This window comes from Heptranchias perlo, chromosome 2, assembly GCF_035084215.1.
Source record: "Heptranchias perlo isolate sHepPer1 chromosome 2, sHepPer1.hap1, whole genome shotgun sequence".
NCBI classification, from domain to species: domain Eukaryota; kingdom Metazoa; phylum Chordata; class Chondrichthyes; order Hexanchiformes; family Hexanchidae; genus Heptranchias; species Heptranchias perlo.
The window spans coordinates 133,465,243-133,592,037 of record NC_090326.1 but is presented as its reverse complement, the minus strand read 5'-3'; the positions used below and the strand labels follow the sequence as shown (position 1 = coordinate 133,592,037).

Here is a 126,795-nt window from a genome sequence, read left to right as displayed (position 1 = left end):
GGGCCAAATGGCCTCCTTCTGTGTCGTAAATTTTTATGGTTCTATGATTCAATGATTCTATAATGTGTGTCATGGCTGCAGTTTCTGTGTAGCTCTATATCGGTATGGATGATCAAATGTACCCTTCCAATTCAAAAATACTTAATTCTAAGAAGGTTGTATTCCATAGAACCATAGAACCATAGAAAAGATACAGCACAGAAGGGGGCCATTCGGCCCATCGTGTCCGCGCCGGCTCGAAGAACATCCACGAAACCTAAAAATGGGCACCTTGACCAATGTAATGGCTCTGTTAAAACAGCAGAGGATGGAATTTTATATGAATGTGTTAAGCGTTCGAATGGTATTAAGGGCCTTAAACACTTAGGGCTCAATTTTAAAACAGAGCCGGGAAAGGGGCAGGGGAGTCAAATTGAGGCTGGGAAAGCCATTAGTACGGGTTTCCCGGATGTTGTTACGATTTTGACTTTTTTTTTGTTGGTTTCCCATCCGACTGACCGGCCTGATTATCTTTGTTTGTATGGATGCGGGGGGGGGGGGGGCATGGAGGGGGCTTGGGTGGGCATGGGGCATGGGTGGGCATAGGTTGGCATGGGTGGGCATAGGTTGGCATGGGTGGTCATAGGTTGGCATCGGGGTCGCGAGTCGTGGGGGATGGGATCGGGGTTCAGTCACGGGGGGATGTCAGGACCGGGGTTTGTAACGGGGGTCCACAATTGTTGAGGGGGAGGGTCGGGGATCAGAGGATTGGAGTCAGGGGGGAGGATCGGGGTCATGGGATCAGAGTCAGGGGATGGAGGGGAAGGACCGGAGCCGTGGGCCGGGGGATCGGGGTTGTGGGGGAGGATCGGGGTCAGGGGTCGAGGTCAGGGGGTCCGCGATCGGGGATCAGGGATCATTGAGGGTCGGTGCAGGTAGGCTTGTTGGGCCTGGGGAAAGCACTCCTGCTCCTCTGGCCAACAGGCTGTGCCTTTCTAGGCACCTACCTGTCTCGGGCCTTCTCGCCTCCTTTCATGAGGTGTAAAACAGAAGACCCAGGAATCCCGGCCCCCCGGGGTTGAAATCGGGAATTGGAGAAAAATGGAGGCCTGATGTCTCCTTGAAAGGTTTTAAGGCCCGACCCGCCTCCTGGGAGCGGGTTGGTCGCCCGCCCCTCTTCCCACTCCGGTGAAAACCGGAAATGGATGGGCTGGAGGCGGGTTGGGGGCAGGACTAAAATGTTGGCAATTTTCAATGCTCCCCCGCCACCAAACTACCTGTTTTTTGCTTTGAAAATTGAGCCTTTAATGCGTGTTACAACAAATAAATTGCTTGGATTGATTCTGTTTGCTTTCTGCACTAATGCACTCCAGGATCCCCCACCTGCAAACTCTTTTGCTTAAACATACTTAGTTCTTGTCAGTATGGTCAACCCTCTCTAGGAACAAAGGGTGGAAGGACTAGTATAACCCACAGCAGCAGTAAATACAATGGCATAACCAACAAAGTTGCACCACTTGAAGCCTTATACTGATCATGATGGTACCACAGTAAACTGCCCACATTAATCAGAGAAATATAACCTGTACTTGAACTTGGCTGCACTGCCACTAATGCAATTAACATGGAAACTTTGGTGGTGATTTTAAACCCCAAAAACGGGTAGGTTGGTGGTGGGTGGGAGTTGAAAATAATTGTTTTTTGGGACGCGACCGCAACCCGGCTTTATTTCTGGGTTTAACTTGGGAGCGTAAAAGTACAGGCTTCCCACTGGGAATGCCAAGTCCAAAAATGTTGCGGTTGCGACCCAAAAAAACAACTATTTTCAACTCCCACCCGCCCCCAACCCACCCGTTCTTGGGGTTTAAAATCACCCCCTTTGAGATACAAGAATAAATGGCAAATTTCTAGCAATAAACTGGTGATTTATTTGTTTGTATTGATACTTTACAGTGCCCTTCTATGGCTCATATTTATTTATGCACTATCCCAAATCTATTTAATATATTTTTAAAAGAAATGATCATATTTAAGCAGTGAAAGTTGTACTCACTGGTATGAAACTGAAGAAAAGACGTTTTTATACTTAGTATGCAGCAATTGTCAATCAACATTTTTAATGGATCCAATTACATTGTATATTCTTCCATACAAAACCCTATTATAATAATTTTCAGACTGGAGGGAAGTATACAGTCGTGTTCCCCAGAGGTCAGTATTAGGGCCACTGCTCTTCTTGATATATATTAATAACCTGGATGATGGGCCGAATGGCCTCCTCCTGTGCTGTACCTACTAGGATACTATGAATAATCTAACTAAATTTGTACTCGAAGAGCAGTTCTCTTAATTTGCCAAACCCAGGAGGGTGAATGAGGTATAAAAATGAGGATGAAGTCTTAAAGACCACCCCTATATATACACATAGTCTGACATAAACCAGATCACCCCATTCGATCACATATTTCAAATAACAAAATTGGGTCCCCTTCAATAAAACTCTACTCAAATTAGAGCTACTATTTTCTTACTAACTATTATAGGTATTGAAAAGCTGTCAGACACCATACCGAAGTAATTACTAAATCACATCCTAAATTTAATTTTAACTACAAAATTTAAAATAAAGAAAAAAATTACTTGGACACACACATACAATCACGCACACGCCTAGCACATGAACGCCTCTTAATTACATCTGGTATTGTAAGAATCTTGCAGTAAAGTTATGAAAATTACTTTTCCACAGGATGAATGCATTTCACTGTTTAACCATTGCAACATGTGTAGTCACTTTCCATTATTGTGTTCATCCTAAAGGGACTGATTCTAAGTGGGAGCTCACATTAGGGGACCTTTCGCTGACTTGATATTGTCCATGAAAGGTTAATTGAACAGTTAAAATTTGACTATTTAGAAGTGCGGTGAAAGATGATAAAGGCTTCCTCCCACTGGTGGCTGTTATTAGCATATCAATATTGACCACAATTGAGAACAATTATGGTTAATCATTGTCCTGAGAGTTACAATACTCTGAGGGCATAATTATATGAGGCCACATCTCTAACCCTTGGGGTAAAGTTTACCAATTATATCCAGAAATCTCCAGCCAATATTGTTTCATTATACTCTTAACCTTGGTTTTATAAGTTAACATTTTTCATGTTTCACACTTAACATTCTTCACTCCAAGGCTATAAGAATTACAATTAGAATGGGGTCTGGTAATCTCATCTGTGCCCATGGTGGATATAAATTCACAGCACAATATTGCCTTGAGACTAGTATCTTGTCTAGTTAGAGTCCCAATTCGACAGAACTTCGGAGGTTGGAATTGATCCAGAATTGTGTTAAAAATTTAGGGAGAAAACACTATTTAGTTAAACTGTTTTATCAATATAACTAATTGAGAGGTGCCATCTTGTTTGCAACAAATCAGTACCACTGGATATAAAGAGAAACACTCAGTTTTCATCATTGTCTAGCTTTCCTCAAAAAGTACCACAAAAATATGTGCCCAGTCTAACATAAACTATTAGTACTTGAGAATTATAAGCTGGGTAGTATAAAAAACACACTTAACATTAGTGGTCAAAACCATACTGATGAGTTCCTCTCATGCTCAGGTGGGAACCTTTTCATACATGATTCCTTTCTACATGGAAAATATGCTGTTTCTTACACCTAGCATAGCTAGCATGCCAAGGAAATTTGTTTTTTTAGTACTAAGAATAATACATGTGTTCCACGTTATGTTACACCCATAAATTTACTAATCACAGTGAAAGCAGACACCATTGTGCTAGGGTGTGCTGGGTCAAACCTAACCCCCCAGTGTGTACCACTGCAATCCAGTACTGAGTAATGAAATGTGCTTCTCTATTATGATGACATGTCCAGTGATTACTGAAAATTTATTACATTCATAAAACGTATCACTTGCCTACCTCTTTCTAATCCTCAGTTTGCTGAACATATAAGACTCAACTGGAGTCCTCCAACCCAAGGAACTAATTCAACAGCTGAGCAGTGCTCTGAGGTCAATAGGATCTATAGCCTTGCTGAAACCAAACATTTTAAAAGTATTCAAAAGAGGAGGGTTTGATAGTGGATATTTTTCTTTGAAATCATTTATTTATTAAACAAATAATTATCACGAGCATAGATATTGAACAAAGGCATAGAGTTTATCATTGTGCTGGGAACTGATAACTGATCATTTTGCTTTTCGTGCTATAGGAGAATTGTGCTTTCTCCTAGCTATTTTCATTCATTTTGTTCAGATTATATTGTAGACCTGGAAAGTCTGCAGAAAGTCTCGCAGAAACTTAAAGATCTCTTTGGCACTAACAGGACGGTCTGAACAGAAGAACAGACTGAACAATTTAGGTAGAAGTACACGGCTTCTTTGTCATTGATGGTGGAAAGTTCCACGTGAAAAGGATGTTGGTGTATCCCATTGGTTGATGCTGCAAAGTTATGATTTTCTTATTTTAGATATATCCTTTGTTTATAGTGCTCGTAATTATGGACCTGAAATTATGGAGTGGGAGACTGGGTATGATTGTTTAATTCGCTCATCTCAAATTCCTCTGCTATCGGTTTCAAATAAACGAGATAATGCTTCCACTAAAATGGAGAGAAATTTCAGACGGATTTGTTAAGCGTTTTACTAATAGTATCCCACAACATAATTTCAAGGCCTACATTCAGGTCAGGGTCAAGGAAATAGAATACACCCTATAGACATTGTTAATAACATAAAATTGAGCTGCCACTTTGCAACAATTTAGCAATTTGCTATGAAAGGCAGACTAAATGCAGGTTGCTTTAGGAAAGTAAGCCCCAGTCCTCCTAAGTGCCCTGTTTTCATTTGGCTTCTCGCCTTTCCCAATTGCTTAGATGAAAGATTGGACGGGGGAGGCTGTTAACTTGAGAGTTGGGGTGAGATTGCGAATGAAGACACTTCATCTCCATAACCTGGGCTAAAATTTCAACTCATGCAATGAAATTCTCTTTCTGGTGATTATAAGGGTTCCATGTGAAATGGAAAGGGGTAACAAAAAATGCCCATACTGTGCCACTACATTTTCAATCTGAATTAAAGAGATATTAGGATTGCTGGCATTCAAACCATTCACCTGAACCTACAGTTGTCGCTACAGCTGGTAGAAACTACTTGTAACAAAGATTGTTATGGATTCAGGTTTGCTGCTGATATCTACTTGGGTTCAGTGGTGGCAGCCATTCCCTTAAGTGGTCTAATCACTTGCTTCATACAGAAGGTGACTCCCACTGCCCTATATCTACTAGCACTGAAGAGAAACCCAGGAGTATAACAATGAAACTCTTTTCTGATCTGGGTGACTCTCCGTGCCTCATGCAAGTGTACTCTTTTGATCTCTCTGCAGGTGGACATTAGGTAAGACAATGTTCGGTTGTATTTGTCAGTTGCTTTATCCCACAGCAGGCAGACATACAGAACACCAAGTATGATAATTGGTTGGTATAATCAGTATAGCTTGTATTCATGTACTACTACAAAAATAAAGAACATATGTACATTAGCCCGCTTCAGTAGATTATCTAATTCAACAACATAATCTCACTGTGCACTAAAAGGGTGATAAGTTTGTGGAACAGATTACTGGCATGGATGGTGGAACAAGAAACTTTAATGGGTTTCAAGAAGGAACTAGAAAGGTTCTTGTCAACAAACAGAATTCAGTTATTACAAATGCACTTCGGTCCACTGAGGATAGGTGCGCTAGATGGACCGAAGGTCTTCTCCTCTCTGAAACTGTTACTGTGAGGTATCTTGTGTACAATAATTTCTGCAAATGGGGAATTCCCTGCCTTTGTCCGTGTGACTGTCACAATTTTCCCCAAAACTGCTCAACGGTTGCCCACATTTTTTTCCTGTGACTAAACACCAATTGGTACTGGTATGCTTTTAAACCATTGAGTATTGGCTAAGGTTTATAATCGTATGTGGCAGATAACAGCTTAAAGAAAGAAAACCCTTGCTAATGGATATCTGCATTTCATCCTAAGTCGCCATCTCCAGACCAAAATGTCCCACTACAACTTTCATGTTTCTGTTAGAACTTTACATTGCTAGCCTCCATCACCAGCGGTCTGCCGTTCTTGATGATTTAATAGCAAATTTTTCTTTGGTGGTTTGTGGTGGTTATACATTGTGGAACATTTCCTCACTTCCTTCCAGGTTCTTTAAGGGGTGGAGGAAGCTCTCGCTTGACCTGTTATTTTTTCCTATGCATGCTTGGCGGCATGTGGATTGGGAACATACGCCCATGTTGAAGATCAACATCTTCCTTAGCGGTGTCACCTAACTGATGGTATCCATGAGATGCAGCTTTCTTCTTTTCACAACAAATCATGGCTCACATGTTTGTGATCAGGATGTCTGGATCACCTAATGAATTGTGTACGATAGGGGCTAAATGGCTCATTGGTGGCTTAAATTTCACAGAAGTCAGATTTCACGTTGCTGCTTGCTAGAAAATGCTGAATTGCTGATACCTCAGAATGTTGGACGACTTGTACAGATGGTCCAATGGAGAGCAACCAACATTCACCACCGTTACTGGTTTAGAGGAGAAGTGACCTTATGCTGCATTTGTCCTTACGGTACTTGACCTGGGTATATTTGACGCAAAAAGACAAAATAATTTTTTTTTAAATGTTAATGTTTGAACTAGCTCCTGGCCAATATTTATCTTCCAACCAACATCACTAAAACAGATTATCTGGTCATTTATCTCATTGCTGTTTGAGGGGCCTTGTTGTGCACAAATTGGCTGCCACATTTCCCTACATTAAAATAGTGACTACACTTCAAAAGCACTTCATTGGTCGTAAAGTGATTTGGGACACCCTGAGGTCCCAAATCACTTTATAAGTACAAGTCTTTCTTTTTTACTTTTCCTTTGGGCTTGCCTTGACCAAATTGAACAAAAAAATTGGACCCAAAAGGTCAGACCTGAGAATATGTTGCAATTTCTGAAACAAAAATGAAACAAAAAGCAATTTACTTATGGCAAACTAGATATTCATTTAAAAATCTTCCTGTTATGTGTTGAGAGAATTAAAACCTCTTTATTCATGGTCACATAATGGCCACTTGGATGCGGGTGACCACTGCCTGTAAAACCCTAACCCTAGCAAGGCAACCACCAGCTGAGTGGAGAAAACTAGAGAGAAAAAAAATGAGCACGAGACTTTTAGTTACACTCCAGCAAGAAATCTGATGTTAAAAATCTTGCTGAAAGCAAGGTATTTATTTTGCAATAAAGAGTACCATTTACAATTTTTTATAATTGTAAAGATCGACTGTTTTTACCAAACAGTTTTCTAAATCAACCTTTTCATTCCCACTTTTCCACGGGTGTATTAGAATTTTGCTCCTTGCTAGATTTGCTGCAGCCAAAGGGGAATTATAAATGTATTAAGTTGGAAATCATCTTGGTAAAACCGTTGGTGTTATTGGCAGGGGGGAAGTGGGTGGTGCAGTTAGTTACAAAACTGCCCTTTCACATTGCACATTGACAGAAGGGTCAAAGTAAGGGGCTGACATTAAAGGAGACTACAGTCCTAATTAGGGAGCAGGAATGACTGGCAGACATGACAGGATTTTACTTCACTTTTGATTTGAAAAGACAGGCTAGATGATCTCACTTTGAGTGACATGACAACCGCTGCTGTATGTTTACAGGGCACATGGGATCCAGGACAACTTTGTGTGGTGATGGCCATTTTAAAAGTGAGAGCTGTGTTTAAATACAGCATTGAATTACTATGCCTGATGATAACTTTTCCTTCAGCTTAAAGCTTGAAACTAGCTTTGCAAACAACAAAAATAATCCACCAAAATAGAGAAATACACAATTGTCCCTGATTATCAGTAAAGTCAGTATAATGGAACTGTGACAAAGGAACGAGTCAAGAAACATTTTCCTCCTCCCTCCCCAAGCAGGACCAGGAGTTAGAGATTAGGTGCAGACTACTTGGAATGGGGGTTCATTCCTCATATTTGGATTTAGCAGAACAAATTATGGGAGCTAAATTGGGCCATGTAGCATCTGTTGTTTTGGCGCTACGTGGCCTCTCGAGGTGCCAAGATGGCATCTTGGCTGCGCACGCGCATTTCCAGCGTGACGTGTGCCGGACGCCATCTTGATATAGGAGTTAGCGCATGCGCAAACACCGAACACCGGCTACATATAAAGTAAGAAGAAAATGGATTCAATCAGTGTGCAACACTGATTTAAAGTGATAGACACCATTTTGGGACTTAACGCTCAACTCAATGCACAATCTTAATCTCGTCCATCTGAACATGCCTTAGAATGCCTGGAGTACCCACCAGACCTATTTAAAGGGACCATGCAGGGTTGACAGGTTAGTGGCTGGATTATTGCTTCTGGCAGCCGAAGAATTTGTAACTGTTTTTGGAGGTCTCCTATACTTGAATACTAGGACATGGGGACATAGCCTAACATTTAGAGCCAGGACGTGCAGAAGTGAATTTGGGAAACGCTTCTACACGCAAAAGGTGGGAGAAGTTTGGAACACTCTTCTGCAAACTGCAGTTGATGCTAGCTCAATTGTGAATTCTAAATCTGAAATTGATAGATTTCTGTGAACCAAGGGTATTATGGGACATGGGGCTAAGGCGGGTATATGGAGTTAGGTCACGGGTTCGCCATGATCTCATTGAATGGCGGAACAGGCTCGAAGGGCTAAATGCCACTGTCACTTGCTGCCTCCTGATATGCGCCACCTTCTCCTGCAAGAAAGCGGGACGTGTGTCTGGGTGATGTGCCTGTCATGGTTGATTAGCTGCCAGTGTGTGTGGCCTGTGAGTTGTGGGTGGGCGGTAACAGTGGTAATGTGTAAGGGTGAGAGGAAGCATCTGATTGGAAGAGTTGAGTACTGATGGAAAGAGTTTGTTGGTAGATGGGTGATGGGGGGTGTAGTGCATGGAGCAGTGGATGTGGTCAGTGGTGTAGTTGGTAGGAAATGCCACTTGACAGTTGACCTCACTCACCTTGACCACTTGTGTCAAAGCATTGAACTTCTTTCTGCACTGCATCCATGTTCGTGGCGCTATGCGCCTGGCATTGACTTTGTCCTCTACTGCCTCCCACTGCCTTTTGGGCATACGTCTGGAAGGCCTATTGCCCTTCCCCCCTCCGCGGATATAGGATGTCCCTCCTTCTGTCCATCTCTTGCATCATCAGAGAACCTAGGTGCACATACTCTCGCAGGCCTGGTACAAACTCAGATCGGCAGATTGGTGAGGTCTGGCATGCAGGTTGGAGGATGTGGGATTTAGTAGTGCGCAACCTTTATTCAATGTTTGAACAGAACTCATCAGTGTGTAAACATAGTGACGGGACCTGCATCTGTGTTTTACGTGTGAGATGTCTGATCGCCGTTCAGACTCTGTGCAGACAGCAAACTGTTATTTTTACCTTTAAGAGATTTTAAGAGACATCGTCCTTTTAAGAGATTGGGGCTCCCCCTGCTGGTGGAAAGTGTGATTTGCATTGAATCGACAAACAAGGTGTGGATTTGAATGCAACTTGGAGGTGAGTACTGAGACAGGACAAAGTTCTCGCAGGGGCCATTGGGCGCGGGTTAACAGCGGATCACGCTACCTACGTCCAATAATAGGTCCTATTGAACTTTATCCCCCATTGTCTTTGATCAAGACATCAAAGACTGACCTGAGATCTAATAAGCCATCTTATTTACTAACAGACATTATAGTCAAGACTTTTAATGAATTCAGACTTGTAATTCCAGCCTTATTGGAATGTGTTCAAGAAAACTGCAGCTCCGCTCGCAATACTAAATATAGTCAAGTCCATTTATATAAAGACTTAATATAAGGAAACCTATACAAGGTCCTAATTGTTGCTTCTTACTTAGTTACTAAAGGTAGCCAATGCAATAATATGAAAGCTTGCTTATAAATAAAGTTTCTTTCCCCATCCAGATTTATTGCATGTAACAAGATTTAGCTACACTGCATAATCTACTGTAGTTTTCTTTTCCACACTGACAATAGTTTAAGTTTAGGCTTTAAGTTCTGGTATATAAACAAACACTAGCTGCAACCTCTGATTTCTACAACTGCAAAATAAATGGGAAAACCCTTTAAAGAAAATATACGCTTGTTTTTTTTAACAGATGGAACAAACGTCTCAGCAAAATCCTGTGAATACCTCATGTCAAGATCAAGATCCTCAAGGATTATAGTTTATTAGACACCGTGCCAAGTTTATAAACTAGGGTAATAAATCTTACTTTATGTTAGAGTAAATGTGTGCTCAGTACCCACAAGCCAGGACACAACATACATAATAGTCAGCCTTGGTCCATTACCATGTGTGAGATTTATGAACAAAATATTTGAGAGAGCTGTTGACCTCATCCAAACATACAGGGCACTTCTGTTAGACAGTACAACTTATTTTTACACATAAACATTGAGAACACAAATGTACAACTCTGACATTCAGTGAAAGTTCAAATAAAAATCGTGGGCACATTCCAATGATTATATTGCATAATTATCTAACATATGTAACACTTCAACTTGTATAAGGACACAGTTATATTTCGAGTACCTGTTTGATAACAGTACCTGCTTAGAATGGTCAAGCAGACCTAAGTTGTACTGCTGGTGCCACACTGTACTATGATTGGGCATGATAATGCACGTGCACGAAGGTCAACTTACCAGCATCTAAATGCTGGTTAACTTTAATGTGAACAAATAGGCAACATGGCAGTCAGATCTACAACATTAAAAGATTTTTAAAATTTTTTAAATGTTTTTAGGTGCAGCTGGTGGGAAGCTCCTGGGTCGAGTTTTATTCCTTCAGGTGTTCTTAGTTAAATTCAGTTTGGATGACTTCACACCAAAATAACACTGGGCAGTTTGCATCAATGTAAAACTAAAACCATTGCGTGTGGATAAAAATTCTTTAGTATAACTAGCCCATAAAGCTAAGAACTTACTGAAGAATCTGATTCTAAGTAATCCTTAGGCGTCTGCTAGTACAGTATTCCATCATTTTCATAATATGTAGCCTTAGGTCTTCAGTGCAATGATAAATATAAACAATTTTAGTCTGTGCATTGCATAGAAAAGCTCGATGGATTAAAAAGCTACTCTGTACAAAGTACAATTATGGGCGAAGAACTGTATTAGCAAGGGTTAAAGAGTTAAGTAGAAAACTAACTACTACGAAGTGAACTTTATGCAGTAAAACAGGACAAAATTGTTCAGGAAGCAGCTTGTTCACGTTTTACTGCACACAGAATATAAGTTAGAGCTTAATCACTCTGTGACAAGAGTAAACAGTCATTTTTCTCTGGATAACATTATGTGATTTTGCCACCAATTTTTCCATACAAAACAGCAGGGTGTGAAACAGATTCCAGTGGAATACTATGCTTATTTTGGCTCATTGCACCACATTTCAATGGTTCTCTAGTGAAGGTTTCTGGTATGCAATCTGGAGCATGTTTTATTTCCATAATTTAAACTAAAGGTTTTAAAAAAATATCATTAATGGTATTTTTCATTCTTAAAATTATTTTGAAAAGTTAAGGATAGTAAAATCTCATTAAAATACAATTTCATATGCTGCAATTCAATATGAATATAAATAATTTAAGATACACTTCAATTATCTCCTGTTCTTAGCATCAGGAGTTTCAATTAAATTGCTATAGTCATTAATCTAACAAGGTTTGTTCTTTCAACCTGGAATTTACTTGAGGAATGACTCAAATGTTCAAGGTGGCTCAACAAACATTAAGCGACTTCTAGCCTGACCAGAAGACCACGATTTGAATCCCAAAGTGATCATTTAAATCCAAATGCATAGATTTGGTGAGTTTTGTTCATTCTCAGCTGGACCACTTGGTAGAGTACTCAAAGCATTCCATCTCACCCCCAAAGGGTGTCGAAAAAATTGCCATTGTCTGGCTCGACCTGACTGAATCAGCTTCATTGATGCTGAAATAGACAGATGGCCATGTAGCTGACACCCATTGTTCAAACGAATGCCCAGGTAACACTAACTACCGTAATAGCTACTAGCAAAACAACATAAAGCCAATTGTTCTTATAAGAATTCTGTTTTAGAATTAAATGTGAAACAAGTAACAACATAGCCACAGCTGAAAATTCAATCAACTACCTTGAAGAAGTACAAGCAGTACTGGCAATGTACTGGAATGGGAATGAGCAGGAAAACAAGTATGGTATTTGAGTTAGAGTTTAAGGTCAGGTGGGAAGTGTCTAATGTGTCTGAAGGTGAATGTATCAAAACTGTATACCATTTATTTTTTATCCATTCAAGCAGATCACTTCTGGTTCAAATAGTGACTCTTATTTTTATTTGACAATTTACTGCTACCTACTGTACATATATACTTACTTCTGCTTTTATCTCCATGCTGTCTTGCCCATAAGTGTCATGATCTACAACCTTGTTTCAACATCAATGGGCAGATTAACAGCACTATTAAAGGGAGACTTGGAGATATTCATGGACCAAACTGATTGCCTTCCTGGCTGAAGGAGATTGTGTAGTGGCCAGCAGCTTGGAAAGGGGGAAATACAATAAATAGTTGAGGAATAGAAAACTATTCTAGATGATGTGCAAAAAAATGTACTGCTACTAGAATTACTGGCTACATGGGAGCTATTTTCTGCTGCTAATTAATGGCATCAGTAGGGGCAACGGACCTTAAAACTGGTGGGAAACCATGAGACAAGCTGAAACTTCCTGCTTTTTCCTTTTGTACCTGACACCATTTTCCATCCAAAAAAGGGAGTGAGATTTGAAATTAAATTGTTTTTGAAAAATCTGCTTCTGCTTCAAGTCTGTTAATGCCTTGTTACTGAGCTTTCAGAAAAAAAGATGTTGGCAGTTTTCTGCTGCAGGAAATTAATCCAGCCAGGTAGGAATTAGATCACCTACTAAGTTGTAGTTATTTCTATGGTGAAGCAGCTAAACTGTTTGGCTGAATATCTGTTCAACTTGGATTTTGCTGCAATTATACTGTTTGCTTGTTGATAGGAGAGGGGTGCTCAGGAGCACAGGCCTCAGGAGAGAATATGAAAAGTTCAATTCCACCAGCATGCATAGCATTCACCGGCACTTCAATCAGCTGACCTGTGTTCTGCCGATGGGCACTTTTCAACAGTTTACTGCTCATCTGTTTAAAGTCCCAGTGCGTTGCTCAGCTGATTATTTCATTCTCCCTCATAAAAAAATAGATTTGCTAATTACTGAAAAATCTGATCCTGAGCAATCTTTAGATGTCTGCTGGCAGTTTTAGTAAATCATTACAAGGACAAAGAAGGCCAGAACTAACCAAGAAATATAATTTGCAATGCAAAGTACACAAATGAATGATACACACAATTTTTAAAACATAAGTTGCAGTTTAATCTTTCTTTCATAATAAAACTTGGAGCTTGATTACACACCGTAGCAAACCCTTTTGTTCTAATACCCTAGCTCTTTAAGTCAGTCTTTCAAAATATGAAAATTGCCACATCAGTGAAATGGACTATAGCAATTTGCTGTTCTGCTTAACTTCCTAGTTTCCTATTCTCCAGAGCTGGATTAACAACCTTGGTCATTACTAATGGCTATTAAGTCACTTGGGGATTATTGCAGGTGAGACCAGATTGGTTTCTGTTCCTAAGGCTAATGAAATTATATTGAACAAATTCACCCTGCTGAAAACTCAAGCAATTAGTATTTCTATTCTTTGACATTAAAATAGAAATAAAAATGGCAAGATTAATACCCTAATTTCTAAAAGCAGAAAACATCCGAATAAAGGTTATTCATATTTCCACTGTATTCAAAAAAGTTATCAGCCACAGCAAATATTGAGTTATATGTGTTACATCGAAACTACAGCACAGAAACAGGCCATTTGGCCGAACTGGTCTTTGCCTACTTACTTCATCTACCCCTATTAGCATACCTTTCTATTCCTTTCTCCCTCGTGTGCTTATCTAGTTTCCCCTTAAATGTATCTATGCTATTTGCCTCAACTACTCCTTGTGGTAGCACGTTCCACATTCTTACCTCTCTTTGGGTAAAGAAGTTTCTCCTGAATTCCCTATTGAATTTATTAGCAAATATTTTATATTTATGACCTCTAGTTTTGGACTCCCCCACAAGTGAAAACATTTTCTCTATGTCCACCCTTTCATTATCTTAAAGATCTCTATCAGGTCACCCCTCAGCCTTCACTTTTCCAGAGAAAAGAGTCCCAGCCTGTTCAGCCTTTCCTGATAAGGATATCCTCTTAGTTTTGGTATCACCCTTGTGAATCTTTTTTGCACCCTCTCCAATGCCTCTACATCTTTTCTATAATATGGAGACTAGAACTGGGCACAGTACTCCAAGTGTGGTCTAATCAAGGTTCTAAACAAGTTTAACATAACTTCTCTGCTTTTCAATTCTATCCCTCTAGAAATTAATGCCGGTGCTGGATTTGCCTTTATTATGGCCTTATTAACCTGTGTCGCTACTTTTAGTGATTCGTGTATTTTTTTTTATTCGTTCACGGGATGTGGGCAGCGCTGGCAAGGCCATCATTTATTGCCCATCCCTAATTGCCCTCGAGAAGGTGGTGGTGAGCTGCCTACTTGAACCGCTGCAGTCCTTGTGACGAAGGTTCTCTCACAGTGCTGTTAGGTAGGGAGTTCCAAGATTTTGACCCAGCGACGATGAAGGAACGGCAATATATTTCCAAGTTGGGATGGTGTGTGACTTGGAAGGGAACGTGCAGGTAGTGTTGTTCCCATGTGCTTGCTGCCCTTGTCCTTCTAGGTGGTAGAGGTCATGGGTTTGGGAGGTGCTGTCGAAGAAGCCTTGGCGAGTTGCTGCAGTGCATCCTGTAGACGGTACACACTGCAGCCACGTTGCTCCGGTGGTGAAGGGAGTGAATGTTTAGGGTAGTGAATGGTTTGCCAATCAAGCTGGCTGCTTTGTCCTGGATGATGTTGAGCTTCTTGAGTGTTGTTGGAGCTGCACTCACCAGGCAAGTGGACAGTATTCCATCACACTCCTGACTTGTGCCTTGTAGATGGTGGAAAGGCTTTGGGGAGTCAGGAGGTGAGTCACTCACCACAGAATACCCAGCCTCTGACTTGCTCTTGTAGCCACAGTATTTATGTGGCTGATGCAGTTAAGTTTCTGGTCCATGGTGATCCCCAGGATGTATCTGTACCCCTAGATCCCCTTGCTCCTCTATCCCATTCAGACTCTTATTATTCAAGCAGTATGTGGCCTCCTTATCCTTCCTACCAAAGTGCGCCACTTCACACTTACCTATATTGAAATTCATTTGCCAATTATACGCCCATTCTGTAAGTTTATTAATGTCCTCTTGCATTTTGACGCATTCTTCCACAATCACACAGTAAATGATTCAGTGTGAGAGCGAGGATAGCTAGACTTTGTTAACTATAAGTTTGTTTCAATCTATACATATCATATGAAAGGGAAAGTTTGGAAAGAATTTCTGATGCCAAATTAAAGAAGATTGAGTAATGAAAGTGGTTATTTTAAAAGTGGTCTTCATTAAAAAGAAAAAAGAGTCCTGAACAATCAAATCCATGTTACTTTAAATCTTTGGCAATTTGCTTTATTCCCAAATCACTTAGGTTCTCTCCAAAGAAGCAATATTGCATCTATTTCTTGCAGACTCTAAAGGATTTTGAGCAGAATTAAATGTGACAGTATGTATGATGGATCTGAACGATTACAGTTTCTAAGACACTTAATTGCTCTATTAGATTATATCGCATTTTAGTCTATAGATCACATATGTATCACATTTGAAACCCTTTCAAACTTTTGAAAATCATCAGTTTGTTTGTTTGCTGTCAGCAACTTATGAAAAATGAAAACTGGTGAAAACATTCACAATAAACCTTTTTCAGTTCAGCTTGTCTAATGATAAGTTGTAAGGCCAGAGAACAAGGGGTGCGGGTCAGGGAGCAGGCGATCTAAAACTGACCATGCTTTATGGGGCTTATCACAATGGGCTGTTTGATAGAAACTGCAGCCCCCATGTAACCATTTTAGCCTGAACACGAAGCAGACAGTTTTCTTTGATTTAGCTAAAACGAATAAATTTCAGCTGAAATTGAAACACATATGATACCTCGCCAGATGCAACATGTAGCAATTTAACAAATAGTTTCTTTGATATTCTTCACTATGCCAACAGTGCCCAGTATTTGGTCTTTTTGAGAATGTTGCTAGGGAATGGGTAACAGTATATTTTTTTTTAAGTGTTCTGGTGAATGGAATACAAAATAAATATAATTACTCAATGCCTGTAATAATAGAATAATCAGCATAATTTCTGTATCGTGACAATCTTTACTATGATGTAAATTGCTAATAATTTTAAAAGGAAAATGAAACTATTTCTTTTTGCTATCCAAACCCTTATTTTAGGGCGGAACTTGAAAAACTGGCAGACAAATCTAGTAAAATGTTACAATATTTCACCACTGCTGATCGGGGAGCCTTTGTTCATTATACTTTTTGGTTATATAAGTTACACATGAAATATTTAATTTAGTTTATACTCACTTCAAGCTCAAGACTAAAATAATTTATGAATTGATGTGTGACATTTCAAGGGAAAGTTTTAAATCCTTTTATTTGCCAGAGGCCTTGAATTTTTACAGGCAAAACTGTTTCCATTGTGTTAGAGCTGGTGTGTAACTTCTTTTCTTCCCTCTTCCTGCCCATTCCATTCCACAGCAGGATGTGGTTACAAAATAGACTTAAATAAGAATACTGTATGCAAAAATATCTGACTTTTTGGAATATTTGTGATTCTTTCCATACAATGCAAAATTCCTGTAAGAGTTTTTCCACTGTGCTAATGTAACGTTTCCCTGGTTGAAATAATACACAGACTAGCCGTAAAAATTCAGTTATGCAAAAAAATTAGTTGCATTTTTTTTCCATTTACACTGTAAAGGTGAAAATGCTTTTATAGAAACTTTCCTACCTGTGGTCACCCCATTGACCTTGCCATCTCACCTGGCCTCTCGATTTCCATCAAAGCCATCTCTGATCACTTCCTTGTACCCCTCACTACTCACATCCCCATTTCCTTCTGCATCCGCCCCTGGAAATAACTCTACCTCCAAGCCACTCACAACAGCATTTTCAAACTCCCAACTGTCTAGCCTTTAGCCCTCTATTCACCACAATACTTCTACACTTATCGATCTGCTCAATCACATCCTCACATCCGCCTTTAATGCACTTGTCCCCAGTAAAACCTTTATTCTCTCCCGCACTGGACCCTCCCCCTGGTACAGCCCCCATCTTAACTCCCTTATATTCAAGGGACACAGATTTGAATATTTATGGTGCACAACTGGTTTAGCCATTTATCACCAGATCTGGCTGGATCACATCAAGCACCATCTCCTCTGCCAAAACTGCTCACTACTCCAGGATCATCCTGGAATGCGAAGATAATCCCAGCATCTTTTCAACACTACCAAACATCTCCTTAAACCCATCTCCCCTGTCCCCTTCCCCCTCACCTTCAACAATAAATGTGAGGAGCTCATGGACTTCTTTGTCACTAAGACTGAGGCCATCTGTTCAGCTGCATCCCTCCCTTCCCCTTGCCCACTAAACCAAGCTTCCCCCAAGGTTCCCCTTTGCCCTAGCTCTGAACTTGCATCTTTCTCTAGTTCCTCTCGTATCTCTACTTATGCCCTCTCCGAGCTCATCTTCTCCATAATGCTCAACTGTCGACCCTATTCTCACTAAATTGATGATCACCCAACTTCCCTTCCTGGCCCCCATGTTAGCTGATATTGTAAATGGTTCCCCCTCCGTTTCATATCTCCCATCATCAACCCGCTCATCAAAAAATCCACTTAACCCTCTGTCTTACCTCCCTTTCCTCTTCAAAGTCTTTGAACGTGTCGGTGCCTCCCAAATACCTAACCATCTTTCCCGCAACTTGCTGTTCGAACCTCTCCAATCAGGTTTCCTCTGTGACTGTGACCACGATGCACTATCCCTCCTCATCCTTCTCGACCTGTCTGTCGCCTTTGACATGTTGACCACATCATCCTCCTCCAAAGCCTCTCCTCTGTTGTCCAGCTGAGTGGGAATGTCCTCGCCTGCTTCCATTCTTACCTATTCAGTCATAGCCAGAGAATCACCTGCAATAGTTTCTCTTCCCGCCCCCGCACCATTACCTTTGGACTCCCTCAAAGATCTATTTTCAGACGCCTCCTATCTCTCATCTACATGCTGCCCCAAAACATGACATCGGGTTCCACATGCATGCTGACGACACTTGGCTCGACCTCACCACTACCTCTCTCGACCTTTGCATTACCTCAGTATTGTCAGACTGCTTGTCCAACATCCAGTTGTGGATGAGCCAAATGTTCCTCCAATTAAACATTGGGAAGACCAAAGCCATTATCTTCAGTCCCTGCCACAAAACCTGTTCCCTCACCACCGATTCTATTCCCCTCCCTGGCCACTCTTTCAGGCTGAACCAAACGGTTTGCAATTTCAGCATCCTATTTGGCCCTGCTCTGAGCTCCTGACCCCATATCCTCTCCCAACACAAAGACACCTACTTCCACCTCTGTAGCATCATCAGTCTCCGCCCCGTCTCAGCGTATCTATTGCTGAAACCCTCATTCCACGTCTTTGTCACCTCCAGACTTGACTATTCTAATGCTCTCCTGGCGGGTCTCCCATCTACCACCCTCCTTAAACTTGAGCTCATCCAAAATTCTGTTGCCTGTATCCTAACTCACACCAAATCCTACTCACCCAACACCTCTGTGCTTGCTGACCTACATTAGGCCCCTGTCCACCAAAGGCTTGATTTTGAAATTCGCATCCTCCTCTACAAATCCCTCCAGGGTTTCATCCCACCAACCCTCCAGGAACTCTGCGTTCCTCCAACTCTGGCTTCTTGTGCGTCCCCCAGTCCCTTCACTCCACCACTGGCAGCTATGCCTCAATGGGCAAATAGGCCATAGGCTCAGGAATTCCCCCTCTATACCGCTCCGCCTCCTTTAAGACCCATCTTAAAATCTACTACCTCTTTAACTAAGCTTTTAATCACCCATCCTAATATCTCCTCCTTTGGTTTGGTGTCAATTTTTGTTTGATTGTGTTTCTATGAAGCGATTTGGGATTTTTCCCACGTTAAAGGAGCTATATAAATGCAAGTTGTTGACAATTTCCAACACTACTTAAAAAAAAATTGTAGTTGGGCAATAAACTTGGAGCACACCATCATACACAACCACGTATGAACTGCATGTATAATCTCAATTGCTGGATAGACTAACTTATTATAAAGGATGCATAGCAGCAACTGTGTTCAACAATTCTTTAAATGATTGCAGACCAAGTTTATGAGCAGTTGCTCTGTGCTTGTATCAAACAATTCACTTCTGCAATTCACTCTCATGGTCCAGCAATCCTAGCATCTTTTTTGAGAATGAAGGAAATTGACCACTTCTGTTGATGGCAGGAACCATTAGGACATCCTCAGTTTCTGGCAGACTGGTCAAAAAAGTAAAAGCCCATGGGATCCAAGGGAAAGTGGCTAGTTGGATCCAAAATTGGCTAAGTGGCAGGAAGCAAAGGGTAATGATTAGTGCTTTTGCAACTGGAAGGCTGTTTCTAGTGGGGTCCCGCAAGGCTCAGTACAAGGTCCCTTGCTTTTTGTGGTACATATTAATGATTTGGACTTGAATGGGGCGGGGGGGGGGGCTTCATCAAGAAATTTGCAGATGATACAAAAATTGGCCATGTGGTTGATAGTGAGGAGGAAAGCTGTAGACTGTAGGAAGATATCAATGGACTGGTCAGGTGGGCAGAAAGGTGGCAAATGGAATTTAATCCAGAGAAGTGTGAGGTAATGCATTTGGGGAGGGCAAACAAAGCAAGGTAATATACAATAAATGGGAGGATACTGAGAGGTGTAGAGGAACAAAGGGACCTTGGAGTGCATGTCCACAGATCCCTGAAGGTAGCAAGACAGGTAGATAAGGTGGTTAAAAAGGCTTACGGGATACTTATATTCTATGCCTCGGCTAATAAATGAAAGAGCAGGGAGGTTATGCTAGAACGGTATAAAACACTAGTTAGGCCACAGCTTGAGTACTGCGTACAGTCCTGGTCACATTACAGGAAACGTGATTGCACTAGAGGGTACAGAAGAGATTTACGAGGATGTTGCCAGGGCTGGAGAATTTTAGCTATGAGAAAAGATGGGATAGGCTGGGGTTGTTTTCTTTGGAACAAAGGAGGCTGAGGGGAGATTTAATTGAGGTATATAAAATTATGTTGGGACTAGATAAGAGTGGATAGGGAGGACTTATTTCCCTTAGCAGAGGCTTATTTCACTGACCAGGGGGCATAGATTTAAAGTAATTGGTAGAAGGATTAGAGGGGAGCAGAGGAGAATTTTTTTCACCCAGAGGGTGGTGTGGGTCTGGAATTTATTGCCTGAAAGGGTGGTAGAGGCAGAAACCCTCAACTCATTTAAAAAGTACTTGGGTGTGCACTTGAAGTGCAGTAATCTACAGGGCTACGGACCAAGTGCTGCAAAGTAGGATTAAGCTGGATAGCTTTTATTCGGCGAGCACGGACAAGATGGGCCGAATGGCCTCCTTCTGTGCCGTAAATTTCTATGATTCTATTTCTATTATTCTATTCTTATTTTGCTTTGGTCATTGAACCTCCTCCAAAATCTGTTCAGATACTTTAATGTCCAGTGCCCACAATAATCAAATCTGACATTTATTGCGAAGCATTAAAATAAACGACGTCACGGTAACCGACTGGGACATCTTTTTCCATCTTGAGCACTGCAGTGAGTCACTCTGGCTCAGTGTTCTTTAAGGCCACTATCCATCATCATTAATTTCAACAGATAATTTTCTATCAAAATGCACCACCTCACACTTGAGTCTAAATGGGGTAGAGGAACAAAGGTATCGAGGGGTGCAGATACACAAATCACAAAGTAGCAAGGCAAGTTAATAAGGCCATTAAAAAGCAAAGCACTGGGATTCATTTCTAGAGGGACAGAATTGAAAAACAGAGAAGTTATGTTAAACTTTGTATAGAACTTTGGTTAGACCACACTTGGAGTACAGTGCACAGTTCTGGTCTTCATACTATGGAAAGGATATGGAGGCATTGGCGAGGGTGCAAAAAAGATTCACAGGGATGATACTAGAACTGAGTGGATATACTTTTCAGAAAAGGCTCAACAGGCTGGGGCTCTTTTCTCTAGAAAAGGAGGCTGAGGGGTGACCTGATAGAGGTCTTTAACATAATGAAAGGGTGTGATAGGGTAGACGTAGAGGAGATGTTTCTACTTGTGCGGGAGGCCAAAACTAGGGGCCATAAATATAAGAGTCGCCAATAAATCCAATAGGGAATTCAGAAGAAACTTCTTTACCTAGACAGCAGTAAGAACGTGGAACGCGCTACCACAAGTTGCGTCAAATAGCTTAGATACATTTAAGGGGAAGCTAGATAACCGCATGAGGGAGAAAGGAATAGGTGGCTATGCTGATAGGGTTAGGTGATGAGGAGTGGGAGGAGGCTCATGTGGAGCATTAACACCGGGATGGACCAGTTGGGCCAAATGGCCTGTTTTTGTGCTATACATTCTATGTAATTTAAGAAATGATATGCCCGGTGAAAAGATTGGGGTTGGAGGAGAAACTGGTGACTGATAAATTAGTTCAAGCAGTGTAACTTCACAGTAACCCCTGAGTTTTAAAATAAATTAACACAATCCATGAAATTTTATTGTGATGCATTGAAACTGTTTCCACTGGCAAGAGTCAGTAACCAGAGAACACAGATTTAAGATAACTGGCAAAAAAAAGCCAGGGAAGAGAGGAAGGGAAATATTTTAACTCAGCAAGTTAACAATCTGGAATTCACTGCCTAAAAGGGTGGTGGAAACATAGGAACAGGAGTAGGCCATTCAGCCCCTCGTGCCTGCTCCGCCATTTGATAAGATCATGGCTGATCTGTGATCTAAGTTCCATATACCTGCCTTTGGCCCATATCCCTTAATACCTTTGGTTGCCAAAAAGCTATCTATCCCAGATTTAAATTTAGCAGATTCAATAGTAACTTTCAACAGGGAATTGGATATATACTTAAAAAGGAAAAAACTGTAGGGCTACGGGGAAACAGCAGGGGATTCGGACTAATTGATATCTCTTTCAGAGAGCCAGCACAGGCACGATGGGACGAATGGCCTGCTACTGTGCTGTATGATTCTACAGTTGGTTTATCAAGTATGTTCAAAGAGAAGCAACATTTAAAAAAATATTAAAAGACGAGTTTCTTGGAGTTGAATCACAGATGGAAATTTTATTCATATATATATGTATGCTAATGCAATACCTTATACTATCATAATTATTGTAAAATAGTAAAGATTTTGCTAAATCCTCAGACTATCTTACTTTCAGCAATACAATACCAAATGGATTTATTTACGGTTAATGATTTCTCATTCTCAAGCCCTAATCTTTACATTATTGTAATCATACCACTAATAAATAATTGCAGTTATAATTAGACAGATAACTATATTTTTACCCTTGACTGAACTGGTAGGCAGTGTCCTACATTATTACAGGACATACATTTTTTTTCCCCTCCTTTTTCAGTAATTTTCTCCTGTCCCCTTCTCCTCTCCTGAAGGTGCAGACTCCTTGCTGAGGACAGTATCATGTTGTTTAGCCCCAGTACATCAATTGGGTGGCCAATGCTCATATGGGAGCCAAGACAGCGAATGTCAGAGTGTTCAAACATGGGAGCATCAGTCGAATCTCACTCTGCATTGACTCAACAAGCACGTGAAAAGCTGGAGCTGCCAGATAGAGATCAAGTGCAAGAACCCTGGCTGATTTTCTTTTCCCCTAACATAGGGGTGCTTGGATAAGTATAGCACCCATACTGCCACCCTGGTCAGTACACAGTTCACAACACTGTCCGATATTGAACCTGGTTTATATAGCTCACCACTTAAAGCTGCCTGAGCTATCCGATGAGCCTGACAATTAAAAAAAAATGGTGTGGTACTTTTCTTTTTAAGTTATGCTACAGACCTCAAAAAAATAAGTAAATGCATACTGGGATAAGAAAACATTAAGTAAACTAAGAAATAAAATTCAACTGCTACAGGATTTTATATATACATTCTATGTTTATGCTGTTGCTAAGAACATAAACTTAACAGGCTACATTACAATCAGAGTAGGTGTTGCAAAGCATTAATTCCAATGCAAAAGCTTTAAAATACAAAACTGTCCATGCTTGAAATCATTTAGCAGTTATTAATAAAAAAATGAAACACAGGGCAAGGTATACAGTGTGACTGTATATACAGCATGCTGTAATAAACAAGGTTACCCCTTACTATGCGTACTGGATATATGGATTTATTAATAGGAATCAAATCTTTTACAAATAGGTCATTATTGATTATATACAAAACTGTCAAGTATTCTCAAGTTGGAGCAATATCAAATTTGTGACTGCTCAGAAAATAGTTATATTAATAAGGCCCAAAAGGCAGCCAATTAAGGAAAAATCTGTTCCGTTCTACTTTTGTAAATTTGTTGTTTTGTCCCTTTGCAACGAATAAAGCCAAGAGACGCTCAGAGATGTACATTTACTACAACATGCCATACGTTTATTCTTTGCAATTACATCAAACCTAAGTTTACTTCATACTTGATTGCATTCTACAAAAGAGACCACAGTAAATATATTCCAAAATGTTTACGCGTATGAATCATGGATAATTTAAAATACCAGAGTTCAAATAAAATACTGAAGCATCTAACATTGTATTTTCTAAATGCAACTTAAAAAGGCACGATTCCAATGTTATCTTCTCTAAAATTGCTTGATGAAAAATGAAAACTGCGATATTCTTTTACAGAAATAAGATCCCAATAGTTGCTTAAAGAACGTTATTGCAAGTGTATGAGGATGGTACGGAGTTAATGAATAATGAACAGTTGTACATAATAACTAACAATCCTAAACCATATTTCTACATATGGTTTTTCAACTTGCTCAATCCAAAGTGTTTAGCCTTTTCTTATCCTTTAGAATGACAAATGTGGTGATTACTGTTGTAAGAATTGTAGCAAAAAGACATCTACAGACAGTTGTACAGTTTATAAGATACAATGATGTAGAGGAACAGAGGGACTTTAGAGTGCATGTCCATAGATCCCTGAAGGTAGCAGGACAGGTAGATAAGGTGTTAAAAAGGCATACGGGATACTTTCATTTATTAGCCGAGGCATAGAATATAAGAGCAGGGAGGTTATGCTGGAACTGTATAAAACATTGGTTAGGCCACAGCTAGAGTACTGTGTACAGTTCTGGTCACCACATTACAGGAAAGATGTGATTGCACCAGAGAGGGTACAGAAGAGATTTGAGAGGATGTTGCCAAGGCTGGAGAATTTTAGTTATGAGAAAAGATTGGATAGGCTGGAGTTGTTTTCTTTGGAACAAAGGAGGCTGAGGGGAGATTTAATTCAGATATATAAAATTATGATGGGACTAGATAGAGTGGATAGGGAGGACCTATTTTCCTTAGCAGAGGGGTCAGTGACCAGGGGGCATAGATTTAAAGTAATTGGTAGAAGGATTAGACAGGAGCTGAGGAGAAAGTTTTTCACCCAGAGGGTGGTAGGGGTCTGGAACGCACTGCCTGAAAGGGTGGAAGAGGCAGAAACCCTCAACTCATTTAAAAAGTACTTGGATCTGCACTTGAAGTGCTGTAACCTACAGGGCAACGGACCAAGTGCTGGAAAGTGGGATTAAGCTGGATAGCTCTTTTTCGGCTGGCCCTGACACGATGGGCCGTATAGCCTCCTTCTGTGCTGACACTTTCTATGATTCTATACAGCAAGATTGAATAGCACAGGAATTATTTACGATATTTATGATAATCCACTTCAAATTCTGTATTTTTCCCCATTCTGGGGAAATGTGAATTAGTACAGTGCAATAAACAAATAATGGAAGTAAGTTGCAATGACAAAGACTTGAATGTACACTTCAGTTTTTTTGATTCAACTTTAACAACTGACAAACATTCTGCAATTACTAACCAATCTTATATCTACATTTCTTAAAAGCATTTAATTATTGATTTCAGAATCACGACGTAAGAAAAAAAATGTAGTTTCTCTCTACAATACTTACAAATAGTATCAATAGTGCAACTGTATAATAATGCAGTCTTAAATGTACAAGACTAAACGAACACATTCACATACAATGAAGTTTACAGTTATAAATGCTAGTAAGTATAGTTCAGTATTTAGTTAATTGAAAAGGTTAGAGTCATAAATGTTTCCAAGAAATCTATCCAATCCATTGGTTATCACAGAAAGGGGCCTTATATTAGTCCTAATCTTCATTGTCTTATGGTGTGTATGCTTTTAAAAATAAAGTATTTAAATCATCAACTTAAGCAGTTACATGTTGTGGGTCTCTATATCAGGGCACATCTGTTTAGTACAACCGGGGAAATGATGGTTTAAAAAAATTCAGCTGCTGTAAAAAAAAACTCAGCAAGATTTTACTAGAATACTGCGAAACACTAGTTTATGAATGAAAGAATGTTATTTTAACATCTGATACAAGTTTACTGTTCTCTTACATTTATAAGATGTTTGTTCAGCTAGACTAACAGCAGTGAAAATTCAGTTATATTGAAGCATTTTACACTCAAGTGTTCCCAACACATACCACATATACTCCAAAATTTGCAAACCATATGAAACCCAGTTAAATTTGTGAGGCTGAGGGTCAGGGAAAGACAGTAATAAGTGGTTCGTCACTGACGTGTGAAAATACATGAATAAAGCAAAGAAAGAAAGCATCTTGAGACTACAATGGGCAGATTGTTTCTAGATGAAACTAGACCATATGAACATGTACACATGAACTCTGACGCTCACCGATGAAAACTGTTGGAGTTTTGATATGTAACTGTTTCAAATTACAAGCAAAATGTTTTATGAACATTGACTCTGGATTGCAAGATTCTGCATGCCCACAACTAAATTGGCCTTAGGTGAGTAGTGGGGATGGTTTTACATGATGTGAACAAAGAGTGTGCAAATTGCAATGTCAACTCTAGAATTTATACAAATAGTTCACCAATTGTTTTAAATTGGCAAGAAATGACTCCATCAAAAGTCTTACAGTTTACAGCATGGAGCAATATCCGCCACAAGAACCTCCACTGTTGGAATCAGGTGAGTCCGATAACCGAAGTCTACTATTCTGACTCTCACTTTCCCATAAGCCAGGTGTCTGAATAATTTTTTCAACGAGTTCTTCAAATGCACACTGCACACCATCACGCGTTTTTGCACTGGACTCTGCAAAAGAAATGTTTTTAAAAGGTTTAGAGCACATATGGTGTACTTTAAACGGAGTACAAACAATGAATAGACTGGAGTGAACCTTAGAATGCTGAATCAATCAAATCCAATCGATTCACCATGCATCACGTTTAATCCAGATTTCTGTTTCAGTAACTAACTTTTTTATGTGAAGAAAACTATAATATTGCATGGATGCACAATAATGTTCTGTAACTGAAGAATTGCAATTGAAAAAAACTAATCACATTCAACAGTTGTTATGGGTCTTAACCAAAGTAAATACTGCATGTACCAAAACAAAAATAGAATATAGGTGGAAATATACAGCAGGTACATCAACCTCCAATAAAAGTTAAGTCAACTCAACCTTCCTCATCAGATGCCAACTGGTCTGCTGCACATTTTTTGGTTTATTTGATTTTCAGCATTTGCCATTTTCTTTTTTATTTCTAGCAGATACACCGCATAGCCGACACAGACACGATGGGCCGAATGGCCTCCTTCTGTGCCTTAAATTTCTATAATTCTATGATTTCTGTAACATATTTATGTAAAAGCAATATAAATAGTGATCTTCCAAGACAAAGTGATAAAAGTTCTACCATGCTCGTCAAATTGCTTCTTTTCATTTTTTATTAAGAAATTCAGTAGTTACTTTTGTCAACCTACCTATAAATAACATGGAATGTTTTCTCGCAAACTTCAAACCTTCATTCCGATCTACTTCACGGTTTTCCTTCAATAAAGTAACTTGATATTAATAATCAAAATCATTAGTTTTATAAATTTCTAAGTAGATGAAATATCAATTTTCCATCAATGGGGGTGGGGGGGGGGGAAGGAGTTTGTAAATTTAAATTTTCCATTACACTGTAATATACCTTCCAAATTCACATCAGAGTGGCAAAGCTAATTGAAAGTTTCTAACAAACAGCAACTTGCATTCAAATAGCACAGAAAAAACAACATTCTAAAAAGGATGCTGAGCCAAAGGAAGAGATATTAGGAGGGGTGACCAGCAACTTAGTGAAAGAAATGGGTTTTAAGGAGGGTCTTAAAGTAGAAGAGGGAGCTGCAATCTAATCTTGCATGTTGTCAGTCTTGCATGTTCTGCCTCAACCACTGGAAGTGCATTGCACAGCCTCACAACTCTATGTAAAGAAGTTTCTCCTGCCCTGTTCTAAATCTCTTACATTTAATCTTGTATCTATGGCTTCTTGTTGTCGACCCCTCAACTACCAGAAACAGACTGCTTCTGTCTACCCTATCCCATCCTTTCAAAATTTCAAACACTTCTATTATATTGCCCCATAATCTGAACTGTTCTATTGAAAAATGTACCAATTTTTCAAGTCTTTCTTGTAACTGAATACTCTTCCTTATTTGTTCGACATCAACATACTACTAGGAGGACACAAGTCCAGTTGCCATGACATATCAAAGTCCAAAGGAACTGTTAAAAACATTCACATATCAAGACTTTGATACTTGGAGAATTTTGCTTAGTGTGGCTCTGCTTTCTAGGTCTTTCCAGCATCTGCCTCCTGCTCTTTTGTTACAGGTAGAGTATTTCTAAATCTGTCCCTGATACCAACGTTGTGTTATCCTCCTGAATCAAGTATCTGGTCAGCTGATTTCTCACTCTTTTCTCTCTCTCTGACTCTGGGTCAATGTGCAAAACAGTGTAAGACTGAGATTTGGAGCAGTCAGCACTACTCCTATTCTGCTGGACATGTCTGTCTGAATTTGACAGCCCAGTGGTCTGTTCTTAGTGGTGTTAGATTTTAAATGAAGTCAGGATACTGCAAGAGGCTAGCACAACATTGATGTCAGGCCAAGTTTAGGGATACAGATGCTATACTGTACCTAGGGCAAACACAAGCATTCGGTGAACATGGGAGCTGGTGGTTGAGTCTAGGAGAGCAAGGCCAAGCCAAAATTACTCAATATATGGAGATAATCTGTACACTGAAGTTCAATATATGAAGACTCAACTGTAGTATAAAAACTGGTGTTTGGACCCAGAGGATTGTCATTTTTAGGCAGGCCTGTACCACAGCTGCACCATTAAAAAGGTTCTTATTCTGAGCAAAACAATGATCACAAATGTTGACTATTTTTCACGCTGAAAGGGATCAGTTATTAATGTTTGCAGGCGAACTAAAAGCATAGCCCAGAGTGAGGCCTTCTGTACATACATTGCAGCAGGAAAGGATCACCTGATTGCAGTGCGTACAAATTTCTTGAGATGTTGTCCTCAGGTGTTCCTCACTACCCCAGAGAGAATGAATACTTTCAGAAAGTGCAATGGGGATACTAGTTTAAAAAGATAGAACCTTGAAATTAGCCTCTTTGAATATTAGCATACAAGCACTTATGTACTCATATGAATAAATGGGTTAACACCTCTTAAGATAATGCAAAGGAATTTCATGCAAACATAAGCTAATATTCAAAGAGCGCAATTTCAAGGCATGTGCTTAATTCAGTATGCGAGCGTCTAGGAGAATCTTGGAAAAAGGCAAAAAAAGTGCTAAATGATCCAGCATGATTTCCAGTGGAAATGTCAAAGATGAAGGCAAGTGGCATTTCTCAAAACCTTCCTGTGGGCATACGTGCGAAAAATAAACACAAGAGCTTGTGTGTGGAAGATCTCTAACGGAAGCATTTATTTTCATAATCCTTTATGGTGTTTATGCTTATCTACAAAGGATTGACATCCCTGCAGTAGCAGTTTCAATATGGTAGCAATAACACTTTTTCTTTGAAAATTTTATCGTAAACATTCCTGAGATCACTGCTGTTTGAATCTGCATTGAAACATTCATAACAACAAACTCAATGGATCAGCCTTTTAGATCTAAAGTAGGGACAATTTAATTCCAAGTACGGTAGTCAGGTGGAAGCCTTTGGGCTGTTAGCATGCAGAAGATACTTTTATAAACCCGTGTGCCTATTGTAGATCTACTGAATTAAATAAAAATGAAATCCAGGAAATCTGAAAGAAGAGCAGAAAACACAGGAAATAAAAGGGTTGCTATTCAAAATGCTAGCCTGCCTTTTCTGTCAGATGCTGCTGTATATTTCCTGTGTTTTAAATTTATTGAGCTGGCTATTCGTGACTAGTTTACTGCAGACGTATGAAGTGGTAATCTCAGGAGTGTTTGGATTTTATTTTAAAATAGGACTACGATTGCAACACCTCTACTAATTAAGCTATTCAAAACAGTATGCATTAATAGTCCCAACGAGGCTGAAGAATTCAATGAGCCAGAATTGAGTGACTTTCAAGGCAAGCTGAAACAGAAGCAAGCAACTCAAACAACAACTACTTGCAACCATGTAACACCTTTAACGTAGCAAAATGTCCCGAGGCGCTTCACAGCAGCTTTATCAAACAAAATTTGACACCGATCCACAAACAACTATAATACTCAATTCCTCCACCTCCAATTCTTCCTTCTCAATGTCTCTGACCCAACCCCCTTCTCTACTGAAGTGTATTTTATTTTTTTTTAAAAAAGGATTCGTTTAATTTTGTTCAAAGTTTATGCTTTTTCATGTGAAAAGATAAACAAGTAAAATCCCCACCAGTCAAGCAGTGAGCAGCTTAAAATTTTCATCACAGAATTCTTTAATAGTTCTGTAAATTTAACATCTCATGCATACATGTGAATATTTGGCTTTGTTAAAATTAGACAATTTTGCTATCACGTTTTCTTGATAACGTGAGTTACATTTGGTACTTCCTTCAAAACTAGAGAAGCATCTTTCAGTACTATTAGGTTTTTCAAATTACAGAGACAACACTAAGAAGCCATCTTGAATTTTATGGGAGCAACACAGTTTATATGAACCAACAGTAGAATACTTAAAAGCATCAATATATATTTAAAACTACAAGGGCAACAATATTTTTTTTTAATTGAGGAAAAGGAGAACTCAAAAGCTAAATACAATAGCAAGGTACTGCCATTGTGGTTTTCACTGATTCATTTACCTCATGACAAACTGACCAGTGGTAAAATAAGCTATTACATAAAGTCTGATACAATTCCATTGGAAGGAGACTTTAAAATGTTATGTACACAAATACAATAAAAAGTCCTCAACTGCAGTGCATCTTCCACCTACCAGGTTATTCTGGGCTATGGATAACCCTTGTGGGCACTGACAGCAAGTTCACAGCTGCAGAGGCAAAATGTCTTACTTTTTCCTTTCTTTTTCTTCCATCAGGAGAGTAAGCTCTACAGTGCTCCATCTACTGGCCTAGCCTCGCAGAGAACTGGTAAAAGCATAATGTAGGTAGGTTTCCTCAAAAAACGGAGAACTAAATTTAAATTCTACTTCTGACCCAATTTAAATACTGTTATAGCTACCAAACTGCCTAAAGATATTGAGGGCTGAGTGGCAAGCAGTAGCAAGGAACAAATCCCAACTCTACCACTGGAAAAAGTATTTAAAAAAACAAGTTATTTATTTATAAGTAATTTTGTTGAGAGGCACAATATAAATAGTATAACAGATTGAAAACAAAAGATAAATACAACAGACATACATCTAAATTGCATCACTTACTTTGTCAATTTTGTTTCCTACTAACATTTTCACAATATCGTTCCTTGTGCAATATGTTTCCAGCTCATTCAGCCAATTTTCTAGTCTTATAAAGGTGTCTCTTCTGGTTACATCATATACTGAAAAAGAAACATTTAGAAACTTATGTAGCTAATTTAACCTTGGAGATAAAGCAGCATTAAAGAAGGTGTGAATAGGATAACACCCTTTTTATTGCCTGGTGGCTAAAGTTGCTTTATGATAGAAAGGAAGTAAAAGCAACATAACCTAAGAAATTGTAAATCAATCAGTACTGCATGCTGTTCATGAAATCAGACTTTAGAAGTTTTTAAATAATTTTACCTAGGATAACACCTTGTGCCCCTCGATAGTAACTGGGAGTCAAGGTCCTAAACCGTTCTTGTCCAGCAGTATCCTGAAATCAAGAATAATGACATTTATTGAGGGCAATTGAGGGGGGGGCGGGGGGGGAAGGGGAGGGGAAGAGAGAGAAAGAGAAATAAGTGAGTGTACTTACTGTCTAGTTTTCTTCTGTCATCTTTCATGGTTAGTTTACTAGAAATATTATATGTATTTGGGTAAAGCTGCATAAAAATTAATGACGTTCACAGCTAGATTTTTGGGAAAGGGTGAACAAAACTGATTTTAGGTGATTAACATTTTTTTTATGCAAAAGGAAAAAAGGATCTAATCTTCACGTTTCACACACTAAACTGAACATGTAGGAAATCACAGCTGCCTCCAGTAAACTAAAAATGAAACCATTTCTACAGTGTAAACATATAAACATTTTATATTTGACATCATATATATTTTTAAAATGGCAGATCCAAATTAAAACCGCTGGCAGATCATGCATTGTTCAAATGAGCATTTCCGGTAGCTAGAAAAATTTACCGGTAGTTAAATTCTAAGACAGAAAATCGCTCTTGCTCACTTCATCGTGTTCATTTATATTTTTGATTTACTGTTCTTATTTAAAATATGCTTTATGATCTCATTATTGTTACTTGAATGCATTATTTATCATGTTTGAACAGCTGCTCCCTAGTAATTACTAGCAAGCCAGTTTCACCCTAGTAAATTTTAAAATTTTCTAGTAGCGAATGCCAATTTTAAATGCTGCCATGCCAAACAGATGCATTTTTTTTGAAGAAACTGCTGATAAGTGCCGAAAAAGGACCAGAATTTTAATACATTAGTCTTGCAAGACTGTTTATAAAAGAAACAGGAGGCAGTTAATTTTGTATAGTGTTGAAATAGGAAATGTTTCTGATTTCAGGAGCATGGTCAAAAGTGGAAAAGAATGACACCAACACACACAATGTGGAAAGTTCTGGCAAGTAGAATTAGATTAAGTACTTAAGTGTGCCTTATACTAAACTAATTGTGTATGCTTCACCAACTGTAAAGACCTTCTCATTTATCATAGTTAAAATCCAGCATCGTCAAGCCCAGTAGATTCCACTTGTCATGCCTATGACAGCATGAAGATTTCAGCTCACCAAGAGCCACAGGAGCAACAAATCCCATAACTTGGCTGTAAGCGCCCCCCTGTGGCTAAAAACAGCAGTAGCCAAAATCATCAGATTATTTGTCTAACAGCCTTTGCAAAAATCAAGAATTCTTAAACCATTCCTGAAGATTAACTTATCCAAGCAGCCAGTAGCATAATTCTAAACATGCCCGATTGGAGTTCCAGAATGATCTTATAAAATGAGCTACATTGGTAAAAAGACAGATTTTTTAAAAAATGATCTCATGGAATGCTAAGGAGATTAATTGCACAGTGAAATGATCCAAAAGTCTATCCAAAATGTCTAGAATGAAATGTGAAGTTGAGCTAATCCAAGAATTTTACTTGAAGGAAACAGAAGCAATTAAACTAAGAGGATGGGTGGGACAGGTATTTCTGGACTCCTACGATTCTGAAAGCAGAAGAGTCCTGATAGCAATCCATATATAACATAACTGGTTCCAGAGCATGAAGGAAGATTTATAAACAATAAGACATTCTTAGTAGCAGGGAAATCATTACAACTAAGCTAATACATATGCCCTTAATGCTAACCAGTCCTCAATCTTCGATTGGAATTCAGCAACTCTATCCAGATTTAGCAATATTCATAGAAGACGTGAATATTTCTGCAAGGGGAGGGGCAAACAAAGCCTAATTTAATTACATTGTAACTGTCTGGGTAGGGCTATCATTTACTTGATATATTTATGGTTTGCTTGATGGCTGAGGCTTTCAAATCTATCCAAATATAAAATATTATTTAACCCACCAATAACACTAAGTTCAAAAGATTTAATAAGGATGGATTTTGACACAAGGTAACCTTTTCAATCATGTCACTGTACTCCAGTATATTGTTTTAGATAATTTTCTTAGCTGAAACAAATCTATCCAGGAGTTTATTTATTTAGAAGATTCAAAAGGAGGGAGCATTTTCAATATATATATAACCCTAATTCCAGGTATTATAAACCTCTTATCTGGCAAGAAATTTTTTGTATTATAATTTGTTTTTCTCATACCTGCAAGACCTTCCATTTTAGGTCTCGCACATAGCTGAAAAACCCGTTGACCTCAGTGAACAACTCCACTGAAAGTTCTGCACATCCGCATCCAGGCCAGTACTGGATCCTAATCAGGAGGCACCCCTGTACTGAAAGTTGAGTATTGGGTTCGCACTAAATTTTCCTGGTCAGACATCTCATTTGGTGCACTGAACTAGCCCAGATGGCAATCAGTAGGTATGTAGAAGAGCTACTAACTAATGTCAGCAGGATTCCTAGCTGGGTACAAGTTTTAAAATCACCAAGGGCAGAGAAAGAATTTAAATGGGAATTACATTCCCACAACCTCCACTTAAGGTGCCTGCAGTGTGGCTAAAGACAAGCCAAAATAAAAATAAATTTACCTGGTAGGTGACATTTATAATATTACCCACAAATGGATAGATATCAAAAGATTACTTTATATTGAAAGAATTTCTCCCACTTCCACACTTATGTGCTTTAACAACCTCGCTTTCACCATAGTATCTTTACAATAAACTAAATTCTGCTTGTATGGAAATGCTTCAAAAAGGTTGCTGCTCATCGCAAAAGTAAAATTAAATTACAGAATTAGAAAAGGGATGTCTGCAGGATACAAAATGTTCCTTTCAGGAGTGAAGTTAGGAAATACTTCTACACGCAAAGGGTGGTAGGAGTTTGGAACTCTCTTCTGCAAGTGGCAGTTGATACCCCCTAAACCTTAATACCTTTGGTTAACAAAAGTCTATCAATCTCAGATTTAAAATTAACTATTGAGCTAACATCAACTGCCGTTTGCAGGAGTTCCAAACTTCTACCATCCTTTGTATATAAAAGCCTTGTTAACCAAAGGTATTAAGGGATATGGGGCTAAGGCAGGTATACGGGGCTCAATTTTAAAAGGGTGGCGGGATGGCAGTGGGGGGGGGGGGGTTAATGGGTGCGCGGCAAACCCGAATAATAAAAAACTTACCTTTCACCACGTGATTGCGACTTAATTGGTGGCCATTAATCTTGTTTCGCCGTCCGAAAGCTGCGCAGTGGGCAGACTGTGCACCTGCACGACAGGCTATCAGCAGGAGTGTCTGTATTTAAAGGGCCATTGCTCTAATGGATTTTGCTGGAGCAAAGAGCCAGAAGACCCAATGGAGCAGCACAGGGGCAAGGCTGCTCCAAGATTCAGCGATGCCTCACTTCAGATGCTGCTGGCCGGGGCGAGGAGGAGGAGGGAACTATTTTACCAGGCTGACAGGAGGAAGTGCCCTGCCTCTGCCACCAAGAAGGCCTGGCTCGAAGTAGGAGAGGAGGTCACCAGCAGCAACATATCCCACATTTGGGTCCAGTGCAGGAAGTGTTTCAATGACCCAACTAGGTCAGCAAAAGTGAGCACATTTACCAATTCTCCTGCATTCCGTGGTGCACATCATCCACCCACCCCTTTCAATTCATTCTGCACTGCCAAGATCATTCCTCACACCCACTTAAGGCTCAGCCTCAACTTACCTGCACTTCCTCGCCTCCCCATTTGTGATCCCTCCACTACCACGCACCCCAGTCCTGATCCAATGTGATGTCTCTGTCTGATACTCATCCTCTAATGCACCTCTTTCACGGTCAGCCTCACTCAAAGCTATGGGGAGCGGGCAGGAAATTGGACATGAAGCTGAGTTCGGATCGGTCAATGCCCTGTGGGTGGCGGAGAGGGCCCAGGGGCTATGTGGCCGGGTCCTGCTCCGACTTCTTGTGTTCTTTAGATTTGTGGTTGGGATCAGATCAGCCATGATCTTATTGAATGGCGGAGCAGGCTCGAGGGGCCGATTGGCCTACTCCTGCTCCAATTTCTTATGTTCTTATGTTCTTATTCCTCGGGTGGTCACTTCGCCACTCACTCACACGTCTGTACTTTCTCCCCTTATGAGCGCGCAAAATGCACGAGAGGGAGAGGACTGGAGGGGGGCCACAAAAAACAGTGGTCCTCACGTGGAGGCGGCGGCGGCGGCGGCCCTGGAGATCAGCTGCACGTTCGGGGACGCTGAGACTGGTACCCCACAAACATCTGTTAACACAACTTTAACATTCATAACATCAATTCATGTTGTGTGTGAACAACGATTGGCATGTTGAACACCTCAGTATGCTCATTGCAACATGACACATCTGTGACCATGCTTAATATTGCCTTCTCTTCAACGACTGCAGCGACGGCAGAGGGCGATTCATCAGAGGACCTGCCGGCCTCTGAGGGTGCACAGTCACGTCTTAGCAAGCTATCCACCAGCGCAGATACTCACACCTCGTTGGGTCCTAGTAGGCAGTTAGTTGGATTGGCACCTGGTGAGTCAGCACGCACAAATGAGCACGAGCAGACACTGGCGGCAGGGGCAGCTGTGGAGAGTCCCCATCGGTGGGCGCACTCCTCTCCAGGCTCTGCTCAACTGGAAGCAGATGCTGAACCCTGGGGGCCATTCTTTAAAAGGAGATTGATCGAGGTCCAACAGCACATTTGAGAGCTACTGGAACAGGTGCCATGTACACTCTCCATAACAGCCCAGAGAATGGGAGTCCAACTCCTGCACTAGTGGAATGGCGGCACAGGTACGGGAGGGAATCTCAGATAGTGTCACTGGTAACTGCGGAAATGTCTGCAATGGAGAGAAGGCTAGCCTCTGTTGAGCTACAAGCACGGCTCACAAAAGGAGTCCATTCGGGCCCTGACAATGGCCATGCAAACTCGGTGCACAACATTCTTCTGCCTTAAACAGACTGATAGATACTTTAGAAGTGGCCTTACAAGGCATCACACATGTCCTCCAAACTGTTGTCCAGCAGGGTGGTAGGAGTGGGACTGGCCCAGGAGAAGGATGATGGCGAAAGGGGACACGGAAGTGGGGATGCCACTCAAAGCGCTCCCACGTCTCACCCATTGCCCCCCTCTCAACCAGTATCCACAATGCTGCCTCCTCTCCAGGAGGCCGAGTCAGCCCCTGTGGAGGTGGAGCAATCCTTGGAGGGGCCCTCGCAGGCTCCAAAACCCAGAGGGCATAGGCCAAAAGCATCTAAGCAGTCTGGCCATGGACATGAGCAACCTTCTATAACCTCTGCTGCAGCCACAGGGGATGCACCAAGTAGAAGTAGTAGGAAGAGAAAGGCTAAGGATTTGCGATCACGAAAGGTATGCACAAGGGTGCCTGACAGACTGTCATGTTTTTCATTTATATTTGGTTTATGTTAAAGTCACATTAAATGTTATCATTCTCACCACCACTGCCATGTCTTGCCCATTCTTGACTGGCTTTTGCAATAGCACCCTTTCATTTGCTTCACCATGAACGGTGACACTTGATACCACCCATTGGGGCACTTTACAGTGGGTGTATGTGTAGTTGCAGGACTGTTTTGTGTGGGGGGGGTGGGAAACCGGTGTTGGCACTGATTTTTTTAGGTGGAGAGAGGACTGGACTCTTCTCACTTTCTGATCTTACGAGAGCCGTTCATATATGAGTGACTCCCTGGCCTCACGAGCAGCCAGGTGAGCTGCTGCTCTGCCCATGGGTTCGTCCTCCTCCTCCATGTGGATGGCAGATGAGTGGATGGGGCCTCCTCAATCGGTACCCCTCTCTGTTGTGCCACATGTGCAGGACATAACACTACTATAATGCGACCCCCTCTCGCTGGTGCATATTGTTGCGCTCCCCAGAACGATCGAGGCACCGAAATCGCATCTTCAGTGACCCTATCGCATGTTCACATATAGACCTGGTGGCGATGTGCTGTCTTTGTATCGATGCTGTTGCTCGCTGATGGGGTTCTTCAGAGGTGTCATGAGCCACATGTGCAGGGGGTATCCCTTGTCCCCGAGGAGCCAGCCCTTAAGGGTGTTCGGTGCGCGGAAGAGGCCCAGGATGTTGGATTCCCTCAGAATGAACGAATCGTGGCAGCTGCCAAGGAATCTGGCGGACACGTGAAGAAATCTTTTGCAGTGGTCACAAGCGAGCTGAGCGTTGGAGTGATGGAGTTGATGAACAGTCCTGGCTCGTGTGGAGCTGCTCAGATTGCTATATGCGTGCAATTGATTGCACCCTGGACACGCGAGAAGCCAGCCAGAGTGGAATCCCACTGCCCTCTCCGTCTGGCTGAGGTCGTCCATGGGGAAGTTGACATATTGCGAGGCTCTGCGAAACAAGCAGTCGGTGACCTGCCTTATGAATTTGTGTGCAGATGACTGAGACCCCGGCGATGTCACCGGTGGCATCCTGGAATGGTCTGGAGGTGAAGAAATTGAGGGCAGCAGTGACTTTGACTGTGATGTGTAATGAAATGCCGCCAGACCCAGCCAGAAGCAGCTCGGCATGAAGGAGGCGGCAGATATCTGCAATCTGTACCACCAAAACATTCAAATATATGAAAAAGGGCAGGAAAAGACCAACTAGTCCATCAAGAATGGAGTCAAACAGAATACAGAACATAGGAACAGGAGTAGACCATTTAGCCCCTCAAGCCTGTTCTGCCATTCATTAAGATCATGGCTGATCTGTGATCTAACTCCATGGGCTCAATTTTAAAATGAAAGTCCGGGGGCGGGCAAAGAAAAGTGTGTTTTTTTTGGAGCAATTAAAGTCAGCAGGACAATATTTAAACTAACAATTCAAGTACTTAAAGTAATCGAAATGTGCATGAATGTAACTAATTATGCTGGCAAGTGATTTCAACGCTGCCTCAGCGTGTTTCCCGTGCTCTGTGAAACACGCCATGGTGAAGGAGTTGTGTTTCAGCCGGCAGCCATTTGGACATTTAAATCCGTGTTTGACAGATGGGGATAAAAGGTGAGTTATTGCAGCAGGGCACTCAGTTCTCTCAGACAAACTTTTGGCTGGGAGATCTTTGTATTTAGACTGAAAATTCTTGGTTTCCACTCAGAATTGTTCTGTTTACACATATTTACCAACTTTTTGGACCCCATCAAACTGATAACTTTCATTCTTATAAACTTCAGAGAGAATAGCCCCTTTCTACTCAACTACTTCTCATAAGACAACCCTCTCATCCCAGGAATTAATTTAGTGAACCTTCATTGTGCTGCCTTCAAGGCAAGTATATTCCTCCTTAGATAAAGAGACCAAAACTGCACACAGTACTCCAGGTGAGGTCTCACTAAAGTCCTGTACAACTGTAGTAAGACTTCCCCCTTGTACTCCAACCCCCTTGCAATAAAGGCCAACATTCCATTTGCTTTCCTAATTGCCTGCTGTACCTGCATACTAACTTTTTGTTTTTCTTGTACGAGGTCACCCAAGTCTCTCTGAACACCAACATTTAATAGTTTCTCACCATTTAAAAAAAATTCTGTTTTTCTATTCTCCCTACAAAGTGCATAACCTCACATTTCCCCACATTATATTCCATCTACCACCTTTTTGCCCACCCACTTAATCTTTCAATATCCCTTTGCATACTCTGTCCTCCTTACAGCTTACTTTCCCATCTAGCTTTGTATTGTCAGCAAACTTGGATAAATTACACTTGGTCCCTTCATCTAAATCATTAATATAGATTGTAAATAGCTGAGGCCCAAGCACTGATCCTTGCGGCACCCCACTAGTTACAGCCTGCCAACCTGAGAATGACCCACATATCCCCACTCTCTGTTTTCTGTCCTTTAAACAATCCTCTATCCATCCTAATATATTACCCCCAACTCCATGAGCCCTTACCTTATATAACAACCTTTTATGTGGCACCTTATCGAATGCCTTTTGAAAATCCAAATATACTACATCCACTGGTTTCCCTTTATCGACCCAGCTAGTTACATCCTCAAAAAACTAATAAGTTTGTCAAACATTATTTCCCTTTCATAAAACCATGTTGACACTGTCTAATCATATTATGATTTTCTAAGTGCCATTACCACTTCCTTAATAATGGATTCTAGCATTTTCCCAACGACCGATGTTAAGCTAACTGGCCTGTAGTTTCCCCTCTCCCTCCCTTCTTGAATAGCGGGGTAACATTTGCAACCTTCCAGTCCACTGGGATCGTTCCAGAATCTAGAGAATTTTGGAAGATCAAAACCAATGCATCATCCGCTATCTCTGCAGCCACCTCTTTTAGAACCCGAGGATATAGGCCAACGTGTTGTGTGGCACTACCACCATGCTAAATGGGATAGATTCAGAACAGATCTAGCAGCTCAAAACTGGGCATCCATGAGGTGTTGTGGGCCATCAGCAGCAGCAGAATTGTATTCCAGCACAATCTGTAACTTCATGGCCCAGCATATTCCTCAGTCTACCATTACCAACAAGCCAGGGGATCAACCCTGGTTCAATGAGGAGTGCAGAACAGCATGCTAGGAGCAGCACCAGGCGTACCTAAAAATGAGGTGCCAACCTGGTGAAGCTACAACTCAGGACTACATGCATGCTAAACAGCGGAAGCAACATGCTATAGACAGAGCTAAGCAATTCCACAACCAACGGATCAGAATTGTCCACCACCATTCACGACTGGATGTGGTGGACAATTAAACAACTAACGGGAGGAGGAGGCTCTGTAAACATCCCCATCCTCAATGAGGCGGAGTCCAGCACGAGTGGAAAAGACAAGGTTGAAGTGTTTGCAACCATCTTCAGCCAGAAATGCCAAGTGGATGATCCATCTCGGTCGCCTCCCGATATCCCCACCACCACAGAAGCCAGTCTTCAGCCAATTCAATTCACTCCACGTGATATCAAGAAATGGCTGAATGCACTGGATACAGCAAAGGCTATGGGCCCTGACAACATCCCGGCTGTAGTGCTGTAGACTTGTGCTCCAGAACTAGCTGCGCCTCTAGCCAAGCTGTTCCAGTACAGCTACAACACTGGCATCTACCCGACAATGTGGAAAATCCTGTCCACAAAATGCAGGACAAATCCAATCCGGCCAATTACCGCCCCATCAGTCTACTCTCAATCATCAGCAAAGTGATGGAAGGTGTCGTCGATAGTGCCATCAAGCGGCACTTACTCACCAATAACCTGCTCACCGATGCTCAGTTTGGGTTCCACCAGGACCACTCGGCTCCTGACCTCATTACAACCTTGGTCCAAACATGGACAAAAGAGCTGAATTCCAGAGGTGAGGTGAGAGTGACTGCCCTTGACATCAAGGCAGCATTTGACAGAGTGTGGCACCAAGGAGCCCGAGTAAAATTGAAGTCAATGGGAATCAGGGGGATAACTCTCCAGTGGCTGGAGTCATACCTAGCACAAAGGAAGATGGTAGTAGTTGTTGGAGGCCAATCATCTCAGCCCCAGGGCATTGCTGCAGGAGTTCCTCAAGGCAGTGTCCTAGGCCTAACCATCTTCAGCTGCTTCATCAATGACCTTCCCTCCATCATAAGATCAGAAATGGGGATGTTCGCTGATGATTGCACAGTGTTCAGTTCCATTCGCAACCCCTCAGATAATGAAGCAGTCCGAGCCCACATGCAAGACCTGGACAACATCCAGGCTTGGGGTCATAAGTGGCGAGTAAAATTCGCGCCAGACAAGTGCCAGGCAATGACCATCTCCAACAAGAGAGTGTCTAACCACCTCCCCATAACATTCAACGGCATTACCATCACCGAATCCCCCACCATCAACATCCTGGGGGTCACCATTGACCAAAAACTTAACTGGACCAGCCATATAAATACTGTGGCTACAAGAGCAGGTCAGAGGCTGGGTATTCTGCGGCGAGTGACTCACCTCCTGACTCCCCAAAGCCTGTCCACCATCTACAAGGCACAAGTCAGGAGTGTGATAGAATACTCTCCACTTGCTTGGATGGGTGCAGCTCCAACAACACTCAAGAAGCTCGACACCATCCAGGACAAAGCAGCCCGCTTGATTGGCACTCCATCCACCACTGGCGCACAGTGGCTGCAATGTGTACCATCCACAGGATGCAATGCAGCAACTCGCCAAGGCTTCTTCGACAGCACCTCCCAAACCTGCAACCTCTACCACCTAGAAGGACAAGAGCAGCAAATACATGGGAACAACACCACCTGCACGTTCCCCTCCAAGTCACACACCATCCCGACTTGGAAATATATCACCGTTCCTTCATCGTCGCTGGGTCAAAATCCTGGAACTCCCTTCCTAACAGCACTGTGGGAGAACCTTCACCACACGGACTGCAGCGGTTCAAGAAGGCGGCTCACCACCACCTTCTCAAGGGCAATTAGGGATGGGCAATAAATGCTGGCCTCACCAGCAACGCCCACATCCCATGATCGAAGGAAAAAAAAGGTCCAGGGGATTTGCCGGCTTTTAGTCCCATTGGTTTGTCCATTACTTTTTCTCTAGTGATATTAATTGATTTAAGTTCCTCACTCTCATTTACCCCTTAGTTCCCCGCTATTTTTGGTATGCTTTTGCGTCTTCTACTTGTGTCGACTTCTTGATGCACTGCAGTCAGTGTGGTCAAGATACTCCCACAGCTGAGAGGAGCCGAGCCGAGCGGAGGGAGAGTCCGATAAAAGGCGGGATTTCAGAGCGCTGAGAACAGCTGAGAGGAGCCGAGCGGAGCGGAGCTGCGACCGATAAAAGGCGGGATTTCAGAGCGCTGAGAACAGCTGAGAGGAGCCGAGCCGAGCGGAGGGAGCGTCCGATAAAAGGCGGGATTTCAGAGCGCTGAGAACAGCTGAGAGGAGCCGAGCCGAGCGGAGGGAGCGTCCGATAAAAGGCGGGATTTCAGAGCGCTGAGAACAGCTGAGAGGAGCCGAGCCGAGCGGAGGGAGCATCCGATAAAAGGCGGGATTTCAGGGCGCTGAGAACAGCTGAGAGGAGCCGAGCCGAGCGGAGGGAGCGTCCGATAAAAGGCGGGATTTCAGAGCGCTGAGAACGGCTGAGAGGAGCCGAGCCGAGCGGAGGGAGCGTCCGATAAAAGGCGGGATTTCAGAGCGCTGAGAACAGCTGAGAGGAGCCGAGCCGAGCCGAGCGGAGCGGAGCTGCGACCGAGTTCGAAGTGACGTCAGGAATCAGATCGGGACGCGACACAGGGGAGGCACCTGATTGGTGAGTAGGTTCAGGTGAGTATTTCTACTTATCGACAGTAACTAAAGTAAAAAGAAAGGGAAGGTCTGCAGGTCTTATAGGAAGTAGCGTTTATTTTTTAGTGAATCAAGGTCCCTAGTGTAGTTAACATTCTCTAAATTGAGAACAATTTAAAGGAGTAAACTCCTTAAAGGGAGTGGTAAGTAGTTTTTCTTTCCTTTTTTTTCCTCTTGACATTGTAGTTGTTCTTAAGCTAATTTAAGGGTTAAGTCATGGCAGGAGATCCCAGGGCCGTGTCATGTTCCTCTTGTGGGATGTGGGAATTCAGGGCTCCTTCCTGTATCCCTGATTCCTTCACCTGCGGGAAGTGTGTCCAGCTGCAGCTATTGTTTGACCGCTTGACGGCTCTGGAGCTGCGGATGGATTCACTTTGGAGCATCCGCGATGCTGAGAAAGTCGTGGATAGCACGTTCAGTGAGTTGGTCACACCGCAGATAAAAATTACTGAGGGAGATAGTGAATGGGTGACCAACAGACAGAGGAAGAGTAGGAAGGCAGTGCAGGGGTCCCCTGCGGTCATCTCCCTCCAAAACAGGTATACCGTTTTGGATACTGTTGGGGGAGATGGCTCACCAGGGGAAGGTGGCAGTGGCCAGGTTCATGGCACCGTGGCTGGCTCTGCTGCACAGGAGGGCAGGAAAAAGAGTGGCAGAGCTATAGTGATAGGGGACTCGATTGTAAGGGGAATAGACAGGCGTTTCTGCGGACGCAACCGAGACTCCAGGATGGTATGTTGCCTCCCTGGTGCAAGGGTCAAGGATGTCTCGGAGCGGCTGCAGGACATTCTGGAGGGGGAGGGTGAACAGCCAGTTGTCGTGGTGCATATAGGCACCAACGATATAGGTAAAAAACAGGATGAGGTCCTACAAGCTGAATTTAGGGAGTTAGGAGTTAAACTAAAGAGTAGGACCTCAAAGGTAGTAATCTCAGGATTGCTACCAGTGCCACGGGTTAGTCAGAGTAGGAATGACAGGATAGCTAAGATGAATACGTGGCTTGAGAGATGGTGCAAGAGGGAGGGATTCAAATTCCTGGGCCATTGGAACCGGTTCTGGGGGAGGTGGGACCAGTACAAATTGGACGGTCTGCATCTGGGCAGGACTGGAACCAATGTCCTAGGGGGAGTGTTTGCCAGTGCTGTTGGGGAGGGTTTAAACTAATGTGGCAGGGGGATGGGAAACGATGCAGGAAGTCAGTGGGAAATAAAGTGGTGACAGAAACAAAAGGCAGTAAGGGAGAGTGTACAGAACATGACCGGACAGATGGTCTGAGAAAGCAGGGCAAAGACCAAGGGAAGTCTAGATTAAACTGCATTTATTTCAATGCAAGAAGTCTGATGGGCAAGGCAGATGAACTCAGGGCATGGATGGGTACATGGGACTGGGATGTTATAGCTATTACTGAAACATGGCTAAGGGAGGGGCAGGACTGGCAGCTCAATGTTCCAGGGTACAGATGCTATAGGAAAGATAGAGCAGGAGGTAAGAGAGGAGGGGGAGTTGCGTTCTTGATTAGGGAGAACATCACAGCAGTAGTGAGAGGGGATATATCCGAGGGTTCGCCCACTGAGTCTATATGGGTAGAACTGAAAAATAAGAAGGGAGAGATCACTTTGATAGGATTGTACTACAGACCCCCAAATAGTCAACGGGAAATTGAGGAGCAAATATGTAAGGAGATTACAGACAGCTGCAAGAAAAATAGGGTGGTAATAGTAGGGGACTTTAACTTTCCCAACATTGACTGGGACAGCCATAGCATCAGGGGCTTGGATGGAGAGAAATTTGTTGAGTGTATTCAGGAGGAATTTCTCATTCAGTATGCGGATGGCCCGACTAGAGAGGGGGCAAAACTTGACCTCCTCTTGGGAAATAAGGAAGGGCAGGTGACAGAAGTGTTAGTGAGGGATCACTTTGGGACCAGTGATCATAATTCCATTAGTTTTAAGATAGCTATGGAGAAGGATAGGTCTGGCCCAAAAGTTAAAATTCTAAATTGGGGAAAGGCCAATTTTGATGGTATTAGACAGGAACTTTCAGAAGTTGATTGGGAGAGTCTGTTGGCAGGCAAAGGGACGTCTGGTAAGTGGGAGGCTTTCAAAAGTGTGTTAACCAGGGTTCAGGGTAAGCACATTCCTTATAAAGTGAAGGGCAAGGCTGGTAGAAGTAGGGAACCTTGGATGACTCGGGAGATTGTGGCCCTAGTCAAAAAGAAGAAGGAGGCATATGACATGCATAGGCAGCTGGGATCAAGTGGATCCCTTGAAGAGTATAGAGATTGCCGGAGTAGAGTTAAGAGAGAAATCAGGAGGGCAAAAAGGGGACATGAGATTGCTTTGGCAGATCAGGCAAAGGTGAATCCAAAGAGCTTCTACAAATACATAAAGGGCAAAAGGGTAACTAGGGAGAGAGTAGGGCCTCTTAAGGATCAACAAGGTCATCTATGTGCGGAACCACAAGAGATGGGTGAGATCCTGAATGAATATTTCACATCGGTATTTACGGTTGAGAAAGGCATGGATGTTGGGGAACTTGGGGAAATAAATAGTGATGTCTTGAGGAGTGTACATATTACAGAGAGGGAGGTGCAGGAAGTCTTAACGCGCATCAAGGTAGATAAATCTTCGGGACCTGATGAAATGTATCCCAGGACGTTATGGGAGGTTAGGGAGGAAATTGCGGGTCCCCTAGCAGAGATATTTGAATCATCCACCGCTACAGGTGAGGTGCCTGAAGATTGGAGGGTAGCAAATGTTGTGCCTTTGTTTAAGAAGGGCGGCAGGGAAAAGCCTGGGAACTACAGACCAGTGAGCCTGACATCTGTAGTGGGTAAGTTGTTAGAGGGTATTCTGAGGGACAGGATCTACAGGCATTTGGAGAGGCAGGGACTAATTAGGAACAGTCAGCATGGTTTTGTGAGAGGAAAATCATGTCTCACGAATTTGATTGAGTTTTTTGAAGGGGTAACCAAGAAGATAGATGAGGGCTGTGCAGTAGACGTGGTCTACATGGACTTCAGCAAAGCATTTGACAAGGTACCGCATGGTAGGTTGTTACATAAGGTTAAATCTCATGGGATCCAAGGTGAGGTAGCCAATTGGATACAAAATTGGCTTGACGACAGAAGACAGAGGGTGGTTGTAGAGGGTTGTTTTTCAAACTGGAGGCCTGTGTCCAGCGGTGTGCCTCAGGGATCGGTGCTGGGTCCGCTGTTATTTGTTATTTATATTAATGATTTGGATGAGAATTTAGGAGGCATGGTTAGTAAGTTTGCAGATGACACCAAGATTGGTGGCATTGTGGACAGTGAAGAAGGTTATCTAGGATTGCAACGGGATCTTGATAAATTGGGCCAGTGGGCCGATGAATGGCAGATGGAGTTTAATTTAGATAAATGTGAGGTGATGCATTTTGGTAGATCGAATCGGGCCAGGACCTACTCCGTTAATGGTAGGGCATTGAGGAGAGTTATAGAACAAAGAGATCTAGGAATACAGGTTCATAGCTCCTTGAAAGTGGAGTCACAGGTGGATAGGGTGGTGAAGAAGGCATTCAGCATGCTTGGTTTCATTGGTCAGAACATTGAATGCAGGAGTTGGGATGTCTTGTTGAAGTTGTACAGGGCATTGGTGAGGCCACACTTGGAGTACTGTGTACAGTTCTGGTCACCCTATTATAGAAAGGATATTATTAAACTAGAAAGAGTGCAGAAAAGATTTACTAGGATGCTACCGGGACTTGATGGTTTGACTTACAGGGAGAGGTTAGACAGACTTGGACTTTTTTCCCTGGAGAGTAGGAGGTTAAGGGGTGATCTTATAGAAGTCTATAAAATAATGAGGGGCATAGATAAGGTCGATAGTCAAAATCTTTTCCCAAAGGTAGGGGAGTCTATAACGAGGGGGCACAGATTTAAGGTGAGAGGGGAGAGATACAAAAGGGTCCAGAGGGGCAATTTTTTCACTCAAAGGGTGGTGAGTGTCTGGAACGAGCTGCCAGAGGCAGTAGTGGAGGCGGGTACAATTTTGTCTTTTAAAAAGCATTTGGACAGTTACATGGGTAAGATGGGTATCGAGGGATATGGGCCAAGTGCAGGCAATTGGGACTAGCTTAGTGGTATAAACTGGGCGACATGGACATGTTGGGCCGAAGGGCCTGTTTCCATGTTGTAACTTCTATGATTCTATGATTCTATGAATGCTGCTAGGTCGGGATTTCCAGGATTTTGATCCAGTGACAACAGATGACAATATATGCCCAAGACAGGATGGTGTGTGACTTGGAGGTGATGGTGTTCCCATGCACCTGCTGCCCTTGTCCTTCTAGATGGTGGAGGTCATGGGTTTGGGAGGTGCTGCTGAAGAAGCCTCGACGACTCGCTGCAGTGCATCCTGTAGATATGCACATTGCAGCCATGGTACGCCAGAGGTGGAGGGTGTAAATATTTAAGCTAATGGTCAGGGTGCCGATGAAACAAACTGCTTTGCCATGGACGGTGAGCTTTGAGTGTTGTTGCAGCTGTACCCATCCAGGCAAGTGGGGAATATATGATCGTACTTCTGATTTGTGCCTTGTTGGCAATGGAGAAGCTTTGGGGGATGGGGGTCAGGTGAGCCACTTGCAGAATACCCAGCCTCTGACCTGCTCTAATAGACTTAGCATTTACGTGGCTGGTCCAGTCGAGTTTCTGGTCAATGGTGACCCCCAGGATGCTGAAGGTGGGGGAATCAGTAATGGTAATGCCCTTGCACATCATGGGAGGTGGTTAAGATCCCTCTGGTTGGAGACTGATCATTGTCTGCCACTTGTGTGGCGTAAATGTTACTTTTCACTTATGAGCCCAAGTCTGGATGTTGTCCAGGTCTTGCTGCATCTGGGCATGGACTGCTTCATTATCTGAGGAATTGTGAATGGAGCTAACAATGTACAGTCAGCAGCAAACAGCCCCACTTCTGACCTTATGATGGAGGGAAGGTCACCAATGAAGCAGCTGAAGATAGTTGTGCCTAGGATGCTGCCCGGAGGAACTCCTGCAGTGATATCCTGGAGCTGAAATGATTGGCCTCCAACAACCACAACCATCTTCCTTTGTGCCAGGTATGACTCCAGGTACTGGAGAGTTTTCCCCCGATCCCCATTGACTTCAGTTTTACTCAGGCTCCTTGGTGCCACACTCAGACAAACTGAGTGCGCTGCAATATTGGAGGTGGCATCTTTCGGATGAGATGTTAAACCGAAGCCCCGTCTGCCCTCTTAGATAAGACATAAAAGATTGCATTGCACTATTCGAAGAACAGGGGAGCTCGCCCAGTCTCTTGGCGAACATTTATCCCTCAATTAACATCACATTATCTGGTCATTTATCACATTGCTGTTTGTAGGACCTTGTGTGCAAATTGGCTACTGCATTTCCCTACATTGCAATAGTGAATCGCTTCAAAAAAAATATTTAATTGGCTGCACATTTCTTCCAAAGTATTATTTTCAGAGCAAGAGAAGGACCAGAAATTATTGCAGAGATCCTCAGTTCCTTAACAAATAGCCATATCCAAGTAATGTTTTGTAAAAAGATATTTTGTATATTCTGTTCTGCATTACTACCTTGCATATGGCTGATTTTGCCAACTGCTTTTCATCTCACTAATAGATACTGTTAGTAGGATCAGATTTATACAATCTATCAGACACTTGATAAACCAATCATCATGTACATTTAATCCAAAGTGCTGTCACTATACCTAACCTTTCATAAATAAAAGCAGAGTAGAGATGGAAGAAATTAATTAGTTTTCAGTACTGAGGAAATTCCAGTACCACCTGATGGCCTGTAAGCTCTTGGTACCACTCTTCTCTGTGGCAAAGAAGCTTGCATTTACCACCAGGCATATATGTCAAAGATCTTCACAGAAAGATACCAGTGCCAACAAGGTACCAGTACTGGAAGCTCAAATAGAGAATAAAAGAAATTATGAATAACAATGTTAATCTTCCATGTGTGCTCAATTAACTTGAGGAGAACTACTCTTCTTCAATTGGGAAAGATGGGAGTGGTATCCCCAAGCGAGAGGCATGTGAAAGACAGAGAACAGATAAAGCAGTTACCAGAGGTGCTTCAATATCTACCAAGATCCAATACCAAAATGTAGCACAAGATCAATAAAACACTCTCACTCAATAAACAGACTTGTTAGTTGCTCTGAGCAACCGGTATCATCATCTTTGTAATGGTCAAAAAGGCATACAAGGATCGCACCAGGCCTTAGAACACTAAGTTTAGATTTTGTATGGAATCCATACAGGACAGGAACATGATCCAAGTTTTAAAGTCATGAATGAAAACAATAAGCTGGATGAGGAAAACTTTAAGAATCAGAAGATATAAGCAACAGCACTCAAGAACAAAGTTGAAACTTAACTTGGAGTAACTTCTCTACACAAAGATTAATTTACGATTGTCACCTAATAAAATAAATGCAAATTCTAAATCAAGCAGTCAAACACAAACAAACAAACAAACAATCTCAATTCAGTGAATGAGTTTTCTTCTTGTTCATGTGAAGTTTCAATATCATGCCAGATATTGAGCTTGTTCAATATTGTTATATATTACATATATGTATGTTATACCTGTAATCTTTATAACTGTAGTTATAATTTATCTCAACCAGGATACATTAATTTCTACCTTAAACTACCAAAAATACTTTAATTTAAAAAAAACCCTGCAAATTAATGGCTTTATCAGATAGACAACATGGTATCCACAATAACAATTTAGTACCAGGACTATTTTTTTTTTAAAAGTGTATTTCAGATGCTGCATGGTGAAGCCACAGAAATAATTCACAAATAAAATTGCAAAGCACTGGAATGGCTAGTTTTTGGGGTCATTGGTTACTACTATAACTGATGAAGCTCTTTAGATGCTATTAAAGATTCCAAATATAAAATCATGCATGACAAGTTGAGAAGTTTTTAATTTCAATTCTCAGATGAGCAGTTGTGGAGAGGATAGCGTGAATAGCAATATTTTATATCTATAAACACTGAACCTGAACTGTAATGGTATAATTTAAAAGATTTCCACTTATTGCTGTTCCAAAAATTCATTTTGCAGCAGATGGATCAACAGCCACCTTTTTTTTTTAACGTTTATGGCGCACATTCAGTGTTTACAGATGTGAATTATTATTGCTGATTGTGACCTCTCAGCAACTGCTCTTCGGAATTACACAAATGATTTTGTATGGACCTGTCAAATTCAATTAAAGACATCAGCGAAAGCTCAAGATACAAGAAAAAGTTACATCTCTTGCCAAAAAGTCTAAAACAGCATGAATTATAGAAAATTGTTGTTTCAGTAGATTAAGCTTAGAATTCCATGTTTACATACAGAAGTGATTTCAGCCTTCACAACAGACCACATTGAGCATTAAAATTCTTTACAGTTTAGCATGTAAAATGCACGCCTGAAATGAGTTGATCCTGACTTAAAGGTGAGGTATTAGCATCTGTGGAACCATATCTTAAACAGCTTCAGAGAATACAAGGGAAGGGGAAAATTGGCAGAAACAGAGGAAAGGCAAACATGCATTCTGCTACACATTTAGCCATAGTTAAACCCAACAAAATAAAAGAAAGAACGATGATTTTTCTGTGGTCTACGTACAAACAAAATATTTAGTCAGAGAGGAAAAATGAATGCAGTGTCAGGTAAAACCTTGGCACCTTAACCACTGCAAATCAATGAAACCGGAAAACCTCTTTTTAGTTAACATTTCAGAATAGCTTTAGGTGTGTCTATTAAAAACAAGGGCCCGGAATTCTGCAACGGCGATATTGGCAATGAGTGCCGTAAGTTAGACCATTGTGCTCCCTGATCCTCCAGTGGCAAATTTATGCCACAATATGCTGGAGAACCGATAAGAACATGCCACAGTGAGCAAATCAGAAGCGGCCTGGCTAATGTCCGATATAGATCCACGATGCCAGGGATTGTGTCCGCTTTTGTAAATAGTCATTTAGCGAAACTGGCATTGTCTGTGGAATGGGGCTAGTTGCTTGTGGTTGTTGACATTCTTACTAATGATAAAAGCTCATTTTCAATTCTCTATATATTGTCGACGTTTAATCACAATTCCGAAAACACCAAAAACATTCCAAATTGGATAAACCTATGAAGTGAATTCAGCTAACTTCAGTTTCTAATTGCATCTGATGTATTATTTTAACTCTTGGCGATGTTGTTACTTATCGATTTTAAGTGCATGAGGGGTTATCGATTATAAAATTTATAACTACAAAGTCTTGCAGTTATTTAGCACCTTATGGATTCTCTCAAACATCTTAGTGCTTTGAATTTGATTTATGAGAATGGGTCTGAGGATTCTCTTTGGATTTGATCTCGTGTGCACTAAATGTGAATAATGAAGCATCAGAAGCAACCATTATGTTTGCAGATTAAGTTTGCAGATGACACCAAGATTGGTGGCATTGTGGACAGTGAAGAAGGTTATCTAGGATTGCAACGGGATCTTGATAAATTGGGCCAGTGGGCCGATGAATGGCAGATGGAGTTTAATTTAGATAAATGTGAGGTGATGCATTTTGGTAGATCGAATCGGGCCAGGACCTACTCCGTTAATGGTACGGCGTTGGGGAGAGTTATAGAACAAAGAGATCTCGGAGTACAGGTTCATAGCTCCTTGAAAGTGGAGTCACAGGTGGATAGGGTGGTGAAGAAGGCATTCAGCATGCTTGGTTTCATTGGTCAGAACATTGAATACAGGAGTTGGGATGTCTTGTTGAAGTTGTACAAGACATTAGTTAGGCCACACTTGGAATACTGTGTACAGTTCTGGTCACCCTATTATAGAAAGGATATTATTAAACTAGAAAGAGTGCAGAAAAGATTTACTAGGATGCTACCGGGACTTGATGGTTTGACTTACAGGGAGAGGTTGGATAGACTGAGACTTTTTTCCCTGGAGAGTAGGAGTGATCTTATAGAAGTCTATAAAATAATGAGGGGCATAGAAAAGGTAGATAGTCAAAATCTTTTCCCAAAGATAGGGGAGTCTATAACGAGGGGGCATAGATTTAAGGTGAGAGGGGAGAGATACAAAAAGGTCCAGAGGGGCAATTTTTTCACTCAAAGGGTGGTGAGTGTCTGGAACGAGCTGTCAGAGGCAGTAGTAGAGGCGGGTACAATTTTGTCTTTTAAAAAGCATTTGGACAGTTACATGGGTAAGATGGGTATAGAGGGATATGGGCCAAGTGCAGGCAATTGGGACTAGCTTAGTGGTATAAACTGGGCGACATGGACATGTTGGGCCGAAGGGCCTGTCTCCATGTTGTAAACTTCTATGATTCTATTATCTTGAATAAACATAAATCACACAGCATCCAGGTCATCAGCGCATTTTTTTTTTAAAAGAACAAGTGGCAACGGCATGAATTCTAGCTTAAATGCAGCAAATTCGCAATTGGCATTGATTTTAATGGGGGCGGAGCTATGATAATTAGCTGTTCAATTTTTCGGTGAGGGTCTCTGTGGAGCAGTGCAAAAGTCCAGCAAATTATACCATGGTGTAAGTAATGGCATAAGTCACTCATGTCATATTTTCCTGGAATTTCTGAACCATAACAATGCCATACACTGTAGATGCGCAATTATGAGGCATGTTTTCAGCAAACTCAGGTCCAAGGCATCTACCTACAGAGAACCAAGTTTTCCCCAGCTAGTGAGGAGGCATCAAGATTACTGTTATCTCTGCTGATTGTCTTTGGGGCATGGGGAGGGGTGATATAGAAATATTCCTTGCCAGAAGATTTAAGGATTAATAAGTGTACTCACTCACAAACAAAGATGGGGTAAAGAGACTTTGCCCAAAGATGTTTCAAATTGAACACCTATGAAGGATAAAAACTGTTGAGCTTTCCCAGGGCACTTGTTAGAATACACCTTTGCAAAGTTTTGAAGAGATGAATGAACCAATCTAAATGAGAATCGATGTGTAGGTGCTACAGTGAAAGAAAGGTTGCTCTTACAGTAGATATAACTGTGGGTACTAAAGTCAAATTGAATGAGAATATGCAGTATTGGTACGGTAGCATAGTGGTTACGTTACTGAACTAGTAATCCAGAGGCCTGGACTAATAATCCGGAGTCATGAGTACAAATCCCACCACGGCAGCTGGAGAATTTAAATTCAGTTAATTAAATAAAATCTGGAATAAAAAGCTAGTAATGGTGACCATGAAACTACTGGATTGTTGTAAAAACCCATCTGGTTCAATAATGTCCTTTAGGAAAGGAAACCTGCCGTCCTTACCCCGTCTGGCCTATATGTGACTCCAGACCTACAGCAATATGGTTGATTCTTAACTGCCCTCTGGCTTGCCAGGCCATTTCACTCAGTTGTACAATCCCGCTACAGGAAGTCATAATAAGAATAAAACTGGACGACAAAGGCAAACCAAGTCCAGTCAACCCTACAAAGGTGGCAGCACAGTGGTATACAGTCAGGAGGGAGTGGCCCTGGGAGTCCTCAACATCGACTCTGGACCCCATGAAATCTCATGGCATCAGGTCAAACATCGGCAAGGAAACCTCCTGCTGATTACCACCTACCGCCCTCCCTCAGCTGATGAATCAGTACTCCTCCATGTTGAGCACCACTCGGAGGAAGCACTGAGGGTAGCAAAGATACAGAACATACTCTGGGTGGGGGACTTCAATGTTCATCACCAAGCGTGGCACAGTAGCACCACTGCTGGCCGAGTCCTGAAGGGCCTGCGGCAGGTGGTGAGAACAGCAACAAGGGAAAAACCTACTTGACCTCGTCCTCACCAATCTGTGGGAGCTCTGTGGGAGAACCTTCACCACACGGACTGCAGCGGTTCAAGGCGGCTCACCACCACCTTCTCAAGGGCAATTAGGGATGGGCAATAAATGCTGGCCTTGCCAGCGACGCCCATATCCCATGAACAAATAATTTTTAAAAATCTACCCGTCACCGATGACTATGTCCACGACAATATTGGTAGGAGTGACCACCGCATAGTCCTTGTGGAGATGACTGGCATGGACTGAGAATTGGTTGACAGACAGGAAACAGAGAGTAGGAATAAACGGGTCTATTTCTGGGTGGCAGGCAGTGACTAGTGGGGTACCACAGGGATCAGTGCTTAGGCCCCAGCTATTCACAATATATATCAATGATTTGGATGAGGGAACCAAATGTAACATTTGCAGACAACACAAAGCTGGGGTGGAATGTGAGCTGTGAGGAGGATGCAAAGAGACTCCAATGTGATTTAGACAAGTTGGGTGAGTGGGCAAGAACATGGCAGATGCAGTATAACATGGATAAATGTGAGGTTATCCACTTTGGTTGTAAAAACAGAAAGGCAGATTATCATCTGAATGGTGATAGATTGGGAAAAGGGGAGGTGCAACGAGACCTGGGTGTCCTTGTACACCAGTCGCTGAAAGCGAGCATTCAGGTGCAGCAAGCAGTTAGGAAGGCGAATGGTATGTTGGCCTTCATTGCAAGAGGATGTGAGTACAGGAGCAGGGATGTCTTATTGCTGTTATATAGGGCCTTGGTGAGACCACAACTGGAGTATTGTGTGCAGTTTTGGTCTCCTTATCTGAGGAAGGATGTCCTTGCCATGGAGGGAGTGCAACATAGGTTTACCAGACTGATTCCTGGGATGGCAGGACTGACATATGAGGAGAGATTGGGTCGACTAGGCTTATATTCTCTAGAGTTTAGAAGAATGAGAGGTGATCTCATCGAAACATAAAATTCTAACAGGACTAGACAGACTAGATGCAGGGAGGATGTTCCCGATGGCTGGGGCGTCCAGAACCAGGGGTCACAGTCTCAAGATACGGGGTATGCCATTTAGAACAGAGATGGAGCAATTTCTTCACTCAGAGGGTGGTGAACCTGTGGAATTCTCTACCACAGAAGGCTGTGGAGGCCAAGTCATTAGATGTATTCAAGAAGGAGACAGATATATTTCTGAATGCTAAAGGGATCAAGGGATATGGGGAAAAAGCAGGAACAGGGTACTGAGTTAGACGATCAGCCATGATCATTTTGAATGGCGGAGCAGACTCGAAGGGCCGAACGGCCTACTCTTGCTCCTATTTTCTATGTTTCTATGTCTTTACACTGAGGACACCATCCAATGTGTTATGTGGCACTACCACAATGCTAAATGAGATAGATTCGGACAGATCTAGTAGCTCAAAACCGGGCATCCATGAGGTGCTGTGGGCCATCATCAGCAGCAGAAATGTATTCCACCACAATCTGTAACCTCATGGCCTGGCATATCCCTCATTCTACCATTACCAACAACCCGGGAATCAACCCTGGTTCAATGAGGAGTGTAGAAGAGCATGCCAGGAGCAGCACCAGGTATACCTAAAAATGAGGTGCCAACCTGGTGAAGCTACAACACAGGACTACATGCATGCTGAACAGCAGAAGCAGCATGCTATAGACAGAGCTAAGCGTTCTCACAACCAATGGATCAGATCAAAGCTCTGCAGTCCTGCTACATCCAGTGTGAATGGTGGTGGGCAATTAAACTAACGGGAGGAGGAGGCTCTGTGAACATACCCATTCTCAACGATGGCAGAGCCCAGCACGAGTGCAAAAGACAAGGCTGAAGAGTTTGCAACCATCTTCAGCCAGAAATGCCGAGTGCATGATCCATCTCTGTCTCCTCCCGAAATCCCCACCATCGCAGAAGCCAGTCTTCAGCCAATACAGCAAAGGCCATGGGCCCCGACAACATCCCAGCTGTATTGCTGAAGACTTGTGCTCCAGAACTAGCCATGCCTCCAGCCAAGCTGTTCCATTACAGCTACAACGTTGGCATCTACCTGACAAAATGGAAAATTGTCCACAAACAGCAGGACAAATCCAATCCGACCAATTACCGCCCCATCATTCTACTCTCAATCATCAGCAAAGTGATGGAAGGTGTCCTCGACAGTGCTACCAAGCGGCACTTACCCACCAATGCTCAGTTTGGGTTCCGCCAGGACCACGCGGCTCCAGACCTCATTACAGCCTTGGCCCAAACATGGACAAAAGAGCTGAATTCCAGAGGTGAGGTGAGAGTGACTGCCCTTGACATCAAGGCAGCGTTTGACCTAGTGTGGCATCAAGGAGCCTAGTAAAATTGAAATCAATGGGAATCAGGGGGAAAACTCTCCAGTGGCTGGAGTCATACCTAGAACAAAAGAAGATGGTAATGGTTGTTGGAGGCCGATCATCTCAGCCCCAGGACATTGCTGCAGGAGTTCCTCAGGGCAGTGTCCTTGGCCCAACCATCTTCAGCTGCTTCATCAATGACCTTCCCTCCACCATAAGGTCAGAAGTGGGGTTGTTCGCTGATGATTGCACAGCATCCAGTTCCATTTGCAACCCCTCAGATAACGAAGCAGTCCGTGCCCTCTTGCAGTAAGGCCTGGACAACATCCAGGCTTGGGCTGATAAGTGGCAAGTAACATTTGCGCCAGACAGGGACCATCTCCAACAAGAGTGAGTCTAACCACCTCCCCTTAACATTCAACCACATTACCATCGCTGAACCCCCACCATCAACATCTTGGGGGTCACCACTGATCAGAAACTAAACTGGACCAGTCACACAAATACTGTGGCTACAAGAGCATTTACCTGAGGAAGGAGGAAGCCTCCGAAAGCTTGTAGATTTCAAATGAAATTGTTGGACTATAACTTGGTGTTGTAAAATTGTTTACAATTGTCAACCCCAGTCCATCACCGGCATCTCCACATACAAGAGCAGGTCAGAGGCTGGGTATTGTGAGGTGAGTGACTCACCTACTGACTCCCCAAAGCCTTTCCACCATCTCCAAGGCACAAATCAGGAGTGTGATGTAATACTCTCCATTGCCTGGATGAATGCAGCTCCAACAACACTAGAAGCTCGACACCATCCCAGGGGAAAGCTGCCCGCTTAATTGGCACCCCATCCACCACCAGCGCACCGAGGCTGCAGTGTGTACCATCTACAAGCACTGGAATAACTCGCCATGGCTTCTTTGACAGCACCACCCAAACCTGCGACCTCTACCACCCCTAGAAGGACAAGAGCAGCAGGCGCATGGGAACACCACCACCTGCACGTTCCCCTCTAAGTCACACACCATCCTGACTTGGAAATATATCGCCATTCCTTCATCGTCGCTGGGTCAAAATCCTGGAACTCCCTACCTAACAGCACTGTGGGAGAACCTTCACCACACGGACTGCAGCAGTTCAGGAAGGTGGCTCACCACCACCACCTTCTTAAGGGCAATTAGGGATGAGCAATAAATACTGGCCTTGCCCAGCAATGCCCACATCCCATGAATAAATAAAAAAAAAATATTCCTTCTAGATTAAACCTCCAGTAGATGAAAAAATAATGGTTTTAACCAGAATCAAATATATTGCTACCTCCTTCTCCCTTGATGCTCTCCCCAGCCAAATCCTGACTACTCATCCACAACTCTTGGCACCCATACTAGCTGATGTTAATGGCTTCCTTTCTTCATATATCAACCGTCTCCTTTTCAAAATCACTGTCATCACCCCCTTAAAAAAAAACCCTCAATCCATCTTTCCTCTTCAAATACTGTCCCATCTATAACCTCCCTTCCTTCAAATGTGATTTTGCTCTCCATCTCACTGTTCAAATCTCCCTCAGTCTGACTTTCATCCTTCTCCAAGCACTAGAACTACCCTGCAAGATACAAAATTGGCTAGGGGACAGAGCAGAGAGTAGTGGTGAACAGTTGTTTTTCAGACTGAAGGGAAGTACACAGTGGTGTTTCCCAGGGGCCAGTATTAGGACCAATGTTTTTTTGATATATACTAATGACCTGGACTAGGGTATAATTTCAAAGTTTGCAGGTGACATGAAGCTCGGAAAGGTAGTAAACAATGTGGAAGATAGTAACAGACTTCAGGAGGACAGGGACAGACAGGTGAAAAGGGCAGACACATGGCAGATGAAATTTAACGCAGAGAAGTGTGAAGTGATGCATTTTAGTAGGAAGAATGAGGAGCGGCATTATAAACTAAATGGCACAATTTTAAAGGGGGGTACAGGAACAGAGACACCTGGGGGGTGCACACACACAAATCTTTGAAGGTGGCAGGACAAATTGAGAAGGCTATTAAAAAAGCATATCGACTCCTGGGCTTTATTAAACATCAGAAATAGGCAGGAGTAGGCTATTCGGTCCCTCGAGCCTGCTCCACCATTCAACACAATCATGGCTGATCTTCTACCTCAACGCCATTTTCCTGCACTATCCCCATTTCCCTTGATGCCTTTAATATCTAGAAATCTATCGATCTCTGTTTTGAATGTACTCAATGACTGAGCCTCCACAGCCCTCTGCGGTAGAGAATTCTAAAGATTCACCAGCCCAAGTGAAGAAATTTCTCCTCATCTCAGTCCTAAAGTGCCTACCCCTTATTCTGAGACTGTGGCCCCTAGTTCTAGATTCTCCAACCAGGGGAAACATGCTCCTTGCATCCACCCTATCGAGCCCTGTAAGAATTTTGTATGTTTCGATGAGATCACCTCTCATTTTTCTAAATGCTAGAGAATACAGGCCTAGTCGACTCAATCTCTCCTCATACGACAATCCTGCCATCCCAGGAACCAGTCTGGTGAGCCTTCGTTGCACTCCCTCTACGGTAAGTATATCCTTTCTTAGGTACGGAGACCAAAATTGTACACAATACACCAGGTGCGGTCTCACCAAGGCCCTATATAATTGCAGTAAGACATCTTTACCCCTGTACTCAAATCCTCTTGTAATAAAGGCCAACATACCAATTGCCTTCCTAATTGCTTGCTGCACCTGCATGTTAGATTTCAGTGACTCATGTACAAGGGCATCCAGGTCCCTTTGAACATCAACATTTCCCAATCTCTCACCATTTAAAAAATACTCCGCATTTCTGTTTTTCCTACCAAAGTGGATAACTTCACATTTTTCCACATTATATTCCATCTGCCATGTTCTTGCCCACTCACTTAGCCTATCTATTTCCCCTTGAAGCCTCTTTGCATCCTCCTCACAACTCACATTCCCACCTAATTTTGTGTCATGAGCAAATTTGCAAATATTACATTTGGTCCCCTCATCCAAATCATTGATACAGATTGTGAATAGCTGGCCCAAGCACCGATTCCTGCAGTGCCCCACTAGTCACAGTCTACCAACCTTAAAAAGACCCGTTTATTCCTACTCTGTTTTCTGTCTGTCAACCAATTCTCAATCCATGCCAGTATATTACCCCAATTCCACGTGCTCTAACTTTGTTCACCAACCTCCTGTGTGGGACCTTATCGAAAGCCTTCTGAAAATCCAAATACACCACATCCACTGTTTCCCCCTTATCTATTCTACTAGTTACATCCTCAAAGAACTCCAATAGGTTTGTCAAACACGATTTCCCTTTCATAAATCCATGTTGACTCTGCCAAATCCTATTATTATTTTCTAAGCGTCCTGTTATCACATCCTTTATAATAGATTCTAGCAATTTCCCCGACTACTGATATCAGGCTAACAGGTCTGTAGTTCTCTGTTTTCTCTCTCCCTCCTTTCTTAAAATAGTGGGGTTACATTTGCTACCCTCCAATCTGCAGCAACCATTCCAGAATCTATAGAATTTTGGAAGATGACAACCAATGCATCCACTATCTCTATAGCCACCTCTTTCGTAACCCTGAGATGTAGATCATCAGGTCCTTGGGATGTATCGACTTTCAGTCCCATTAATGTCTCTAGTACTATTTTTTTTTATTAATACTAATTCATTTCAGTTCCTCATTCTCGCCAGACCCTTGGTTCTCTAGTATTTCTGGGAGGTTTTTTGTGTCTTTTTCCGTGAAGACAGACACAAAGTATTTGTTTAATTTCTCTGCCATTTCCTTATTCCCCATTATAAATTCTCCCATCTCTGTCTGTAAGGAAGCCACATTTGCCTTTGCCAGTCTTTTCCTTTTTACATACCTATAGAAGCTTTTACAGTCCATTTTTATGTTTCTCGCTAGTTTACTCTCATTCTATTTTCCCTTTCTTTATCAATTTTTTGGACCTGCTTTGTTGAATTCTAAAATACTCCCAATCCTCAGGCTTACTGCTTTTTCTGGCAACTTTATATGTCTCTTTCTTTGATTTAATACTATCTTTAATTTCTCATTAGCCACGGTTGGACCACTTTTCCTGTTGGGTTTTTAGGCCTTAAAGGAATATATTTGTTGCAAATTATGTATTAATTCTTTAAATACTAACCATTGCCTGTCTACAGTCATGCCTTTTAATGTAGTTCCTCGGTCAACCATAGCCAACTGGCACCTCATACCTTCGTAGTTTCCTTTGTTTAGATTTAAGACCCTAGTTTCAGATTGAACTACATCACTTTCAAATTTAATGAAGAATTCTATCATATTATGGTCACTCTTCCCTAACGGCATAAAGTACAAAAGGAACTAAGTTATGCTAAACCTTTCTAAAGCACTAGTTAGGCCTCAGCTGGAGTATTGTGTTCAATTCTGGGCACCACACTTTAGGAAGGATGGCAAGGCCTTAGAGAGGGTGCAGAAGAGGGTACTAGAATGGTACCAGGGATGAGGGACTTCAGTTATGTGGAGAGATTGGAGAAGCTGGGGTTGTTCTTAGAACAGAGATGGTTAAGGGGAGATTTAATAGAGGTGTTCAAAGCGATGAACAGTTTTGACAAGAGTAAATAAGGAGAAACTGTTTTCAGTGGCAGGAGGGTCAATAACCAGAGGACTCAGATTTAAGGTGATCAGCAAAAGAGCCAGAGGCGACATGAGGAAACATTTTTTTACGCAGCGAGTTGCAAAGATCTGGAATGCACTGCCTGAACGGGCGGTGGAAGCAGATTCAATAGAAACTTTCAAAAGGGAATTGCATAAATACTTGAAGGGAAAAAGTTTACAGAACTATGGGGAAAGAGCAGGGGAATGGGACTAATTGGATAGCTCTTTCAAAGAGCCAGCATAGGCACAATAGGCCAAATAGCCGCCTCTTGTGCTGTACCTACTACGATACTGAAAGAGTCACGAATAACATCCTTGGTGACTGACTGCCGTACGCATCCCTCCTCCTCGATCTCTTATTTGATGCAGTTGGCCACACATTCTACTCCGTTGCCTCTCATCCATTGTCCAGCTCCATGGGGCTGCCCTTGCATGTTCCCACTTCTACCGGTCTGAATGCAGCCAGTGCATCTCCAATAATCACAGAATCATAAAATTTACGCAACAGGAGGCGGCCATTTGGCCCATCGTGTCCGCGCCGGATGAGAAACAAGCCACCCAGCCTAATCCCACTTTCCCGCATTTGGTCCATAGCCCTGCAGGTCACGGCTTTTCGGGTGCACATCCAGGTATTTTTTTTTTTAAATGAGTTGAGGGTCTCTGCCACTACCACCCTCTCAGGCAGTGAGTTCCAGATCCCCACCACCCTCTGGGTGAAAAATATTTTCCTAATTTCCGTTCTAATCCTTCTACCAATCACTTTAAATCTATGCTCCCTGGTTATTGATCTCTCCACTAAGGGAAATAGGTCCTTCCTATCCACTCCATCTAGGCCCCTCATAATTTTGTACACCTCAATCAAATCACCTCTGTTCCAAGGAAAACAACTCCAGTCTATCCAATCTGTCGTCATAGCTAAAATTCTCCTGTCCTGGCAACATCCTCGTCAATCTCCTCTGTACCCTCTCTAGTGTAATGTGACGACCAAAACTGGGCGCAGTATTCAAGCTGTGGCCTAACTAGTCTTTTATACAGTTCCAGTATAACATCCCTGCTTTTATATTCTATGTCTCAGCTAATAAAGGAAAGCATTCCATATGCCTTCTTAACCACCTTATCTACCTGTCCTGCCACCTTCAGGGATCTGTGGACATGCACTCCAAGGTCCCTCACTGCCTCTACACCTTTCAGTATCCTCCCATTTATTGTGCATTCCCTTGCCTTGTTTGCTCTCCCCAAATGCATTACCTCACACTTCTACGGATTGATCGCCATTTGCCATTTTTCTGCCCATCTGACCAGTCCATTGATATCTTCCTGCAGTCTACAGTTTTCCTCATCACTATGAACCACACGGCCTATCTTTGTGTCATCTGCAAATTTCTTAATCATACCTCCTATGTTTAAGTCCAAATCGTTAATGTACACCACAAAAAGCAAAAGATCTAGTACCGAGCCCTGCGGCACCCCACTGGAAACAGCCTTCAAGTCACAAAAACACCAGTCGACCATTACTCTTTGCTTCCTGCCACTGAGCCAATTTTGGATCCAATTTGCCACATTCCCTTGGATCTCATAAGCCTATACTTTTTTGACCAATCTGCCACGTGGGACCTTGTCAAAAGCCTTGCTAAAATCCATGTAGACTACATCAATTGCGCTACCCTCATCGATCCTCTTTGTCACCTCCTCGAAAAATTCAATCACGTTAGTCAGATTAATGGCTTCTTCTCCTTCCTCATCACCTCCAGAGTCCCCCAAGGATCTACCTGTGGCTCCCTCATTTATATTCTGCCCTCCGTGATATCACTTCCAGCCAGAGGGCAGCTTCCATATGTAAACTGACAACACCCCAGCTCTACCTCTCCACCACGTCTCCCCACCCCATGACTGCGCTTTCAGACTGCCTGCCCAACATCTAAGTCATAGATAAGTCACAACTTCATCTAACTGAACACTGGGAAGATCAAAGCTATAATTTTTGGACTCTGCCATAAATTGCACTCTCTTGTCACTGACTCCCCAACCACTGGCTCAGATTAGGAGGACAGGTTGCATAAACTTGGCTTGTATCCCCTGGAGTTTAGAAGGTTGAGGGGATGATTTTAAAATGATGAAGGGGTTTGATAGGGCACTTACTGAGAAACTAATTCCTCTGGTGGGGGAAGCCGGAACAAATGGCATAACCTTAAAATTAGAGCTAGACCAATTCGGAGTGAAATCAGAAAGCATTTTTTTTAAAACTCAGTGGAAATCTGGAACTCTCTCCCCCAAAAGATGCTGGGCCAATTGAAATTTTCAAGACTGACAGCAATAGATTTTTGCTGGGTAGGGGAATTAAGGGATATGGAGCAAAGGCGGGTGAATGGAGTTGAGGTACAGATCAGTCATAATCTAATTGAATGGCGGGACAGGCTCGAGGGGCTGAATGGCCTACTCCTGTTCCTATGTTTTATTATTGCAATTCTGACTCATGCCAAGATGCTGGAAGAGATAATGCCTTCCAGCCCACAGCTTTGGTTCAAGGAATGGAGGGCATGGTCTCTGGTACAACTGGATGTCATTATGAAAATAATGACATCCGTTATATTACTGTTGATTCGTGAGTTAGTCCCTAAAGAAACAGCTTTATGACCTACGAATGATGCTTAGCTATGGCAGTGTGCTTGACTTATGTTTCTAGATCAGTCAAAGCAACAAATCAAACACCTTTCCCTAATATAAAGAGAATTTACTTCCCCATGTGCAAAAACAAGACATGTTCCTTTAGAAAGTGGCAGACATAGCCTTCTCACAAGAGACCCATCTCGGTAGTGTAGATCAGAGAATCTGAAGAGTGGATAACCATTCTTTCCTCTGGGAAAGGTATGGGCTGATAAAAGCTTATGATTCTGACCACAAAACTAAACAATCAATCGAGATGCTAGTACTTATGCTCAAACATTGAACTTTTAGGAAAGATTTTTTTTCTGGCATCGGCCGCTGTACCCGTAAGAGATTTTAATTGCATTCTTAATCGTCCAGTAGATAATTTAACAAATATAATGCACCCCTTGCAAAAGGATCAAGACCCTTAATGACGTCAGCTGTGCAGATACAAGCTTCGTGCATATACATTAGAAGTGCAATCAGACATTCTTGATTTTTACGCCAGTTCTTAAATCATGCTTCTGAATCAATTATTCACCACTCCCAGCCCGCCCACTTTCCCCAGTTTGTTGCAATCCAACATGTGAAATTGGGTCAACTGTATGACCAGATCACATTGCAGAACCCTGTACCCTTTCCATGGGTGTTCTGCCAGGGAGCTTAAGTCATACTTCAACAGCTCCTTCTTGGGTGACCAGATTTTTGTTTCACATTACAAATCAAATTGCCATGTTCTTGGAGAATAACCTCAAGATGGGAATTTTGCCAATTCTCCCATGGGAAGTGGCCAACGCAGTTATTAGAGGCAATATTACATCTCCAGAAAGAAATTGAAAGCCTTGGCCTCCCAAAAAATTCTGGAGGAAAGGACTAAAACAGCTGGAGTCATCAAGAGTTCATATTGCTCTATTACAGGCTCAGATAGAGATGGCTGTTCTCCTGACCATACAGGATATGCCATTCAGTTCAAAAATATTAATTATTACAAGCACATAGGCAAGGCAAGATACTTTTTGGCACACGTACTATGCAAAAAAAATCTAATTGGGCTACTTCACCGACGTACTATTAGGATGATCAAGCTACTACTGAGTCCAAGGCAATCTCTCTGGAATTTTAATAATCCAATTTTAATCTAGGCTAATCTGTATCATGTGCTACAATGGTCATAAATGATTATTTTAAATTAAATTGGAGGATGCCGATTGATACTTGTTGAATACTCCCCTCTCACTGGACAAAGTCCAATAGACTTAATGCAGGCAGGGAAAGCCCCAAATCCAGAAATATTCCCCATAGTTTATGATATTTCCATAGAATCATAGAAAGGTTACAGCATGGAACGAGGTCATTCGGCCCATCGAGTCCGCGCTGGCTTTATGCAAGAGCAATCTAGTTAGTCCCACTCCGCCGCCCTATCCCAGTAGCCCTGCAATTTTTTTCCTTTCAAGTTCCCTTTTGAAGGCCATGATCAAATCTGCCTCCACCACCCCCTCAGTCAGTGCATTCCAGATCCTAACCACTCGCCGTGTAAAAAAGTTTTTCCTCATGTCACCTTTGGTTCTTTTGCCAGTCACCTTAAATCTATGTCCTCTGGTTCTTGACCCTTCCAACAACGGGAACAGTTTTTCTCTATCTACTCTGTCTAGATCCTTCGTGATTTTGAATACCTCTATCAAATCTCCACGCAACCATCTCTGTTCCAAGGAGAACCACCCCAGCTTCTCCAGTCTATCCACGTAACTAAAGCCCCTCATCCCTGGAATCATTCTACTAAATCTCTTCTGCACCCTCTCTAAGGCCTTCACATCATTCCTAAAGTGCGGTGCCCAGAACTGGGCACAATACTCCAGTTGAGGCCGAACCAGTGTTCTCTAAAGGTTCATTGTGACTTCCATACTTTTGTACTCTATGCCTCTATTTATAAAGCCCAGGGTCCTGTATGCTTTCTCAGCCTGCCCTGCCACCTTCAACGATTTGTGCACATATACCCCCAGATCTCTCTGTTCCTGTACCCCTTTTAAGAGTTGTGCGCTCTAGTTTATATTGCCTCGCCTTGTTCTTCCTACCGAAATGCATCACTTCGCATTTTTCTGGATTAAATTTCATCTGCCATGTGTCCGCCCATGCCACCGGCCTGTCTATATCCTCTTGAAATCTATCACTATCCTCCTCACTGTTTACGACCCTTCCAAGCTTTGTGTCATCTGCAAATTTTGAAATTGTTCCCTGTACACCCAAGTCCAAGTCATTAATATATATCAAGAAAAGCAGTGGTCTCAGCACTGACCCCTGGGGAACACAGTATACCTCCCTCCAGTCCGAAAAACAACCGTTCACCACCACGCTCCGAATCCTGTCCCTTAGCAAATTCTGTATCCATATTGCTACTGCCCCCTTTATTCCATGGGCCGCAATCTTGATAAGCCTACCGTGTGGCACTTTGAAAGTCCATATACATATCAACTGCATTGCCCTCATCTACCCTCTCTGTTACCTCACTAAAACACTATCAGGTTAGTTAAACACGATTTGCCTTTAACAAATCCGTACTGGCTTTCCCGATCAATCCATCCTTGTCCAAGTGACTGTTAATTCTGTCCCCGATTATTGTTTCCAGAAGTTTCCCCACCACTGAGGTTAAACTGACTGGCCTATAGTTGCTGTGTTTATTCTTACACCCTTTTTTGAACAAGGGTGTAACATTTGCAATTCTTCGGGCACCACCCCCACATCTATGGACGTTTGGAAGATTATGGCCAGTACCTCAGCAATTTCCACCCTTACTTCCCTCAGCAACCTGGGATGCATCCCATCCGGACCGGGTGACTTATCTACTTTAAGTACAGCTAGCCTTTCAAGTACTTCATCATTTTTTAGCCCATCCAGTATCTCAACTATATCTTCCACAGGGATCTGTCTTGGGGCCTCAATTATTCATTATTAACGACTTAGATGAAGGCATAGAAAGGCTCATATCTAAGTTTGCCGATGACACAAAGATTGATGGCATTGTAAGCAGTGTAGATGAAAACATAAAATTACAAAGCGATATTGATAGATTAGGTGAATGGAATTCAATGTAGACAAATGTGAGGTCATCCACTTTGGATCAAAAAAGGATAGAACAGGGTACTTTCTAAATGGTAAAAAGTTAAAAACAGTGGATGTCCAAAGGGACTTAGGGGTACAGGTACATAGATCATTGAAGTGTCATGAACAGGTGCAGAAAATAATCAATAAGGCTAATGGAATGCTGGCTTTTATATCTAGAGGACTAGAGTACAAGGGGGCAGAAGTTATGCTGCAGCTATACAAAACCCTGGTTAGACCGCACCTGGAGTACTGTGAGCAGTTCTGGGTACCGCACCTTCGGAAGGACATATTGGCCTTGGAGGCAGTGCAGCGTAGGTTTACTAGAATGATATCCGGACTTCAAGGGTTAAGTTACGAGGAGAGATTACACAAATTGGGGTTGTATTCTCTCGAGTTTAGAAGGTTAAGGGGTGATCTGATTGAAGTTTATAAGATATTAAGGGGAACGGATAGGGTGGAGAGAGAGAAACTATTTCCGCTGGTTGGGGATTCTAGGAGTAGGGGACACAGTCTAAAAATTAGAGCCAGACCTTTCAGGAGTGAGATTGGAAAACATTTCTACACACAAAGGGTGGTAGAAGTTTGGAACTCTCTTCTGCAAATGGCAATTGATACTAGCTCAATTGCTAAATTTAAATCTGAGATAGATAGCTTTTGGCAACCAAAGGTATTAAGGGATAGGCCCTTATGGAGTTAGATCACAGATCAGCCATGATCTTATCAAATGGCGGAGCAGGCACGAGGGGCTGAATGGCCTACTCCTGTTCCTATATCAAACCAAAATGCATGCATATTAATACACAGGGTATCATAGTAGGTACAGCACAGGAGGAGGCCATTCGTACCTGTGCCGGTTCTTTGAAAGAGTGATCCAATTAGCCCCATTCCCCAGCCAATTTCCCTTCAAGTATTTATCCAATTCCCTTTTGAAAGGGACTATCGAATCTGCTTCCACCACCCTTTTAGGCAGTGCATTCCAGATCATTACAACTCGCTGCATAAAAAAATGTTTCCTCATGTCGCCTCTGGCTCTTTTGCCAATCACCTTAAATCTGAGTCCTCTGGTTATCGACCCTTCTGTCACTGGAAACAGTTTCTCCTTATTTACTCTGTCAAAACCATTCATGATTTTGAACACCTCTATCAAATCTCCCCTTAACCTTCTCTGTTCTAAGGAGAACAACCCCAGCTTCTCCAGTCTCTCCACATAACTGAAGTCCCTCATCCTTGGCACTATTCTAGTAAATCTCTTCTGCACCCTCTCTAAGGCCTTGTCATCCTTCCTAAAGTGTGATGCCCAGAATTGAACACAATACTCCAGCTGAGGTCCCACCAGTGTTTTATGAAGGTTTAGCATAACTTCCTTGCTTTTGTACTCTATGCCTTTATTAATAAAGCTCAGGATTCAATATGCTTTTTTTAAAAAAAAGCCATTACAACTTGTCCTGCCACCTTCAAAGATTTATGTACATACACCCTCAGGTCTCTGTGTACCTTAACTCCCTTTAAAATTGTACCATTTAGTTTATATTGCCTCTCCTCATTCTTCCTACCAAAATGCATCACTTCACACTTGTGTTAAATTTCATCTGCCATGTGTCTGCCCATTTCACCAGTCTGTCTATGTCCTCCTGAAGTCTGTTGCTATCCTCCACATTGTTTACAACATTGAGTTTCGTGTCATCTGCAACCTTTGAAATTATACCCTCTATACCCAAGTCCAGGTCATTAATATATATCAAAAAGAGCAGTGGTCCTAATATTGACCCCTGGGGAACACCACTGTATACTTCCCTCCAGTCTAAAAAACAACCGTTCACCACTACTCTGCTTTCTGTCCCCTGGCCAATTTGGTATCCATGCTGCCACTGTCCCTTTAATGCCATGGGCTTTAATTTTATTAACAAATCTATTACGTGGTACTTCATCAAATGCCTTTTGGAAGTCCATATACACCACATCAACCACATTACCCTCTTCAACCCTCTCCGTTACTTCATCAAAGAGTTCAATCAAGTTGGTCAAACATGATTTTCCTTTAACAAATCCCTGCTGACTTTCCTTTATTAGCCCATACTTTTCCAAGTGCCAATTTAGTTTGTCCCAGATTACTGTCTCTAAATGTTTCCCCACCACCGACGTTAGGCTGACTGGCCTGTAATTACCGGGTTTATTCCGCTCCCCTTTTTTGAACAGGGGTGTAACATTTGCAATCCTCCGGCGCCATCCCCATATTCAAGGAGGATTGGAACATTGTGGCCAGAGCCTCTAATTTCCATCCTTACTTCCCTCAGTAACCTAGAATGCATCCCATCTGGAGTGGGTGACTTTTCTACTTTGAGTACTGCCAATCTTTTAAGTACCTCCTCTTTATAAGAAACAAAATTGTCCAGTTTGTACCCACCTGCATCAGTTATTCTTCTGATGTACCCCACTGCTTTAACAATTGCAGGATCTCTGGCTCCAACTGTTCCTCTTCAGCATGGATATCCAGTTTCTCTATAACTCCATCCCTCACCCTCCTCACCAAGAGGGTCCACAATCTCTTCATTTTTTCCTCCATCAGAACCCCAACCAGTTTCCATCTGCTGCCATAGTTTTCAAACTTAATTCCACACATTTACTCCACAATCAAACATAACAACATGGTAACCTGAAGAGGTTCTAGCTACAATATTACTCAAGCACATTCCTTGATTTCATCCTCTATCACATTGATAATTATGATGTGGAGAGGCCGGTGATGGACTGGGGTTGACAACTGTAAACAATTTTACAACAACACCAAGCTATAGTCCAACAATTTTATTTTAAAATTCACAAGCTTTCGGAGGCTTCCTCCTTCCTCAGGTGAATTCATCCTCCGAAAGCTTGTGAATTTTAAAATAAAATTGTTGGACTATAACTTGGTGTTGTAAAATTGTTTACATTGATAATTGTGCTAGTGCTGTTTTCTGCCCTCACTCCAACATGGGGTAGTTCATGAACTACACTTCCCATTTTCACCCCATCTCTCAATTTTGCTCTGGCTCTCCCATACCATTTCCAAATCCCCCTCCCCCCATTTCTGACAAGGGTGTTTTGTAATAAGAGTTAACCTATCTAGCAAGTAGCTTTCACCAACTGCTCTCCTTGCCCTCTTTGTTTTGATCAGTCACGTAAATGGAGCTCTCCAATGTTATGATAAAAAGTCCCAGCTCATGTATCTTAAGCTGGACAATTCTCTGGCACAAGATTCTGTTAAACTGTGGTTCCTCAGTGCTAGGTTTACCATCTACCATTGCCCCTCTCAAGGGGTAAACCTGAGTCCACAAGATCTGAGTCTTTTGAAGTTACAGGACATAAAGCTCTTCTTTTCCATGGGTTGTCGTGTTCAAATCCCACCATGGTCTCACTCCTCCCTATAGCTGTAACCTCCTCCAGCCATATAATCCTTCAAGAACTCTATGTTCCTGCAACTCTGGCCTGTTGTGCATCCTCCACTTCCTTTGCCACACCATTGGCGGCCCTAAGCTCTGGAATTCCCTCCGTAAACCGCTTGCCTCTCCACCTCTCTCTCCTCCTTTAAAATGATTAATACCTACCTCTTTGAACAAGTTTTTAAGTCAACCATCCTAATATCTCCTTCTTTGGCTCAGTGTTAATTTTTGTCAGATTAAGCTCCTGTGAAGCGCCTTGAGATGCTTTCTGAGGTTATAGGTGCTATATAAATGCATTTGTTGTTGTTATATTCAGACTGGCCTGCTCAGTAATGAAGGGAGAGAGATTTTTTTACCTGTATTTTCTCACATGTTGCCTTGATTTTACCTACAATAAACTTAAGTTATTACAATGTTGCTGCGATTAATCATTGTACATGTAAATCTCCCACCATGTTAAATCTAAGCAATTTCTAAAATGAAATCAGAAAGATAAGCAACAGGGAAAAGTCAGGAGTTACTACGGCTAGGAAACTTTTTGAAACAGGGACACAGCAGCAAGGGACATTCCAAAGCAGCTCTTTCCAACAACTGAAGAGGATGAACAAAATAGGACCAGTACAAGGAAATCACAGGAGCCATACGATTAAACAACACAAAGTGTTGCTAAAGGGTCAAGCAGCCTGGATGAAGTGGGAAAAGTTACCTCGTACATTTACTGAGTTAACAAATAAACTAAAAACAGGAGTAATAGCATTTTTAGGGCAGCACTGTTGGTGTTAACAGCCAATACACAGTCACGATATTGCCTTTATGTATAAATCTACACAATAACTCCAGGTCATGATCTTTTTTATTCTGGCCCAACAGATTTCTCCTTTGGAATTTAAAATGTTTATGTTCTGTATTTGAAACAGAGATCATGTGGAAGTGCAATCTAAAGATCTCATTCATTCAAATTCCTTACTCACCCATATTGCAAGTTTTGCTTTATTTCCATCAACTGCAATCGTTTTCACTTTGAAGTCAACACCTGCAAAAAATACACATGTATAAATTCTTAATCTGCGAACCTCAAGGTTGAATTCTGAAACAATTGCCCAATTTATATGTCTAACAGGATCCTTGATCAATCCCAGTCTGTTCTGAACCTTTTCTCCACCTTTCCAGCTTTAGCATTTAAAGATACTGAACAGACTGAACTGAAAAGAATGCTGACATCTTGATTTCCACAAGTAATCCACTTATAACTCCTCTGTTTTTATTCTTTTTAATTTATCAGGTGATGTTTAGAGGAGGTCCAGCTCTCTAACATTTCTCAATCCAGTATCAGTATCTGTAACCTAGATTTTCCAGTATGAGTACAGTTTACATCCAAATGATTGGAAACAGATTTTACATAGACAGAAATGAATGAGCTACCTGCACCCAATTTTCTACAGTCAGCTTATTACCATAGGCCCAGGGTGCAGATTTGGATGAATGCAGGAAGCATACTAGTAGTGGGAGCAAAAATTGTAAGTGAGATTTAAAGAAATGGGGACAATTAAACAGGAGTGTCAAATTAGAGGGCAAAAATTATTAAACCCTTTGGAAAGACTCAAAGTATCTCATCCCAATAGCAGTCTTTGCCAAAGCTGAAGGGAGAGTGGATGAAGATGTAACAGGCAAAAATAAAGGGAAAGGAAACCCAAAGTGGAGCCACAAGTCTGGCGATGCAGCAGCCCCTGCTTGACAACTGAAGTGGAGGCGGTTGCCTTCTGCAATTCCACAGCATCATTCCCATAGATAAACACTGTAGCATGTCTGTAAGGTAGTGGATCCAGATTTCAGACCACAGCTGGCTGTTACTGTCACTGAATGTGCCAACCCTATGGTTCATGGTGGATGCCAGTGTCCTTGCAGAAGATGGCACAGCTCTAGATGTCAGGAGGTGGTTCTTTTCCCAGAGAATAGTGGACCCACCCCTCCTTTCATTATTCTTTCACTTCTTATGGGCTTATAAAAACCCTCGTTATTTCATCAGTCTTCTTTCATACTCTCCCATAACATCCTAACCTCCCTTTTTCCTTCTCCTCTGCAGCTTTTTTATTTCTCAGTTTTCTTCTGCATTATCCCCACAATATTTATCATATGCCTCATTTCAAAACTTTTTTTGCTCTAACTTCTCTTTATCCATGGAAAGCCATGTTTTTGACATACCCACTTTACTCCTATTTAGAATGCATTTTAACCTGTATCTTATCCATCTTGTATTTAAATATTTCCTACTATGGGTCCATTATTTGATCTGCTTTTTTTCCCAACCAATTAATTTGAGCTAGGTCCCTTTCTATTAAATTAGTTAATTTCCAGTCCAACATCTTTATCTTGGTCTCCGCTTTTCCTTTATCGAAGGAAACCCAAGTGCCCCTACCTGCAGATCACTTGTCCTGCTTCATTGGGCAAGAGCTAGTTCTTTGAAGAAGTAACAGAGAGCATTCATGAGGGTAATGTGGTTGATGTTGTGTATATGGACTTTCAAAAGGCATTTGATAAAGTATCACATAAGAGATTTGTAAGCAAAATTAAAGCCCATGGGACTAAAGGGACAGTGGCAACGTGGATACAAAATTGGCTAAACTTCATCTCCAATCCCAGCTGGGGTTACACCAAACGTGCGGTGCCCAGAAATGAACACAATACTCCAGGTGAGGCCTAACCAGTGTTTTATAAAGGATCCCATATGTTTTTCTAACAGCCTTCTCAACTTGTCTGGCCACCTTCAAAGATTTTTTTTAAAATTCGTTCATGGGATGTGGGCGCCGCTGGCAAGGCCAGCATTTATTGCCCATCCCTAATTGCCCTTGAGAAGGTGGTGGTGAGCCGCCTTATTGAACCGCTGCAGTCCGTGTGGTGAAGGTTCTTCCACAGTGCTGTTGGGAAGGGAGTTCCAGGATTTTGACCCAGCGACGATGAAGAAACGCCAATATATTTCTAAGTCAGGATGGTGTGTGACTTGGAGGTGAACGTGCAGGTGGTGTTGTTCCCATGTTCCTGCTGCCCTTGTCTTTCTAGGTGGTAGAGGTCGCGGGTTTGGGAGGTGCTGTCGAAGAAGCCTTGGCGAATTGCTGCAGTGCATCCTGTGGATGGTACACACTGCAGCCACTGTGTGCCGGTGGTGAAGGGAGTGAATGTTTAGGGTGATGGATGGGGTGACAATCAAGCGGGCTGCTTTGTCCTGGATGGTGTCGAGCTTCTTGAGTGTTGTTGGAGCTGCACTCATCTAGGCAAGTGGAGAGTATTCCATCACACTCCTGACTTGTGCCTTGTAGATGGTGGAAAGGCTTTGGGGAGTCAGGAGTTGAGTCACTCGCCGCAGAATACCCAGCCTCTGACCTGCTCTTGTAGCAACAGTATTTATATGGCTGGTCCAGTTAAGTTTCTGGTCAATGGTGACCCCCAGGATGTTGATGGTGGGGGATTCGGCGATGGTAATGCCGTTGAATGTTATGGGGAGGTGGTTAGACACTCACTTGTTGGAGACGGTCATTGCCCGGCACTTGTCTGGCGCGAATGTTACTTGCCACTTATCAGCCCAAGCCTGGATGTTGTCCAGGTCTTGCTGCATAATGAAATTTAAATTAAAATTTTAAACAAAATTTAAAGTCACTAGAAATGAATCCTCAGATTTTACTTCACTATGAATTCTCTCTCCCTCAATGTTGTCTATTCTCAATTGTGACATCTCCATGAACTATGAAAAGTGGTATAAATGCTTCGAATACAAAGCTGGTATAAAATACATTTTGCTGTCACCTAAAACACTCAGGAAGAATAGTTGTAAACAATTTTACAACACCAAGTTATAGTCCAACAAATTTATTTTTAATTCCACAAGCTTTCGGAGGCTTCCTCCTTCGTCAGGTGAACGGAATGGGCAATAATTTCCATACCGTTCACCTGACGAAGGAGGAAGCCTCCGAAAGCTTGTGGAATTAAAAATAAATTTGTTGGACTATAACTTGGTGTTGTAAAATTGTTTACAACTGTCAACCCCAGTCCATCACCAGCATCTCCACATCAGGAAGAATAGTGGCAGTGCATTAAGGCATTCCATTAATATAACCAGTGAAAAAAGAATCTAATTAAATTATTGCTTTGGTACAGTAGACTGGTAATTAAGGTAACGGACAAGCAACCCAGAGGTCCAGAGTTCAAATCCAATCATAGCAAGTTGTGAAATTAAATACAATAAATCGGATAATGTGTGGGATAGCAGCAGAAAAAATGCTGAACAACTGCAAGATTGTCATAAGAGCCCAACAGATTCATTCGGGGAAGGGAGCCTGCTATCACCTCCTGGTTTGACCTACCTGTGACTCCAGTCCCACATGTATGGTTAATTCCTAATGCCCACAGGGCAACTAGGAATGGGCAATAAAAATCCTGCCTAGCTGGTGTCACCCACAACCCAAGAACAAATATTTAAAAAATGATTGCTCTAGACATGAAGATTGAGTAGAACTTTTTTTTTTAAATGCATGAAAATATACCGTTGCTTTTGTGATTTTGTGCTCAAACATCTGGGAAGTCAGTACTGGGAAATGGAACATTCCATTTTTTTTTCCACCTCCTGACAACATTAAACATTCCTAGGTTAGACAATATAGTGCAAAAAATACTATGCTGCTTAACAAAGTGCTTGAACCACAACTTAGAAGAGCATCCCAACTGTACTACTGTAAATTTTCTGCTTACCATATCAGCAATCCTTGTGGTCTGAATGAGACTCACAGTTTGTCTTTTATTGCCACTGTTTTGTTTTAAGAGCAAATATTATGGACTCATGCATACTTGGAATTGGGATGAGATTGCAGACTCTTTTCACTTATGGCTCCTGCAGGCAGAGAGAAATTAATTCCTTCAGTCTGGTCAAGATCTGAATCCAGGTTCCAGATGTGAAAGGCTGGGATTGGCACTTGTGCTTAATGGTTTGTTGCTTTATTTACCAGTCTTAGTCGGCAGCTGTACTGTTAGTTTCAAGACACTTCAACAACTAATTTTCAAAACAGAGAGTGGTCTGACTACTACTACATTAACACGCACTTAAGAGTGTTTTGCATAAGGAGCTTCACAAAGCGGAGGGGAAGGGAGGAAAATGCACACCAAGTGGGAGCTGGGAGGAGACAGGGAGGTGAGTGAAGGTGTAACTGTAGGTTTTGAAGATGCTAAGAGATGTGGCAAGGAAGAAGTATTTGGGAACAGAATTAGAGTGGAGGAGTGTATTAGCTGTGGGCTTTGCCACTAATGGTAGAGCAAAGGCAGCTTGGGGTAGGATAATGCACATAAGAGCAGATTCAAAAGACCAGAGGATGCGAGCTGGAACATAGGGCTTAGAGGAGATTGCTGAAGTTTGGTGAAGCAAGACCATGGAGGGAATTTTAAGTGATGGCTAGGATTATGAATGATGTGGAGATGCCGGTGATGGACTGGGGTTGACAATTGTAAACAATTTTACAACACCAAGTTATAGTCCAACAAATTTATTTTAAATTCCACAAGCTTTCGGAGGCTTCCTCCGTCGTCAGGTGAAGGAGGAAGCCTCCGAAAGCTTGTGGAATTTAAAATAAATTTGTTGGACTATAACTTGGTGTTGTAAAATTATTTACAATAGGATTATGAAAACAGAGTGCCAAGAGAGGTTTTCAAGGAGAGAGGCAATAGTTTTTTTTTAAAAAACTCGTTCTTGGGATGCAGGCAATTATTTGCTCATGCCAACTGTCCTAAGGTGGTGATGGGCCTTCTCCTTGAACCACTGCAATCCTTCTCGCAATGATGCTCCCACATTGACATTGGGTAGAGAATTCCAGGATTCTGACCCAACAACAATGAAGGAACAATGACAGAAAGGTAAGTGGGATTAGTATGGGATAGGATGTGGGCGCCGAAGTTTGGGATGAATTGAAACTTGTATAGGGTGGAGCTCACTGAGGAAGTTCAGCCTAGCAGATTGGTGATGATTTGAAGCCCTGTTTAGTATGGCAGAAGTTGAGCAACTGAGTGATCCAGTATGTTAATACACCACTATTTCTCCTCTACTACCCAAGACTGAAATCTCCTTTGTCCGTCTAGGGGGTCCTTCATGAAATAAGTTTGACAGGTCTCAACCCAGCTTTCAGTCGGCATTTATCCACATTACAAACTCAGCATAAATTGAATAAAATTCTCCACTGGCGCTAGTGAGGTTCTAAGGCTAGCTGGTTCAGGAAATGCATGGAGTAGGGGGTGTTTTTTCAGTCTAGTGAACAGTTGGAGCTTTATTTTCAACCCATGGTATAACTGACCCAGGAGTGCATAATACTGACACTGGGTGCCAAAAGTGGAGAAGTGTTCCATTTCTGCAGTGCTGACTGCAGCTAGATCAGTGCAAAGAAACAAGAAATGAGATAATTATACAATAAAATTACTATATTCCCAGCAGCAGTCATTTTAATTATAAGATGATGGCTATATTGAAGTTTTACTAAAAACTATTCTTATGACGTGGGCAAATTCATTAAACATTATTGGCTTACTCTGTGAGCTCAAACACATTCTTTGAGTGTCGTGATTTCGATAATCTTGTTACAAGACAGTGTAATGTTGTTGCTAATCTACCACAAAACAAACTTACCGATTGTTGCAGCAAGCTCTGGGTCAAAGGTATCATCTGTAAACCGTAGCAGCAAACTGAAAATATTAAAAGAAAAGTCAGTTACAGGGCAAATAAAGCTCAGAGACTTTACTAAGGATTCAAAAGAACACCTATTAAAAGTTAACACTTTTCCAGATTAAGATATGCGGATAATTAAAGGTCAATCATCGATTACTAAGCTCACGAGCAAAACTGGTCAATAAAATGTGTAATTTCACCAATACAATTGCTATAGTTTAATGGAAAGAAATTTTTCTTTATAGTTTAATAAAACAGCAACATCATGGAACTCAACAAGATATTTCCTCTCTGACAATGATGTGTTTAATAAGCAGTACTGAGAAACAGGTTGACAATGTATTACAAACTACCACTCCCTGAATGGTGGCTTTATCTATACTGTGTGTTTTCCACTTATTCTTTTTCTATAACTTAAAACATTTAAGTTTTTAATACATGCATACATGAAGGCATTAATTCACCCATTTAAGTTAAAGAGGCTAAGGCCTGCATTAAAATAATGGTCAAAGGAATTTGATACAAAGATATTTGATATTAAGTTCAAACAGCATGATTTCAACCTCCAACATTCTGAAGATAAAATGTTGGTCAATTTGTAAAGATAGCAATAGAATCAATGTTGTTTCATTTGATGTTTCTACCTTTTCTTTTCTGTGCTGGAATCCATGTCTCCCCACCCCCCCATTACAGAATCTGTAGTTATGTTAGGATTCACTTTTTCTATATCATGTAAACATTGGAACCTTCACTACGCTCTCCCCTGAACCCTCTTCAGTGTAAACATTCCCAACTTGTACCATAGATGCTTAATTCCTGCTACCAATCCAGCTGCCCTCCTCTGAACACTCTCCATAACCAGTATGGCCCACGAATACTGTGGCCAGAATTGTAAACAGTATTCTAGGTGGAGCTAATCCAATGCCCTATTTCACTATCACCCCATGGGCTTGTACTTGATCTATCTGTGCGGATGTACCAGTGATTGAGTCGTGAAGATGGAATGTACCAATGACTTTCATCAGATCAGCCCTTCTGCAGCAGCTCCCCTACAATGGTTAATTAATGAGATTTTAGTTTTCAGACCCCAGGACACTTTTGGGAGCATTTTTTTGGTCTGACTTTCATACAGACCCATGCATAATATTTATCTTCCTCAACCATTTTCAAAGTGGTTCACGTGGTATCTTTCTACAAAACCCCTTAATAATATGAGGAACAAAAACATCCATAAAAAAAAAAGTTTGTCCGACATCCAATATTGGATGAGCTGAAATTTCCTCCAATTAAATATTGGGAAGACCGAAGTCATTGAGTTCAGCCCCTGCCACAAACTCCGTTTCCTAGCCACCAAATCCATCCCCTCCCTAGCTACTGCTGAGGCTGAACCAGACCGTTCGCAACCTCAGCAGCCTATTTGACCCTGAGCTGAGCTTCCCACTACATATCCTCTCCATCACTGAGACCACTTCCGTAATATCACTTGTCTCCGCCCCTGCCTCAGCCCATCTGCTGCTGAAACCCTCATCTATGCTTTTGTCACCTGTAGACTCGACAATTCGAATGATTTCCTGGCCGGCCTCCCATCTTCCACCCTCCGTAATCTACAGCTCATCCAAAACTCTGCTGCCCGTGTCCTAACTTGCATCAATTCCTGTTCACCCATCACCCCTGTGCTTGCTGACCTACATTGGCTCATGGTCCAGCAACACCTCATATTTATAGCTCTCATCCTTGTATTCAAATTCCTCCATGTCCTTGCCCCTCCCTATCTCTGCAACCTCCTTTAACCCTACAATCCTCTGAGAACTCTGCGTTCCTACAATTCTGACATCTTGTGCATCCCCTATGTCTGGCGCCCCACCACTGGTGGTCGTTCCTTCAGTTGTCTAGGTCCTAAGCTCTGGAATTCTCTCTCTCCTCCTTTAAGGCGCTCCTTAAAACCTACCTCTTCGACCATACTTTTGGTCACCTGTCCTAATATCTCCTTATGTGGCTCGGTGTCAAAATTTTGTCTGATAATGCTCATGTGAAGCGCCTTGGGACATTTTGCTACGTTAAAGGCGCTATATAAATGCAAGCAGTTGCTGTCTTTTTCGTGATCATATAAAATGGCTTCCTTCCACTAATACAGGGAAAAAAAGAATCGCATTGCACATATCAAATAGCACACCAACCTAGACTGGAGACTAAGTATCTATATTAAATTTTAAACATTATAAGTGAGAACTTTGAGATGAGACACCATCCCCCAAGGATCTGACCATAAATGATAAAAGGTTCTTTTTAATAAATAGATAGATCAAGGAAGTATTAAGTGTCAGTCTTTGCTCAGCGGTAGCACAATCACCTTTAAGTCAGATGATTGTGGACTCGAGCCTCATTCTAAAGCACATAATCTAGGTCAACACTTCAGTGCAGTACTGAGGGAGTACTGCACTACCAGAGTTGCTATCTTTTGGATGAGGCGTTAAACAAAGGCCCCGTTTGCCTTCTCAGGTGGATGCAAAAGATGCCATGGCACTAGTCATAGAATCAGGAGACCATTAGGCCCATTGTGCCTGTGCTGGCTCTTTGAAAGAGATATCCAATTAGTCCCACTCCCCTGATCTTTCCCTATAGCCTGCAAATTTTTCCTTTTCAGGTATACATCCAATTCCCTTTTGAAAGTTACTATTGAATCTGCTTGCACCACCCATTCAGGCAGTGCATTCCAGATCATTACAACTCTGCATTTAAAAAAAATTCTCATCTCCCCTCTGGTTCTTTTGCCAATTATCTTAAATGTGTCCTCTGGTTACTAGCCAGTGGAAATAGTTTCTCCTTATTTACTCTATCAACATTTTGAACACCTCTATTAAATCTCCCCTTAACCTTCTCTGCTCTAAGGGGAACAATCCCAGTTTCTCTAGTCTCTCCTCATAACTGAAGACCCTCATCCCTGGTATCATTCTAGTAAATCTCCTCTCCAAGGCCTTGACATCCTTCCTAAAGTGTGGTGCCCAGAATTGGACACAATTCTCCAGCTGAGGCCTAACCAGTGATTTATAATTTAGCATAACTTCCTTGCTTTTGTACTCTATGCCTCTATGTATAACCCTGTATGCTTTTTTAAAAAAAAAGCCACCTCAACTTGTCCTGCCACCTTCAAAGATTTATGAATGTGAACCCCACCCCCCCGCCCCCCATTCCTGCTCCCCCTTTAAAATTGTACTATTTTGTTTAAGAGCAAGGAAATTCTCCCGATGTCCTGGCGAACATTTATCCCTCAACCAACACTATTAAAAAAAAATCCAGTTATTTATCTCATTGTGCGCAAATTGGCTGTCGCCTTTCACTATCTGACAACTGTGACTACACTTCAAAAGTACTTCATTGGTCGTGAAGCGCTTTTGGTCGCCCTGGGTAGTGTAGGCAACAGTGTAAACAACAGAACCAGACCAAACCCAGGGAGGTACAAAATTATGTTTTGCAATAGAATACTTGTTCAACTAAAAATAGATTTGGCATGCAGCAACTTATTTTTTGCGTGAGAGAAGGTATCTCCAGACTTAAGCTTTGACCTACGAGAGTGAATTGTGGATGCATAATGGATAGTTAAACACAAATAGTTATGTCATCAACACAGGACGAGAACAGATTCCTAGATATAAAATTTGTATGTTTTTTAAACTGCATATTTGACGTGATAGGTCTGTTCTTATTTGTACTCTAGAACTAATTAGATATTACATACTCTATCCAAAAATAAGAGATTTAATTATTGGTGGTACGGTCTGTGGCCATAGGTCATCAATGGGGTTAAAGCTGATGGCAGAAGTAATTGTATTAAACTACAAATTAATGACCTGAAAAACAAAGGTTAAACAAAAAAAAAATCCCACTGCAAAATCCTTCACTGCACCTCTACTGATGCTTTTACATTGGTATTAAACCGTCGACATTCGAAGCACGGTGCTCCTACCACAGGCACAATATAGGAATAAAAAGGACTGGAAAATACTGCAGTTCACCTGGCCAGTTCAAAATATGATAATAAACTTTATTCCCCAGTCACTGGGTAACCCCACCTTCTTGCAGTGCAGTGTCACTGGGTAATCCTAACCCCTGCCCCAATAGTCACTGGGTAAAGTCCTCCCCTAGTGCAATGTCACTGGGTAACAGGCATTCCTTCCCCCCCGCCCCCCACCATGCAGTACTACTGGGTAATCGTAAATCCTCCCCCAGTGCAGTGTCTCTGGGTAAACGCAACTCCTCCCCCAGTGCAGTGTCTCTGGGTAAATGCAACTCCTCCCCCAGTGCAGTGTCAATGGGTAAATGCAACTCCTCCCCCAGTGCAGTGTCTCTGGGTAAATGCAACTCCTCCCCCAGTGCAGTGTCTCTGGGTAAACGCAACTCCTCCCCCAGTGCAGTGTCTCTGGGTAAACGCAACTCCTCCCCCAGTGCAGTGTCAATGGGTAAATGGAACTCCTCCCCCAGTGCAGTGTCTCTGGGTAAATGCAACTCCTCCCCCAGTGCAGTGTCTCTGGGTAAACGCAACTCCTCCCCCAGTGCAGTGTCTCTGGGTAAATGCAACTCCTCCCCCAGTGCAGTGTCAATGGGTAAATGGAACTCCTCCCCCAGTGCAGTGTCTCTGGGTAAATGCAACTCCTCCCCCAGTGCAGTGTCTCTGGGTAAACGCAACTCCTCCCCCAGTGCAGTGTCTCTGGGTAAACGCAACTCCTCCCCCAGTGCAGTGTCAATGGGTAATCCTAACGCCTCCCCCAATAGTCAATGGATAATTGTAACTCCTCCCCCAGTGCAATGTCACTGGATAACAGGCATTCCTTCCCCCCCACCATGCAGTGCTACTGGGTAATCGTAACTCCTCCCCCAGTGCAGTGTATTAGGTAAACGCAACTCCTCCCCCAGTGCAATGTCACTGGGTAACAGGCATTCCTTCCCCCACCCCCCCCAAACAAGTGCAGTGTCACTAGGCAACTTCAACTCCTCCCCTAGTGCAGACACTGGGTAACAGGCATTCCTACACTACTCCCCCCCTTGGTGCAGTGTCACTGGGTAAATGCAACCCCCTGCCCCCCTCCAGTGCAGTGTCACTGGGTAAACGCAACCCCCCGCCCCCCCAGTGCAGTGTCACTGGGTAAATGCAACCCCCCCTGCCCCCCCCCAGTGCAGTGTCACTGGGTAAACGCAACCCCCCTACCCCCCGGTGTAGTGTCACTGGGTAAACGCAACCCCCTGCCCCCCGGTATAGTGTCACTGGGTAAACGCAACCCTCCCTGCGCAGTGTCACTGGGTAAACGCAACCCCCCCTGCCCACCCCCGGTGCAGTGTCGCTGGATAAACGCAATCCCTCCCCCAGTGCAGTGTCACTGAATGACCAAAAATTTACCCCCCACCTACTCCCCCTCCAGTGCAGTATCAGTGGTTAATCGCAACACCTCACCCAGTGCAGTGTCACTGGCTAACTGCAACCTGCAGTTTAGAAGAATGAGAGGTGATCTAATTGAAACATATGAATTCTGAGAGGGCTTGACAGGGTAGATGCTGAGAGGTTGTTTCCCCTGGCTGGAGGGTCTAGAACCACAGGTCAGTCTCAAGATAAGGAGTCGGCCAATTAGGACAGAGATGAGGAAAAATTTCTTCACTGAGAGTTGTGAAATTCTGTACTCCAGAGGGCTACGGATGCTCAATCATTAAATATGGACAGGAAGGGAATCAAGAGATATGGGGATAGGACAGGAAAGTGGAGTTGAGGTAGAAGGGCAGCCATGATCTTATCGAATGGCAGAGCAGGCTCGAGGGGCTGTATGGTATATTCCTGCTCTTATTTCTTATGTCATGCAATATCACCGGGTAACTGTACCCCCGTCTTCCTATCCCACTAACTGTTGAAATCAGGGAGTTGTAAGGATCAAGACTTCTGTTCAGTCAGCCTGACTTTAAATCAAATTACATACATGCAGCTGTGTTTATTTTTTTTTAAAACAGTGTGACTACTGGCACTGCACCCAACCCAGGTAAGAGTGGGAGGGAGGATTAGAGGATAAAGTTATTAGTTGGGGTTAAGGTTTGTGGGCTTAGGGTTAAGGGCTAGGGTTAGGCTGAGTGAGGTGGGTTTAGGGATAGGGGTTAGTGTACTTAGGGTTCAGGGTGAGGGTTAAGTGTAGGGGTTTGGAGATATGGGGATTGTCAGTACTGTGTTAGGGGTTAGTGCTTTTAGGGTGGGGTGGTTTAGGATTAGGGTTCAGGGTTAAGTGTCTGGAGATATGAGGATTGTCAGTGCTGGGTTAGGGGTCAGTGTTATTAGGGTTTAGGATTAGGGGTATTAGGGGTGGGGGTTTGGAATGAGGGAAGGCGGTTAGCATTCGAGTGCAGGGGTTTGGAGATTACGAGGACTGTCAGCGCTGTGCATTATGCGAGACCTAAGCGGACATCTGCACCGTTACCTCTGCGTTCCCTGCAGAAGCAATATCGTTGGCACTAAATGCGGCCTTATTTTCAAGAGTGAGACCCTTCTGAAGAGGTGACATTTTAAAACCAAAATGGACCGGGACCAGGTATCAGACGCTCCTCTGCTGCGTCAGAAAGGCCGAGGCCTACAGCGCAGCCACAGGGAATCGGGCCCAGGACTTGCATCCTAGAATCAGGAGTAGCTCGGCACTGCCTCACCTGGACTTCCCGACGCTGCTCTCGCCGATAATTAGGATCTTGAGGGTTGTCAGGATGTCCTCGTCCATCGCGCTCACACTAACACGTCGCGAATCCCGGCTCGAAAATGACCCCCGCCCCTTGTTTTGCGACACCTCCGCTCGGTCCAGCTGACAAACAAAATCTTACAATTTGCGGTACGAAAACCCCCCCCCCCCCAACAGGCGGACGCGAAACCCCGCCCCTTCTGAGCAATGTGACGTAACACGGGGGCGGCACTCAACGATGATTGACACAGATTCGAACCAATCATTTGATTCTCACCCGGACTCCACTATACACTAGTGGACCAATCAGGTTTGTAGAGGTACGTTTCCTCTCCCCGCCCCGTGATTATCAAATAAAAGGATGTTCTTGGGCTAAAGAATGAATGAAAATGTTACTTTAGGGAGTAAATTATCCTCATACATGGATTTAAACAAAATAAAGCATTCAAAAAATTACTTATTTTTGTGATACCATGATTAAATGTATCAACTGAATTGTCTTTTAATGCCTTCATTAAATTTTTTACCTGGAATTACATAAGAATTACATACAATGTACAGCACCAAAACAGGCCATTCGGCCCAACAGATTGTTTATGCTCCACACAAGCCTCCTCCCTCCCTACTTCATCTCACTCTATCAGCATATCCTTTTATTCCTTTCTGCCTGGCGTTTATCTAGTTTCCCTTTAAATGCATCCATGCCGTTTGCCTCACCTACTCTTGTAGTAGCGAGTTCCACATTCTTACCACTCATTGAGTAGAGAAGTTTCTCCTGAATTCCCTATTCGATTTATTGGTGACAATCTTACATTTATTTACTTGCAGGCCTCAGCCTCTCCCAAAAGTCTGGACTTCAACTGGATATTTTTACCTCACAACACTTCAAACAGAAAGCTTTCAATACATCTATGCATTCTGAGCATATGCAGTTTGCAGAATTTAACAGCAAGCAATATATGTATCAACAAGAGTTGAATGGTAGAAGGTTGTGTCACTTGACCCCATGTAGATTTGACAGTTGCTTTGCTTTTACCAAAAGACTTTAGCCACTATTTTAACCTAACCCATCCAGTGGGAATGGGGCGGGTTCGGGTCAGACACATGTTTTACACCCTGCCCGATTTTACACTTCATTGAAGTCAATGGAGTCCGATCTGAACCCGCTCATTTCTCACCCATCGGGTTATGTTAAAAGAAACTCGCTCACCTGACGAAGGAGAAAGCCTCCGAAAGCTTGTGATTTTCAAATAAAACAGTTGGACTATAACCTGGTGTTGTATGATTCCTTACATTTGTCAACCCCAGTCCATCACCAGCATCTCCACATCATGGCTACTATCGACACTCTTTCAAGCAGTGTATTCCAGATTATAACAACTCTCTTTGTAAAAAATGTTTCCTCATCTCACCTCTGGTTCTTTTGCCAATCACCTTAAATCTGTGTCCTCTGGTTACCAACCCTTCTGCCACTAGAAATAGTTTCTCCTTATTTACACTATCAAAACCCTTCATGATTTTGAACACCTCTATCAAATCTCCCCATAACCTTCTCTGCTCTAAGGAGAACAACCCCAGCTTGTCCAGTATCTCCACATAACTGAAGTCGCTCATCCCTGGTATCATTCTAGTAAATCTCCTCTGCACCCCCTCTAAGGCCTTAACATTCTTGCTAAAGTGTGGTGCCCAGAATTGAACACAATACTCCAGCTGAGGCCTAACCAATGTTTTATAAAGGTTTAGCATAACTTCCTTACTTTTGTACTCTATGCCTCTATTAATAAAGCCCAGGATCCCATATGTTTTTCAAACAGCCTTCTCAACTTGTCCTGCCACTTTCAATGCTTTGTGTACATACACACCCCCAGGTCTCTCTGTTCCTGTTCCCCCTTTAAAATTGTATAATTTAGTTTATATTTCCTCTCCTCATTCTTCCTACTAAAATGCATCACTTCACATTAAATTTCATCCATTTCAGATTGCTCATTTCACCAGTCTGTCTATGTCCTCCTGAAGTCTGTTACTATCATCCATATTTTTTACTACATTTCTGAGTTTTATGTCATCCGCAAACTTTGAAATGATACTCTCTATACCCAAGTCTAGGTTATTAATACATATTGAAAACAGCAGTAGTCCTAATACTGACCCCTGGGGGACCCCACTGTATACTTCCCTCCAGAGGATGAAATTTGGGCCACTTGCCTTGCCAGCAGTAATTGGAGAAGGGGAGCAACAGGAAGGGGGCCAATCACAGGCCAGCAGTGACCCTTGGGAATTCGCCACGTCAATTTTTTTTTAAAAAGTACTCACTTTTTTGTTGGGGGCCGTTGCTTATTCATAGCAGCCGCTGAAGATTCCTGAGTGGAGCAGGCCTGCACCTGTTCAGCTGAGTGCTGGCTAATTTGGCATAGGCCCAAAAACAGGCAATGGGCCCCTTATTTACGTATGTAAAGGGCCCAGCACTTGTTTTAGGTGGCCGCCTGGGACAATATGGGGTTGGACATCTTTCATGTGTCCTTGGGGTGCGTGACATTGCCCACAGAAATTGGTACTTTTTGCGTCCATTTTCCGCCTGGAAGACCAATTTCTCCCCCTGCAATGTCCAACACCATCGACTGGTAGAGAATTACTATTTTTGGTGGGAAAGAGGACTATTGGAAGAGCGGGCTATATTGATTTTAAGACTCTAAGTAGAGCTGGGTATTGACTGAAGTAACAATTTTGGAACCTGACTTCAAGAGTTCATCAGTGACTCTTAATGTGATTGTGAAAGGGGCTATTGCCATCAATTTTCTGTCAATTGACAGCTGTTTCTGAGTCAGGACAGCAGCAAAGTTTCTCCATCATTCAATAAGGCAGTGGAACTCTATTCTTTTTAAGAGGAGGAAGCATTACAGGCATTGTATGAAGATCTTCAACAACTTCACTGCACCTCTCTATATGCTTTTGACTTTTACTTCTTATTCTCCTGTCTCCTTTTTGTATTCTTATTCTCAGAGGAAATATTTTTCTTGAAGTAAATTAGTTCAGTGATGCAACATTCTGCAAATGGGTTATATGTAAATCATAAGTGAACTAAGAGATAACGAGACTTGATAACTTTCAGATTCCAGTTCTGATGAAGGGTCTACATCCAAAATGTTAACCAATCTTTGCTGTTCACCAATTCTGACAGATCTCCTAAGCATTTGTAGCATATTCAGTTTCTATTTCGGTTTCCAAGCAACTTCATTTTTTTTTCTTTTTATTCCTTTTTATTTAGGTGAAAGCCAGTACTCAATGGAAACCTATTGTTACCAGCTGTGTCATCAAAGCTGGAAAAGTTAGGAAATTTCAGGATTTTTTCCTCAAATTCAGGAGGAAATAATGTTTCACTAATTCACTACCCAAAAAAATCTGGGGATTTATTGGTGGAAATCAGTAAAAACTGTTTAGTCAGATAATCTATCTTTCACAAATCCATGCTGACTCTCTTTGATCTGCTGATCCTTGTCCAAGTGCTCAGTCACTCTGTTTCTGATGATAGATTCCAGCAAATTCCCCACAATTGATGTTAAACTGACTGATCTGCAGTTATCTGGTTCTCCTTCCCTCCCTTCTTAAATAATTAACAATTTTCCAATCCTGGAATTAAAGAGCTTTGGAAATTGTTGCCTAACGCATCTGCAATTTCCTCACCTATTACTTTTAATACTCTGGGGTGGAAACCATCAGGTCCTGGAGATTTGCTTATCTTAAGTCCCATTATTTTCTCCATTACTACGATGACCATGCATGAAGGAATATCCTAACCTTAAAGGAAAACTGGATTGGGAGATGTACAAGGGGTCCCCTGAAAAAACAAGAGTTGAGGTGTAGACAACTTGGATATAAATAGAGAAACGAAGAAGAACAAAATGCGCAGAAGAGAAGAAGAACTGAAGAAGTGCCGGAGCCAAAAACAGGTCATGCCGGGCAAAGACTAAGAAGGTCAACTGGATGTTTGGACAAAAGGATCCAAGTTTATTGAAGGAACTGCAAGTGATAGGCTGTATGTAATGTTTTAGTACAATGATTAAGTAAATATGTGATTGTGATGTAATAAAGGCATCAAAGAATTATAAAGAAAATCATATTACAGAATTAAAGGTTATAACCATAAAACAAAGAAAGACTTACATTTACATCATCCACAACGAGGAGGCATAACTTTTAAATTAGAGCTAAGCCATTCAGTGGTGATGTCAGAAAGCACTTCTTCACACAAAGGGTAGTAGAAATCTGGAACTTTCTCCCCCAAAATGCTGTTGAGGCTAGGTCAATTGAAAATTTCAAAACTGAGATTGATAGATTTTTGTTACGTAAGAGTATTAACGGATATGGAAGCTAAATGGAGCTGAGATACAGATTAGCCATGATCTAATTGAATGGCTTAATGGGGAGAATGGCATGTACCTGTTCCTACATTCCTACATCAAGACTTTCATGACCAAAGCAATTTAAAGCCAGTGAAGTACAACGTGGTCATTGTTGTTATGTCGGAAACACAGCTGCCAATATGTGCATAGCAAGGTCCCACAAACAGCAAGTTGATAATGACCAGAGAATCTGTTTTAGTCATGTTGGTAGAGGGGCAAATGTTGTCCATGACACCAGGGAAAACTCGCATATCAGCAACACCAACGCCCTGACCACTGACACTGTGCTGACCTGCTCCACCACCTATTCCCCGGTCAGCTGCCTTCTGAGGAAGGTACGCATCCAACCCAAAGATTGCTACTCTCCTTTGCTTTATCTCCCTAAGTATAACCTTCAGAACTCCATCTGAAAAGCAGTCCACCTTCCTCCCTGAGCCTTTGATGTTTCCTGTGACACCCCCAAAGCTCAATCAAAAAGCAAGTAGGAAACAGTGAACTTTAACACTGCATGAAGTACTGGAGGCTCTTTAAGAAAGTACGTGTGAGAGGATGCACAGGAAGTAGATTATATAAATTTCACACCTAATTTGTGAGGCTTGGCAGCTGTAATATCAATGACAATTCCACGGCAGACTGGTTTTTCTCACAATGAAGTCTAAACTAACATTCATATAGAATCCACCAGAGGGCAGAAGTGCAGCTGCACAATAATTGAGGATCTTTAAAGACATCAATTAATAATATTTCAAAACCCGTTTCTTTAATGGTTTTACTTTTAGTGTAAAAAGTGGGAGAAAATCAGTGAAAACTAGATTGGAACAAACTCGGGTAAATTTGGAGAAAGTCAATTAAAGCCAGTTTTTATCATCAATGCTGCAAAACTCAAGAAAATAAACAAGGAACTTAAAAAAGGTTAAGCTAAATGACAATGCATAATCATTTACATACCTCACGGACACCACTTTTATGGGTCTCACCATCTCTCACTTAACCATTGGCTAGCATTCTTTCAATTAAAAGAACATTTTTGAAATTCCACAGCCCTTCTGACAGACTCCCACTGCACCTCGAGCAGGAGGGTGGCAGAAGGGCTGGAAAACAGAAAGGGACTCAGTTAGACCAGGTCCAGGCCTGTGTTGCTCAGCATCCATCAGACCTCTTAAATGGTAGAACCCAAGTCCGCCACTTACAAGGGGCCCTGCATCACTGGGAAGAACATTGTTCCCAAATTCACCGGGACCTGGCATAACTTTGGAGGCTTGTACACCGAGTGAGAAGCAGTGCACCGGCCTCTTCAAGTGGGGATCACCGTAGGAGTTTGGGCCCAGATTGCCAAAAATTTACTGCAATTATTTTTGCCTGTTTAATGAGGCCCCCTTACTAAGGGGACTGTCTGGACTGATCTTGAGCGCTGCTGGGTGGGACCACGACAATCCCCCCTTGAGTTTCTAACGGAGATCAGATTTCCTAGCATCTTGGGCAAGTTATAGATTATAACCATAATACAAGGAAAGGCTTACCTTTATATTGCACCTTTCATGATCTCAGGACTTCCCAGAGTGCATTGTAGACAATTTAATACATTGTTTGAAGTGTAGTCACTGCTGTAATGCATGAAAGGCAACAAGCAACTTGTGCACAGCAAGGTTCCACTAACAGCAATGAGCTAATCCCCAGTTAATCTGTTTTCATGACATAGATTGAGGGATAAATGTTGTTCAGGACACTGGGGCAAACTCCCATCTCTACTTTGAATATTGCCCTGGGCTCATTTTGTCCACATGAGAGGGCCGACTGGCCCTTCGTTTAACGTCACATACAGAAGATGGCACTTCCGACAGTGCAGCACTCTATCAGTGCTGCACTGAAGTATCAGCCTAGATTTTGTGCTGAAGCCGCTGCTGTAGGACTTGAATGTAAAACCTTCTGACTCAGTGCAGAGATTGTGACCACTGAGCCACGGGTTACGCCTATTCCAGATCATTGTAAGAGAATCTATGTGTCAGAACTTGAGTATTTGTCAAAGATAAAAGGGAGAAAATTGTATCTATTTCTCTCTGTTCCTAAGTATACAAACATTAGATAAGTGGGCATTGATGAATCCTTTTATGGCTGTACCCAACGTCAGTGATAGGTTTCCTTGGAATCTGCAATGGGTGACAATGGGTTTTGTTACAATGGTTTAAGATAAGACAAAAAATTCTCTAATGTTGAGGAGTCCCATACGAGGATGCAGCTGGTGAAGATGAAAGGGTGTGTTTACGTTCATACTGTAGAACTGGAAAAAGATACATTAGGAGACACTAACTTTGGTAAATTCCTTCAATGAGTTAAACTTTTATATATCGGGAACATCAACCCCCTGACCACTGACACTGTGCTGACCTGCTCCACCACCTATTTTCCAGTCATTTGCATTCTGAGGAAGGTACGCATCCAACCCAAAGATTGAAACTCTGCTTTATCTCCCTAAGTATAACCTTCGGGGCTCTATCTGGAGGAGAAAAGGAGTCCTCCTTCCTCCCTGAGCATTTGTCGTCTCCTGTGACATCCTCAAAGCTCGAGCAAAAAACAAGTAGGAAACAGTGAACTTTACCATTGCATGAAGTACTGGAGGCTCGTTAAGAAAGTACGTGTGAGAGGATGGATGGGAAATAAATTATATAGATTTCACACCTAATATGTGAGGCTTGGCAAGTGTAATATTAATGACAATTCCATTGCTGTGGCAGACTGGTTTTTCTCACAATGAAGTCTAAACTAACATTCATATAGAATCCACCAGAGGGCAGAAGTGCAGCAGCACAATAATTAAGGATCTTTAAAGACAGTAATTAATAATATTTCAAAACCTGGTTTTATTTTTAGTGTAAAAAGTGGGAGAAAATCAGTGGGAAAAACTAGATTAGAACAAACTCGGGTAAATTTGAAGAAAGTCAGTTAAAGCCAATTTTGCACACCTCACGGACACCACCTTTATGGGTCTCACCATCTCTCACTTAACCTTTAGATAGCATTTTTTCAGTTAAAAGTAAATTTAGAGAACTGGGGTTTGAAATTCCACGGCCTTTCTGACAGACTCCCACCGCACCTCGAGCAGGAGGGTGGCAGAAGGGCTGGAAAACCGACTGGGACGCAGTTAGACTAGGTCCAGGCCTGTGCTGCCCAGTATCCATCGGACCTTTTAAATGGTAGAACCCAAGTCCCACACTTACAAGGGGCCCTGCATCACTGAGGGAAAGAACTCCCTACACTGGGAAGAACATTGTTCCCAACTTCACCGGGACCTGGCATAACTTTGGAGGCTTGTACACCGAGTGAGAAGCAGTGCACTGGCCTCTTCAAGTGGGGATCACCGTAGGAGTTTGGGCCCAGATTGCCAAAAATTTACTGCAATTATTTTTGCCTGTTTAATGAGGCCCCCTTACTAAGGGGACTGTCTGGACTGATCTTGAGCGCTGCTGGGTGGGACCACGACAATCCCCCCTTGAGTTTCTAACGGAGATCAGATTTCCTAGCATCTTGGGCAAGTTATAGATTATAACCATAATACAAGGAAAGGCTTACCTTTATATTGCACCTTTCATGATCTCAGGACTTCCCAGAGTGCATTGTAGACAATTTAATACATTGTTTGAAGTGTAGTCACTGCTGTAATGCATGAAAGGCAACAAGCAACTTGTGCACAGCAAGGTTCCACTAACAGCAATGAGCTAATCCCCAGTTAATCTGTTTTCATGACATAGATTGAGGGATAAATGTTGTTCAGGACACTGGGGCAAACTCCCATCTCTACTTTGAATATTGCCCTGGGCTCATTTTGTCCACATGAGAGGGCCGACTGGCCCTTCGTTTAACGTCACATACAGAAGATGGCACTTCCGACAGTGCAGCACTCTATCAGTGCTGCACTGAAGTATCAGCCTAGATTTTGTGCTGAAGCCGCTGCTGTAGGACTTGAATGTAAAACCTTCTGACTCAGTGCAGAGATTGTGACCACTGAGCCACGGGTTACGCCTATTCCAGATCATTGTAAGAGAATCTATGTGTCAGAACTTGAGTATTTGTCAAAGATAAAAGGGAGAAAATTGTATCTATTTCTCTCTGTTCCTAAGTATACAAACATTAGATAAGTGGGCATTGATGAATCCTTTTATGGCTGTACCCAACGTCAGTGATAGGTTTCCTTGGAATCTGCAATGGGTGACAATGGGTTTTGTTACAATGGTTTAAGATAAGACAAAAAATTCTCTAATGTTGAGGAGTCCCATACGAGGATGCAGCTGGTGAAGATGAAAGGGTGTGTTTACGTTCATACTGTAGAACTGGAAAAAGATACATTAGGAGACACTAACTTTGGTAAATTCCTTCAATGAGTTAAACTTTTATATATCGGGAACATCAACCCCCTGACCACTGACACTGTGCTGACCTGCTCCACCACCTATTTTCCAGTCATTTGCATTCTGAGGAAGGTACGCATCCAACCCAAAGATTGAAACTCTGCTTTATCTCCCTAAGTATAACCTTCGGGGCTCTATCTGGAGGAGAAAAGGAGTCCTCCTTCCTCCCTGAGCATTTGTCGTCTCCTGTGACATCCTCAAAGCTCGAGCAAAAAACAAGTAGGAAACAGTGAACTTTACCATTGCATGAAGTACTGGAGGCTCGTTAAGAAAGTACGTGTGAGAGGATGGATGGGAAATAAATTATATAGATTTCACACCTAATATGTGAGGCTTGGCAAGTGTAATATTAATGACAATTCCATTGCTGTGGCAGACTGGTTTTTCTCACAATGAAGTCTAAACTAACATTCATATAGAATCCACCAGAGGGCAGAAGTGCAGCAGCACAATAATTAAGGATCTTTAAAGACAGTAATTAATAATATTTCAAAACCTGGTTTTATTTTTAGTGTAAAAAGTGGGAGAAAATCAGTGGGAAAAACTAGATTAGAACAAACTCGGGTAAATTTGAAGAAAGTCAGTTAAAGCCAATTTTGCACACCTCACGGACACCACCTTTATGGGTCTCACCATCTCTCACTTAACCTTTAGATAGCATTTTTTCAGTTAAAAGTAAATTTAGAGAACTGGGGTTTGAAATTCCACGGCCTTTCTGACAGACTCCCACCGCACCTCGAGCAGGAGGGTGGCAGAAGGGCTGGAAAACCGACTGGGACGCAGTTAGACTAGGTCCAGGCCTGTGCTGCCCAGTATCCATCGGACCTTTTAAATGGTAGAACCCAAGTCCCACACTTACAAGGGGCCCTGCATCACTGAGGGAAAGAACTCCCTACACTGGGAAGAACATTGTTCCCAACTTCACCGGGACCTGGCATAACTTTGGAGGCTTGTACACCGAGTGAGAAGCAGTGCACCGGCCTCTTCAAGTGGGGATCACCGTAGGAGTTTGGGCCCAGATTGCCAAAAATTTACTGCAATTATTTTTGCCTGTTTAATGAGGCCCCCTTACTAAGGGGACTGTCTGGACTGATCTTGAGCGCTGCTGGGTGGGACCACGACAATCCCCCCTTGAGTTTCTAACGGAGATCAGATTTCCTAGCATCTTGGGCAAGTTATAGATTATAACCATAATACAAGGAAAGGCTTACCTTTATATTGCACCTTTCATGATCTCAGGACTTCCCAGAGTGCATTGTAGACAATTTAATACATTGTTTGAAGTGTAGTCACTGCTGTAATGCATGAAAGGCAACAAGCAACTTGTGCACAGCAAGGTTCCACTAACAGCAATGAGCTAATCCCCAGTTAATCTGTTTTCATGACATAGATTGAGGGATAAATGTTGTTCAGGACACTGGGGCAAACTCCCATCTCTACTTTGAATATTGCCCTGGGCTCATTTTGTCCACATGAGAGGGCCGACTGGCCCTTCGTTTAACGTCACATACAGAAGATGGCACTTCCGACAGTGCAGCACTCTATCAGTGCTGCACTGAAGTATCAGCCTAGATTTTGTGCTGAAGCCGCTGCTGTAGGACTTGAATGTAAAACCTTCTGACTCAGTGCAGAGATTGTGACCACTGAGCCACGGGTTACGCCTATTCCAGATCATTGTAAGAGAATCTATGTGTCAGAACTTGAGTATTTGTCAAAGATAAAAGGGAGAAAATTGTATCTATTTCTCTCTGTTCCTAAGTATACAAACATTAGATAAGTGGGCATTGATGAATCCTTTTATGGCTGTACCCAACGTCAGTGATAGGTTTCCTTGGAATCTGCAATGGGTGACAATGGGTTTTGTTACAATGGTTTAAGATAAGACAAAAAATTCTCTAATGTTGAGGAGTCCCATACGAGGATGCAGCTGGTGAAGATGAAAGGGTGTGTTTACGTTCATACTGTAGAACTGGAAAAAGATACATTAGGAGACACTAACTTTGGTAAATTCCTTCAATGAGTTAAACTTTTATATATCGGGAACATCAACCCCCTGACCACTGACACTGTGCTGACCTGCTCCACCACCTATTTTCCAGTCATTTGCATTCTGAGGAAGGTACGCATCCAACCCAAAGATTGAAACTCTGCTTTATCTCCCTAAGTATAACCTTCGGGGCTCTATCTGGAGGAGAAAAGGAGTCCTCCTTCCTCCCTGAGCATTTGTCGTCTCCTGTGACATCCTCAAAGCTCGAGCAAAAAACAAGTAGGAAACAGTGAACTTTACCATTGCATGAAGTACTGGAGGCTCGTTAAGAAAGTACGTGTGAGAGGATGGATGGGAAATAAATTATATAGATTTCACACCTAATATGTGAGGCTTGGCAAGTGTAATATTAATGACAATTCCATTGCTGTGGCAGACTGGTTTTTCTCACAATGAAGTCTAAACTAACATTCATATAGAATCCACCAGAGGGCAGAAGTGCAGCAGCACAATAATTAAGGATCTTTAAAGACAGTAATTAATAATATTTCAAAACCTGGTTTTATTTTTAGTGTAAAAAGTGGGAGAAAATCAGTGGGAAAAACTAGATTAGAACAAACTCGGGTAAATTTGAAGAAAGTCAGTTAAAGCCAATTTTGCACACCTCACGGACACCACCTTTATGGGTCTCACCATCTCTCACTTAACCTTTAGATAGCATTTTTTCAGTTAAAAGTAAATTTAGAGAACTGGGGTTTGAAATTCCACGGCCTTTCTGACAGACTCCCACCGCACCTCGAGCAGGAGGGTGGCAGAAGGGCTGGAAAACCGACTGGGACGCAGTTAGACTAGGTCCAGGCCTGTGCTGCCCAGTATCCATCGGACCTTTTAAATGGTAGAACCCAAGTCCCACACTTACAAGGGGCCCTGCATCACTGAGGGAAAGAACTCCCTACACTGGGAAGAACATTGTTCCCAACTTCACCGGGACCTGGCATAACTTTGGAGGCTTGTACACCGAGTGAGAAGCAGTGCACCGGCCTCTTCAAGTGGGGATCACCGTAGGAGTTTGGGCCCAGATTGCCAAAAATTTACTGCAATTATTTTTGCCTGTTTAATGAGGCCCCCTTACTAAGGGGACTGTCTGGACTGATCTTGAGCGCTGCTGGGTGGGACCACGACAATCCCCCCTTGAGTTTCTAACGGAGATCAGATTTCCTAGCATCTTGGGCAAGTTATAGATTATAACCATAATACAAGGAAAGGCTTACCTTTATATTGCACCTTTCATGATCTCAGGACTTCCCAGAGTGCATTGTAGACAATTTAATACATTGTTTGAAGTGTAGTCACTGCTGTAATGCATGAAAGGCAACAAGCAACTTGTGCACAGCAAGGTTCCACTAACAGCAATGAGCTAATCCCCAGTTAATCTGTTTTCATGACATAGATTGAGGGATAAATGTTGTTCAGGACACTGGGGCAAACTCCCATCTCTACTTTGAATATTGCCCTGGGCTCATTTTGTCCACATGAGAGGGCCGACTGGCCCTTCGTTTAACGTCACATACAGAAGATGGCACTTCCGACAGTGCAGCACTCTATCAGTGCTGCACTGAAGTATCAGCCTAGATTTTGTGCTGAAGCCGCTGCTGTAGGACTTGAATGTAAAACCTTCTGACTCAGTGCAGAGATTGTGACCACTGAGCCACGGGTTACGCCTATTCCAGATCATTGTAAGAGAATCTATGTGTCAGAACTTGAGTATTTGTCAAAGATAAAAGGGAGAAAATTGTATCTATTTCTCTCTGTTCCTAAGTATACAAACATTAGATAAGTGGGCATTGATGAATCCTTTTATGGCTGTACCCAACGTCAGTGATAGGTTTCCTTGGAATCTGCAATGGGTGACAATGGGTTTTGTTACAATGGTTTAAGATAAGACAAAAAATTCTCTAATGTTGAGGAGTCCCATACGAGGATGCAGCTGGTGAAGATGAAAGGGTGTGTTTACGTTCATACTGTAGAACTGGAAAAAGATACATTAGGAGACACTAACTTTGGTAAATTCCTTCAATGAGTTAAACTTTTATATATCGGGAACATCAACCCCCTGACCACTGACACTGTGCTGACCTGCTCCACCACCTATTTTCCAGTCATTTGCATTCTGAGGAAGGTACGCATCCAACCCAAAGATTGAAACTCTGCTTTATCTCCCTAAGTATAACCTTCGGGGCTCTATCTGGAGGAGAAAAGGAGTCCTCCTTCCTCCCTGAGCATTTGTCGTCTCCTGTGACATCCTCAAAGCTCGAGCAAAAAACAAGTAGGAAACAGTGAACTTTACCATTGCATGAAGTACTGGAGGCTCGTTAAGAAAGTATGTGTGAGAGGATGGATGGGAAATAAATTATATAGATTTCACACCTAATATGTGAGGCTTGGCAAGTGTAATATTAATGACAATTCCATTGCTGTGGCAGACTGGTTTTTCTCACAATGAAGTCTAAACTAACATTCATATAGAATCCACCAGAGGGCAGAAGTGCAGCAGCACAATAATTAAGGATCTTTAAAGACAGTAATTAATAATATTTCAAAACCTGGTTTTATTTTTAGTGTAAAAAGTGGGAGAAAATCAGTGGGAAAAACTAGATTAGAACAAACTCGGGTAAATTTGAAGAAAGTCAGTTAAAGCCAATTTTGCACACCTCACGGACACCACCTTTATGGGTCTCACCATCTCTCACTTAACCTTTAGATAGCATTTTTTCAGTTAAAAGTAAATTTAGAGAACTGGGGTTTGAAATTCCACGGCCTTTCTGACAGACTCCCACCGCACCTCGAGCAGGAGGGTGGCAGAAGGGCTGGAAAACCGACTGGGACGCAGTTAGACTAGGTCCAGGCCTGTGCTGCCCAGTATCCATCGGACCTTTTAAATGGTAGAACCCAAGTCCCACACTTACAAGGGGCCCTGCATCACTGAGGGAAAGAACTCCCTACACTGGGAAGAACATTGTTCCCAACTTCACCGGGACCTGGCATAACTTTGGAGGCTTGTACACCGAGTGAGAAGCAGTGCACCGGCCTCTTCAAGTGGGGATCACCGTAGGAGTTTGGGCCCAGATTGCCAAAAATTTACTGCAATTATTTTTGCCTGTTTAATGAGGCCCCCTTACTAAGGGGACTGTCTGGACTGATCTTGAGCGCTGCTGGGTGGGACCACGACAATCCCCCCTTGAGTTTCTAACGGAGATCAGATTTCCTAGCATCTTGGGCAAGTTATAGATTATAACCATAATACAAGGAAAGGCTTACCTTTATATTGCACCTTTCATGATCTCAGGACTTCCCAGAGTGCATTGTAGACAATTTAATACATTGTTTGAAGTGTAGTCACTGCTGTAATGCATGAAAGGCAACAAGCAACTTGTGCACAGCAAGGTTCCACTAACAGCAATGAGCTAATCCCCAGTTAATCTGTTTTCATGACATAGATTGAGGGATAAATGTTGTTCAGGACACTGGGGCAAACTCCCATCTCTACTTTGAATATTGCCCTGGGCTCATTTTGTCCACATGAGAGGGCCGACTGGCCCTTCGTTTAACGTCACATACAGAAGATGGCACTTCCGACAGTGCAGCACTCTATCAGTGCTGCACTGAAGTATCAGCCTAGATTTTGTGCTGAAGCCGCTGCTGTAGGACTTGAATGTAAAACCTTCTGACTCAGTGCAGAGATTGTGACCACTGAGCCATGGGTTACGCCTATTCCAGATCATTGTAAGAGAATCTATGTGTCAGAACTTGAGTATTTGTCAAAGATAAAAGGGAGAAAATTGTATCTATTTCTCTCTGTTCCTAAGTATACAAACATTAGATAAGTGGGCATTGATGAATCCTTTTATGGCTGTACCCAACGTCAGTGATAGGTTTCCTTGGAATCTGCAATGGGTGACAATGGGTTTTGTTACAATGGTTTAAGATAAGACAAAAAATTCTCTAATGTTGAGGAGTCCCATACGAGGATGCAGCTGGTGAAGATGAAAGGGTGTGTTTACGTTCATACTGTAGAACTGGAAAAAGATACATTAGGAGACACTAACTTTGGTAAATTCCTTCAATGAGTTAAACTTTTATATATCGGGAACATCAACCCCCTGACCACTGACACTGTGCTGACCTGCTCCACCACCTATTTTCCATGATGTGGAGATGCCGGTGATGGACTGGGGTTGACAATTGTAAACAATTTTACAACACCAAGTTATAGTCCAGCAATTTTATTTTAAACTCACAAGCTTTCGGAGATTTTCTCCTTCCTCAGGCAAATGTTTCAAGAGCTCCTTGAAGCCTACGCATTTATACATGTATAAATGTAGAAATATTCAATATGTATAAATGCGTAGGCTTCAAGGAGCTCTTGAAACATTTGCCTGAGGAAGGAGAAAATCTCCGAAAGCTTGTGAATTTAAAATAAAATTGCTGGACTATAACTTGGTGTTGTAAAATTGTTTACCTATTTTCCAGTCATTTGCATTCTGAGGAAGGTACGCATCCAACCCAAAGATTGAAACTCTGCTTTATCTCCCTAAGTATAACCTTCGGGGCTCTATCTGGAGGAGAAAAGGAGTCCTCCTTCCTCCCTGAGCATTTGTCGTCTCCTGTGACATCCTCAAAGCTCGAGCAAAAAACAAGTAGGAAACAGTGAACTTTACCATTGCATGAAGTACTGGAGGCTCGTTAAGAAAGTACGTGTGAGAGGATGGATGGGAAATAAATTATATAGATTTCACACCTAATATGTGAGGCTTGGCAAGTGTAATATTAATGACAATTCCATTGCTGTGGCAGACTGGTTTTTCTCACAATGAAGTCTAAACTAACATTCATATAGAATCCACCAGAGGGCAGAAGTGCAGCAGCACAATAATTAAGGATCTTTAAAGACAGTAATTAATAATATTTCAAAACCTGGTTTTATTTTTAGTGTAAAAAGTGGGAGAAAATCAGTGGGAAAAACTAGATTAGAACAAACTCGGGTAAATTTGAAGAAAGTCAGTTAAAGCCAATTTTGCACACCTCACGGACACCACCTTTATGGGTCTCACCATCTCTCACTTAACCTTTAGATAGCATTTTTTCAGTTAAAAGTAAATTTAGAGAACTGGGGTTTGAAATTCCACGGCCTTTCTGACAGACTCCCACCGCACCTCGAGCAGGAGGGTGGCAGAAGGGCTGGAAAACCGACTGGGACGCAGTTAGACTAGGTCCAGGCCTGTGCTGCCCAGTATCCATCGGACCTTTTAAATGGTAGAACCCAAGTCCCACACTTACAAGGGGCCCTGCATCACTGAGGGAAAGAACTCCCTACACTGGGAAGAACATTGTTCCCAACTTCACCGGGACCTGGCATAACTTTGGAGGCTTGTACACCGAGTGAGAAGCAGTGCACTGGCCTCTTCGAGTGGGGATCACCGTAGGAGTTTGGGCCCAGATTGCCAAAAATTTACTGCAATTATTTTTGCCTGTTTAATGAGGCCCCCTTACTAAGGGGACTGTCTGGACTGATCTTGAGCGCTGCTGGGTGGGACCACGACAATCCCCCCTTGAGTTTCTAACGGAGATCAGATTTCCTAGCATCTTGGGCAAGTTATAGATTATAACCATAATACAAGGAAAGGCTTACCTTTATATTGCACCTTTCATGATCTCAGGACTTCCCAGAGTGCATTGTAGACAATTTAATACATTGTTTGAAGTGTAGTCACTGCTGTAATGCATGAAAGGCAACAAGCAACTTGTGCACAGCAAGGTTCCACTAACAGCAATGAGCTAATCCCCAGTTAATCTGTTTTCATGACATAGATTGAGGGATAAATGTTGTTCAGGACACTGGGGCAAACTCCCATCTCTACTTTGAATATTGCCCTGGGCTCATTTTGTCCACATGAGAGGGCCGACTGGCCCTTCGTTTAACGTCACATACAGAAGATGGCACTTCCGACAGTGCAGCACTCTATCAGTGCTGCACTGAAGTATCAGCCCAGATTTTGTGCTGAAGCCGCTGCTGTAGGACTTGAATGTAAAACCTTCTGACTCAGTGCAGAGATTGTGACCACTGAGCCACGGGTTACGCCTATTCCAGATAATTGTAAGAGAATCTATGTGTCAGAACTTGAGTATTTGTCAAAGATAAAAGGGAGAAAATTGTATCTATTTCTCTCTGTTCCTAATTCTCCTAAGTATACAAACATTAGATAAGTGGGTATTGATTAATTCTTTTATGGCTGTACCCAACGTCAGTGATAGGTTTCCTTGGAATCTGCAAAGGGTGACAATGGGTTTTGTTACAATGGTTTAAGATAAGACAAAAAATTCTCTAATGTTGAGGAGTCCCATACGAGGATGCAGCTGGTGAAGATGAAAGGGTGTGTTTACGTTCATACTGTAGAACTGGAAAAAGATACATTAGGAGACACTAACTTTGGTAAATTCCTTCAATGAGTTAAACTTTTATATATCGGCAACATCAACCCCCTGACCACTGACGGAGTCCAGCACGTGAGTGCAAAAGACAAGGCTGAAGCGTTTGCAACCATCTTCAGCCAGAAGTGCCGAGTGGATGATCCATCTCAGCCTCCTCCCGATATCCCCACCATCACGGAAGCCAGTCTTCGGCCAATTCGATTCACTCCACGTGATATCAAGAAACGGCTGAGTGCACTGGATACAGCAAAGGCTATGGGCCCCGACAACATCCCAGCTGTAGTGCTGAAGACTTGTGCTCCAGAACTAGCTGCGCCTCTAGCCAAGCTGTTCCAGTGCAGCTACAACACTGGCATCTACCCGACAATGTGGAAAATTGCCCAGGTATGTCCTGTCCACAAAAAGCAGGACAAATCCAATCCGGCCAATTACCGCCCCATCAGTCTACTCTCAATCATCAGCAAAGTGATGGAAGGTGTCGTCGACAGTGCTATCAAGCGGCACTTACTCACCAATAACCTGCTCACCGATGCTCAGTTTGGGTTCCGCCAGGACCACTCGGCTCCAGACCTCATTACAGCCTTGGTCCAAACATGGACAAAAGAGCTGAATTCCAGAGGTGAGGTGAGAGTGACTGCCCTTGACATCAAGGCAGCATTTGACCGAGTGTGGCACCAAGGAGCCCTTGTAAAATTGAAGTCCATGGGAATCAGGGGGAAAACTCTCCAGTGGCTGGAGTCATACCTAGCACAAAGGAAGATGGTAGTGGTTGTTGGAGGCCAATCATCTCAGCCCCAGGGCATTGCTGCAGGAGTTCCTCAGGGCAGTGTCCTAGGCCCAACCATCTTCAGCTGCTTCATCAATGACCTTCCCTCCGTTATAAGGTCAGAAATGGGGATGTTCGCTGATGACTGCACAGTGTTCAGTTCCATTCGCAACCCCTCAGATAATGAAGCAGTCCGAGCCCGCATGCAGCAAGACCTGGACAATATCCAGGCTTGGGCTCATAAGTGGCAAGTAACATTCGCGCCAGATAAGTGCCAGGCAATGACCATCTCCAACAAGAGAGAGTCTAACCACCTCCCCTTGACATTCAACGGCATTACCATCGCCGAATCCCCCACCATCAACATCCTGGGGGTCACCATTGACCAGAAACTGAACTGGACCAGCCATATAAATACTGTGGCTACGAGAGCAGGTCAGAGGCTGGGTGTTCTGCGGCGAGTGACTCACCTCCTGACTCCCCAAAGCCTTTCCATCATCTACAAGGCACAAGTCAGGAGTGTGATGGAATACTCTCCACTTGCCTGGATGAGTGCAGCTCCAACAACACTCAAGAAGCTCGACACCATCCAAGATAAAGCAGCCCGCTTGATTGGCACCCCATCCATCACCCTAAACATTCACTCCCTTCACCACCGGCGCACTGTGGCTGCAGTGTGTACCATCCACAGGATGCACTGCAGCAACTCGCCAAGGCTTCTTCGACAGCACCTCCCAAACCCGCGACCTCTACCACCTAGAAGGACAAGAGCAGCAGGCACATGGGAACAACACCACCTGCACGTTCCCCTCCAAGTCACACACCATCCCGACTTGGAAATATATCGCCGTTCCTTCATCGTCGCTGGGTCAAAATCCTGGAACTCCCTTCCTAACAGCACTGTGGGAGAACCGTCACCACACGGACTGCAGTGGTTCAAGAAGGCGGCTCACCACCACCTTCTCGAGGGCAATTAGGGATGGGCAATAAATGCTGGCCTCGTCAGCGACGCCCACATCCCGTGAACGAATAAAAAAAAAATGACACTGTGCTGACCTGCTCCACCACCTATTTTCCAGTCATTTGCATTCTGAGGAAGGTACGCATCCAACCCAAAGATTGAAACTCTGCTTTATCTCCCTAAGTATAACCTTCGGGGCTCTATCTGGAGGAGAAAAGGAGTCCTCCTTCCTCCCTGAGCATTTGTCGTCTCCTGTGACATCCTCAAAGCTCGAGCAAAAAACAAGTAGGAAACAGTGAACTTTACCATTGCATGAAGTACTGGAGGCTCGTTAAGAAAGTACGTGTGAGAGGATGGATGGGAAATAAATTATATAGATTTCACACCTAATATGTGAGGCTTGGCAAGTGTAATATTAATGACAATTCCATTGCTGTGGCAGACTGGTTTTTCTCACAATGAAGTCTAAACTAACATTCATATAGAATCCACCAGAGGGCAGAAGTGCAGCAGCACAATAATTAAGGATCTTTAAAGACAGTAATTAATAATATTTCAAAACCTGGTTTTATTTTTAGTGTAAAAAGTGGGAGAAAATCAGTGGGAAAAACTAGATTAGAACAAACTCGGGTAAATTTGGAGAAAGTCAGTTAAAGCCAATTTTGCACACCTCACGGACACCACCTTTATGGGTCTCACCATCTCTCACTTAACCTTTAGATAGCATTTTTTCAGTTAAAAGTAAATTTAGAGAACTGGGGTTTGAAATTCCACGGCCTTTCTGACAGACTCCCACCGCACCTCGAGCAGGAGGGTGGCAGAAGGGCTGGAAAACCGACTGGGACGCAGTTAGACTAGGTCCAGGCCTGTGCTGCCCAGTATCCATCGGACCTTTTAAATGGTAGAACCCAAGTCCCACACTTACAAGGGGCCCTGCATCACTGAGGGAAAGAACTCCCTACACTGGGAAGAACATTGTTCCCAACTTCACCGGGACCTGGCATAACTTTGGAGGCTTGTACACCGAGTGAGAAGCAGTGCACCGGCCTCTTCAAGTGGGGATCACCGTAGGAGTTTGGGCCCAGATTGCCAAAAATTTACTGCAATTATTTTTGCCTGTTTAATGAGGCCCCCTTACTAAGGGGACTGTCTGGACTGATCTTGAGCGCTGCTGGGTGGGACCACGACAATCCCCCCTTGAGTTTCTAACGGAGATCAGATTTCCTAGCATCTTGGGCAAGTTATAGATTATAACCATAATACAAGGAAAGGCTTACCTTTATATTGCACCTTTCATGATCTCAGGACTTCCCAGAGTGCATTGTAGACAATTTAATACATTGTTTGAAGTGTAGTCACTGCTGTAATGCATGAAAGGCAACAAGCAACTTGTGCACAGCAAGGTTCCACTAACAGCAATGAGCTAATCCCCAGTTAATCTGTTTTCATGACATAGATTGAGGGATAAATGTTGTTCAGGACACTGGGGCAAACTCCCATCTCTACTTTGAATATTGCCCTGGGCTCATTTTGTCCACATGAGAGGGCCGACTGGCCCTTCGTTTAACGTCACAAACAAAAGATGGCACTTCCGACAGTGCAGCACTCTATCAGTGCTGCACTGAAGTATCAGCCTAGATTTTGTGCTGAAGCCGCTGCTGTAGGACTTGAATGTCAAACCCTCTGACTCCGTGCAGAGATTGCGACCACTGAGCCACGGGTTACGCCTATTCCAGATCATTGTAAGAGAAACTATGTGACAGAACTTGAGTAAAGGTCAGAGATAAAAGGGAGAAAGTTGCATCTATTTCTCTCTGTTCCTAATTCTCCTAAATATACAAGCATCAGATAAGTGGGCATTGGTGAATTCTTTTATGGCTGTACCCATCATCAGTGATAGGTTTCCTTGCAATCTGCAATGGGTGACAATGGGTTTTGTTACGATGTTGTAAGACAGGCCAAAAAATTCTCTAATGTTGAGGAGTCCCATACAAGGATGCAGCTGGTGAAGATGAAAGGGTGTGTTTATGTTCATACTGTAGCACTTGAAAAAGATACATTAGGTGACAATCCTTTAAGGGAGTAACTAACGAGCTTAATCTAAGACAATTCATGGCAGCAGAGCTCGCACCCGTGATATGCTCCTCCTGCACTATGTGGGAAGTCATGGACACTACCGGTGTCCCTGGCGACCATGTGTGCAGGAAGTGTGTCCAGCTACTGCTACTGGCTAACAGCATTTCGGAGCTGGAGCTGCGGGTGGATTCACTGTGGAGCATCTGCGATGCTGAGATTATCGTGGCTAGCACGTTCAGTGAGGTGGTCACACCGCAGGTAAAGATTACGCAGGCAGAAAGGAAATGGGTGACCGCCAGGCAGAGTAAAAGGACTAAGCAGGTAGAGCAGGAATCCCCTGGGGCCATGTCCCTCTCAAACAGATATTCCGCTTTGGATATTGTTGGGGGAGATGGCTTATCAGGGGAATGCAGCAAGAGCCAAGACCGTGGCAGCACGAGTGTCTCAGTTGCACAGGAGGGGAGGAAAAAGAATGGGAGAGCAACAATGATCGGGGATGGTATGTTGCTTCCCTGGTGCTAGGGTCAAAGATGTCACGGAGCGGCTGGTGGACATTCTGAAGGGGGAGGGTGAACAGCCAGAGGTTGTGGTCCATATCAGTACCAACGACATCAGTAAAAAAAGGGATGAGGTCCTGCAAGCAGAATATAGGGAGTTAGGAAATAAATTAAAAAGCAGGACCTCTAAGGTAGTAATCTCAGGATCTCTCCCAGTGCCATATGCTAGCGAGAGCAGAAATAAGAGAATAGACCAGATGAATGCATGGCTTGAGAGATGGTGTAGGAGGGAGGGGTTTAAATTCCTGAGGCATTGAGACTGATTCTGGGAAAGGAGGGACCTGTACAAACTGGACGGGTTGCACCCAAGCAGAACCGGGACCAATATCCTTGCGGGGGCATTTGCTAGTTCTGTTGGGGAGGGTTTAAACTAGTATGGCAGGGGGATGGGAACCAAAGGGCAGGTACAGATAGGAATGGGAAGTAGAAAAACAGTTAGCGCCTCAGAAAAGCAAAAGAAGCAAAGGTTAAATAGTTTTCGGCACAGGAATTTGACGGGGTTAAAGGGTATATACTTCAATGCAAGGAGTATTACAAACAAAGCAGTTGAGCTAAGGGCACAGATAGACACATGGCAGCATGATATCATTGCTATAACGGAAACCTGGCTTAAAGAGGGGGATAATTGGCAGCTCAATATCCCTGGATATAGAGTTTTCAGGCAGGATAGAGCAGGTGATAAAAAAGATTGGGGGGGGGGGGTAGCATTATTGGTTAAAGAATCAATTACAGTTGTGAGAAGGGATGATATGCTAAATGGATCATCAATCAAAGCCATATGGGTTGAGCTAAGAAATAAAAAAGGGGCAGTCACACTGCTAGGAGTGTACTATAGACCCCCGAATAGCAAAAGGGAGATAGAAGAACAAATATGTAGGCAAATTTCTGAGTGCAAAAATAAGAGGGCAATAATAGTGGGGGACATCAACTACCCTAACATCAACTGGGATTCAAACAGTGTGAGGGGCACAGAGGGCGCAAAATTCTTGATCGGTGTCCAGGAGAACTTTTTTAGCCAGTACGTAACAAGCCCAACAAGAGGGGATGCAATTCTAGATTTAGTCCTGGGAAATGAAGATGGGCAAGTGGGCGAAGTGACATTGGGTGACCATATTGGGGATAGTGACCACAATTCAGTTAGTTTTAGCATTATTATGGAAAAGGACAGAGTTAAATCAGGAGTAAATGTTTTAAATTGAGGGAAGGCAAATTTTACAGAACTAAGAGGTGATTTGGCAGAAGTGGACTGGACACAAACTACTTGAGGAGAAATCAGTGGCAAGCCAGTGAGAGGCACTAAAAAGTGAAATTCTACAGGTGCAATGCAGACATGTCCCCTCAAAGATAAAGGGTGGCACTGCCAAATTTAGAGCCCCCTGGTTGTCTAGAAGTATACGGGACAAGATAAAGCAGAAAAAGAAAGCTTATGACTGTCACAGAAAACTAAATACTGCAGAAAGCCTAGAGGAGTATAGAAAGTACAGGGATGATGTAAAAAAGGAAATAAGGAAAGCAAAGAGAGGGCATGAAAAGTATTAGCTAGTAAGATTAATGAAAACCCAAAGATGTTTTATCAGTACATTAAGAACAAGAGGATAGCTAAGGAAAAGGTGGGACCTATCAGGGATGATAAGGGTAACTTGTGTATAGAAGCAAAGAATGTGGGTAGGGTTTTAAATGAATATTTTGTCTCCGTATTCACAAAGGAAAGGCATGATCTGGACGTAGTAGTTAAAGAGGAGAGGTGTGAAATATTGGATAAGGTAAACATAACGAGAGAGGAAGTACTACAGGGACTGGAATCCTTGAAAGTTGATAAGTCACCAGGGCCGGATGGATTGTTTCCTAGGCTATTGAAGGAAGCCAGGGAGGAAATAGTGGATGCTCTGAGGATCATTTTCCAATCCTCACTGGATACAGGGGAGGTACCGGAGGACTGGAAGACTGCAAACGTAGTACCATTGTTTAAAAAGGGTACGAGGGAAAGGCTGAACAATTATAGACCGGTGGTGGGCAAAGTATTAGAATCAATACTGAGAGATAGGATAAACTGTCACTTGGAAAGGCATGGTTTAATCAGGGATAGTCAGCATGGATTTGTTCAGGGAAGGTCATGCCTTACAAATCTGATTGAATTCTTTGAGGAAGTGACAAGGAGGATTGATGAGGGTAGTGCAGTGGATGTTGTCTACATGGATTTTAGTAAGGCATTTGACAAGGTCCCACATGGCAGACTGGTCAGAAAGGTAAAAGCCCATGGGATACAGGGAAATGTGGCGGATTGGATCCAAAATTGGCTCAGTAACAGGAAACAAAGGGTAAAAGTGGATGGATGTCTTTGCGAATGGAAATCCGTTTCCAGTGGTGTGCCACAGAGCTCAGTGTTGGGTCCCTTGCTGTTTGTGGTATATATTAATGATTTGGACTTGAATGTAGGGGGCATGATTGGCAAATTTGCAGACGACACAAACATTGGCCGTGTAGTTGATAGTGAAGAGGATAGCTGTAGACGCCAAGAAGATATCAATGGGTTGGTGGAGTGGGCGGAAAAGTGGCAAATGGAGTTCAACGCGGAGAAGTGTAAGGTAATGCACTTAGGGAGGGAAAACAATAAAAGGGAATATGCAGTAAACGGGAATATATTGGGAGGGGTAGAGGAAGTGAGAGACCTTGGAGTGCATGTGCACAGGTCCCTGAAGGTGGCAGTACAGGTAGATAAGGTTGTGAAGAAGGCATACAGAGTGCTCTCTGTTATTATTAGCCGAGGTATAGAATACAAAAGCAGGGATGTAATGATGGAACTGTATAAAGCACTGGTAAGGCCACAGCTGGAGTATTGTGTGCAGTTCTGGTCACCACATTACAGGAAGGACGTAATTGCTCTGGAGAGTGTGCAGAGAAGATTTACAAGAATGTTGCCAGGGCTTGAAAATTGCAGCTACGAGGAGAGATTTGATAGGCTGGGGTTGTTTTCCTTGGAGCAGAGGAGGCTGAAGGGAGACTTGATTCAGGTGTACAAAATTATGAGGGGCCAAAATAGAGTAGACAGGAAGTACCTGTTTCCCCTAGCGGAGAGTTCAAGAACTAGAGGACATAGATTTAAGCTGATTGGCGGAAGGATTAGACGGAAAATGAAGAAAAACTTTTTTACCCAGAGGGTGGTGGGTGTATGGAATTTGCTGCCCGTATTGGTGGTAGAGGCAGGGACCCTCAACTCTTTTAAAAAGTATCTGGACCTGCAACTAGTATCTGGACCTGTAAGCTGCAGGGCTACGGACCGGGTGCTGGAAGGTGGGATTAGAATGGGCACCTGGTTGTTCTTTGAGCCGGCGTGGACACGATGGGCTGAATGGCCCCCTTCTGTGCTGTATCTTTTCTATGGTTCTATGGTTCTACACTAACTTTGGTAAATTCCTTCAATGAGTTAAACTTTTTATGTATCGGCAGCATCAACTCCGTGACCACTGACACTACGCTGACCTGATCCACCGCCTTCTCCCCAGTCAGCTGACTTCTGAGGAAGGTACGCATCCAACCCAAAGATTGAAACTCTCCTTTGCTTTATCTCCCTAAGTATAACCTTCGGGGCTCCATCTGGAGGAGAAAAGAAGTCCTCCTTCCTCCCTGAGACTTTGTCGTCTCCTGTGACATCCTCAAAGCTCGAGCAATAAACAAGTAGCAAACAGTGAACTTTACCACTGCATGAAGTACTGGAGGCTCTTTAAGAAAGTACGTGTGAGAGGATGGATGGGAAATAAATTATATAGATTTCACACCTAATATGTGAGGCTTGGCAAGTGTAATATTAATGACAATTCCACTGCTGTGGCAGACTGGTTTTTCTCACAATGAAGTCTAAACTAACATTCATATAGAATCCACCAGAGGGCAGAAGTGCAGCAGCACAATAATTAAGGATCTTTAAAGACAGTAATTAATAATATTTCAAACCCGTTTTTTTCCTGGTTTTATTTTTAGTGTAAAAAGTGGGAGAAAATCAGTGGGAAAAGCTAGATTAGAACAAACTCGGGTAAATTTGGAGGAAGTCAGTTAAAGCCAATTTTTATCATCAACATTGCAAAACTCAAGAAAATAAACAAAGGACTTAAAAACAGTTAAGCTAAATGACGACACATAATTATTTACACAACTCACGGGCACAACCTTTATGGGTCTCCCCATATCTCATTTAACCCTTAGATATCATTTTTTCAGTTAAAAGTAAGACCAGGTCCAGGCCTGTGCTGCCCAGTATCCATCGGACCTTTTAAATGGTAGAACCCAAGTCCACCACTTACAAGGGGCCCTGCATCACTGGGGGCAAGAACTCCCTACACTGGAAAGAAAATTGTTCCCAACTTCACATTGACCTGGCATAACTTTGGAGGCTCATACACCGAGTGAGAAGCAGTGCACCGGCCTCTTCAAGGCACAAGTGGGGATCACCGTAGGGGTTTAGGCCCAGATCCATAAGACCATAAGAGCATAAGAGATAGGAGCAGGAGTAGGCCATTTGGCCCCTCGAGCCTGCTCCGCCATTCAATGAGATCATGGCTGATCTGATTTTTACCTCAACTCCACTTTCCCGCCTTTTGCCCATATCCTTTGACTCCCTTGCTGATCAAAAATTTGTCTAACTCAGCCTTGAATGTATTCAATGACTCAGCCTCCACAGCTTTTTGGGGTAAAGAATTCCAAAGATTCACGACAATCTGGGAGAAGAAATTCTTCCTCATTTCCATCTTAAACGGGCGACCCCTTATTCTGAGACTATACCCCCTAGTTTTAGATTCCCCCATGAGGGCATCTACCCTATCGAGTCCCCTCAGAATCTTGTATGTTTCAATAAGGTCTCCTCTCATTCTTCTAAACTCCAATGAGTATAGACCCAACCTATTCAATCTTTCCTCATAAGACAACCCTTCCATACCCGGAAACAACCTAGTGAACCTTCTCTGAACTGCCTCCAATGCAAGTATGTCCTTCCTTAAATAAGGGTACCAGAACTGTACATAGTACTCCAGGTGTGGTCTCACCAGCACCCTGTACAGTTGTAACATGACTTCCCTGCTTTTATACTCCATCCCCCTAGAAATAAAGGCCAATATTCCGTTTGCCTTCCGGATTACCTGCTGCACCTGTATGTTGACTTTTTGTGTTTCATGTATGAGGACACCCAGATCCCTCTGTACTGCAGCATTTTGTAAGATTTCTCCATTCAAATAATATTTTGCTTTTTTATTTTTCCTCCCAAAGTGGATGACTTCACATTTTCCCACATTATATTCCATCTGCCAAATTTTTGCCCATTCGCTTAACCTGTCAGTATCCCTTTGCAGATACTTTGTGTCCTCATCGCAACTTGCTTATCCACCTATCTTTGTATCATCAGCAAATTTGGCCACAAGACACTCTGTTCCTTCATCCAAGTCATTGATATATATTGTAAATAGTTGAGGCCCCAGCACTGAGCCCTGCGACACCCCACTAGTTACAGATTGCCATTTTGAAAATGACCCATTTATCCCGACTCTTTGTTTTCTGTTAGTTAGCCAATCCTCTATCCATGCCAGTATATTACCCCCAACACCATGAGCTCTTATCTTGTGCACTAATCTGTTATGTGGCACCTTATCGAATGCTTTTTGGAAATCCAAATATACTGCATCCATTGGTTCCCCTTTATCCACACAGCCCATTATTTCCTCAAAGAACTCTAATAAATTTGTCAGATATGATTTCCCCTTCATAAAACCATGTTGACTCTCCTTGATTGTATTATGAGTCTCCAAATGTCCTGCTACTACTTCCTTAATAATGGATTCTAGCATTTTCCCAATGACAGATGTTAGGCTAACTGGTCTATAGTTACTTGCTTTCTGTCTCACTCCCTTCTTGAATAGGGGTGTTGCGTTTGCGGTTTTCCAATCTGCTGGGACCTTTCCAGAATCTAGTGAATTCTGGAAGATTACAACCAATGCATCCACTATTTCTGTAGCCACTTCCTTTAAGACCCTCGGATGCAAGCCATCAGGTCCAGGGGACTTTAGACCCATTAGTTTATCTAGTACTTTTTCTCTCGTGATAGTGATTGTTTTTAGTTCCTCCCTCCCCTTTGCCCCTTGATTTTCTACTATTATTGGTATATTTTTAGTGTCTTCTACTGTGAAGACAGATACAAAATATCTGTTCAATTCCTCTGCCATTTCCTTGTTTTCCATTATTATTTCCCCAGTCTCATCCTCTAAGGGACCAATGTTTACTTCAGCTACCCTCTTCCTTTTTATATACTTGTAGAAGCTTTTACTGTCAATTTTTATATTTCTTGCTAGTTTATTCTCAAAATTTATTTTCTCCCTCTTTATTATTCTTTTAGTCATCCTTTGCTGGTTTTTAAAGTTTTCCCAATCTTCGGGCTTACCAGTAATCTTTGCCATGTTGTATGCTTTTTCTTTTAACCTGATACCATCCTTGACTTCCTTAGTTAGCCATGGTTGGTTCACCCTTTTTGTGGAGTCTTTCCTCCTAGCAGGGATATATTTTTGTTGCGAGTCATAAAATATCTTTTTAAATGTTTGCCACTGCTTATCCACCATCATACCATCTAATCTGTTTACCCAGTCCACTTTACCCAATTCCGCCCTCATTCCTTTATAATTGCCCTTATTTAAGTTTAATACAGTAGTTTCAGACGCAAGATCCTCGCTCTCAAACTGGATGTGAAATTCTATCATGTTATGATCACTCCTTCCCAAGGGACCCTTTACTTTGAGATCATTAATTAATCCTGTTTCGTTACCCATTACCAGATCCAAAATGGCCTGTTCCCTGGTTGGTTCCCCGACGTATTGGTCTAAGAAACAGACCCTAATACACTCTATGAACTCCTCCCCAGGGCTATTTTTGCCAATTAGATCACCAAAAATTTACAGCAATTATTTTTGGCTATTTAATGCGGCCCCCTTACAAAGGGAACTGTCTGGACTGATCTTGAGTGTTGCCGGGTGGGAGCCTGACAGTCCTCCCTTGAACTGGTAATGGAGGCCAGATTTCCTAGCAGCTTGGGGCAAGTTATAGATTATAACCATAATACAAGGAAAGGCTTGCATTTATATAGCACCTTTCATGATCTCAGGATGTCGCGGAGTGCTTTATAGGCAATTAAATATTTTTTTGAACTGTAGTCACTGCTGTAATGCATGAAATGCAGCAGCCATTTTGTGTACAGCAAGGTTCCACTAACAGCAATGAGCTAATCCCCAGTTAATCTGTTTTCATGACATAGATTGAGGGATAAATGTTGCTCAGGACACTGGGAAAACTCCCCATCTCTACTTTGAATATTGCCCTGGGATTATTTATGTCCACATGAGGGCCGACTGGCCCTTCGTTTAATGTTACATCCAAAAGATGGCATTCCCGACAGTGCAGCACTCTATCAGTGCTGCACTGAAGTATCAGCCTAGATTTTGTGCTCAAGTCACTGCAGTGGGACTTCAACATGAAACCTTCTGACTCAGTGCAGAGATTGCGACCACTGAGCCATGGGTTACACCTATTCCAGATAATTGTAAGAGAAACTACATGACAGAACTTGAGTAAAGGTCAGAGGTAAAAGGGAGAAAATTGCATCTATTTCTCTCTGTTCCTCATTCTCCTAAGTATACAAACATTAGATAAGTGGACGTTGATGAATTCCTTTAAGGCTGTGCTTTCCTTTAATAATTAGTTTCCTTAGAATCTGAAAGGTGTGTCATGCATAACTATGAGTTGTGTTATGATAGTGTAAGATAAGCCAAAATTATCTCTAATTGTGGGAATATTCTGTTTCTCTAGGTTCCTTAGTTACGTAAATAGTTTCAAAAAGCGAAAAATAAATAACAGCCGGGTCAACACATGTAAATTAGGCAACACATGTGTTCTGTGAAAAATGGACACTAGGGCCTAAAAACTCGGACGTGTAGCGCCCATTTTTAAGGCTCTAATAGGCCTGCTAAGCCCCCAGTATGGCAGACAGGAAGTGCGCTCACATTTCCTGCTGGAAGTGCACTGCCCCGCCATATTGGAAAAGGAAAGAAAATAGGCATCCTTTACCCATGTCTGAAGATAGGGTTCCCAACCTCCCGGAAAGACCAGGAGTTTCCTGGAATCCGGGGTTCCTCCCCTGAGTGTTGCCTACAGAAGCCCGGGAGATCAGCGTTTTAAAATTCCCATGGCAGTGCGCCCACATGAACAATAGACACTTATTTGAGGTACTGTAAATAATTACTGAGTTAGCCTGGTGTCGGGAGACAGAACGAGCTTTAATTTTAAACAGAATAATTTCCCAGCCTTTTCCAGGGACCGGCTGCTGCTCAGTGCTGGCACCTGCAGAGAGCCACGACCAGCCTGGCGGGGGAGGGAGCGGCAGGAATCTCTGAAATCAGGAGAGTGGGGGTCTCTGATCCCTGGGGGCTCGAGAGTGGGGGGGGGGAGATGGAGACTGTGGAAAGGTGTATCGGTGGGAGAGAGGGAGAATGGGCAATGGGGAGGGCGTGGGTCCCAGCATTTCCTGCAGAGCCAGGAGCAGCAGCAGTAGGGTGGTGAGTGGGAACGGCACTGAGAAAGGAGCAGCCAGTAATGGGGTCAGTAAAACCTGGGGACCTTACTGTGGGTAAACAGTTAAAGATTATTTCCACTGGTAGGCGAATGGGGAACTAGGGAATGGAAACCGGGGATTCTCACTTGAAGAAACCAGGGGGAAGGGAGGAGGAAGGTTCTTGAACTGAGGGCTAATAGACCATGGAATCCTTCACTACATGTGGCTTTTGAGATAGAGACTAAAACTTCATTTCAGGGGGAATGGGATAAATATTTGATCATGTAATCAGGTGTCACATGCCACATGGTCAGAAAGTCACATGATCAAACCTCCAGGAATGCCTCCAACCAGAGTTGGCACCCCTACCTGAAGCAGGAGTTAGTCCCTTTGCATATGCATATAATGGGCCTAACATTACTTTGAAGCCCTCACTTCAAGATTAGCTTGTCATGATGCAGCCCGTGCTGGAGTTGTAAACCAGACCTTGGGATCGTCTGTGACCCACAAAGTGAGTTTTTCACATTTATCTACCTGAAATTGGAGTCGGGAGGAGCAGGGGTGCTCCTCTCAGCCCCACATTTAACAAAAGCTCGCCATCGCTCCCGATCACCCCCCCATACTGCCGTTCCTGACCCCCAGCCTCCTCTCCCGACCCCCCCACTTCTTATCCTTCCTCCAATCCTCCTCCCCAGACCCTGACCCCCGACCCCCGCGATTATTGATCCCTGCGATTGGCAGCCCCTGCGATTCACAGATCCAACTCTGATCACAGACCCCGGGCCCTGATCCGGGCCCTGATCCGACCCCCAGTCGCACTTACTTGAGGGCCGCTGCGGTGCTAGTGGTCACCCGATCTTGCACTCCTCTTCGCTGGCTGGCTGTTGACTTTAGTGAAGCCTTTGTCAAGGTATCACATGGGAGATTACTAGAGAAGATTAAGATTAAGGAGTAGGGAATTAAGGGGAGGACAGCAAACTGGATATAAAATTGGTTGGAAGAGAGAAAACTGAGAATAGAAGTTAAGGGCAGTTTTTCACACTGGTTGGAGGTGGGTAGTGGGGTCCCACAAAGTTCAGTTTTGGGCCACTTCTGTTTACTGTGTATATCAGTGATTTGAATGCAGGCCTAGAGGGAGTGGTGTCAAAATTTGCACATGATACCAATATAGAAGGTACAGTTAATTCTTTAGAAGGCCAAAGGAAGTTGCAAAGGGTTATTCAAAAGAAAGGAGACTGAGTTAAAATGTGGCAGATGGATTTCAATGTCAGTGTGAGATGATGCATTTTGGTAAAAAAATTATACAGGATCAAAGGACATTAAAGACAGCACCTCAACTTAATAAGGCTGAATAAAATCTAATGGAATTCTAGGTTTTATCACAAGAGATATTGGATAACCCCTGAAAACGGGCGTTGGGATCACAGTGTGCGATTCGTGCTGCCTGACTATTCCTATGATTGCTGCATGCAGCCAGCACTACCTGCACTGTCGAGTGGCTGCTCACCAGCAGGGGGCCCCGATATTGGGAGTGGCGAGCACCAATTAAAGGCAGCCTGCACCTCTTAAAGGGGAGGTGCACTGTGGCTGCAGGAAGTGCTGGAAGTCCATTGGGAAGTAAATCTGTGCTGGACTATAGTGAAGTATGGTGATGATGGGAACTCTGGAATTTTTAATGAGCATCAACTTGGCAGCTCAAAGTTTGCGAAACTCTGATATTTTCATAACATAAGATACGGGTCTGAATGGAGATCAGAAATCGCACATGGAAAACACAGATGCAGGTCGTGTCCTTATGTTTAAAAACGGTTGTTTTATTTTAAAATATTGAATAAAGGTTTCACAAAACTACATCCCACATCCTCCAATCTGCACGTCAATCCCACCAATCTGCCAATCTGAGTTTGTACCGGGCCTGTGAGAGTATAACAGGAGGCAGCAAGTGGGAGTGACTCCATGGAACATGAACCTGCTGTCCTCTCTCAGGATGACAGCATTCCTGTCCTGCCCCTGCCACTCTGCCCAGTGCCCTTGCTGTTGCCTGTCAGCTAGCCAGCCCACTCCCTGTGGAGTATTGAAATTTTATTATAGGAACATAGGAACAGGAGTAGGCCATTTAGCCCCTCGAGCCTGTTCCAGCATTCAATGAGATCATGACTGATCCGTGACCTAACTCCATATCCCTTAACACCTTTGGTTAACAAAAATCTATCAATCTCAGATTTAAAATGAACAATTGAGCTAGCATCAACTGCCGTTTGCGGAAGAGCGTTCCAAACTTCTACCACCCTTTGCGTGTAGAATGGTTCCTAACCTCACTCCTGAAAATCCTGGCTCTAATTTTTAGGCTATGTCCCCTGGTCCTAGTACTGAAGTATAGGAGACCTCCAAAAACAGGTACAAATACACCAGCAGCCAGAAACAATAATCCAGCAACTAACCTGTAACTTGTAGAATCATAGAGTCATAGAAAGGTTACAGCATCGAAGGAGGCCATTCGGCCCATCAAGTCCGCGCCTACTCCTTGCAAGAACAATCCAGCTAGTCCCACTCCCCCGCCCTTTCCCCATAGGCCTGCAAATTTTTTCCTTTCAAGTGCTTATCCAGTTCCCTTTTGAAGGCCATGATTGAATCTGCCTCCACCACCCCCGGAACCTCGGAACCATATGTCTGGAGGGCCTCTTGTCCCCCTGCAGATATAGGATACCCCTCCTTCTGTGCATTCCAGATCCTAACCACTCGCTGTGTAAAAAAGTTTTTCCTCATGTCACCTTTGGTTCTTTTGCCAATCACCTTAAATCTATGTCCTCTGGTTCTTGACCCTTCTGCCAATGGGAACAGTTTCTCTCTATCTACTCTGTCTAGACCCTTCATGATTTTGAATACCTCTATCAAATCTCCTTGCATCCGTCTCAGTTCCAAGAAGAACAATCCCAGCTTCTGCAGTCTATCCACATAACTAAAGTCCCTCATCCCTGGAATCATTCTAGTAAATCTCTTCTGCACCCTTTCAAAGGCCTTCACATCTTTCTTAAAGTGTGGTGCCCAGAACTGGACACAATACTCCAGTTGTGGCCGAACCAGTCTTTTATAAACATTCATCATGACTTCCATACTTTTGTACTCTATGCCTCTATTTATAGAGCCCAGGATCCCATATGCTTTTTTAACCGCTTTCTCAACCTGCCCTACCACCTTCAACGATTTGTGCACATATATCCCCAGATCTCTCTGTTCCTGTACCCCTTTTAGAGTTGTGCCCTCTAGTTTATATTGCCTCTCCTCGTTCTTCCTACTGAAATGTATCACTTCGTATATTACTGTGTTAAATTTCATCTGCTACATGTCCGCCCATGCCACCAGCCTGTCTACATCCTCTTGAAGTCTCACTATCCTCACTGTTTACTACCCTTCCAAGTTTTGTGTCATCTGCAAATTTTGAAATTGTGCCCTGTACACCCAAGTCCAAGTCATTAATATACATCAAGAAAAGCAGTGGTCTCAGCACTGACCCCCGGGGAACACCACTGTACACCTCCCTCCAGTCCGAAAAACAACTGTTCACCACTACTTTACGTTTCCTGTCCCTTAGCCAATTCTGTATCCACGTTGCTACCGCCCCCCTTTATTCCACGGGCTGCAATCTTGATGATAAGCCTACTGTGCAGCACTTTATCAAACGCCTTTTGAAAGTCCATATACACCACATCAACTGCATTGTCCTCATCTACCCTCTCTGTTGCCTCATCAAAAAACTCTATCAGGTTAGTTAAACACGATTTTCCTTTAACAAACCCATGCTGGCTTTCCCTAACCAATGCATGATCCTTTTAAATAGCGCTGGTGGGTGGTCATCCATGCTGTTTAAGACCTGTTCAGCTGTGCGAGGTTAAGACAGTGTGTTGGCTGGAGTGTGGAGTTTCAAAATAGCTGAGGTCCCTTTAAATCAGCATTGCATACTGATTTACATCATAATTTCCCTCCTTTACATGCTGCCGGCATTTGTTAGGTGCGAGTGCGCAACCACCTTTACCAAGATGGCGTTCTGCGCACGTCACGCCGGAAGTGTGCGCACGCATCTCAGATGCCATTTTCGTGTGGCACCTACAGAACGGGCGCTACACGGACCAACTTAGCCCCTATTGAATATATAAGCTAATAGATAATGGTGAGCCAAAATAAAACATTAATAAGACCTCAGTTAGAGTGCAGTATTGAGCTCTACACTATAGGAAGGAAATTGAGACTTTAGAGAGGGTGCAACACAGATTCATTGGGGTGATGCCTGCTTTGAGAAAATACAAATACAAAGAAAGACTTAAAAAATTGGGTCTTTTTTCATTTGAACGGGGCAGATAAAACTGAAAGAATGGAATAGGATAGTTGGAAGCTGACTGTTTCTAGTAGTTGAGGGCTCAAGACAGGAACCATAGATACAAGATTAAATGTAAGAGATTTAGAACAAAATTCTTTATGCAGAGAGTTGTGAGGCTGTGTAATTGACCTCCAGGATTAGAGGTTGAGGCAGAAACTATGCCAACATTCAAGATTAGACTAGGATGATGGGTGGAGGATAAAAGAATGACAGGATGTGGGTTGAGCTGCATGGTCTGTTTCTATATTGTAACTTTTCTGGAGTAGATTTCTCCCATTTTACCGCTTTCCCCCACCAATTGGAAGACAAACAGACACTCCATTACCTGATTGGATGATTCTTGACTGTCTGTCAAACTGCCTTTCTTCCAATCTCCAATATTTTTAAAACAAATAAATGAAAATGTTCAAAGAAAATGAAAAAAAAACACTTTTTTTTAATGCTCCTATGGTTTTTCTCCTGGGTTACTCGCAGCAGTGTCCTGGAGATTAATCTTTAATTCCTGGAGACTCCAGGACAGTCCTGGAGGGCTGGTAGCCCTATGATACTGGGGGGGGGGGGGGGGGGGGTGGGGGGGGCGGGGGGGCGGGGGGGGGGCTCTGGGATGGCAAGAGCCCAGATCATTTAAAATGTAACTTTTTGGGGCCTCTTTGGCTGCTCAGTTATAACTGCTCTGACCAGTTCTGTCCAACGATGGCAATCGGGGTCTTATGCACGTCATAGGACTCTGATTTGCATATTAGAAGGGTTAAGATTAGGTAATGAAACAGGTGGGCACTTCAGCTGTCCAACGGTAGGCCCCTGTAAAAATAGCAGCGCCCAGAGCATTGGTGTTAATGGGGCAGTACGTCCACCAACCCCATTTCAGGCTGTTACCACCCTGTTAATGCCAATTTTGGTAAGTTAAAATCAACCCCTATGTATTTCTATGTATATGTGAACTATTAGTTTCTCTAAGTGAAGTTTGTAAAGCATTCCTCCCTCCTTGTGGCCTTCACACAAAGCTTCATCATGACAAAGACTGAGAATTGTGTAGGAAATCGCAGATCTGGAGCGATGCCACATCACAGTGCATTGGATTCCCCCGTCTTCTAATTTCCTTGAATTTAACTGACGACAGCAGTTTCAAATAAACTCAATAGTTTCCTGATAGACAAATGCTTTGCCCATAAAGTTAATCATTTATGGAACATTGTACAGTTGACACACTCTATAAACACATTAAGAGCTGGAAAATTTGTTATTCTATTACTCATTAATTTATCTCCTAAGATTATTTATTGTGCAGATGACATCATAAAGAGTTTGCAAATTTGTCATTCAAATGTTTGCCATTATTTATTCATTTAGCCTCTAACATTTTTTGAGTCATAGAGTCATAGAGTTATACAGCACGGATAGAGGCCCTTCGGCCCATCGTGTCCGCGCCGGCCATCAAGCCCAGTCTAATCTAATCCCATATTCCAGCATTTGGTCCGTAGCCTTGTATGCTATGGCATTTCAAGTGCTCATCCAAATGCTTCTTGAATGTTGTGAGGGTTCCTGCCTCCACAACCCTCTCAGGCAGTGAGTTCCAGACTCCAACCACCCTCTGGGTGAAAAAGTTCTTTCTCAAATCCCCTCTAAACCTCCCGCCTTTTACCTTGAATCTATGCCCCCTTGTTATAGAACCCTCAACGAAGGGAAAAAGCTCCTTAGTATCCATCCTATCTATGCCCCTCATAATTTTGTACACCTCAATCATGTCCCTCCTCAGCCTCCTCTGCTCCAAGGAAAACAAACCCAATCTTCCCAGTCTCTCTTCATAGCTGAAGCGCTCCAGCCCTGGTAACATCCTGGTGAATCTCCTCTGCACCCTCTCCAAAGAGAGTCCTTTTTTTAATTCTCTGTGGGATAGATTTTACTAATTAGGAAAAAAGAACTTGTATTTATGTAGCACCTTTCCTGTCCTCAGGATAACTCAAAGTGCTTCACAGCCAATTAATTACTTTCAAAATGTTGTCATTAAAGCTTGACATAATGGGAGGGCATGTCGTAAATTTGTGTATAGAGTTCACTGCGCCTCACATAACGTTCCATTCATAATAAACAAAACATCATGTGGCGAATGGGAGTCTTTCAGAAGGGAGATTGAGACCATACAATGGCAACATGTTTCCATAAAGGTCAAGGGTGGTTCCAAGAACTCCAGGGAACCTTGGATGTCAGGGGATATACGAGAATGGATTAGGAAAAAAAGGAGGGCTTTTGGCAGATACAAAAGGCTAAAGACAGAGGAAGCCCTAGAGGAGTACAAAAAGTGCAGGGGGATACTTAAAAAAGAAATTAGGAGATCAAGGAGGGGCCATGAAATAACACTGGCGAGCAAAATAAAGGAAAATCCTAAGATGTTTTATAAATATATTAAGGGTAAGAGGATGACTAGGGAAAAAATAGGGCCCATTAGGGACAAAAATGGCAATCTGTGTGTGGAGCTGGCAGATGTAGGAGGGGTTCTAAATGAATTTTTTGCATCTGTTTTCACGATGGAGAAGGACGATGTAGACATAGAAAAACGGCAGGGGGACTGTGATATACTCGAACATATTAACATCGAGCGGGAGGAGGTATTGGCGGTTTTAGCAGGCCTAAAAATGGATAAATCCCCAGGCCCGGACGAAATGTATCCCAGGCTACTGTGTGAGGCAAAGGAGGAGATTGCGGGGGCTCTAACACATATATTCAGAACCTCTCTGGCCACAGGGGATGTGCCAGAGGACTGGAGAACCGCTAATGTAGTACCATTATTCAAGAAGGGGAGTAGGGAAAAACCGGGGAACTACAGGCCAGTGAGCCTAACATCAGTGGTAGGAAAATTATTGGAAAAAATTCTGAAGGACAAAATTAGTCTCCACTTGGAGAAGCAAGGATTAATCAGGGATAGTCAACATGGCTTTGTCAAGGGAAGATCATGTCTGACTAATTTGATTGAATTTTTTGAGGGGGTGACTAGGCGTGTGGATGAGGGTAACGCAGTGGATGTGGTATACATGGATTTCAGTAAGGCCTTCGATAAAGTCCCCCACAGGAGACTGGTCAAGAAGGTACGAGCCCATGGAATCCAGGGTGCCTTGGCACTTTGGATACAAAACTGGCTTAGTGGCAGAAGGCAGAGGGTGATGGTCGAAGGTTGTTTTTGTGACTGGAAGCCTGTGGCCAGTGGGGTACCACAGGGATCTGTGCTGGGTCCCTTGCTGTTCGTGGTCTACATTAACGACTTGGATATGAATGTAAAAGGTATGATCAGTAAGTTCGCTGATGATACAAAAATTGGTAGGGTGGTAAATAGCGAGGAGGATAGCCTCAGTCTGCAGGACGATATAGATGGGTTGGTCAGATGGGCGGAACAGTGGCAAATGGAATTTAACCCGGAAAAGTGCGAGGTGATGCACTTTGGAGGGACTAACAAGGCAAGGGAATACACAATGAATGGGAGGACCCTAGGCAAGACAGAGGGTCAGAGGGATCTTGGTGTGCAAGTTCACAGATCCCTGAAGGCGGCGGAACAGCTAGATAAGGTGGTAAAGAAGGCATATGGGATACTTGCCTTTATTAGCCGAGGCATAGAATATAAGAGCAAGGAGGTTATGATGGAGCTGTATAAAACACTGGTTAGGCCACAGCTGGAGTACTGTGTGCAGTTCTGGTCGCCACACTACAGGAAGGATGTGATCGCTTTGGAGAGGGTGCAGAGGAGATTCACCAGGATGTTACCAGGGCTGGAGCGCTTCAGCTATGAAGAGAGACTGGGAAGATTGGGTTTGTTTTCCTTGGAGCAGAGGAGGCTGAGGGGGGACATGATTGAGGTGTACAAAATTATGAGGGGCACAGATAGGATGGATACTAAGGAGCTTTTTCCCTTTGTTGAGGGTTCTATAACAAGGGGGCATAGATTCAAGGTAAAAGGTGGGAGGTTTAGAGGGGATTTGAGAAAGAACTTTTTCACCCAGAGGGTGGTTGGAGTCTGGAACTCACTGCCTGAAAGGGTTGTGGAGGCAGGAACCCTCACAACATTCAAGAAGCATTTGATGAGCACTTGAAATGCCATAGCATACAAGGCTACGGACCAAATGCTTGAATATGGGATTAGATTAGACAGGGCTTGATGGCCGGCGCAGACACGATGGGCCAAAGGGCCTCTATCCGTGCTGTATAACTCTATGACTCTAACTCTATGACTCTATGAATGCTGACCTTCACTGCCACATGCCTGCTGCATGCTCCCATCAGACATGGCTCTTCACTGGGAGTGCTAAATTGTAAAATCTCTGCTATATTCTTTAGTCAGACCAATAAACATGGAAAAGTGGATGTTACACCCACCGATGGCAATGAAATCGTCACATTACTTCGAGAATAACAATTTCCATATAAAACAGTCTAGAGAAGATAGATGATCACAAATAATGTGGTTTTCATATTGTATTGAATACTGGTTTAAGCTGACATAGGTTCTCTAATTTGCCAGTTGGCAGCAGGATAAAGGTCTTTTAGAAGAAATGCATAGGGTCGATTTTAACCCAGAGCAGGTTTCGGGTGGATATGGGCTGGGACGAATACAAGACACGCTTACTGGCCCAAATTTCAGACCCGGGATATTTTAACTCCTAGGCCTGATTTCAATTTGACTGGTGGGAATGCACCTCTTAAAGGTTGATTTTTGCTGTTTCACTGCTGCAAGAAGTAATTTGGTCAGAAAAGAGTCACAGGCAAGCCCCCAGGTTTTCTGAAGCCTCCCTGGAGAACATGGTCAAATAGGTGAGGGTAAGGAATGGCAAGAAGTTTCAAAAAATGGCTGTTCACCGGGCCTGGAGAGAGGTGACTCTCTCCCACCCTGGTCGTTCCCCTGAGAATGGCTCCCACCTTCGCTCACTCAAGTACAATGTAGGAGCTTGTAGAGAGCAGCGTGACCCCAGGCAACCACATCTGCAGTAAGTGTTTGCAACTCGTGGAACTTCGACTCAGAGTTGTTGAGCTGGAGACCGAGGTGCAGGCATTGTGATGCATCAAGGGAGGGGGAGAGGTACCTGGACACTTTGATCCAGGAGGCAGTCACACCCCTCAGGTTAGGTAATGGTTTAGATTTAGCTAGTGGTCAGGGACAGGAGGATGTGACTGCGGGTCAGGGAGGTAAGGGAACCCCAGTGGAGGAGCCTCTGCCTTTGCGCTTGTCCAGCAGGTACATGGTGCCTGCTACCTGTGGGGATGAAAACAAACTCTACAGGAAGGATGAACAAATTGACCATGGCCCCTTGGTGCAGGAGGCCTTTCCAGTGGGGGGAGCAAAAAGGAATGTGGTAGTGTTAAGGGATAGTATAGTCAGGGGGATAGATACAGTTCTCTGCAGCCGCGACCGGGAATCCAGAAGGCTGTGTTATCTGCCCCGGTGCCAGGGTTAAGGACATCTTCTTGCAGCTGGAGAAGAACTTGGAGCAGGAGGGGGAGGATCCAGTTGTCGTGGTCTATGTAGGAACCTACGACATAGATAGAACTAGGAATGAGGTTCTTCTGAGGGAGTTTGAGGAACTAGGGTCCAAATTAAAGAGCAGAACCTTATAGATAGATTAAGTGAGTGGGCAAAAATTTGGCAGATGGAGTGTAATGTGGGAAAATGTGAACTTGTCCACTTTGGCAAGAGGAATAGAAAAGCAGTATATTATTTAAATAGAGAGAGATTGCAGAACTCTGAGGTACAGAGGGATCTGGGTGTCCTAGTTCATGAATCACAAAAAGTTAGTATGCAGGTACAGCAAGTGATTAGGAAGGCAAATGGAATGTTGTCATTTATTGCAAAGGGAATGGAATATAAAAGTAGAGATGTTTTGCTGCAGTTGTACAGGGCATTGGTGAGACCACATGTAGAATACTGTGTGCAGTTTTGGTCTCCTTATCTAAGAAAGGACATAATTGCTTTAGAGGCGGTTCAGAGAAGGTTCACTCGACTGATTCCTGGGATGAGGGAGTTATCTTATGAAGAAAGGTTGGACAAGTTGGACCTGTATACACTGGAGTTTAGAAGAATGAGAGGTGATCTTATTGAAACATATAAGATCCTGAGGGGACTAGAAGGGGTAGATGCTGAGAGGATGTTTCCCCTTGTGGAAGAGACTAGAACTAGGGGACACAGTTTAAAAATAAGTGGTCTCCCATTTAAGACAGAGATGAGGAGAAATTTTTTCTCTCAGAGGGTCGTGAGTCTGTGGAACTCCCTTCCCCAGAGAGCGGTGGAGGCAGGGTCACTGAATATTTTTAAGCTGAGTTAGATAGATTCCTGATTAACAAGGGAGTCAAAGGTTATAGTAGGTAGACGGGAAAATAGGGTTGAGGTCACAATCAGTTCAGCCATGATCTTATCAAATGGCAGAGCAGGCTTGACGGGCCAAATGGCCTACTCCTGCTCTTAATTTGAATGTTCGTATGTTCATTAGCGCAAATACCGAACGCTGGAAGCATGTAAAGTAGAGAGAAAATGCGTGCAATCAGTGTGCAACTCTGATTTAAAGTGATAGACACCATTTTGGACCTTAACGCTCAACTCAAAGCACAGTCTTAACCCTGACCATTTGAACGTGTCTTACAGTGCCTGGAGGACCCCCCCCATCAGCACTATTTAAAGGGGCCATGCAGGTGTTGCAGGATTATTGCTTCTGGCCGCTGGTGGAGTAGGAAGAGTTTTTTGAAGCTCCCTATTACTGAGAGTTCCTAGAAAACATTTGAGAGTGGTTTGGCAGGTACTGCCTTATGGTTCAGAAAGTTACATCTGTGGTTGAACAACATTCCTGGCAACCATGGGCGGTCTGCTGGGGCTCCTGCGAGGCATTGAGCACGACAGGGACCAAGCAGAGAGACCACACACAGCAGGAGATGGAGGACGAGGAGGCGCAGGAGGCCATAGAGTCATAGAGTCATAGAGTTATACAGCACGGATAGAGGCCCTTCGGCCCATCGTGTCCGCGCCGGCCATCAGCCCTGTCTACTCTAATCCCATATTCCAGCATTTGGTCCGTAGCCTTGTATGCTATGGCATTTCAAGTGCTCATCCAAATGCTTCTTGAATGTTGTGAGGGTTCCTGCCTCCACAACCCTTTCAGACAGTGAGTTCCAGACTCCAACCACCCTCTGGGTGAAAAAGTTCTTTCTAAAATCCCCTCTAAACCTCCCGCCTTTTACCTTGAATCGATGTCCCCTTGTTATAGAACCCTCAACGAAGGGAAAAAGCTCCTTAGTATCCATCCTATCTGTGCCCCTCATAATTTTGTACACCTCAATCATGTCCCCCCTCAGCCTCCTCTGCTCCAAGGAAAACAAACCCAATCTTCCCAGTCTCTCTTCATAGCTGAAGCGCTCCAGCCCTGGTAACATCCTGGTGAATCTCCTCTGCACCCTCTCCAAAGCGATCACATCCTTCCTGTAGTGTGGCGACCAGAACTGCACACAGTACTCCAGCTGTGGCCTAACCAGTGTTTTATACAGCTCCATCATAACCTCCTTGCTCTTATATTCTATGCCTCGGCTAATAAAGGCAAGTATCCCATATGCCTTTTTTACCACCTTATCTACCTGTTCCGCCGCCTTCAGGGATCTGTGAACTTGCACACCAAGATCGCTCTGACCCTCTGTCTTGCCTAGGGTCCTCCCATTCATTGTGTATTCCCTTGCCTTGTTAGTCCCTCCAAAGTGCATCACCTCGCACTTTTCCGGGTTAAATTCCATTTGCCACTGTTCCGCCCATCTGACCAACCCATCTATATCGTCCTGCAGACTGAGGCTATCCTCCTCGCTATTTACCACCCTACCAATTTTTGTATCATCAGCGAACTTACTGATCATACCTTTTACATTCATATCCAAGTCATTAATGTAGACCACAAACAGCAAGGGACCCAGCACCAATCCCTGTGGTACCCCACTGGCCACAGGCTTCCAGTCACAAAAACAACCTTCGACCATCACCCTCTGCCTTCTGCCACTAAGCCAGTTTTGTATCCAAAGTGCCAAGGCACCCTGGATTCCATGGGCTCGTACCTTCTTGACCAGTCTCCTGTGTGGGACTTTATCGAAGGCCTTACTGAAATCCATGTATACCACATCCACTGCGTTACCCTCATCCACACGCCTAGTCACCCCCTCAAAAAATTCAATCAAATTAGTCAGACATGATCTTCCCTTGACAAAGCCATGTTGACTATCCCTGATTAATCCTTGCTTCTCCAAGTGGAGACTAATTTTGTCCTTCAGAATTTTTTCCAATAATTTTCCTACCACTGATGTTAGGCTCACTGGCCTGTAGTTCCCCGGTTTTTCCCTACTCCCCTTCTTGAATAATGGTATTACATTAGCGGTTCTCCAGTCCTCTGGCACATCCCCTGTGGCCAGAGAGGTTCTGAATATATGTGTCAGAGCCCCCGCAATCTCCTCCTTTGCCTCACACAGTAGCCTGGGATACATTTCGTCCGGGCCTGGGGATTTATCCATTTTTAGGCCTGCTAAAACCGCCAATACCTCCTCCCGCTCGATGTTAATATGTTCGAGTATATCACAGTCCCCCTGCCGTATTTCTATGTCTACATCGTCCTTCTCCATCGTGAAAACAGATGCAAAAAATTCATTTAGAACCCCTCCTACATCTGCCGGCTCCACACACAGATTGCCATTTTTGTCCCTAATGGGCCCTATTTTTTCCCTAGTCATCCTCTTACCCTTAATATACTTATAAAACATCTTAGGATTTTCCTTTATTTTGCTCGCCAGTGTTATTTCATGGCCCCTCCTTGATCTCCTAATTTCTTTTTTAAGTATCCCCCTGCACTTTTTGTACTCCTCTAGGGCTTCCTCCGTCTTTAGCCTTTTGTATCTGCCAAAAGCCCTCCTTTTTTTCCTAATCCATTCTCGTATATCCCCTGACATCCAAGGATCCCTGGAGTTCTTGGAACCACCCTTGACCTTTACGGGAACATGTTGCCATTGTATGGTCTCAATCTCCCTTCTGAAAGACTCCCATTGCTCCGATGCGGATTTTCCTAC

At 43.0% G+C, this 126,795-nt stretch overlaps 1 protein-coding gene across 1 annotated transcript; it reads right to left on the bottom strand.

The window, feature by feature from the left end:
- Nucleotides 1-22,448: 22,448 nt before the first annotated feature.
- Nucleotides 22,449-83,279, bottom strand: rab18a (RAB18A, member RAS oncogene family). Its single transcript, XM_068007168.1, has 7 exons — nt 83,115-83,279; nt 76,404-76,459; nt 70,720-70,781; nt 31,457-31,529; nt 31,115-31,233; nt 27,206-27,272; nt 22,449-26,530 (listed from the first exon to the last, which is right to left on the bottom strand). Exons 1-7 carry the CDS (start codon nt 83,180-83,182, stop codon nt 26,355-26,357), a joined length of 621 nt encoding a protein of 206 aa, XP_067863269.1. The 5' UTR covers nt 83,183-83,279; the 3' UTR covers nt 22,449-26,354.
- Between the last annotated feature and the right edge of the window lie 43,516 nt (nt 83,280-126,795).

Excerpts from the sequence above, each read along its gene's own strand:
- rab18a (XM_068007168.1), bottom strand. The coding sequence starts at position 83,182 with ATGGACGAGGACATCCTGACAACCCTCAAGATCCTAATTATCGGCGAG. Across the intron at positions 31,530-70,719 it reads AAGCAAAACTTGCAATATGG|GATACTGCTGGACAAGAACG; the intron begins GTGAGTAAGGAA and ends TCTTGATTTCAG. Across the intron at positions 26,531-27,205 it reads ACATTCCATGTTATTTATAG|AGTCCAGTGCAAAAACGCGT; the intron begins GTAGGTTGACAA and ends TTTCTTTTGCAG.